Source organism: Pimephales promelas, chromosome 8 (assembly GCF_988280905.1).
Source record: "Pimephales promelas chromosome 8, fPimPro1.hap1.1, whole genome shotgun sequence".
Lineage (NCBI taxonomy): Eukaryota > Metazoa > Chordata > Actinopteri > Cypriniformes > Leuciscidae > Pimephales > Pimephales promelas.
In genome coordinates, this window is record NC_142776.1 from 14,855,990 (window position 1) to 15,000,168 (window position 144,179).

The 144,179-nt window shown below is 40.2% G+C and overlaps 2 protein-coding genes and 2 long non-coding RNA genes across 9 annotated transcripts; 3 read left to right on the forward strand and 1 right to left on the reverse strand.

The window, feature by feature from the left end:
- Positions 1-18,440: 18,440 nt before the first annotated feature.
- LOC148977682 (uncharacterized) lies at positions 18,441-81,262 on the reverse strand. Its single transcript, XM_089134047.1, has 3 exons — positions 80,503-81,262; positions 21,918-23,382; positions 18,441-18,679 (listed from the first exon to the last, which is right to left on the reverse strand). The coding sequence occupies exons 2-3, from the start codon at positions 22,207-22,209 to the stop codon at positions 18,507-18,509; spliced, it is 465 nt and encodes a 154-aa protein (XP_088990173.1). The 5' UTR covers positions 22,210-23,382; positions 80,503-81,262; the 3' UTR covers positions 18,441-18,506.
- LOC120471813 (uncharacterized) lies at positions 25,505-47,605 on the forward strand. Of its 4 annotated transcripts, XM_089134043.1 has the most exons (24): positions 25,505-26,893; positions 27,216-27,368; positions 30,065-30,227; positions 31,200-31,392; positions 31,761-31,838; positions 32,501-32,578; positions 33,241-33,318; positions 33,984-34,061; positions 34,724-34,801; positions 35,464-35,541; positions 36,206-36,283; positions 36,946-37,023; positions 37,691-37,768; positions 38,431-38,508; positions 39,171-39,248; positions 39,911-39,988; positions 40,785-40,838; positions 40,962-41,099; positions 41,583-41,648; positions 41,859-43,857; positions 43,969-44,034; positions 46,020-46,157; positions 46,310-46,381; positions 47,333-47,605. In XM_089134043.1, the coding sequence occupies exons 2-24, from the start codon at positions 27,260-27,262 to the stop codon at positions 47,545-47,547; spliced, it is 4,149 nt and encodes a 1,382-aa protein (XP_088990169.1). In that variant the 5' UTR covers positions 25,505-26,893; positions 27,216-27,259; the 3' UTR covers positions 47,548-47,605. The 4 variants fall into 4 exon arrangements, with proteins under 4 accessions (XP_088990169.1, XP_088990171.1, XP_088990170.1 ...); XM_089134045.1 differs by lacking the exon at positions 40,962-41,099; XM_089134044.1 differs by lacking the exon at positions 39,911-39,988.
- Positions 81,263-114,804: 33,542 nt separating the features above from the next.
- LOC120481541 (uncharacterized) lies at positions 114,805-119,489 on the forward strand. 3 transcript variants are annotated; one of them, XR_005623329.2, is made up of 6 exons: positions 114,805-115,176; positions 115,995-116,069; positions 116,361-116,448; positions 117,922-118,092; positions 119,031-119,105; positions 119,217-119,489. It is a non-coding gene; the product is annotated as an uncharacterized LOC120481541 (long non-coding RNA). The 3 variants fall into 3 exon arrangements; XR_005623327.2 differs by having other exon boundaries at positions 115,995-116,065; positions 116,320-116,448; XR_005623330.2 differs by having other exon boundaries at positions 115,995-116,065.
- Positions 119,490-123,363: 3,874 nt separating this feature from the next.
- LOC120481546 (uncharacterized) lies at positions 123,364-124,418 on the forward strand. The gene is made up of 4 exons (XR_016169609.1): positions 123,364-123,507; positions 123,670-123,738; positions 123,983-124,088; positions 124,341-124,418. It is a non-coding gene; the product is annotated as an uncharacterized LOC120481546 (long non-coding RNA).
- Positions 124,419-144,179: the final 19,761 nt, after the last annotated feature.

Consider the following 144,179-nt stretch of genomic DNA (forward strand, 5'->3'; position numbering starts at 1 on the left):
GTGGTGAACTTGAGACGGTTTTGCACAGCGCACTTGAATCCGACTCTGAGGTCTCAAAGTGACAGACGCTGCTAATAAAGCTGCTGTCGCCATGTGTGTCAATAATGTTAATCAAACATCAGAAAGAAAGTAATTTACTGCATTTGACTGAATTACTTTTGCAAAATTAACAAGAATGAATGTTGAATTTATAGTGAAAACCATGTATTGTATATTTGATTACTTTATATAATATTATTCAGTGCTTTAAGTTTTTCATAGGTCGATTTATTGTGCCTTTGTTCTATTTTAATTTGTGACTCTTGTCATCAGTAAGCTTGAGATTATTTTCTTAAGCTACTATTATTTTTTGGTGATATTGAAATTGGTCACAATAATTATGAAATTTTAGTCAATACATTTTGATATGATAAAAAAATCATGTTAAAAGTAACATAACTTAACTGTGAAGTATATCATAGATGGATAAAATGACTCGTAGGCTATAATAATATAACATTTAGCTCATGTAGTTGGTGACCTAAAGTGGTGGGGGGGCCCTGCAGTAACTCATAGCCCCGGGGCCCAGTGAGCTCTTAATACGGCCCTGGTTATAAGGACAGAATTAGGTGAAATAAAGCCTCAATCGCTTGTTATAAAGACATAATTGCGTGAAATAAAGCCTCAATCGCATGTTATAAAGACAGAATTAGGTGAAATAAAGCCTCAATCGCATCTTATAAAGACAGAATTAGGTCAAATAAAGCCTTAATCGCATGTTATAGAGAAAGAATTAGGTGAAAGAAAGCCTCAATCCATGTTATAAGGACAGAATTAGGTGAAATAAAGCCTCAATCGCTTGTTATAAAGACAGAATTGCGTGAAATAAAGTCGCAATTGTGTGCTATAAAGTCAGAATTTTGACCTTTTTTCTCGCAATTCTGAATGTATAACATAAATGCGAGTTTATTATTACAAGATTTATTTTCCCCATGCTGTTATTATTTTAGCATTTTCCTTACTTATTCATCAATAATTACTTATAATTATTTAACAGTATTATACTACACAGTTTGACATCATCTCAGTACAATATTGAGCTTACATTTAAACCAATGCATTCGAATTATAATCAGAGATCGGCACTGCGCATGCGTAAATGACGTCACCAAAACACACATCCATCCACTACGTATGGGCTTTATGCACGGCGGTATTTCCGGTGAAGCATTAGGGATGCTCGATAACTTCCGCCGATCATAGAGTCCAATGCAATACCGAGAATTTATATTGAATTTTATATTCCATGGTTATACTAATGAAACGTTAGTCACAAAAACAGATAAAACAGACACCCCTCGTTGTGTTTATGCTTCTTTTTAAAATTATATTAAATAAACATAACTATATATAAAATTACATCTAAACGTATGTACATTTCGTTTCAAAGACGGGAGGACAGTAAATATTGAAGACCCTGCCATAATCCTGTTTTCTCCGGTTTTCCTCCGCTTTAATCTACCGGAAATGGACGAGCATCCTTACGTCAAATGCGGAACTTATGCGTGCATATAGCCCATAGGACCATCCAGCTACGTCATCGTGCTACAGGCTGCAGCGAGGGGTGTCTCACAGGGGTAGCTGCTGCAGCCTGGAGTAATGGGCGTGGCAATAGGTATGGGCGTGGTAAGAGGTTTCTCATTGGTCAAAGTCTGCCTCCAGGCAACTGCGTTGGCCAATCAGAAATAACCATAGTGACACGTCATTTCCTTTAGCTAAAAAAGATCGTCAAATGGATAGGTGGATCGCAGTAAGAATAGGCTATGTGCACAACCGTAGTTTCGAACTTCCGCTTTTGTCAGAAGTTGGCGTATCAGTTTCCGGTCTACGACTGGTCATCCGCATCCACTAATAAACAAAGAAGATGAGTGCTGCTGTTGTACGAAAAAAAGAGTTCTTAAACACATCTAAGTTTCTAAGAACTGTAGTGGATCTAACCTCCGTTTCACACCCGTTTGCAGTGTGTGTTGCGGTGCAGGAGCGTGCTGTTAGTGCGTTCACATATTATGATGCGTTGCACAGTGATAACATTCGAAGCGGGTGAACTGATCCACGGCTGTACAACAAACACATACTTAATATTTTTATTTAAAGTCCAGAAGTTATGCTTCAACTTATTTTTAAAAACAAAAAGTTGCGCCAGCATTGCGATTCTTAGTATGCACGTTTAAACACAATTTAAACAATGTAAGTTACTCCATGCATTACAAGTTGCTCAAGCAAGTGGTCAAATATTTACTATATTAAAATCGCAAATAATTTAAATTAAAACTTGAAATTGACAAAAGCAGCCGACTTGCCTTTTCGTTTGCATCTTAATTTTAAAACAATAGATCTTGCATGTCACAAAACTTATTTTTCCACCTCCACGATGGAGACGAGTTCATTCTGTCGCCTGGTTGAAGTAAATTGTAGTTTTCCTTGATTAAATGTGCATTTATGGTGAGATTACTACATTTTATTTAATTAAACGCATTTATGGTGAAATTACTACATTTTCAGGTCAATCATTTTGACCACCAGTGTTTGCAGCACAGCAGAAATAGATTCGGTGTGGAAACGATCGCTGAGCTGCTGTTATATGTACCACATCAGTGAAAAGTGAAAGCCCTAACCTGTTTACATGGAGCGTAGGAGATGCTGTGCGGCACTTTGTTCGGCTTCAAGTCGCTAACAGCCATTTGAGCTTCTACTGCTTCCTGATAAACACCAACCTTCGTGCGCAGTGGCTGCACAAAATAGACATTTTGATCGACGCGCAAAAAATAATACAAATATTAAGTATGTGTTTGTTGTACAGCCGCGGCGGATCAGTTATTCACTGTGCAAACGCATCATAATATGTGAACGCACTAACAGATCCTGCACCGCAACACTCACTGCAAACGGGTGTGAAACGGAGGTTAGATCCACTACAGTTCTTAGAAACTTAGATGTGTTTAAGAACAATTTTTTTCGTACAACAGCAGCACTCATCTTCTTTGTTTATTAGTGGATGCGGATGACCAGTCGTAGACCGGAAACTGATTCGCCAACTTCTGACAAAAGCGGAAGTTCGAAACTACGGTTGTGCACATAGCTTATAGGGACAGAATTGAGTACAAAGTATTTAGTGGAAAATGGAACTCCTCAAGGGAGTATAGTTAGTCCAGTTTTGTTTTCAATAATGATAAATGAAGTGTTTAGTAAAGCTGATAGATCTATATAAGTGTTGCTTTATTTGCAGATGATGGTGTGATGTGGAAAAAGGGAAGGAATATAGATTATATAGTAAGGAAAATGCAAGAGGCAATTGGGAAGGTAGAGAATTGGGGAATGGAATGGGGCTTTAGGTTTTCAGTGGCAAAGACCAAAGGAAAATCAAGAACAGTTTCAACTTAAACTTTATAACAAAAATCTAGAGAGAGTGGAATGTTTTAAATATCTCGGGATATGGTTTGATAGAAAACTTAACTGGAAAATACATATTGAGAAAGTTGTTGAGAAATGTAAAAGAATATTGAATGTAATAAGGTGTCTGAGAGGTAGAGAGTGGGGAGCAAGTAGGAACTCTTTGAAAGTAGTTTATATTGGATTAATTAGGGCAGTTATAGATTATGGATACAGTTTATCAGTCTGCTTGAGAAAGTTGACTGATAAAAGTTGAAAATTGAGAAAGTTGTTGAGAAATGTAAAAGAATATTGAATGTAATGGGCTATATGCACGCATAAATTCCGCATTTGATGCAAGGATGCTCGTCCATTTCCGGTTGTCAAGTCAAGTCACATTTATTTATATAGCGCTTTTCACAATACAGATTGTATCAAAGCAGCTTCACACTGATAACATGAAAGTAGCACAACACAGATCAACAACATTGCTAAACACTAAATAATCCCAACTGAGCAAGCTCAAAGCAAGCCAAAAGCAAGGCGACAGTGGCAAGGAACCAAAACTCCATCAGATTGGATGGAGAAAAAACCTTGGGAGAACCCAGGCTCAGTCGGGGGCCAGTTCTCCTCTGGCTTACATTCATATTGTTTAAAAATAAATATTAAATATAAATATTGTTTATGAATAAAACGGCGCCATAACATATCGCAGGCGTTGAGTCGTCTCTTCACAGGCGTTGAGTCGTCTCATCACAGGCGTTGGGGCATCCGAAATCCCCGTGAGAGGCTGGACACAAAACTGGACCTGACAAACGCCATTTTTCTCGGGACAAGCGTCCCGAGATAACAGCAGAAAGGCAGATGGGAAATAATTAGCATAGCTGATGTTCATAATGATTTCCGTTATAACTCACAAACTCTCCGTAACCTGAACTCTCCGCAACCCAACCATACGCGCCGACCCGTTTGTCTAAAAGGCTGTCGAGCCCCACTGGTGCGTTAAGCAGTTTCAGTGGCAAACGGTTCCGTATGGCATAACAGAGGACTAAAAGGTAAGCATTATGTGAATGCTTGATTAAAGAGAAGTGTCTTTAATCTAGTTTTAAAGGAGCAATGTGTGATTTTTAGCGACATCTAGTGGTTCGGTTGCGAGTTTGCACCAGGTTTGCACTAAGGGCTCAGCCCACTGCTCACCCCTCCCTTTCGAAGAAGCTACGGTTGCTAAAACGGGACAAACATCTCGTCGGCTGAGACAGCAGAGAATAGCCAGAGTAAGCCAAGAGTGTGTAACATTGTCACTGTTAATGTACCACAGTCCATTATAAACCACATCATGAATACTGTTTACAAAGCCATAGTCAGGTGAGGATCAAGGGTTTTAATATATAATTTAATAAAATAATATTAATCAGCTGATTGTCTCACAAACGTAACCAGCAGCACATTTATCCCCACATACTGTAGCAAACCCATAATACAGCGAGGGAGTAGCTATATATTTTTTCTAACAGGGTAGTAATAGTTTAGCTGGCTAATATGAGCTGTTACTGTGGCTGAGCTGGGACTCGTCCGCATGAGTCCAAAGGTCGGAACTGCGCGCGCTGTTACAATCATGTCATCTCCGCATCCCATGGATACTATTTGCTACACACAATAGGCTTTTTTTCTCTGATTTTGAAAAATCTTCGCAATCGACTTTAGTGATAAAAGACTTTAGTAAAAGTCTCTATCGACGGGTTAGTGATTCCTGTAACGTACTGTTTTACGGTCAATGACATGAATACTAATCATCAGCTGTCTCACGAACGTAACAGCACTATCCCCAACATAACAAACCCATAACACAGCGAGGGAGAACTAAGTTACATAAAACAATCCCAACTACATATTTTACACCACTCACAAGGGAAAAGTCACTACTCATGGAGTGTAAGGCTAGCTTTCCGCTACTTCTCTTTCAAGGTAGTGATGAAACGCGTTCTGTAGCACTGTGTGTTCGCGTTCGGCTACGGTAGGAATATGACGTCACAACATGGCGACCTTCATAGAAGGGGATTCCCGCGGTTATGGAGCTATTAATGTCTCATTCTAAGGTAATAAAAACATTACGGTTAATTAAGTAAGTTCTTTATACACCACTGAAAACATAGTTATGGATGTCATATTGCATTTCTGTTAATAGATACTCAACTTTGTTACACATTGCACCTTTAAACTGTGTCAGCGAGTCAGAGCCTCGGACCATATCGGGAAGGCCATTCCAGAGTTTTGGAGCTAAATGCGAGAACGCCCTCCCTCCTTTACTGGACTTCGATATCCTAGGAATGACCAGAAGCCTTGAATTTAGTGATCTTAAGGAACGCGGTGGATTGTAGGGCGAAAGAAGGTCCGTTAAGTACATAGGAGCTAAACCATTTAGGGCTTTATAGGTTAGTAGCAGTATTTTGTAGTTGATGCGGAACTTAATAGGTAACCAGTGTAGAGATGATAAAATCGGTGATCATATTTTCTTAACCTAGTAAGAACTCTAGCAGCTGCATTTTGTACTAACTGTAGCTTGTTTATTGAGGATGCAGGACAACCGGCTAATAAAGCATTACAGTAATCTAGTCTCGAGGTCATGAATGCGTGAACTAATTTTTCTGCATCAGAAATAGATAGCATGTTACGCAGCTTAGCAATGTTTTTAAGGTGGAAAAAGGCTGTTCTTGTAACATATGAAATATGATTTTCGAACGACAAGTTGCGGTCTAGTATAACACCCAGGTCTTTTACTGTAGTGGATAAAGTAACAGGACATCCGTCTATATTAAAGTTGTATTGTGAGAGGTTTTGTGAGTAGTTTTTTGGACCAATAAGTAATACCTCCGTTTTATTTGAATTTAATAGCAGGAAATTGTGGAGATTAAAGCGGAGGAAAACCGAGGAAAACGGGATTATGGCAGAGTCTTCAAAATGTACTGTCCTCCAGTCTTTGAAATGAAACGTACATACGTTTAGATGTAATTTTATATATAGTTATATTTATTTAATATAATTTTAAAAAGAAGCATAAACACAACGAGGGGTGTCTGTTTTATCTGTTTTTGTGACTAACGTTTCTTTAGTATAACCATGGAGTATAAAATTCAATATAAATTCTCGGTATTGCATTGGACTCGATCGGCGGAAGTTATCGAGCATCCCTAATGCTTCACCGGAAATACCGCCGTGCATAGAGCCCATAAGGTGTCTGAAAGGTAGAGAGCGGGGAGCAAGTAGGAACTCTTTGAAAGTAGTTTATATTGGATTAATTAGGGCAGTTATAGATTATGGATGTACAGTTTATCAGTCTGCTTCAAGCACTTTACTAAAAAAGTTGGATGTAATTCAAAGTCAGGCGTTAAGACTCTGTTATGGTGCTTTTAAAACAACCCCAGTAGCGGCTTTACAAGTAGAAATCAATGAGATGCCATTGGAGATTAGAAGAAATCAGATAGCATTAACGTACTGGGGAAATTTAAAAGGGCATAAGGAAATTCACCCGACTCAGAAGGTGTTACAACCATGTCAAGAAAAGGAAAGACGACAGATTAAGAGTTATGGATGGGTAATAAGGGATGCAGTCGATGAGATAGGGATAGGAGATATGGTGGTAAGTCCAATTGTGCCATTATCTAATGTTCCACCTTGGCTACTAGGGGAGTTGGAGGTAGATCTGCACCTTTTAGAGTGGAAAAAAGAGAATAGAATTAATAGCAGTCAGGTTAGTAAATACATAGAGGAGAATAATTATATGTGTATGAAGATACAGATGCATCAAAAACAGAAGGTAATAGAGTAGGAGCAGCGTTTACTATATCAGAAGTGAATGTTATGTTAAATAAGAGAATAAATGATAAAATATCAGTGTATACAGGAGAAATGCTGGCCATTCTCTTAGCCCTTGACTGGGTTGAAAATAGTAGGCCAAGGGAAGTGTTAATAGGGTCAGATTCAAGTAGTGCATTAATCAGTATTAAGAACATGAAATCAGAAACAAGACAGGATATTTTGTTGGAAATAGTCCAAGCGGTTTATAATTAATAGAGTAGGAGTAATAATACAATTTATCTGGATTCCAGCCCATATAGGAGTAGAAGGAAATGAAATTGCAGACAAATATGATCCACACTCCATTTCAGAAGGTGGCGGTAATGCACACATAAAAGTTGTTTGCCAACCGCCAATAAAAAAGAAGAAGAAGAAGAAGAAAATCGTCATTTCCTTTAGACGGAAACAAAAAGTTGGTGGAGGCAAAGAACGTATATTGGGAGGGCGTGGCCAAGATGGCGAGCGAGACACGCATTTTCTGTGTTTAAAAACTAACTTTTTTTACGCCTTATAAACAACAATTACGTTCATAGTTTAATGGTGTGCAGTCCTAATTTGTGAGACATAGCGAGGAAACGGTCTAACGCTTCGAATTTTTCTTCAATTTATTTTTGTATTTGATAGCCTACATTCCTTTACGCAATGGCGGAGAAAAGGCCTGCAAAGAGCAAAGACAAAACTGCATCTGGGCGCTCTAAGGATCCTCCTGATCAGACAACCATGCACTCATATGCACGGAAAGGTGATGATTGTTTTGTACCTCTCCCCGAATCTCAGCCTTGCACCCCAGATTCTAAAAGAAGTCGGCCTGAACCCACACTCGTGGAGGTACAAGATAACATCGTCAAGATATTAGTGGAGAAGATGACTCAGAATACAGCTCTCAATCAAGAAATACAGCAAAATCGAGAGTGTGTTAATTCTTTGAAGGAGGCTACAGAATTTCTTTTTCAAGAATTGAAGGATGTAAAGGCAGTCATCTCCAAAATGAAAATGATGGGTGAAGATCACCAGAAACGGATAACTGAACTGGAGGACAAGCTCAATGATACAGAAAGGTACCAAAGACGATGGAACTTGAGGCTCTATGGACTGGCTGAACAGGAAGGCGAGGATGTAAAAGCTCGGGTGGTTGAAATCTGCCGCTCTGTCATCCCAGAAAATGAGGAAGCCTGTCAACAGCACATTGATGTTAGCCTGCCACAGGGTTGGCAGAAAGAGTGCGGAGAAGATTCGGCCAGTTATCATTAGGTTCGTAGCTAGATCAACAAGAGATCTCATTTGGAAGAACGCCAGAGGATCGGAATATCTGATAAGGAGGCTCGTAACAAACTGTGGCCGCAAATCGATGCTGCGCGCAAAGAAGGGAAAAGAGCTTTTTATGTGGGAGCTAAAGCAATAATCGATGGGAAAGAAGTTCGAGTGTAGTGTGCAATAGCTGCTTGCTACGTTGTAGCCTATACGTGATGGTTAATCACCATTTCTGAGAGCGTTGGACTAGTATAAATTACATTATTATGTTTCACATTTTTGGATAGATTTCTTTAAGTGTACACACGGGACTGGTTGACCTTATATATTTATATTTTTTTCAGTTATGTTGTTCTACGGCGTTTAATGTTTCTTTCATTGCTCGTTTCTGTGTGCAATGTCATTATGTTTATATTCGTTTAATGTGAGGGGTATTCGTGACATGTTGAAAAGAAAAGCTATTTTTCTATATCTTAAAAATTCAAGGCTGATTTTTATTTTTTGCAAGAGACACATGCTTTAGGTTCTGACTACAAGTTCTGGAGGAATCAATGGGGAGATGATCTCTGGCTGTCCTATGGAAGCAGTAACTCTGCAGGTGTTGCGATTTTAAGAGGAATGTTCAAAAGGAAAATACTGAAAAGTAATGTACACTCATTTGGAAGATGGATAATTTTGGTAGTTGAAATATTGTTATTTTAGGAAACATTTATGGTTATAATAATAAAGTTGAGAATCAGACTTTGCTGCAGAGCTTTGAAGAGGAGATTTCAGGGATGTTGTTAACATTTTCTAATGCTAATTTGGTTTTGGGTGGAGATTGGAACACCATCAGTGACCCCTTGTTGGACTGTCTGCCTCCACGACAGGTTAGACAGTATTCTTTTTCTTATATTAGCGACTTATGTTTGCATCTTAATTGTCTTGATGAATGGAGAGATAGGAATCCAAGTAAAGTTGAGTTTACATGGAGTAATAAGGATGGCTCCAGACAATCCAGAATTGACTTTTGGCTATTGTCTAAAGAACTAGCACAGAATGTTAAGGAAATTGATATAATACCTTCCATTCTTGCAGACCATAAAATGATCCATGTCATGTTTGATTTTGATAGTTTGGCTGAAAAAAGATCTGGGTTTAATTATTGGAAGTTAAATAATTCTCTCATTGGAAATGAACAATTTCAGAAAGATGTTAAAAATATTATAAAGGAATCTTATAGTAAGGCAAATGCTTCTAAAATGTTTGGGAAACATTGGGAATTTATGAAGTATTCAGTAAGAAAGTATGCTATCAGGTTTGGAAAAGAATTGGCCAAAGCCAGAAGGGTTAAAGAGGATTCCATCATTAAACAATTTATTCTTATATATGAAAAACATAATTCATCTCAAATAGTTAGTTAAATTACAATTAGAATTGGATCAAATATTTGAGAATAAGGCAAAAGGAGCATTTGTGAGGTCAAGGCGTAAATGGTTGGAAGAGGGAGAAAAGAACTCAAAATATTTTTTTAATCTTGAAAAGAGAAATACTGAATTGACCACTCTTAAAAGACTTTTGACTGATGACAAAATCTCAACTGACTCGAATGAGATTTCTCAGTTTGTAACCAATTTTTATAAAAAATTATACACAAAAGATGAAGATGTTGTAGGCGCAGGAATTGTTTTGGAAAATATTCAAATTGATTCTACAGTAATAGATGAAGATTCAAGACATTTTTGTGATAGGGAAATAACACTGGAAGAAATTCATAAAAACATTGCCAAATTGAAAAACAATAAATCACCGGGTAATGACGGTTTAACCGCTGAATTTTTTAAAACCTTTCAGGAAGATCTTTCTGTGTTCCTTTTAAAAGTTTTTCAGGAAATATTAGAAACTGAGAAATTGCTGCCTATGAGTCAGAGTAGATATGTTTTCGTCAGTCTCTGGCTTAATTATAAATATTAGTAAATGTGAATTGTTCCTTTTGAAAGACATGCCTGATGGTGTGGTGGAATTGTGTGGAATACCAGTTAAAAACCAAGTCTCTTATTTGGGGATCAAAATAGTAAAAATCAAAAGGAAAGAACTGAATTAAATTATCCTCCATTAATTGATAAAGTGCAAAAGAAATTTAATATGTGGTTAATGAGAGATTTATCTTTGACCGGTAGAATATTGCTATCAAAAGCTGAAGGGTTGTCGAGATTATCTTATACAGCAATGGTTTTAGATGCTCCAAACTCAATTATTAGGCAAGTTAACATGAAAATGTAAAATTTTATTTGGAAGAATAAGCCACATTATTAAAATAGAGGTATATTAGGCAATTTATTTAATCAAGGTGGTTTAAATGCCATTGACTTTGAAGTTTCTAATACTGTCTTTAAAATTAAATGGATTCAGAATTGTATCAAATCTAATGATAAATTGTGGTATTATATTTCAAATCAAATTTTTAGCCAAATTGGAGGTATTCAGTTTCTCCTCAAGTGCAACTTTGATATTAATAAAGTTCCTATTAAGCTATCTAACTTTCACAGGCAGGCTTTGTTATCCTGGATGCTGGCATACAAACACAATTTCTCTCCCCATAGATGTTTGATATGGAATAATGAAGATATTAAATATAAGAATAAAACACTTTTCTTGGAATATTGGTTTAGAAACAATATTTTATTAGTAACGCAGTTGCTTCGTCATGATGGTCAGTTGCTTTATATGGAGAATTTCTGGATAAATTCATCCTGCCAATATCTGCAAAAGATTATTCAGTGGTTTTTGATGCAATACCTTCTGGTCTTCTTCAGTTGTTGCGCTCTGCTAATGCTGTTGATTTGAATATAACTTTTGATTTTAACTTGAGGTTAGAGGGTATAAGTATTGTTGATAAAAAATGCAACAATAATTTCATCAGACTTGATTTGTTGTCACCAGATTTGTTGTCCATATAGAATTCCTCCAGCTAAAAGTTTCTGGAATTCACGTTTTCAGGGCATTGAGTGGGAGGAGGTTTTTATGGTTTCCAGGAAATACTGTGTCATTAATAAGATTCGTGAGGTTTCCTTTAAAATTACAGCGAGAGAGTCCTGCGAGGGCTCACCGGCCGCCGGCCAGTGGTCGAGCCAGGAGAGTTCCCTACACATAAACTGTCTGGAAATGATCGCGGTCGAAAACGCGCTGCTGTTTTTCCTCCCGCGCATACACGGTCACCACGTCCTGATTCGCTCAGACAATACGGCCGTGGTATCTTACATCAACCGTCAGGGCGGGGTCAGATCCAAGAATCTCTTTCATCTGACGCGCCGCATCCTATTGTGGTCCCAGAGTCACCTGCTTTCGCTCAGAGCGACGCAAGTACCGGGCCATCTGAACGACGGCCCAGACTAGCTGTCCAGGAACCTTGTCTCCCCCGGAGAATGGTCCCTGCACACTCAAACAGTCCAAACGTTGTGGCGCCTATTCGGCAGAGCGGAGATAGATCTTTTCGCGTCAGAAGAGAACGCTCACTGCCCGAGATTCTTTTCAAAGAGCGAGGACGCGTTAGCCCAGGATTGGCCCCGCCGCCCGCTCTATGCTTTTCCCCCGATTTCTCTGCTACCGCAGGTCATTCAGAGAATCAGGGACTCACGCCACTCGGTGCTCCTCATAGCCCCGCGCTGGGAGAATCAGATTTGGTTCCCGGAGCTTACGCAGCTGTCACAGACAGCCCCGTGGCCCATTCCAATCAGAGCAGATCTCCTCACTCAAGCCCGCGGCTCGATCTGGCATTCCCATCCACAGCGCTGGGCGCTTCATGCATGGGTGACCAACGACTACGCGTCGAATTGCCAGAAGGGGTTCTGAACACGATCAAACACGCCAGAGCGGAATCTACAAGAAAGCTCCATGCTGCTAAATGGTCTGTGTTCTCTAGATGGTGCACCGACAAAAATTTGGACCCACGGACGTGCGAGGTTTCGTCTTTGCTCGTGTTCCTTCAGGAGATGCTGGATAAGGGCAGGTCCCCATCCACTCTAAAGGTTTACGTGGCAGCCGTCGTGGCGTTCGTTGAACCCCGGCGCGCCCAGTCTTTGGGTAAAGACGAGCTAATCATCCGCTTCCTCAGGGGAGCCAGAAGGATGAACCCCCCTCGCCCCCCCACGTTGCCGGTCTGGGATCTTTCTATAGTCCTAGAAGCTTTAAAAGCCCCACCGTTTGAACCACTCGAGTCCGTGGAACTAAAATACCTCTTGCTAAAAACCGTTTTTCTGACTGCACTCGCCTCAGTAAAATGTGTGGGGGACATTCACGCGCTGTCTTCAAGCGCCGCGTGCCTTGAGTTTGGACCTAATGACTCCATCGTCATTCTGAAACCTAGACACGGTTATGTTCCGAAAGCGATTGGTACCCCCTTCAGGGCGCAAGTGATCTCTCTATCGGCGCTGCCTGCATCCGATAGCGAACGTGACGCTGATCGCCTCTGCCCGGTTCGGGCTCTCAGAGTGTACACTACACGCGTTGCTGCGTTCAGACGCTCGGAGCAGCTGTTCGTGTCGTTCGGTGGCCGCACCAAGGGATTAGCCGCCTCAAAACAGACACTATCCAGGTGGATAGTAGATGCTATTGCCTCTGCTTATGCCTCAAAAGACCTGCCTTGCCCACTGGGCATCAGGGCTCATTCCACCAGAGGCATGGCCTCATCGTGGGCATGGTCCTGCGGAATTTCCATTCACGACATTTGTGTGGCTGCGGGATGGGCCTCCCCCTCCACTTTTGTCAGATTCTATAACTTGGAACTACATTAACTGATCTTGATGAAACTTCAGCAGTGTGTTCGCTGTAAGAGGACGATCACATGGATGTGACTATTGTGAGTCAAAGTTATAGCGCCACCAACTGGCAGCAGGAAGTGTGTCACTTTCAAAATGCTTTGAAATCACCCTTTTATTTTTACCCGATTTGCTTCAAACTTCATCTGTATAATGTAAACATACGGCAGATGTAGACCTGTGAATGGATTCTTGATATCTTTTAAACTGTTGCCGTGGCAACGCATCAAACTTTACCATTCTTTTAGGATGCTTTTGAGACCCTTAGCATGCTTCAAATCGCATGAAACTCGACAGACACATCACATTTATTAGCCAGTAGACACGTGCAAAGTTTCAGAAACGGGCGTGGTGAGGGCTCAGTAGCGCCACCTTTTGACAAAAGTGGGGTTGTTAGTTTTAACTAGAGTTACAAAAATCGGTATGTATATTGTACTCCTCGAGCCGGACAACTTTCTAATTGACACTCATTAGCTAGGACCCAAAGAAATTTAGATATCTTTGTTTGAATGTAGAGAAAATCTTAGAATTTTGCCAGTCTCTCAGTGTCTCTCTGTGTGAGTGAGAGGAGGGGCGCCTGTCAGGTTAATTTTAACCCTTTATTTGCTGTGTGCGACTTCTCTGGCATTTTCGGGGGCCTTAACATCCTCTAAAACTCTTGAAACTTTGCACACGGGTCAGAACCCATGGCCATCAGGGCCGGGCTGAAGCTGGTCATCGGGCGTGGCAGGGCGGCTCGACAGCGCCCCCTGGACTGGGATTCGAACATTTGTCCATAAATCAAACACACTTGCATGAATTAATATGAAACTCGGTACAATTATAGATCACATCAGGCCAAACAACTTTCGTGCTCTAAGTTTTACGACAATTCAAATGGAAGTTGGGAATTATGGGTTGTTTGAATAGTTGTCCTAGGAGAAATACATCAAATTACAATGCATGTGTTTACCAATCACAACCAAACTCAGTGTGCATGAAGTCAAGACATTGAGGATGCTCAATTCCGGACGGATTTTTGATATCTCGAACGGTCTGGCCGTGGCGAGGAAATGAATTTTATGACTAAAAAAGGACACATAAAGTGTGTTATAACTTTGCTCATTTTACCTACAGTTACAAAACTTGCCACATATATTGTTCTCGTCAAGCCGATCAACTTTCCAATTTAAAGTCATTCGCTCTGAGCAACAGAAAGTCAGATATTGTAGTTTGAATGGATTTATTTCCCCTGCGATTCTCTCTCTCTCTCTCTCTCTCTCTCTCTCTCTCTCTCTCTCTCTCTCTCTCTCTGTGTGTGTGTGGGTGTGGGTGTCTGTGTGGGGAGGGGAGGGCTGTTGTCTGTGTTTATGTGTGTGTGTGTGTGGCTGGCTGCGATTTTTCCTACAAGTCCTTGTCTCTAAGTCCTTGTCTTTTTGCATAACAATTTTGTATTTTTTTAAAATGACAAAATAGGCATATAACCCCCATCTTTAAAATGTATAGTGTGCTTTAAATAAAAGTAAGATTGTATTTGTAATTGAAGCTGAATGAATTTAAAATTCATGTGCTACATTTCAATATATTTGTTTTCCTTAAGATTTTAAAACACTAACTTCATTCTTATCTGAATTACAAATATTTGTTTCTGTATAAAATAATACTCTGACTAAAAACACATTTGATTTTTCTTTTGCATTGTTATTTACACGTATTTATGTATGTGTGTGTGTGTGTGTGTGTGTGTGTGTGTGTGTGTGTGTGTGTGTGTGTGCGTGTGTGTGTGTGTGTGTGTGTGTGTGTGTGTGTGAATATATAAAGTGCGGGGTTTTTTAGATAAAGTAGAATTTCTATAACTATGTGTTGAACTAATAAATCACTCTTGTGTGTGTTAAACACAATCTACTTAATACAGACAACTTCATTATAAAGATAAATAACAAATCCCAAAAATATATGATCATAATCTATGACAAAAAAAGCCATTACAAACTATATTAGTGGAAAATACACATTGCTCTTTGTATTGTTGTAAAATACATTCATGAAAAACAAGATAACAAAAATCAAAAAGATACATTATTTTAGATATAGCCATGGCTGCTATAAAATTGATATATGTTTTAAATGTATAGCAGAGATGTTAAATGAGGCAGCAACATACAAACTTTCTAGAACAACATGGACCTGAATAGCTGGTTTTTATGGAGGACAGTGAAGAGGAAGAGGGTGCAAATCAAACAGCTCATTCTCAGACTACACAGCAAACAGCTTAAGTTTTTAGTGCTTTGTTTGACGTTTTTAGTGCTCTGTCCTATCTATTATCTACATATAATAGATAGAACAGAACAAGAAAGGCAATTAATAAACTGTCATTGCCTCACTGCATTATGATATGAAAGGCTCAGTACAGTGTGGCACAAAACGCTTATGCGCATCCCGAGTGGAGAATGATGCGCTTAAAGCCACATGGAGTTACAGCGCACAGCGCATCAAGTCCGCATTGATGCAAGCTCTACAATACACTTCTTTTCGACAGTCAAAGCGGGGGTTACGTTTTTGCACGTCGTACAGAATAACCCTAAAGGCACCAAGGTGACGGTGCCACCGGCTTTATATTCAATATAAACATAGCTGTGAGCAGCGATAAAGGGCCAAAGCCGGCGGTACCACCATCCCGGTGCCTTTAGGTAACTAAAGGCATCAGGGTTGCGGTGCCACCGGCTTGGGCCCGCAATCGCTGCTCGCAGCTATATTTGTTGTTCTCTTTGCTTTACATATTTCAGCTTTGGTAATTATTTAATTGTTGCTGACAGACACATGTTACAGTGAGAAACGATTAACGACTTTGCGTTGAGGACATTAGAGTCGGCGATTTATATCGATGTCCGTTCTGTGCTTTACAGACCTTCACCTTGTGAATATAACAAGATCCATAGTCATTTTCAAAGCCACACAGACTTCGCGCGGTTCGCCATGAACGTAAGTATGAGTTCAGTTGTGAAATGCATGCCTGTTACAGTAACACAGAACTTGTTGAATTTCTTTGATCCAATTTACTTGAAAATGTTGAAAATTTACTCAAAAATGTTCCTGGTTTTAAGTGAAAGCTGTTATCTTAACAGATTCTGAATTGCTGTTTTAAGAAAATTGAAGACCTCAGCAAATTGCAGGTAAAATGACTATCTTGCAGTAGTACCTCAATCATGTTCCTTTACCGCGTGTCTATCACAACATTTGAGAGCACTATTGTTCTTCACGCGCACAGTAACTGAAATGTAAAAGTCAAGTCAAGTCACATTTATTTATATAGCGCTTTTCACAATACAGATTGTATCAAAGCAGCTTCACAGTGATAACATGAAAGTAGTACAACACAGATCAATAATATTGCTAAACACTAAATAACCCCAACTGAGCAAGCCAAAAGCAAAGCGACAGTGGCAAGGAACCAAAACTCCATCAGATTGGATGGAGAAAAAAACCTTGGGAGAACCCAGGCTCAGTCGGTGGGCCAGTTCTCCTCTGGCTTATTTATATTGTTTATAAAACGGTTAAAAGAAAAGGCTCAATAAACTATTGCATAGATAGATAATGTATAATTATATAGTAGATAGATAACTGTATAATACACTGCTGCATCGATATGTATTTCCTTTGTGCTTTGAACTTTTCAATGCGTAACTAACAGAGCTGCGCGTTGCGACTCATGTTGCCTCAAGCGCATCATTCAGCGTTCGGGATGCGCATAAGCGCTGTGTGCAGCACTCTATTGCTCTATTGGGGTCTTTCATAATCATATCATAATACTTTTGCGAAATGAAAGATTATTAATAGTTTTTTTTGTTCTGTTCTGTCGTATTTATCATATGTTGCTGCCTCATTAAACAGCTGTGCTATACATTTGTGACATATTTTGTTAATTTTATAGTAGACTATAAAATAATTAATCTTTTTGATTTTTATCTTGTTTTTCATGAATGTATTTTACAACAATACAAAGAGCAATGTGTAACATTTTACCAGATTTATTGCTACACTTATTGTCTCTCTTATTGTCTTATTTGTTCCCCACTAATTTTTTTCCACTAAATGTTCTGATTTTATAAAATTATGAAATTTAAAATTAGTTACCCACTAATCTAGTTTATAATATAATTTTTTTTCATAGGTTATGATCATTTTTTTTCTTTATAAGGAAGTTGTCTGTATTAAGTAGATTGTGTTTAACACACAAAAGAGTGATTATCAGTTCAAATTCTACTTGATTTTTTTTAAACTGCGTTGGTAACGGATAGGTATCGGTCTTTTTTTATTTGTATTATTAGGCCTATTATTATTAGCTAACGCTACGGAGGCAATAATATTTTTGACTTTATTTTGTATATTTGGAAATGTATTTGGTATTAATGTATCCTTGCACTCAATGGACTGAAAACTAGTTACATTATATTGTCCTAAAGTGTATTCTCACCGTGTTCCGCCTGCAGAAACACTGCATCCGTAGGGGCTGTCATTGTAGTTTTGTATAGGTTCGCTGGCTATGTGACGTCAGAACTCATACCTGAGAGTACATAGATCTAGTACGAGTTCACGGGTGGGAAGTCACTGGTTTGACTGCCGTTCCAGTACACTTTCACGGGTATAAGGTTGGAAAAACACGGGTTACAGGTTGCCTGGAACACGACATAAGTCATGTAAACAAAAAAAATGGCCAGTGAGAATTTACTTTTTTATTCTTTTTTTCAGCCATGGACCCAACAGGAGGCCTTGCTGATGTACGGTTGAATAATATGTCTTTAAAAAATGTTTTAGAGTAATGTTAGATTTTAAAATAGTTTTTCCATATTTATATTTTCAGCTACCACCAGAGGTGCTCAGTCACATTCTTCTAGATGTTGTTACTCTGTCACTAGTGTGCAAAAAGTTTAATGAGACTGTCCACCATCCAGGTTTCCTTAAAAAAGCTCACTTTGCCTGGCTGGACAGTATGTTTAAGTACTACTTTGTGAAATTAACAAGTTAAGCTAATATATTAAATTATTATTATTATTAATTTTTTTTCATTAAAAATTCATTTTTTCTTTTATCTTGTAGGTATATGTAACAAGGTTCAGTTGAGGGTGAAGAAGGAGACAGGGTCGGCGGGACTGGAACTCGTACTTAATTTTTATTTACTCAGATTCTCACAAAACAAAAGGTGTGCACACAGCACGTTCACCGTAGCACAGCTACGGCACAACTTAATTCACAAACTCTTTCCACATCGAACAACTTCAAGTTCCGCTTCAGCTTTCCAGCTTCTCTGTCCACAGCACGAGTTCCAGCCAGTTCTCTCTCTCTCATCCTCTCCCACTGTGTGGCTTTTATCGGTCTCCCCACTCCAATCACTGCAATCAGACACAGGTGTTCATCATCATCTGCACTTGACCCACTTACTCACCGCGCAGCTCATTGACTCGTCTCTCACTACAGACGCCGCGAAAACCACGCCCCCCTACCACATACCCCCACCGCCCGACTCAGGCCTGCAGCCCCCCCCCCCCCCCTTCCTCCTGGAGAGGAAGTCGGCCACCGCCATCTGCGTCCCCGGCCTGTGGACCACCTGAAACTTAAAAGGTTGTAACGCCAAATACCACCGGGTGATCCGCGCGTTGGTATCTTTCATGCGGTGGAGCCATTGGAGGGGCGCGTGGTCCGAACACAGGGTGAACTCCCGGCCCAGGAGGTAGTAGCGAAGGGTGAGGACAGCCCACTGGATGGCCAAACACTCCTTCTCAATGGTGCTGTACATCGTCTCTCTCTTCGAAAGCTTCCGACTGATGTACAGCACCGGCCGTTCCCCCCCCCCCACCTCCTGGGACAGGACCGCGCCCAAACCCCTGTCCGACGCGTCCGTCTGTAGGATGAAAGGGAGAGAAAAGTCAGGAGCATGCAATAGCGGGCCGCCGCACAGAGCAGCCTTTATCTGGGTAAAAGCCCGCTGGCACTGCTCCGTCCACTGAACCGTATCTGGAGCGCCCTTTTTAGTTAGATCAGTCAGCGGGCTAGCGAGGTCCGAATAGTTAGGTACAAACCGTCTATAATATCCTGCTAGCCCCAGGAACTGCCTAACCTTCTTTTTGGTCTTCGGACTTGGACAGGTTGCAACTGCAGCTGTCTTATCAATTTGGGGACGCACCTGTCCATGTCCCAAGTGGAACCCCAGATACTTTACTTCCACCCGCCCAATTGCACACTTCTTCGGGTTGGCCGTGAGCCCAGCTCTTCTCAGCGTTTTCAGGACAGCGCACAAATACTGCATATGACGCTGCCAATCATTACTATAGATGATGATGTCATCCAAGTAAGCAGCGGCATATGCAGCATGCGGCCGGACAATTCTGTCCATCAAATGCTGAAAAGTCGCCGGTGCCCCGAACAACCCGAACGGAAGCGTGACAAATTGGTGTAATCCAAACGGCGTGGTAAAAGCTGTTTTTTCTTTGGATATTGGAGATAAGGGGATCTGCCAATAGCCCTTTGTCAAATCCAGTGTCGAATAAAATCGAGCGGAACCAAGCCGATCAAGCAATTCGTCAATCCTCGGCATTGGATAAGCATCAAACTAAGATACCGCGTTCACCTTTCTATAATCCACACAGAACCGAACCGAGCCGTCAGGTTTCGGGACTAAAACTATCGGGCTCGCCCAGTCACTGTTGGATTCTTCTATTACCCCCAGGTCCAGCATTGTCTCTAATTCGGCTTGAACCACTTTTTTTTGTGTTCTGGCAAATGATACGGGCGGCAACGTACTACGGCCCCCGGATCAGACTCAACGTGGTGCTGAATGAGATTCGTTCGGCCAGGTAGGGGCGAGAACACATCCGCAAACTCTGCTTGTAAATTCTTAATGTCAGTGAGCTGCGAGGGTGAGAGGTGGTCGCCAGAGGGAGCCAGAGCGAAGGAATGGGGTTTGATATTCGCTTCTGGCCCGAGGTCCTCCTCCCCACCTACCACCGTCGCCAGCATCACTGCCTCAGCCTCAACCCATTTTTTTAGCAGGTTGAGGTGGTAAATCTGACGTCCCCCGCCCCTATCTGTTCGAACTACCTCATAGTTGAGATCCCCAACCCGCCGTGTGACCTCAAAGGGCCCTTGCCACTTTGCAAGTAATTTCGAACTGGATGTGGGGAGTAATACAAGGACCTTATCTCCCGGTGCAAATTGACGAAGTCTAGCCCCCCTATTATATTGCTGCCTCTGTCTGTCCTGGGCCTGTAACAAATTCTCCAAAGATAGCCGCCCCAAAGTGTGAAGTTTCGTTCTCAGGTCCAGGACATACTGAATTTCGTTTTTGCTAGCGGATGGTCCGTCCTCCCAAGTCTCTCTCAGTACATCCAACACCCCACGGGGTTGACGACCGAAAAGAAGCTCGAAAGGGGAAAACCCCGTGGAGGCTTGGGGGACTTCGCGTATAGCAAAAAACAGGGGTTCTAGCCACTTATCCCAATTTTTGGCGTCTTCGTGAACGAACTTACGAATCATGGCTTTTAACGTCCGATTAAACCGTTCGACCAGACCGTCCGTTTGTGGGTGATAGACGCTGGTGCGAATCGATTTAATGCCTAACAACTCGTAAAGTTCGCGGATTGTCTTTGACATAAACGCCGTGCCCTGATCGGTGAGGATCTCTTTCGGGATCCCCACCCGGGAGATTAATGAAGATAAAAAAGAGTGGGAGAGAGAGACAGATGGGAGGGGTTCGCCGACCACAGCTACGCCGAGCACAGCTACGGCACAACTTCATTCACAAACTCTTTCCACATCGAACAACTTCAAGTTCCGCTTCAGCTTTCCAGCTTCTCTGTCCACAGCACGAGTTCCAGCCAGTTCTCTCTCTCTCTCATCCTCTCCCACTGTGTGGCTTTTATCGGTCTCCCCACTCCATCGGGCCATGAGACGGTTTAGTGTCGCCGTTTGCCCTAAATGACCGGCCATGGGATTACAGTGAGCCGCCTGGAAAAGCATTTCCCGACGGCTCTTTGGAACCAATAACTGGGTTGTATCTTCTTTTGTTTGGGCATCTCAGGCCACCCGATACAAGCTATCTTTAATTATGCAAAAATAGGGGTAAGAAAGCGGTTGGTGCAGGTGAAGTAGCTGGACTGTGGATGGACTGGACCTTATCAAACGCATGTTTGAGCGACTCATCCTGGGACTGCTCCAAGGGAAAATCATCGCGCTCAGAGAGGATATTTCCCTCTGACGCGCTCTGTTCCCCCGCCGCAGTGCCCAGAGGTCCCGGTACAGTATCTCCCAACTGCACCATCGCTATCTTCCCCTGCTGCTTTTTCCCCCGAGAGGCACCCACACATAAAAATTTCAACAAATTCGTAAAGCCCAGCCAAAAATTAGCGGATGCCGGAGGTGCGGGTTAACTGCCACCTCAACACTATGCTTTTGACCCCTGAATAAAATTTTTACCAGCATTAAGGGATAACTCACCACAACCCCGTGCACACACCGTACTTTAACCATGCGGCTGTTATCCAATGCCCCAGATCGAATCAGGCTTTGATGAATCGAGGTTTGGTTACATCCTGAATCCACCAAAGCCTGATAAGTACCCCCCTTGATACTCACGGGTATCTGGTACAAGCCAGCTTGATCGGGGGCGGCCCTTGGCGCGTCGGGGACCCGGACCAGCGTCCCCACCTCCATCATTGGACAGCGGTCGATAAAGTGTCCCGGATCCCCACAGCGCCAACAGGCCGGCCCGGGCTTTCCCGCTGTCCCAGCGGCGGGAAGTGGGGCAAGGGATTGGCGTGGGGAGAGCGCAACGACCGGAGCCTGGGAGGGGAATCCCCCGACCGGTGTCCCCTTCTCCGTCATCCTCCCGGCCGCCGGGGAGTCCCTCTGCCCGCCGGGTCTCCATCGTGGCGCGAGCCTGGGCGCCGGCCCACCCCGAGACCTGGGAGAAGAGATAGTTTTTCCAGAGGGGGACGAGAGAGAGACTGGGGAGGGGGAAAAAAAGAGTGGGAGAGAGAGACAGATGGGAGGGGTTCGCCGACCCCCGAGCACGCCACCATGTGATCTTCCGCCAGTTGGATGGCCTGGTCCAGCGACGTCGGACGGTGGCACTGGACCCATTGAGCTGTTTTCTTGGGAAGCCTCGTGATGAACTGCTCCAGTACCACCTGGTCGATGATTGTCTCGACGTCACTTCCCTCGGCCATCAGCCATTTACGGCAGGAGTCCCGGAGCTGTTGCGCCATCACGAAGGGCCGACCGGCCTCCTCCAGAGTCAGGGAACGGAACCGCTGACGATGTTGTTCCGCCGACCGGCCGACCCGCCGACCCGCTGCAGAATGGCGTGCCATAGATCTTGGTAGACCAGGAGACTGGAGACTGGCAGTTGGGGGGCGGCGAGCTGCGACTCCCCGGATAGGAGTGGGATGAGTCGCAGCGGCTAGTCTGTTTCAGGCCACCCCCGAGCCTCGGCTGTCCTCTTGAACAGGTCCAGGAACGCCTCCGGTTCATCCTGGGGACCCATCCTTGACAACGAGAGCGCCGCGGCCGATGTTGTCGCGGGGGTGGCCGCAGCCCCCTGGTCGAAACAGCTCCGGAACAACTCGCGGTCCTCCTGCTGTCCTTGAAGCAGCGCCTGGAAGCGCTGCTCATGTTCTTCCTTGAAGGACAGCAGGGCTTGATGTTGTTCCCTCTGCATGGCCGCGAGTGATTGAATAATCTCCATAAACGGCGATCCTGACGGGCTCGACATGGCGACGCCAGTCTCCTTCTTCCCGGGTTTCGGCACCAGTGTAACAAGGTTCAGTTGAGGGTGAAGAAGGAGACAGGGTCAGCGGGACTGGAACTCGTACTTAATTTTTATTTACTCAGATTCTCACAAAACAAAAGGTGTGCACACAGCACGTTCACCGTAGCACAGCTACGGCACAACTTCATTCACAAACTCTTTCCACATCGAACAACTTCAAGTTCCGCTTCAGCTTTCCAGCTTCTCTGTCCACAGCACGAGTTCCAGCCAGTTCTCTCTCTCTCATCCTCTCCCACTGAGTGGCTTTTATCGGTCTCCCCACTCCAATCACTGCAATCAGACACAGGTGTTCATCATCTGCACTTGACCCACTTAAGCCTAGTTCACACTACGTGATTTTAAGCCCGATTTAAGCCCGATTTGCAAATCGTTGAGTCGCCGACAAGTCAGGGTGTTATCGCGTGCAAATCGCGGGCGATTAGGGGACGATTAACGCTCGCCAATCCGTTAGTGTGAAAGAGCCAACAACGCATCAAAGACAGCTCGCAGACACCTCGCAGACAGGTCACCGAGCTCAGAAAAATATCTAGCATGCTAGATATCTCGAGCAGTCGTGCGACTCAATCTCAGTGATGTCATGAGTACAGCCAATCATAGCAACGCATGGGTTGAGGACACCAGGTAAATCTTACTTTTTCTTTTTTGCATTTTTTTTTCTCAGAGCAGATCGTCGAGCAAACAGTGTGCAGCACTAGTTTCTGTCTGACGTCCATATTCGCGTGTTGTGTTCTTCTCTGCAGTTTCGCGTCATTTCTGGTTCGTTTTATTGCGTGGTTTTTCGTGACAAAACATGGTTTCTAGACCGGATAGAATCGTGTTGTTGTCAACTTGTTATTTGTTTGATTATTTTCAGGATTTAGACCGTACTATAGTGCTGAAACAGCTCTCATTGAGTCACAAATGATATGCTCTTATCATCCGATCGTGGTTGTATCTCTATGTAGTGCGTTGTTAACTCGTGTAGTGAGTTAACTCCTGTTGTGGATCAATCACGTTGTGTTGTGTGGTGTGAACAGCTAAACAACTTGAACACTCATGATTTCACTGAGAGCAAGTCATGTAGTGTGAACTGCACAGTTCAGCCCGACATTTTAAAATCATGTAGTGTGAACTAGTCATTACTCACCGCGCAGCTCATTGACTCGTCTCTCACTACAGACGCCGCGAAAACCACGCCCCCCTACCACAGTATAGTTGACTGGAAGTCAGTCAATCCGGATGTGAGAGAGGAATACAGGGTGGAGTTTAAGCTCACCAGATGTGATGCCTGTGGATTCCTCTACAAAAACACGACTGGTTATTGAGGCAATGGAAAAAGGGGGTCTTTACTGCGTTCTATTCAGATAGAGAATTTGATGGCTTCTGTTCTATGGACTGCTACTATAGTATGAATGAGTAGTAATAATGGAATGAGTAATGAATAATAGTGGAATGCGTAATAATGAGTAATAGTAATAGTGTAATTAGTAATAATGGAATGAGTAATGAGTAGTGGAATGAGTAGGCTAATAGTAATAGTGTAATTAGTAATAGTGGAATGAGTAATAATGAGTGATAGTAATAGTGGAATGAGTTTTGACTTTGATTAATTGTAATTTATGAAAAATTAATTGTAAAAATGACAACTGAATAAATGTTTTTTGAAAAAAATGGTGTTTGTTTTGCTTAATTGATTAATGACACTTAAAAGTTTATTAAACCGTTTTTACTTAAGTTTTTTATTATTATATGGTGTTTTTTTGTTTTTATTATATGGTGAGTGTTTGATCAAACATGTATATAAGTATACCTTTTATACAGCAAAAACATTTCCTGTACCATTATTATAAAAATAACATTACTTTTAGTTCGTATGTAATAGTGTCAGGAGACATTTTTATGCTTAAAATAATTTATTTTTTAATGATTTAATTTAATTTATGTAGTTCAAATACAGACATTAATAAAAAAGATGAATTGAAGGCATAGTAAATACAGCTCAAAATGTGTAAACCAAAGAATAACAATAACAACTGAAGTATAAAATAACCATAATATAAATAAATACAAAATTAAAAGTTTATAATATCAAGGTAGTTAGAGATATTGTTTACAGTTTTATATATATATATATATATATATATATATATATATATGAAGAGTTCAGATGCAAAAGCCTCTAAATGCCATTTGAAATTTTCTTCTTTAATGGTGATTTTTATCAAACTTGTATATTTAAGTTCAGTAATTTCACTTAAATAACAATTAATAGGTAATTATCATTGCAATTTAAGTGAAATCACTGAACTTAAATATACAAGCTTCATAAAAATGATCATTCTAGAAGAAAATTTCAAATGGCACTTAGAGGCTTTTGCATCTGAACTCTTCATATATATATATGTGTGTGTGTGTGTGTGTGTGTGTGTGTGTGTGTGTGTGTGTGTGTGTGTGTGTGTGCTCTTGTTTTCATGACAACTGAGGACATTTTTATGATAACACACCTGCAATATGAGGACACTCGGAAAAATGAGGACATTTTGGGGGTCCTCATTTTTCCGAGCTCACTAGACAGTTGTAGATGCTCCTAGAATGCCTCTAAACCAAAAATCTCCAAAGTCCTGAAACATCACAATTTTTTGACATGAAGTGTTTAAGTGTGTTTATGTTTTTTGCTCATTTGCGGATACGCCAACTAGTGGTCAGATTTGGAACTTTAACACACTTTTAACACACATTGACGGCATCAACGGGTCCTCATATTGTACGTTTTCATAACCACAATTTATGATTGTTGTTCTTTATTTATGACTTGTTAATTTGAAATATATGTGATATCTATCATGTGAAGCATTCTTGTTGTATGCTGTTGTGATGATTGTTGTATGATTTGAGTCATTGGTTTCAATAATAATAATAAAAAAATAAAAATAAAAAAAACGTTTTCATAAACAAACTTTTTAAGCTAGTTTAGAATTAGCCTACTGTAATTCACATACATATAATCAGAGTAAAATAATAACATCACCAATTTACTACTGCTAATTAAGTATCATGTTTACTAAGTAAAGTAAGTTCCTCAATTTATTTAAATTAATCAGCTGATTAAGATAACGTTAGCTTATGTTAGCTTACTAAAAGGACGCATCATTATGGATAGGTGGGCCTGGGAATATCTGGACTCTTCTTTTTAAAAGCTTACATTAACACACATGTATTTTAAAAATGATAAATAAAAAGAACTTGCAGATTGCAGAATTTAAATATGCCTAGTTTTAGTCATGTCAGAATATCAGAGACACCAACCACCATGTCAGATAATTAACTAGCTCCACACATAAAATAAGAAATAGGCTACTACTATAAAAACAGATCTAACACTGCAAAACTCTGGTTATAAGAGCCACATCCAAACTGAACATGCATATTAATTAAAATAAATGTAATTAATATTAAGAACTTACGTTCAGAAACAGCATAAAGACGCCACAGTGGGCCAGCAAAAAAACACGGCCTGGAGCTGCCACATAAGGTGGAGTCTCTTCTGGACTTGGAGTCTGGAGTTGAAAACCTTGATTATGTCATAATCCGAACTATCATTAATGTTTAATATATAATTGGGAGTCTAAATGGCCAAATGACCAACTAAATAACAGCAGTAAGTGGCACTTTCCTTCCATCGTTCGGTTTTCTGTTTGGACAAGTGAAGTGCAGCAAGCATGCTATGGGCCGGGCCGGCTTTTCCCGCATACCCAGAACCACCGACTGTCTCTGCTGCTGCGATCTCCTCAGGCTTGGCCTGGTAAGTGGTAACGTTAATTAAGTTAATTAACGTTACTTTTCTTCATTTTCAACCACAACGACAGTTATTCTTTGAGTATATGTTAAATTTGACCGTTTTAACAGAAATGTATTCTTTGCATTACACTTGTAGCTGCAGTTGCACGGTGTTAGCATCAATCAATTAGCCTAATTAGCTCAAATTAATGACATGCATTGGTGAGAAAATGAGTAATGTTAATCATGTAACATTATTTCTATGGGCAGAGTAATCCTATTTTATTCAAGTATGGGTCTTTTTTGGTACTTGTCTTGCTGACATTTTGTCTTTAATGTCTATGTAGTTAACTTAGATCTTTGCTAATTGAGGAGCACATGGCTGAAGAGCATGTCAAAAAGGAGAACCAGACTTAGTCCTCAGGCTGAGGCTATTCAGTTTATTTTATCTGGACGTGATAAACCTTGTTTCAAAGTCAAGTGGATCAGTGACTTCAAAGGTATGTCATATATGGTCGAAATTTAAATATTTATTTTATAAATCTGATAGCAACTGTTACAGTGCACAGCATTAAAGGGTTAGTTCACCCAAAAATTAAAATTCTATCATCATTTACTCACCCTCAAGTTGTTCCAAACCTCTATGTGTTTAGCACAACAAATAAACACATAGAGGTTTGGAACAACTTGAGGGTGAGTAAATGATGATAGAATTTTAATTTTGGGGTGAACTAACCCTTTAATGCGGGCATACACTGCGATTTTAGTCCGATTTTGAAACGAATTCTGATTCGTGTGACTCTTTTTCAGGTCGGACCGATTTTCAGCTTTGTCGTGCGTTGTTTGTCGTGCAGTGTTCATGCACTGTACAAGGGGAAACGAGAGGCGATTAACCTCTCCCGATCTACAATCGGATGGTCGGATGAATTTTGGTCGCTCCTCGTGACTATCGCACAGTTGATGCAAAGCTACGAACCGATTGCCCTAAGCTCAGTGTTTTTTCCCTCACTGCGCCTGCGCGAAAACAGAAGTTTAACCATCATCTGCAGCAAAAATAAAATCATAATATAAACGAAAAGAGGGAGATCTTTAAGTTCTGTAGCTCAAACCAGCTACACCTCTTTTATTAATTTGTTAAACAATGTTTTTGAAATAAACCTTTTTTGAATTTTTTTTATTGATAGGGGTGTTCCGATCACCATTTTTTGGGCCGATCACGATTACTAGAAGCTGTATCACCCGGTCACCGATTACAGAGTCTTTTTGAAGCCTTCTATTAATCATGTAGCATTATTATTAAACTATAACAACGATGTACATTAATTATTACATTTAAGAGAAGACAATGTATCATGAATTTACACCTGTGCAATTATTTTATAGGCTAGTTTACTATAAAATTAAGAAAATAAATATAGAACAAATGTATAGCACAGCTGTTTAATGAGGTAGCAACATATGATAGATAGGACGGAACAGAACAAAAAAAATGCAATTAATAATCTTTTATTGCGCAAAATTATTATGATATGATTATGAAAGACTCCAATAGAGTACTGCACGCAGCGCTTATGCACATCGCGAGCGCTGAATGATGCGCTTGAGGCAACATGAGTCACAGCGCGCAGCTCTTCGAGTCCGTTTGGAAAAGTTCTAAGCACAAAGAAAATACATGTCGATGCATAGTGTATTATACAGTATCTATCTATGCAATAGTTTATTGAGCCTTTTCTTTCAACAGTTTTAAATTTCAGTTACTGTGCGCGTGAAGAACAATGATCGTGCTGTCCAGTGTTGTGATACACATGGTATAAAGGAACATGATTGAGGCAAGAGAGTCAATTTATGCGAAACCAGAGCTTTATCTACAGATCAAGTATAATAATATTAACATTTAATCATCTTGGAGAGAGTCTTGCCGAACGCGACGCGCTGTGCTGTTTTAATGCTGAATGGAGAATGACTGACAGCGGAGGGAAAAATTTACGTGAACTTGAATTTAATGACTTAAACATTAATTTCTATCGCACATTATACTACAGTATGGCTTCATATATATAATGAGTTTTTGAACCCAACCTGAGTGCTCGTTGCCGCGGCGATCAGTGGATACAGTGTTCTCTGTAGCTCGCGCAGTCTTCACTCGGACGTGTGCTTCCGTCGTGGACAGACTCTATTCTTTCCTGTGATTTTACGGGTTGATCAGAGAGGCTGCACAGTTTGACAAGCAGACAGCGGCGTGGTACACACACATTGCAGATGGATTGCTAGTGAATTGCTTTTTCGCACACCTTGTACAATTGCCAGACAGCTGAAGCCATTTTTACCAGGGCATAAAAAAATTGTCTCGCAAGTTTTGCGTCATCTGATCGGCTTTTCTGGATCGGCCTTTATAAAGACCGCCAATCACACATCCCAAAGCAATTATCGGCCGATTGTGATTGAGCACCCTTATTCATTGATGATTAATTATTGAAATGTTCGGACAAATTATAGACTGTTAATATTTGTTTATGCCTATAATTCATTGTAATCGACCTAAATGTTTAAGACAATTTTCAATGAGGAGGAGTAAGCTTCTATGTAATATTTTATTATCCTCACAGCACGTTGGTTATGTGCTGTAAAATTATTGCGTGGCAAATTAATTATAATAGCAGATCAATATAAAATAAAATGTAGCCCTCCCCTAATAATGATAATACAATAATAGATACTAGTAATGCATACATTTTTTAATAAAGTGCATGCAGTAATTAGAATGCTAAATCATTTTGATATTGATAGCTGATGATTGTTTTGACAATATCTCTGGATACATGATATCGTCTATAGGCATAATCCAGGGGTTTATCACAGATATTTCACATGTATAGTGTGAGCAGTGAAGTCGCAGCTCGATGATCGGACCGTATAGTGTGAGCATATAAATCCTAAACTTTGTCTTTACATCGCATGCGATTTACTCATTGAGTGTGAGTAGGTACCGTGCTGAAATCGCACAGACATCGCACAGTGTATGCCCACCTTTAGCCGACTTAACCAGCCACTGTGCAACATTAACACTCGTATATTATTTATTTTGCTAAAAAGTCTGATATTTGTTTATTTTGTAGTTTGTCAATATTTCGTTAATGGGGATTAATAACTAATATTGCTTGCATAACTTGACACTATTTCATTAATTTTTCCTCAGGACGTGGTGTATTTACCTGCACACCAATTGAAAAGGGATCGTTTGTCGTTGAGTACCGTGGGGAGTTAATATCACAATATGAACAGAACAAGAGGCAGAAGAAGTACACAGAAAAACAAAATGCTTTCTTGTTTGATTTTCAATGGAACAATGGAACATGGTGGTAAGTCATAGGGGTGTTAACCGACACTGGTTTCATGGTTCGGTCCGATTACGATTATCATGTCATCGATTCAGTTCAATTAGATATCACGATGCATCGCTATGCACCGCATCCTCAATTTAAAATTTTACTTCAGAAGTGATTTGTGTGCCTGTTCGCTGTGACAGAAACAGTGACATTCCAGACAGTATAAGTTTCAAGGGAGTAAAGCTTGTTTATGCCATTAAGAAAAGGGAAATCTGTCAAATAAATTTTGTTTCAAAGAAATGTTCATTTAAAAGCAGCGCTCATTAATCAGTGTATAGTTACCATTAAAGATGCGCACATGAACCGTCGCCGAATCCGCTGTTGAAGGTGACGATCATCCATTTATAATCAGACGTAACACAGAATAATTGTAATTTGACCATCGGGTGCGGATACTTAAATCAGAGAAAGTTATTGGGGCGGGTGGATGATTTATTTGGCTGTGGATTCGGGTGACGTTGGAGCTCATCAGCTTACTCTAAAGCAGTCAGACTAACTGCAAATGGCTAATGTGGTTTATCCAGTTAGTGTTATAACCTCCTGCATATTCTATTTGTGCATGACATGAAACATGAGCGCACATAGCGCATGTCTTCTGCAGGTCGTGATTACCAGGTTGTTCATAAAAGCCGAAATGTGCCTAGATGTCGGCTTTAAAGTAGTTGGAGCATTTTTAATTCACTTGCACTCGAGTCTCATCTCCCTCTGCCATTGTATGCTACCGCGACAAAGCACGTACACGACAAATGACGTTAGAAAAGCATCAGTAAATTATAATGGTCAATGGTCAATTACTGAACCGATACCGAATCGTCCTCATCTGCATCGCGATGCATCGTTAAAAACGATAAATTTGGACATCCCTTGTAAGTCATGGCTTATTCAAGATCAGTTATTCTCTCTGTGTTGTTTTGTGGAAAAACCTTTTGTTTCCTCCTACTTTAGCATAGATGCGTCCCGCGAAGACACTTCACTAGGGAGGCTGGTGAATGATTGCCACAAGTCGCCAAATTGTAAAATGAGAAGGTTGACAGTTCAGGGTAAACCTCATCTTTGCTTATTCGCAATTGAAAACATTCAAGCAGAGACTGAAATAACCTACGATTATGGAGATTCTCAATGGCCATGGCGTAATCTGGTAAGTAAGACCTCTTGATAGATTATGGTATAGGATCTGTTCAAATATAATTAGTTACATTTCCCTTGTCCCCCCTCAATATCTCCTTGTGGAATTACTTTACTGATGAAATTGTATATACTATGTTCAGTTAATTATGCACCATGAGGTGTGCTTGCATGCAATGAAGATCTTTAAAAAAAGTAAAATACTAGTAAATATTTCTTTAAAAAACATAAAATACTAATTGTTTGATTAAAAGAAGGGAAGGTAGAAAATGGTCTTTCTGGCTTTGTCTAATATGCATTGATACTTTTTAATTGAAACTTATTGTTGTATTATAGTACAATTTATTTCTGACTGATTATTGTTGTTATACTTCATTGCAGACACCAAGTGGCTTGACCCAGACTCAACATTCAGGAGACCCAGAAGTGAGCGAGAGATGCAGTTCATCCTTCCAACAGGTGACTACACATTGACTCTGGATTTCTTCTAGTTTAAGGAAGTTACCCCTAACATTTGATGGAAGTAACTAACCCTCAAAACACAGATTGTTAATTTTCACAAAATTCAATGTTTTTATCTACTTCAAACACATTTATGGCCAATGTAAGCTTCTGCTCTTCAGTTTAATGGTTTAACTTCTAAGGAAGTAGATCCCTGTCCATTACTGTGGAGATTTTAGCTTTCTTTTACTACAACAGTGTGACTTAGAAAACAGGAACGCTGATTCTTTGGGTGTTCGGTCGTCATGTCCTCATTTTGTTTTAGGCTGTGAAAGATAAAACTGTGTTTCAGACGATGTCCTGATATTGTATGTTTCAACGTTTAGTGTGTGTGTGTGTTTAACAATGTCCTCATATTGTGGGTAACCGATATTGTACAGTTTTAGATATTTCTCTCGAGTCTTGAATGAAAAGCCCAGGTCCTCACATTAGCTATTTTTACTACAATTTGTGTTCCTTAAAACCAAAGTTGACACAGCCCTTGACTTCAGCAATGAGTCTCACCCCAAAGGTGATTATGATAGATTGGGGTTGGGATTTTTGAACTGAAATGGGCAGGATCATTAGTTTATTATAATTCTGAATATTTCTGACTGATTATTGTTGTTATTTCATTGCAGACACCAAGTGGCTTGACCCAGACTCAACATTCAGGAGACCCAGAAGTGAGCGAGAGATGCAGTTCATCCTTCCAACAGGTGACTACACATTGACTCTGGATTTCTTCTAGTTTAAGGAAGTTACCCCTAACATTTGATGGAAGTAACTAACCCTCAAAACATAGATTGTTAATTTTCACAAAATTCAATGTTTTTATCTACTTCAAACACATTTATGGCCAATGTAAGCTTCTGCTCTTCAGTTTAATGGTTTAACTTCTAAGGAAGTAGATCCCTGTCCATTACTGTGGAGATTTTAGCTTTCTTTTACTACAACAGTGTGACTTAGAAAACAGGAACGCTGATTCTTTGGGTGTTCGGTCGTCATGTCCTCATTTTGTTTTAGGCTGTGAAAGATAAAACTGTGTTTCAGACGATGTCCTGATATTGTATGTTTCAACGTTTAGTGTGTGTGTGTGTTTAACAATGTCCTCATATTGTGGGTAACCGATATTGTACAGTTTTAGATATTTCTCTCGAGTCTTGAATGAAAAGCCCAGGTCCTCACATTAGCTATTTTTACTACAATTTGTGTTCCTTAAAACCAAAGTTGACACAGCCCTTGACTTCAGCAATGAGTCTCACCCCAAAGGTGATTATGATAGATTGGGGTTGGGATTTTTGAACTGAAATGGGCAGGATCATTAGTTTATTATAATTCTGAATATTTCTGACTGATTATTGTTGTTATTTCATTGCAGACACCAAGTGGCTTGACCCAGACTCAACATTCAGGAGACCCAGAAGTGAGCGAGAGATGCAGTTCATCCTTCCAACAGGTGACTACACATTGACTCTGGATTTCTTCTAGTTTAAGGAAGTTACCCCTAACATTTGATGGAAGTAACTAACCCTCAAAACATAGATTGTTAATTTTCACAAAATTCAATGTTTTTATCTACTTCAAACACATTTATGGCCAATGTAAGCTTCTGCTCTTCAGTTTAATGGTTTAACTTCTAAGGAAGTAGATCCCTGTCCATTACTGTGGAGATTTTAGCTTTCTTTTACTACAACAGTGTAACTTCGAAAACAGGAACGCTGATTCTTTGGGTGTTCGGTCGTCATGTCCTCATTTTGTTTTAGGCTGTGAAAGATAAAACTGTGTTTCAGACGATGTCCTGATATTGTATGTTTCAACGTTTAGTGTGTGTGTGTGTGTTTAACAATGTCCTCATATTGTGGGTAACCGATATTGTGCAGTTTTAGATATTTCTATAGAGTTTTGAATGAAAAGCCCAGGTCCTCACATTAGCTATTTTTACTACAATTTGTGTTCCTTAAAACCAAAGTTGACACAGCCCTTGACTTCAGCAATGAGTCTCACCCCAAAAGGTGATTATGATAGATTGGGGTTGGGATTTTTGAACTGAAATGGGCAGGATCATTAGTTTATTATAATTCTGAATATTTCTGACTGATTATTGTTGTTATTTCATTGCAGACACCAAGTGGCTTGACCCAGACTCAACATTCAGGAGACCCAGAAGTGAGCGAGAGATGCAGTTCATCCTTCCAACAGGTGACTACACATTGACTCTGGATTTCTTCTAGTTTAAGGAAGTTACCCCTAACATTTGATGGAAGTAACTAACCCTCAAAACACAGATTGTTAATTTTCACAAAATTCAATGTTTTTATCTACTTCAAACACATTTATGGCCAATGTAAGCTTCTGCTCTTCAGTTTAATGGTTTAACTTCTAAGGAAGTAGATCCCTGTCCATTACTGTGGAGATTTTAGATTTCTTTTACTACAACAGTGTGACTTAGAAAACAGGAACGCTGATTCTTTGGGTGTTCGGTCGTCATGTCCTCATTTTGTTTTAGGCTGTGAAAGATAAAACTGTGTTTCAGACTATGTCCTGATATTGTATGTTTCAACGTTTAGTTTGTGTGTGTGTTTAACAATGTCCTCATATTGTGGGTAACCGATATTGTACAGTTTTAGATATTTCTATAGAGTTTTGAATGAAAAGCCCAGGTCCTCACATTAGCTATTTTTACTACAATTTGTGTTCCTTAAAACCAAAGTTGACACAGCCCTTGACTTCAGCAATGAGTCTCACCCCAAAGGTGATTATGATAGATTGGGATTGGGATTTTTGAACTGAAATGGGCAGGATCATTAGTTTATTATAATTCTGAATATTTCTGACTGATTATTGTTGTTATTTCATTGCAGACACCAAGTGGCTTGACCCAGACTCAACATTCAGGAGACCCAGAAGTGAGCGAGAGATGCAGTTCATTCTTCCAACAGGTGACTACACATTGACTCTGGATTTCTTCTAGTTTAAGGAAGTTACCCCTAACATTTGATGGAAGTAACTAACCCTCAAAACACAGATTGTTAATTTTCACAAAATTCAATGTTTTTATCTACTTCAAACACATTTATGGCCAATGTAAGCTTCTGCTCTTCAGTTTAATGGTTTAACTTCTAAGGAAGTAGATCCCTGTCCATTACTGTGGAGATTTTAGCTTTCTTTTACTACAACAGTGTGACTTAGAAAACAGGAACGCTGATTCTTTGGGTGTTCGGTCGTCATGTCCTCATTTTGTTTTAGGCTGTGAAAGATAAAACTGTGTTTCAGACGATGTCCTGATATTGTATGTTTCAACGTTTAGTGTGTGTGTGTGTTTAACAATGTCCTCATATTGTGGGTAACCGATATTGTACAGTTTTAGATATTTCTCTCGAGTCTTGAATGAAAAGCCCAGGTCCTCACATTAGCTATTTTTACTACAATTTGTGTTCCTTAAAACCAAAGTTGACACAGCCCTTGACTTCAGCAATGAGTCTCACCCCAAAGGTGATTATGATAGATTGGGGTTGGGATTTTTGAACTGAAATGGGCAGGATCATTAGTTTATTATAATTCTGAATATTTCTGACTGATTATTGTTGTTATTTCATTGCAGACACCAAGTGGCTTGACCCAGACTCAACATTCAGGAGACCCAGAAGTGAGCGAGAGATGCAGTTCATTCTTCCAACAGGTGACTACACATTGACTCTGGATTTCTTCTAGTTTAAGGAAGTTACCCCTAACATTTGATGGAAGTAACTAACCCTCAAAACATAGATTGTTAATTTTCACAAAATTCAATGTTTTTATCTACTTCAAACACATTTATGGCCAATGTAAGCTTCTGCTCTTCAGTTTAATGGTTTAACTTCTAAGGAAGTAGATCCCTGTCCATTACTGTGGAGATTTTAGCTTTCTTTTACTACAACAGTGTGACTTAGAAAACAGGAACGCTGATTCTTTGGGTGTTCGGTCGTCATGTCCTCATTTTGTTTTAGGCTGTGAAAGATAAAACTGTGTTTCAGACGATGTCCTGATATTGTATGTTTCAACGTTTAGTGTGTGTGTGTGTTTAACAATGTCCTCATATTGTGGGTAACCGATATTGTACAGTTTTAGATATTTCTCTCGAGTCTTGAATGAAAAGCCCAGGTCCTCACATTAGCTATTTTTACTACAATTTGTGTTCCTTAAAACCAAAGTTGACACAGCCCTTGACTTCAGCAATGAGTCTCACCCCAAAGGTGATTATGATAGATTGGGATTGGGATTTTTGAACTGAAATGGGCAGGATCATTAGTTTTTTATAATTCTGAATATTTCTGACTGATTATTGTTGTTATACTTCATTGCAGACACCAAGTGGCTTGACCCAGACTCAACATTCAGGAGACCCAGAAGTGAGCGAGAGATGCAGTTCATTCTTCCAACAGGTGACTACACATTGACTCTGGATTTCTTCTAGTTTAAGGAAGTTACCCCTAACATTTGATGGAAGTAACTAACCCTCAAAACATAGATTGTTAATTTTCACAAAATTCAATGTTTTTATCTACTTCAAACACATTTATGGCCAATGTAAGCTTCTGCTCTTCAGTTTAATGGTTTAACTTCTAAGGAAGTAGATCCCTGTCCATTACTGTGGAGATTTTAGCTTTCTTTTACTACAACAGTGTGACTTAGAAAACAGGAACGCTGATTCTTTGGGTGTTCGGTCGTCATGTCCTCATTTTGTTTTAGGCTGTGAAAGATAAAACTGTGTTTCAGACGATGTCCTGATATTGTATGTTTCAACGTTTAGTGTGTGTGTGTGTTTAACAATGTCCTCATATTGTGGGTAACCGATATTGTACAGTTTTAGATATTTCTCTCGAGTCTTGAATGAAAAGCCCAGGTCCTCACATTAGCTATTTTTACTACAATTTGTGTTCCTTAAAACCAAAGTTGACACAGCCCTTGACTTCAGCAATGAGTCTCACCCCAAAGGTGATTATGATAGATTGGGGTTGGGATTTTTGAACTGAAATGGGCAGGATCATTAGTTTATTATAATTCTGAGTATTTCTGACTGATTATTGTTGTTATTTCATTGCAGACACCAAGTGGCTTGACCCAGACTCAACATTCAGGAGACCCAGAAGTGAGCGAGAGATGCAGTTCATCCTTCCAACAGGTGACTACACATTGACTCTGGATTTCTTCTAGTTTAAGGAAGTTACCCCTAACATTTGATGGAAGTAACTAACCCTCAAAACATAGATTGTTAATTTTCACAAAATTCAATGTTTTTATCTACTTCAAACACATTTATGGCCAATGTAAGCTTCTGCTCTTCAGTTTAATGGTTTAACTTCTAAGGAAGTAGATCCCTGTCCATTACTGTGGAGATTTTAGCTTTCTTTTACTACAACAGTGTGACTTAGAAAACAGGAACGCTGATTCTTTGGGTGTTCGGTCGTCATGTCCTCATTTTGTTTTAGGCTGTGAAAGATAAAACTGTGTTTCAGACGATGTCCTGATATTGTATGTTTCAACGTTTAGTGTGTGTGTGTGTGTTTAACAATGTCCTCATATTGTGGGTAACCGATATTGTACAGTTTTAGATATTTCTATAGAGTTTTGAATGAAAAGCCCAGGTCCTCACATTAGCTATTTTTACTACAATTTGTGTTCCTTAAAACCAAAGTTGACACAGCCCTTGACTTCAGCAATGAGTCTCACCCCAAAAGGTGATTATGATAGATTGGGGTTGGGATTTTTGAACTGAAATGGGCAGGATCATTAGTTTATTATAATTCTGAATATTTCTGACTGATTATTGTTGTTATACTTCATTGCAGACACCAAGTGGCTTGACCCAGACTCAACATTCAGGAGACCCAGAAGTGAGCGAGAGATGCAGTTCATCCTTCCAACAGGTGACTACACATTGACTCTGGATTTCTTCTAGTTTAAGGAAGTTACCCCTAACATTTGATGGAAGTAACTAACCCTCAAAACACAGATTGTTAATTTTCACAAAATTCAATGTTTTTATCTACTTCAAACACATTTATGGCCAATGTAAGCTTCTGCTCTTCAGTTTAATGGTTTAACTTCTAAGGAAGTAGATCCCTGTCCATTACTGTGGAGATTTTAGATTTCTTTTACTACAACAGTGTGACTTAGAAAACAGGAACGCTGATTCTTTGGGTGTTCGGTCGTCATGTCCTCATTTTGTTTTAGGCTGTGAAAGATAAAACTGTGTTTCAGACTATGTCCTGATATTGTATGTTTCAACGTTTAGTTTGTGTGTGTGTTTAACAATGTCCTCATATTGTGGGTAACCGATATTGTACAGTTTTAGATATTTCTATAGAGTTTTGAATGAAAAGCCCAGGTCCTCACATTAGCTATTTTTACTACAATTTGTGTTCCTTAAAACCAAAGTTGACACAGCCCTTGACTTCAGCAATGAGTCTCACCCCAAAGGTGATTATGATAGATTGGGATTGGGATTTTTGAACTGAAATGGGCAGGATCATTAGTTTATTATAATTCTGAATATTTCTGACCGATTATTGTTGTTATTTCATTGCAGACACCAAGTGGCTTGACCCAGACTCAACATTCAGGAGACCCAGAAGTGAGCGAGAGATGCAGTTCATTCTTCCAACAGGTGACTACACATTGACTCTGGATTTCTTCTAGTTTAAGGAAGTTACCCCTAACATTTGATGGAAGTAACTAACCCTCAAAACACAGATTGTTAATTTTCACAAAATTCAATGTTTTTATCTACTTCAAACACATTTATGGCCAATGTAAGCTTCTGCTCTTCAGTTTAATGGTTTAACTTCTAAGGAAGTAGATCCCTGTCCATTACTGTGGAGATTTTAGCTTTCTTTTACTACAACAGTGTGACTTAGAAAACAGGAACGCTGATTCTTTGGGTGTTCGGTCGTCATGTCCTCATTTTGTTTTAGGCTGTGAAAGATAAAACTGTGTTTCAGACGATGTCCTGATATTGTATGTTTCAACGTTTAGTGTGTGTGTGTGTTTAACAATGTCCTCATATTGTGGGTAACCGATATTGTACAGTTTTAGATATTTCTCTCGAGTCTTGAATGAAAAGCCCAGGTCCTCACATTAGCTATTTTTACTACAATTTGTGTTCCTTAAAACCAAAGTTGACACAGCCCTTGACTTCAGCAATGAGTCTCACCCCAAAGGTGATTATGATAGATTGGGGTTGGGATTTTTGAACTGAAATGGGCAGGATCATTAGTTTATTATAATTCTGAGTATTTCTGACTGATTATTGTTGTTATTTCATTGCAGACACCAAGTGGCTTGACCCAGACTCAACATTCAGGAGACCCAGAAGTGAGCGAGAGATGCAGTTCATCCTTCCAACAGGTGACTACACATTGACTCTGGATTTCTTCTAGTTTAAGGAAGTTACCCCTAACATTTGATGGAAGTAACTAACCCTCAAAACAAAAATTCTTAATTTTCACAAAATTCAATGTTTTTATCTACTTCAAACACATGTATGGCCAATGTAAGCTTCTGCTCTTCAGTTTAATGGTTTAACTTCTAAGGAAGTAGATCCCTGTCCATTACTGTGGAGATTTTAGATTTCTTTTACTACAACAGTGTGACTTAGAAAACAGGAACGCTGATTCTTTGGGTGTTCGGTCGTCATGTCCTCATTTTGTTTTAGGCTGTGAAAGATAAAACTGTGTTTCAGACGATGTCCTGATATTGTATGTTTCAACGTTTAGTGTGTGTGTGTGTTTAACAATGTCCTCATATTGTGGGTAACCGATATTGTACAGTTTTAGATATTTCTCTCGAGTCTTGAATGAAAAGCCCAGGTCCTCACATTAGCTATTTTTACTACAATTTGTGTTCCTTAAAACCAAAGTTGACACAGCCCTTGACTTCAGCAATGAGTCTCACCCCAAAGGTGATTATGATAGATTGGGGTTGGGATTTTTGAACTGAAATGGGCAGGATCATTAGTTTATTATAATTCTGAATATTTCTGACTGATTATTGTTGTTATTTCATTGCAGACACCAAGTGGCTTGACCCAGACTCAACATTCAGGAGACCCAGAAGTGAGCGAGAGATGCAGTTCATTCTTCCAACAGGTGACTACACATTGACTCTGGATTTCTTCTAGTTTAAGGAAGTTACCCCTAACATTTGATGGAAGTAACTAACCCTCAAAACATTGATTGTTAATTTTCACAAAATTCAATGTTTTTATCTACTTCAAACACATTTATGGCCAATGTAAGCTTCTGCTCTTCAGTTTAATGGTTTAACTTCTAAGGAAGTAGATCCCTGTCCATTACTGTGGAGATTTTAGATTTCTTTTACTACAACAGTGTAACTTCGAAAACAGGAACGCTGATTCTTTGGGTGTTCAGTCGTCATGTCCTCATTTTGTTTTAGGCTGTGAAAGATAAAACTGTGTTTCAGACGATGTCCTGATATTGTATGTTTCAACGTTTAGTTTGTGTGTGTGTTTAACAATGTCCTCATATTGTGGGTAACAATATGTACAGTTTGTACAGTTTTGTACAGTTATTTACAAATAACTTTGTACAGTATATTGTACAGTTTTAGGTATTTCTATAGAGTCTTGAATTAAAAGACCAGGGGCCTCATGTATAAAACCTTGCGTAGATTTCTTGACTCTGGATTTCTTGATTTCTTGACTCTTGACACATTGACTCTGGATTTCTTTTTTTTTTTAAAGTTACATAATTCTTTTTGTTCTCATGTAAATTACACCCCTTTTTACCTTGCTACAACAAACATTTATTGCACAAATTTCTTGTATTTATGAACCAAAATTATTTTCATAATTAGTATTATGTATTTTGTTATTTTCAGTTATAGTACTAAAATACATATTTATTCTTCATCTTTTGATTTAAGGCCAACCACTCCACTGGAGTTACATGCTTCCATCATGTATTTACTGCAGAGCAGGTGAGACAGCTACATTCAAAGTTATTTTTCTTCATTAACTAATGTGAATATTTGCTGTTAGGAAATAGTGTATAATTCCAGGTGAGACTACAGGTTTGTACACATGATGTTTGATTTGAACAGCTTAGAGTAAAACGGCGTCTGCAAAATCTGAAGCGTCATCATGATTGTTGTGAGGATGCTTATGAGAAGGCTGAAAAAGAGAGAATTGCGAGAGAGAGACAGATGACTTTGAGTTTGGTCACCAGAATTAATGATTCTGTGAGTATGTACATCCAAGCCTAAATCAAACCATCTTGTAATTATAAGATAAGTATTTATTAAAAGTCTTTAGTATTTTAATGTTACAAGAACATTATTTCTATAACATAAATTAGCCTAGCTTTTTAAGAGTAGCTTAATTTCTTACTCCAAAGACTTGGTTATTCTGAGAAACATTGACATCTAAATGTATTTACAATTATATTAAAAAAGACATTTGTTTTTGCTTTCAATCTGATGCTAAATTAAATGGAGATTATTAATTGGTCTATAACATGTAGAATAGATATGATGCAAATTATTGACAACAGGTTCCTAGGTACATATCAAATATGCACAAACTGGCATTGGGGGAATACATATGATGTCTTGGCTGCAGTCTGAATGGAAGTGGTGTGATGTGAATTTGTGACAATCTGCATTAAGTGGATATAACTTGGGGTGAACATTTCTTTTTAATGAAAATTATTAATCATTTCAAAGGTTGGACCTCCCTCAGTCGATGATGGTGGATTTCATGATGGAAAATCAACGAGCGCTAAAGACCAGGTAATAAATACCAATAGACAACAATAATGAAATAGTAAAACACTAATCATATTAAGAAGCTTGAATGTTAATTTTAATTGTATGTTTTTATAAGCATGTTTAAATGTTGTTATGCACAATGTGATGGTGCTAGGAGAACAATATTCTAGCTATTATTAAATGTTTAATTTATTGATGGAATGAGATGCTTTTCTCTCCATTTTCCTTTAGATGTCTTATGACATGACTGATGAATCTTCGGATGTTACGGACTATGATGATGCCAACTATGTTCCAGATTCAAGTGGCAACTCCTCTGACACAAGTTCTAATAGTAGAGATCTAAACATCATAGACAATCATCTTCCCCACAAAGTGTTCAAGAAAATATCATTGGGCATCGCTACAGCCCACTGTTCGGATGGTACCAACAGTCCCAAGGAGCAGAGAAGTTTTAGTTCCTCAAAGATGAGCAGCAGCCATTGCAGTTCAGTGATGAGTTGCAGTGACAGTTCATCAGAGAACAAATTGCACAGCTCCGTAAATGTCTCTTCGTTGCCAAACACGGCAAAACGAAGCAAGTACAACAAGAAACAATACTGTCTATATTGTAATAAGGCCATTTCTAAATTGGCAAGACACCTCGAATCCGCTCACAGTACACAGCCGGATGTTGCAAAGGCTTTCAGTTTTAATAAGAGATCTCGTGAAAGAAAAGATTTGTTACGCTCTCTTAAGAAGAGGGGAAACTTTAACCATAATGCCACTGTGGCAAGCAGTGGTGATGGAGAAATGGTTGCTTGTCGAAGACCCACTAGAGTCAGACAATCTAATGACTTCAGTCACTGCAAGTTTTGCCAAGGACTCTATGCAAGAGATTGTCTATGGAGACATGTCAGAAACTGCCCTCAGAAGTCTGTTGAGGTGGAGTCTAGAGTTGGCCGAAAACGGATTCACATGGACCTACCAAAACCTGATGCAGTTCATGAAGCTGTTTGGAAGATTGCTTTTGAAATGAACCAGGATGACATTTCTTTAGTTGTAAGAAGTGAAAGAGACATCCTTAGTCTTGGCGAGTCAATGTACAATGGCAGGAAACCAAATGAGAAAAGAAATGATTACATACGTCAAAAAATGAGAGAGATGGCAAGACTCTTGATAACTGCAAGAGCTACAACACCTTTGAAGACCACTGAAGACCTTGTTATGCCCAGTAATTTCCCCCACGTGATACAAGCAGTGAGATCTGTTGCTGGTTATGACTTGGATAGCAACTCCTATAAAATCCCATCATTGGCTTTAAAATTGGGTCACAGTTTGGCTAAGGTTGCAGGCATTGTGCAATGCAAAGCCATCATTGAAAATCGCAATGCCGTCGCAGAGTCTGTCAAGCAATTCGCCACTCTGTATGAGAAAAGATGGGCGGAATCCATTTCAGGTTCTGCACTGGGTACACTTCATCAAGCCAAATGGAATAAACCACATGTTTTGCCCTTTACACAGGATGTGTCCCTGCTGCACAAGTTTCTTGCTACTGAGCGTGCTAAGTGCATGAAGGACCTTGAGGAAGAACCCAACATCAAAAGCTTTGGGAATCTTGCACAAGTGACTTTGACGCAGGTGGTACTATTTAACAGAAGGCGGCAAGGGGAAGTTTCAAAGATGGAACTCCAGGCGTTCACATCCAGAAATCGAACAGAGTTGAATCCTGACATTATGATGGGCCTTACGGAGTTTGAGACGAAGGTTGCAAAGTATTTTGAAAGAGTAGAAATTCGAGGTAAAAGGTCTCGAATGGTGCCCGTGCTTCTAACACCTGACATGATTGCTGCAATGGACCTCCTCATTAAAAAAAGGAGTGAGTGTCAAGTCCACAGAGAAAATGTCTACTTGTTTGCCCGCCCATGTGTGCTTTCCCATTACAGAGGCTCCGACTGCTTCCGAAAGTTTTCAAAACTATGTGGTGCAAAAAACCCAGAGTCGCTCACCTCAACAAGACTGAGAAAACAAGTCGCCACTTTGTCAACAGTACTGAATTTGAAAGAAAATGAAATGGATCAACTTGCAACCTTTCTAGGACATGATATAAGGGTCCACAGGGAATTCTATCGCCTTCCAGAAAGTACACTGCAGCTCGCAAAAGTTAGCAAACTGTTGATAGCAATGGAAAAGGGAAGACTGTCAGACCTGCAAGGGAAAGGGCTGGATGACATTGAGATCAATCCCGAAGGTGAAATTTAGTTTTAAATGTAGTTTATAATTACTTCTCAGATCACAATTATAATTGTATTTAGTCTTTGATTTAAATACTTGGTCCAAACTGTTTTTTTTACTCAACCAGAGGAAGTAGCCACGAGTGATGATGATTCTAGTGAAGAAGCCATTGCTGACCTACATCAACATGAAGGTATACTGACTTATGTGATAACATCTTTAGGTTATGACCAGGGAGACAGACAGTAGAGACCTGATGATAGTGTTAGATGGGCTTAAAGGAACAGTGGTAAATAAATTAAAAAAGATTATGTATAAACATGGTGCTGAATTATTTGGAATCATTGATAGAAAGAAGGTGGACCGGTTTTAATTAATTAATTCTAAACAGCAGCAAGAGATAAAGAAATAGTGAGTGAGAGAAGACAACTAAGCAATAGTTACAGTACATGATAAAGGTAATTAATGTTTTGCTTAAAGTCTGGTTAGCAGTACAGGAGGAGTAAGTTAGGAAAGTCTTTTATTGAGATGTTAAGTCAAAAAGAAATAGGTAACTTGAACATTTAAAGTAAGAGGTAGAGGAATAGTTAACTTAAAAGATTACTCAGATACAGGAAACAATGAGGAGAGATACAGTGTACTTTTTGATATAAGTGGGCCTTTTCAAGCCAGCAGGTTCAGACTTCCACTCAGCTCTTTTGTTGTCTGATTTCATACAATAATACAATCAAACAAACTCAGGGCTGGGCGATATATCGCACGATATTATTATGCGCATCTAATCAGTAAAGCCGGTTCCTTGATTAGTTGTAAATCACCTTCACCTGCTTTCAGATGGAGCGGCATTTACTACAAAGAGCCGTAGATCACTGACAAGCTGAGCCATATCGCGTTAATATCGAGGACGTATCGCCTGCGATATTTAATGTGATATGGCTCAGCTGGTCAGTGAACTACGGCTCTTCGTCACGACAAAATCTCCCGTGTTAAACTAACACACCTGGGAGTGTATATAAGTCCACACTCAAGAGTGTTAAAGTTAATGAGATAATTAAGTGATTAAATGAGTGATGATTGAGCATTATTGAAGACACCTAAAGCAGAATCACAAGAAAAAAATCAAAAATTTTAAGCCACCGTTATGGAGATGAGTGTTTGCTTTAGTTGGGCTCTTGACCCTTATATTATAAATTTTATGTTTTAATTTACTGTTGCATCTGAGTTATATCTTTCAGATGAACAAAAATAAACAATAATAAAATAATGTTGGTCATAAAATGACCATCATTTGATATTTATGTCTATAATTTATTCTGTTGGTTAGTGTATGACTTAGATTCTGCAAAAATGATCAGAATGTTAAACATAGTAGATGGATTTCTCAAAAGTTGTTAAAAAAACCGCTTTCTTTTAGGCACACACAGACCTCAAGATTCAGTCAATGCTTCTCAACAACGGTGACGAGTAGAATATTCAAGTAGGAAAAGTAAATTACATAGACAATTCAGATCATTATTTATTCAAACCGCAATGCATGATGGGAGACATTCATGAGTTGTGATTGGTGGCAACAGGTCACCACGGTTGAGATAGACAGGCTGATTATTGATCTCTGTGTTTCTAAATAAAGATGATAGTGATTTAATCAGAATATTTTTTATTAAACATGTTATAAGAAAAATACAGATATGCAGTTAAATCACAAAACTGTTGCTAACAAGTTAAAGCAAATCATCTGAATATATTTCATTTTTCAGATAAAGCATGACTATGTCAAAACATAACCAATACTGTTAACCAATATCTATTTGTTCATTTGACTGCTATAAGTCAATAACAGCAGACAAACAAAATTTAAAGTGAAAATATAAGTGTCAAGAGCCCAACTAAAGCAAACACTGATCTCGATAACGGTGGCTTACAATTTGTGATTTTGTCCTTCAGCGATTCTGCTTGTGATCATCAGGTGTCTTCAATAATGCTCAATCATCACTAAATTAATCACTTAATTATCTCATTAACTTTAACACTCATATCGACCATCTGAAAGCAGGTGAAGGTGATTTACTACTAATCAAGGAACCGGCTTTACTGATTAGATGCGCATAATAATATTGTGCGATATATCGCCCAGCCCTATTGTCAATAATGCTCATATTTAATTTTTACTTTTCAAAGGCTCAAGAACTGTAACTTCTGGGGATCTGACACTTCTGAGGGACTCGCACGCTTCAACCACCCTGGATAATTTGGAGAGCACTTCTGCCTCAACCGTCTTGGACAACGTAAACTTAAGCAACACTCAACCAATACATGGTAAAATATAAAAGGCAACGACATACAAAATGTGCACACCAAAAAGTGAATGTGTTCATAATGAAAACAATTATTTATTCTTGCCTTCACAGAGACGGCAGTATGTGAAGTTGTGCTTTTATCTGAAATATATTTAAATTAATTGTTTTCAGATTCCCAGCAGAACACAGCACTTCAAGTGGTTACATCCCAAACGTCTTCAAAGTCCTCCACTGTAAAGCAAGGTAAATACTGTAAGCATGTGGATACACCACATTACTCTTTTAGAAGTGAATAAATTTAAGTTAAATTTAATGAATGCCATATACTATCATAACTACTGAATTATCATGACTGGAAATGGCAGACAGGTATCCAAATCACAAGGCTTAGGCTGAGTCAAGGTACACAGAATAAAGGTCAATATAACACTAGTACCCCTTTTCCACCAAGGCAGTGCTGGTGCTGGTTCGGAGCCGGTGCCTGCGCGCGAACCAGTTTTTTGTGTTTAGACAGCCAAAGAACCGGTTCTTGGCCAGGAAAATTGGTTCCAAAGCGGCACCAACTCTTTGCTGGACTAGAATTGTTCTTTTACCACGTCATGCTTACGTCGGGGCGGGGTTATTGTCGAACTTTCTCTGGAACAAAATCTCGGTCTATAGTAATCCAGACGAGCACCACAAATGTGTTCCAAATGTCTTCTTCTGACCCCAATATTGGATTGCAAAGCCAGGAGAAACATTTGCAGACAGACGATGTAGTCCAACATTGTAGTTGTTATGCTTGAAGTTTGGAAAGCTAAGACGTATGGCAATGTACACAGTGACTTAACGACATCTTTCGCTGGGCTCTCTAGCCAGTGGGAAAACACACAGGTCCAGAGAAGGTTCGCAAGTTGAACCAACTTTAAACCAGTACCAGTTCCGAACCAGTTATTTTTGGGTGGAAAAGGGGTTTAGGAGATTAACACTGGGAAACAAACTATGCTGGAACACTTACTGATACAGATTAGACAAATTAGCATCCACAAATAGGGACAGACGTGAAATAAAACGGCAAATACTAAACGGAGAAAAAAAACAACTTATCGGAGAACGGATGTAACAAAATATTATTTTTGCTCAAATCCTCAATGTTTCACTTTAGCAGAACCATTGTTTCATTTTTAATACATTTCTTTTGTTTACATTCGACAGCTGGGAAGGTGAGGAACAAGTGGACAGGTAATGAAGTAAAGGCTGTGGAGCGGCACATGATTCATTTCATAACCAACTGCAAGGTGCCAGGTAAAAAGGACTGTGACTCCTGTCTCCAGGCAGAACCAGTGGCTCTGAAAGACCGAGACTGGGCTGCAATCAAATACTACATTCACAATAGAATCATATCAATGAAAAGGAAGATGTATAGATAGAGGTTCCCAAACCTGTACTGGAGTACCCCCAACACTGCACGTTTTCTATGTCTACCTAATCAGGTGTGTTTGATTAGGGAGACAAAGAAAACGTGCAGTGTTGGGGGTACTCCAGTACAGGTTTTGGAACCAATGAACTAGAACATGCCAACTGTGGCTGAGGGGCAATTTAATTTCTGTTGAACTTGGTTAGAAAAATGCTCACTGTGTACTGTTACAATCAGTGTCAACTTAAATATCCAGTGAAAATGAGTTTCGTTTTGATATTCTCATTTTAATTCAAGGATTGCTATTGATGTTTTCTTGTACAAGCATGTTACAACCTAGTTTTGACTGAGGCTGCCATGTTGACATGTATTCATGAGGGCTATTAATGATGTTTTCTTTTATCCCCAGCCTTTAGACACTTTTTTTTTCTTTTCTTACTACCTCTGGATCATATCATAATGCATTTTTTCAAGTAACTGACAATCTCTTTCATAGAATAAGGTTTAAAAGTATATGTAATCTATACTCTCTGTGTCAACAAGCAAGTACTTTAAAGGGATACTCCACTTTTTTTGGAAATAGGCTCATTTTACAACTCCCCCAGAGTTAAACAGTTGAGTTTTTACCTTTTTCGAATGTATTCAGCCGATTTTCTGATATTTAGAAGAATATCAGTAACCAGACAGTTTCTGGTCTCATTGACTTACATAGTATATATTTTTTCCTACTATGGAAGTCAATGAGACCAGAAACTGTCTGGTTACTGATATTCTTCTAAATATCAGAAAATTGGCTGAAAATGGTAAAAACTCAACTGTTTAACTCTGGGGGAGTTGTAAAATGAGCCTATTTCCAAAAAAAGTGGAGTATCCCTTTAAGGTATTGTTACTTTCAAACATATTTCCCAAGTTTTCAGTGTTTTGTTTTGGATGCTAAAGAGAGTAGTTCTTTCATTTCAAATAAGCTGTCTTTTGTATTGCCTTATCCTGTATTGTGGCTGGTTGTTCAATGATTTAAAAACAGTTGATGAGGGTTGCCATTTCTTAATTTTAGTTAAAGGGTTAGTTCACCCAAAAATGAAAATTAAGTCATTAATTACTCACCCCCATGCTGTACCAACCCCGTAAGACCTTCGTTCATCTTCGGAACACAAATAAAGATATTTTTGATTGAATCTGAGGGCTGGATCACTTTTCCATAGACAGCCTGAGGGACTGCCTCTTGACGGCCCAGAAAGTCATTAAAAGAAAAGGTTTAAATATTCCATGTGCCTACAGTGGCTCAACTATAACTTTATCAAGCGACGAGACTACTTTTTGTGCGAAAAAAAAACGTAAATAACGACTTTATTCGACTTTCCATTACTTCCTTATGGGCGCATGCGCGAGACCTGAGACGAGACCGTTCTTCTTCGACTACTTTTTGTTACCGGCTGCTCACCGCTTAGGAGTTTTACCGCCCCCTACCGTATAAGATGACGTACTGATATAGCCGGAGGCGCAAAACGTTCTGTTTACAAGCAGTACGTCATCTTATACGGTAGGGGGCGGTAAAACTCCTAAGCGGTGAGCAGCCGGTAACAAAAAGTAGTCGAAGAAGAACGGTCTCGTCTCAGTTCTCGCGCATGCGCCCATAAGGAAGTAATGGAAAGTCGAATAAAGTCGTTATTTACGTTTTTTTTTCGCACAAAAAGTAGTCTCGTCGCTTGATAAAGTTATAGTTGAGCCGCTGTAGGCACATGGAATATTTAAACCTTTTCTTTTAATGACTTTCTGGGCCGTCAAGAGGCAGTCCCTCAGGCTGTCTATGGAAAAGTGATCCAGCCCTCAGATTCAATCAAAAATATCTTTATTTGTGTTCCGAAGATGAACGAAGGTCTTACGGGGTTGGTACAGCATGGGGGTGAGTAATTAATGACTTAATTTTCATTTTTGGGTGAACTAACCCTTTAAGCCCTAGTTATAATAAGTCCATCCATATGCAGCATTGGTCAGCCAATGAAGGTCAATCATTTTCATACTTGTACCTATTTTGGTTAAGCTATGAATACAAGTAAGAAAGACCTGAAGTGTTTCCTCTTTCTTTCCCATGACATCTACTCTGAAATTCATGAATAGACTATGAGACATTTGAAGACCGTAAATATGAAAAATGTTTACTGAAATTGAGCATGACTATATTGTACACCACTGCTTCTAATGTAGAAAGAAATTTCAAACATTTAACAGCAACCAAGTTGCAAACAAGCACCCTATTTTATTCATTACTGAGTCTTTATAAGTCATTTAAACCTGAAAATGTAGTGTTTCTATGGTCTTCACAAATCACTTAAACATGAAATGACAGTGTTTGTTGCTATGACCTCATAAGTCACAAAAACCCAAACATGTCCTCACAAGTAGCATAAAAATCATGTCTGCCCAAAATATAGCCTTAGACAAAATCTCAACAGATGGATCTATTCCTTGAAACATTGGTAGGAAATTATTTGAAAACCATGTCTGTGGGACCTTGGGAAAGGCATGTCCTAATATTTCACGTTTTTTTCACAAGTCCCGATATATCATGAAAACAAGTATGTGTGTGTGTGTGTGTGTGTGTGTGTGTGTGCGTGTGTGTGTGTGTGTGTGTGTGTGTGTGTGCGTGTGTATGTGTGTGTGTGAGAGAGAGAGAGAGAGAGAGAGAGAGGAGAAATGTAACAAAGTTTAATATTGTTCGTAAACTGTGTTTGAGAGAGAGGGGGGTGTTCAGAGAGTCTGTAGGATGTTAAGCTGTTATTTGTTTTATGGACTCAATGTTGAAAATTTAAAACATTTCAAACACACTGTTGGCAGAAGTGAAAAATAAATAATTTTATGAAGTTACAATTTTGTTTGATTCCATGGTGTATTTTACTGAACATGAGTATTTACAATGCAAATTATTGTAATTTACTGGCAAATACTTATCTTGTCTTTTCACTTTATTAAGATCAGATTCTGCTTACAATTAAAATAATAAGGTGACTTGACTTGCACTTGACTTAACCTACTACAAGACTTGACTTGACTTGACATAGCCTGTGACTTGACTTGACTTATAAAAATACTTGGGACTTACTTGAGACTTGCACATGTGTGACTTGGTCCCATCTCTGGGACCATGCTCTTGCTCTTAAGTTTTAAGTCTCATGCTCTTAAGTTTTAAGACAGTTCAAATGGAAGTTGGGAATTATGTGTTGTTTGAATAAATCTCCTAGGAGAAATACATCAAATTACAACGCATGTGTTTACCAATCACCACCATACTCGGTGTGCATGAAGTCAAGACATTGAGGATGCTCAATTCCGGACGGATGTTTGATTTCTCGAACGGTTTGGCCGTGGCGAGGAAATGAATTTTATGACTGAAAAAGGACACATAAAATGTGTTATAACTTTGCTCGTTTTACCTACAGTTACAAAACTTGCCACGTATATTGTTCTTGTCAAGCCGATCAACTCTCTAATTAACAGTAAGAAGCTCAGACCAAAAGAAAGTCAGATATTGTAGTTTTGGATGTGTATCTTGTCTCTATCAGTGTCTGTGTGGGGAGGGGGGGGGTTGCTGGTGTCTTTGTGTGTGTGTGTGTGTGTGTGTGGGGGGAGGGGAGGGCTGTTGTCTGTGTTTATGTGTGTGTGTGTGTGTGTGTGTAACGTACGGACAGAGACGGTCGGATCCATGTGCAGCACTTTATTATACTTGAAACAAGCAGACAAACTCAGATACAGAATTAAACAAAGGGGCAATCCAGAAACTCGTGGTCTAAACAGGCAATGGTCGAGGCAGGCAGCACAGGTTCGTGAACAGTCCAGGAAACAGGCAAGGGTCAAGAGTCCAGGGAAACATGGAGACACAGAACAGGGACTAACGCTCGGAATTGCACGCTTACAGGGTAACAAGACTTCGCAAGGGACACAGGGAAAACTCAGGCTTAAATAAGGAACTCAATAACCAATAATGAAACACAGCTGAACATAATAAAACACAAAGAGTCCATGGGGAAACATAACAAGGGGAGAGAGTGCCCTCTAGTGGCTCTCGAGGGCACCACGGATGCTGATCGTCACATAACCCCCCCTCTAAGGAGCGGCTTCCAGACGCTTCTAAGAGCTCCGGGGGGAGGTCAACGGGGGCTGGGATGGAGGGCCAGGCCCATGGAGAGGCAGGAGGCCAGGCACATGGAGAGGCCTGGGGCCTGGGGACCAGAACAGGGCAAGAGACCATGGGGAAGCACGCTTGGAAGAGTACCAGGATGGAGCAGACTCAGACAAGGGCGGAGCAGACTTGGGCGGAGCAGACTCAGACAGAGACGAGGGCGGAGCAGACTCAGGCGAGGTCCATGACAGCCTCGCCTCCATGGCCCTCACAGAGTACCTACTGCCCCCCCCCAAAAAAAAATACTTGGGGAAATTCAGGTGGTGAACGGGTACAGGAAAGGCCTTCCGGAGCTTGAAGGGTGCAGGCAGAGCGAGGCGCAGAGGCGGGGCCGGCAGGGCGAGGCGCAGAGGCGGGGCCGGCAGGGCGAGGCGCAGAGGCGGGGCCGGCAGGGCGAGGAGTCTGGGCACGCTCACTGGGGCCTGGCGAACCGAACGAGTCCTCCTTCTCCTCCTCCTGCGGTGGCGCGTCACAGGGCTAGACACACTCGCTGGGCTGGACAACTCGCTCACTTGAACTGGAGATTCAGCGCTCACTTGAACTGGGGATTCAGCGCTCACTTGAACTGGAGATTCAGCGCTCACTTGAACTGGAGATTCAGCGCTCACTTGAACTGGAGATTCAGCGCTCACTAGAACTGGAGACTCTTCACTCACTAGAACTGGAGACTCAGCACTCACTTGAACTGGAGACTCACTGGACAGACTACTGTAAATTCAACACTGGACACACTTGATTCACTCGGCTCAGCGCTTGACTCACTTGACTCGGCACTCGATTCACTCAGCTCGGTATTTGACCCACTTGATTCACTCGGCTCGGCACTTGACTCACTCGAGTCGGCTGGCACGCGCTCAAACTCCGGTTCGACCCGCGACACCTCCGCTGTCTTAGGAACAGCACATTTAACAGGGCCAGTGCGGGATACGGGCTCGAGGGGTCCGACATGATGAGTGGGTTTGGCAGGAACGATATGCTTAGAAGCTCTTCTGACGGTCCTTAAGGGAGGATCAAACAGTTTAGCGAGCTGAGGCTTATGCGGCGTACGGAGTGAGTGAGAGAAATCCGCCGCATACAAACCTCCCCGGCGCAGGGAAAAGAGCAGTTCCTCGGGACCCTCCTTTTCTGCGGGGAGTTCAAAAGCCTTTCTGAACAGGGCGGTAAACACGTCGAAAGGAGGAAACGACATCCGACCTGGTTCCCAAAACGTGCCTGCCCACTCCAGAGCCTTTCCAGTTAACAGTGAGCAGATGAAAGAAACGCGGTCGATATCCGAGGCGTATAACTGGGGCTGATGCTTCATATATAAACTGCACTGCTGAAGAAATCCCTCACACGCTTCAGGTGAGCCATTAAACTTCTCGGGAAAAGGCATACTGGTATAACGGGGTGCGGTACTCACACAGGGTTGCGGTGGAACAGGTGCAGCGGGAGCTTGGGCTTGATTAGTGCTTGTGCTCTGCGGAGACCATGACTGCATGGAGCTTGCTAGTTCCTCGAGGAGAGAAGTTAGTCTCGCCAGCTGAGAACTCTGAGAGGCTAGCATTGAAGCTCGGGTCTTGACCACGGCGGATAGATGCTGAAAGTCTGCTGGATCCTCGTTTGGCGAAGTCTTCTGTAACGTACGGACAGAGACGGTCGGATCCATGTGCAGCACTTTATTATACTTGAAACAAGCAGACAAACTCAGATACAGAATTAAACAAAGGGGCAATCCAGAAACTCGTGGTCTAAACAGGCAATGGTCGAGGCGGGCAGCACAGGTTCGTGAACAGTCCAGGAAACAGGCAAGGGTCAAGAGTCCAGGGAAACACGGAGACACAGAACAGGGACTAACGCTCGGAATTGCACGCTTACAGGGTAACAAGACTTCGCAAGGGACACAGGGAAAACTCAGGCTCAAATAAGGAACTCAATAACCAATAATGAAACACAGCTGAACATAATAAAACACAAAGAGTCCATGGGGAAACATAACAAGGGGAGAGAGTGCCCTCTAGTGGCTCTCGAGGGCACCACGGCTGCTGATCGTCACAGTGTGTGTGTGGTTGGCTTTGATTTTTCCTGCAAGTCCTTGTCTCTAAGTCCTCATCTGTTACCATAACAATTTTGTATTTTTTAAATGACAAAATATGCATATCACCCCCATCTTTTAAATGTATAGTTTGCTTTAAATAAAAGTAAGATTGTATTTGTAATTGAAGCTGAAAGAGTTTAAAATTCATGTGCTATATTTCAATGTATTTGTTTTCCTAAAAATTTTAAAACACTAACCTCATTCTCAGTCAAAGCGGGGGCTACATTTTTGCACGTAATGCAGAATAACCCTAAAGGCACCAAGGTGGAGGTGCCACCGACTTTATATATATATATATATATATATATATATATACAGTATATATATATATATATATATATATATATATATATAGCTGCGAGCAGCGATTAAGGGCCAAAGCTGGCGGTACCGCCACTCCGGTGCAGTTTGAAGCAAATCGGGGTTTCACAAAAGTGGGGTTTAGGTAACTAAAGGCACCGGGGTTGCGTTGCCACCGGCTTGGGCCCGCAATCGCTGCTCCAGCTATATTTTTAACCTTTTATTTGCTGTGTGCGACTTCTCTGGCATTTTCGGGGGCCTTAACATCCTCTAAAACTCTTGAAACTTTTCACACGGGTCAGAACTCATGGCCATCAGGGCCGGGCTGAAGCTGGTAACCGGGCGTGGCAGGGCGGCTCGACAGTGCCCCCTGGACTGGGATTCGAACATTTGTCCATAAATCAAACACACTTGCATGAAATAATATGACACTCGGTACAATTATAGATCACATCAGGCCAAACAACTTTCGTGCTCTAAGTTTTACGACAGTTCAAATGGAAGTTGGGAATTATGGGTTGTTTGAATAATTGTCCTAGGAGAAATACATCAAATTAGAGTATACTTTATTGTCCCCTAGGGGAAATTTGTCATGGACTCAAAGTGCGTGGTGCAAAGTAGTAGCTGCCATTACAAACAATAATACACATAGTAAAACAAATACCAGCTAAAGACGAACATGTAGACTACACACACACTCATGACCAGTGGTGGAAAGAGTACTGAAAAAACATACTCAAGTAAAAGTACCTTTACATTCCAAAAAATGTAGTGTGAGTAGAGTAAAAAGTACTTGTCCAAAAAACTACTTGAGTAAGAGTAAAAAAGTAGCTTATTTAAAAGTACTCAAGAGTAGTGAGTAGTGAGTACTGAGGTGCGGATTCTAACCCTTATAATAAACACTGTGCACTACAATTTATAAATTAAAAAAAATGCACATGCTGGAATTCACATTATATTTTGTTCTTTGTAAGAAAGATTGAAGAATATCTATCATCCATCTTTTTAAAATGCATCAAATCAGTACACTCATCACCATTTAAATCATATTATTTGGGGGGAAAAGCATTTAAAATTAGGCGAAAAGCCACTGGGCCTGAGCATGTTATTGTTGCACATAATATCAATATTCATAACTGTGCAAAGAATTCAAAAACCTTTAGAAACTCATATGATAGTTCAGCATCACACACCAAGAGATGGGTTAAATAAAATAAAATAAATACCCAATTTCTCTCCAAACCGTTACCAGTGTTTTGATAAATTAGAATCACTAATATTATCATATTACCTTAACTAATGCACTGAAAAAGGCTAAGATAGTGAGCTAACACTAATTACACACTTTTATTCCATGCTATTAATAAATATGTTGCAATTTAAACGTAAATGCATTGTTCTAGAAGGTTGGCATCATCCCTTACATTTTACATGGCTACATTTACTCACACTGTAATGCTAATATAAAGTAAGGAAAACTGGCATTAAATAGGGAAGTTATATCCAGGAAACTTTTACAAAAGAAACAAACACACTTTGTCTCTGAAGTCTTGGCTAAGCTGTTTTATCAGCAGCATCCACAAAAAAAAAAAAAGTTCAGCATGAAAAATGTTTTTGCGCAAGTGCACTTGCCAAATGAAGACGGATCGTATAAGGGATCAATCAAAAAACGCTGTTTATTAACGAGCTGTGCTAATTTCTTATTAAGTAATGCAGTTCAAGTTAACGACATGGTGCACTGATTCTGAATCTGGCGGCATGGCGAGCGCGAGACGCGGCAGTGCACAGATCGTGACGCGCGTCTCTCTATAATGTGATTGTGAAGGAAATGGGAGCGGGAATTCACCGCATTATGAACTCGTCTCGCAATACCCCCAACCTCAGACCAAATGTTAGGCCATGTAGACAGGCCAGCCTATATAAATATCATATTAAGCAGAAATGTGAAATGTACCTTAGCATATTAGAGGAAGACGCTGATATCTGGGTTGAATTGATGCGTGCGAATGCACTTCCACAGCAGTCACGAGTAACAGCATGAATAGGCGGTAAGTTTTCTATGCTTAATTTGAATTGATGACAGTCACGAGACCGATTACTCGATCCAATCACGTTGATGGATAAAAATAAAATTAAAACAAGCATGTAACGAGTAACAGCCACAAATAGAAGGAAAATAGCGGAGAAAAAGTACCGATACATCACTTAAAATGTACTCAAGTAAAAGTAAAATTACACAATTTTAAACTTACTCAAAAAAGTACAATTTCTGAAAAAAACTACTTAATTACAGTAACGTGAGTATTTGTAATTCGTTACTTTACACCCCTGCTCATGACACATCTAATGAAATAAATGAAAAATATAGCTGCGAGCAGCGATGGCGGGCCCAAGCCGGTGGCACCGCAACCCCGGTTCCTTTAGTTACCTAAAGGCACCCGGGTGGCGGTGCCGAAGGCTTTGGCCCTTTCGTGATTAAATGTTAAAACGGCTTGCCATACTCTGTCATTTCGACTAGTCAAAATTATGTTACAGATATCTTAAATGATAATACAAACTATCCAAAATGTAATTACGACTAGACAGAAAGACGTTGTTGATATCTACAATGTTAATTCCGGATAGGCAAACTTAGCTTTTAAATGTTAAAAGGGCTTGCCATACAGGGACGTAGGCTCAGAGAGAGGCTCACCATATTCAAACCAAAATATCGGACTTCCTCTTGGTCCGAGCTAATGACTATGTATAGAAAGTTGTCCGGCTTGAGGAGTAAAATGTATATACCGATTTTTGTAACTGTAGATAAAACTAACAACCCCACTTTTGTCAAAAGGTGGCGCTATTTAGTCCTTGCACCATGCCCGTTTCTGAAACTTTGCACGTCTACTGGCTAATAAATGTGATGTATCTGTTGAGTTTCAAGCAATTTCAATTTCAATTTGACTGTTGAAAAGAAGTGTGCCAGTTAGATACTCAGGATCGGTATCGGCTCTGACACTGCCATCTTTGACGAGGCTGATTCAAATTCTATATTGTGCATATACTATTCTATGTAAGGCACAAAGGCACAAAAACTTTCTAAAGTACCATTAAGTTTTTGTGTACTGTATTATAAGTGTTCTGAAGCTATTATGTGATATAGAAATTAATATTTAAGTCATTAAATTCAAGAACACGTAAACTTTTCCCTCTCTGCGCCTGTCAGTCATTCTCCATTCAGCATTCAAACAGCACGTCGCATTCGGTTACAGTCAATGATGAAACGATCTTCAAGATGATTCAATGTTAATCCTATTATACTGGGTCTTTAAGATAAAGGTCTAAAGGTCTATATTTTCGAATGAAGAAACTTTTTCTTGCTGGACTTTATTGCTGTAACTTAATCGTGTTACTTTCTACCGGGTGTCAGACGCTGTCGGTTAGATCACAACACTAGAGTCAGAGCACTATAATTGTTCTTCACGCACACAGTAACTGAAATTTAAAACCTTTAAAAGAAAAGGCTCAATAAACTATTGCATAGATAGATAATGTATAATACACTGTTCATAAATATGTATTTCCTTTGTGCTTTGAACTTTTCAATACGGACTCAATGCGCTGTAACTTCATGTGGCTTCAAGCACATCATTCTCCGCTCGGGATGCACATAAGTGCTTTGTGCTGCACCGTATTAGAGCCGTAATATCATAATGCAGTGACGTAATGACAGATTATTAATTGCCTTTCAATTATATGTTGCTGCGTCATTAAACATCTGTCCTATGCATTTCAAACATTTATAGCAGCCATGGCTATATCTTTTTATGATTTTTGTTATCTTGTTTTTCATGAATGTATTTTTTAAAAATAAGAGCAATGTGTATTATCTATTATTAATATAGTTTATAATAGCATTTTTGTCATAGATTATGACAAAGTAATCATATGATCCACCAGCGAGGAACCAGCAGAACAGAGTGAACATTCTTTCTGTGTAGTTCAATCCTACTTAATAGGAATTTATTTAAAATGCTCGCTCTACTCCACACCATTAATGTCTTGTGCGGACATCCGTATTTTGACTTTCGGTTTTAAGTAAGCGATTTAAAAGCTCCCAAGTCCCAGCGGAGTCACACGTTGATTAACCGGTGGGAATACACAATAGGCCTACCTGATATTGAACACAAGAGGGCAGTATAGCACTACGTATGACTCAGATTATTATTTTTTTCTGAATTTTACAACAATTCTGGCTGTTTTTGAACGTAAACATAATTCTTAAATGAAAAAAAGGAAAAATTGGGGAAGTTATAATATTTGTAAAATTTAATTTAGAAACAAATGATGTATAATTACATTTTTAGAAGATATGAGGCTTTTAGTGTTTACTTTTTTGACATTACTTTAATCTTTTGCCATAGTTGCACATGTCTACTGGCTAATAAATGTGATGTATCTGTTGAGTTTCAAGCAATTTCAAGCATGCTAAGAGTCCCAAAAGCATCAAAAAAGAATGTTAAAGTTTGTTTCTTTGCCACGGCAACAGTATCAAAGATATCAAAAATTCATTCACAGGTCTACATCTGCCGTGTATTTACATTATACAGATGAAGTTTGAAGCAAATCGGTTAAAAATAAGAGAGTGATTTCAAAGCATTTTGAAAGTGACACACTTCCTGCTGCCAGTTGTTGGCGCTATAACTTTGACTCACAATAGTCACATCCATGTGATCGGTCTCTTACAGCGAAAACACTGCTGAAGTTTCATCAAGATCAGTTAATGTATGCTGAAGTTATAACACACATCCTGTTTCATGTTTCTCGCCATAATTTCGTTTCCTCGCCACGGCCAAACCGTTCGAGATATCAAAAATCCCGTGGCACTTTTCATCCTTAATGTCTTGACTTCACGCTGATCGAGTTTCGGCGAATTTGGTTCAGTGCTCTAGGAGCAATAATTTAAATTACATTGCATGTGTTTTAAACACAACCCTAAATAGCAGTCTTCCTGTTGGGCTGGGGTAAAAAGTAAGAGTGTGAAGTAGGCTATATATGAAACGATGAGATCTATATGTGTACCAAGTTTCATATTATTACATGCAAGTGTGTTTGATTTATGGACCAAATTTTCAGACAAAGTTTATTTACCAAGTTAATCTGATTAATAAACTAATTATATAAAACTATTGTCAATGCACTACAATTAAACTAGTTATATGTCTTTACTTATAAAAAATAAAAATAAAAACTTATTTAAAAAATACCAGGCTTGAGAAATGCATTTTCTTTATGCAGGTCATACACACAGCAGTGAAATGGTTAAGCCCCCTCCCCCTGCACACTCACACACACACACACAGACAGCCAAAGACACAGAGACACAGAGACATGTAGGCTCAGAGTGACCATATTCAAACAAAAATATCTGAGTTTCTGTGGGTCCTAGCTAATAAGTGTAAATTAGAAGGTTGTCCGGCTCGAGGAGTACAATATACATACCAATTTTTGTAACTCTAGTTAAAACTAACAACCCCACTTTTGTCAAAAGGTGGCGCTACTGAGCCCTCACCACGCCCGTTTCTGAAACTTTGCACATGTCTACTGGCTAATAAATGTGATGTGTCTGTCGAGTTTCATGCATTTTGAAGCATGCTAAGGGTCTCAAAAGCATCCTAAAAGCATCCTAAAAGAAGGGTAAAGTTTGATGCGTCGCCACGGCAACAGTTTCAAAGATATCAAGAATCCATTCACAGGTCTACATCTGCCGTATGTTTACATTATACATATGAAGTTTGAAGCAAATCGGGTAAAAATAAAAGGGTGATATCAAAGCATTTTGAAAGTGACACACTTCCTGCTGCCAGTTGGTGGCGCTATAACTTTGACTCACAATAGTCACATCCATGTGATCGTCCTCTTACAGCGAACACACTGCTGAAGTTTCATCAAGATCAGTTAATGTATGCTGAAGTTATAACACACTTCCTGTTTCACGTTTCTCGCCATGATTTCGTTTCCTAGCCACGGACAAACCGTTCGAGATATCAAAAATCCCCTCGCAAACTTTCATCCTCAATGTCTTGACTTCACGCTGACCGAGTTTCGTCGAATTTGGATCAAAGCTCTAGGAGGAGTATTTGACATTCCATTGCGAGCGTTTTACAAACAAACCTCAATAGCCGACTTCCTGTTGGGCTGGGGTAAAAAGTAAGAGTGTGAGGTATAGATGAAACGATGAGATCAACATGTGTACCGAGTTTCATATTATTACATACAAGCGTGTTTGAGTTATGGACCAAGTGTTCGGACCCCGTTCCAGGGGGCGCTGACGAGCCGCCCTGCCACGCCCGGGTACCATCTTCAGCCCGGCTCTGATGGCCGCGGGTTCTGACCCGTGTGCAAAGTTTCAAGAGTTTTCGAGCACGTTAAGGGCCCCAAAAGTGCCCAAAAGGTAGTAAAATAATAATAATACTAAAGAAAAAATATAGCTGCGAGCAGCGATGGCGGGCCCAAGCCGGAGGCACCGCAACCCCGGTTCCTTTAGTTACCTAAAGGCACCCGGGTGGCGGTGCCGAAGGCTTTGGCCCTTTCATGATTAACTCTTTCCCCGCCAAACACGGAATTTTCCGTGTTTAATGAAAAAACGCATCTGCGCCAAACACGGAATTTTCCGGGTATCCGTGTTTTAGGTGGTATACGGTAAGGAAGACCTGCGCGCATGTCCTGAATGATTGCGCAACTCTTTGTTTAGAGAAACAGATTGCAATCGTCTCAAACAGTGGAGTAGTGAGAATGTATCAGACAGACAATGCGGAGGTATATGGCTGAAGTACTGGAGGTTAATGGACTCGGAGTCCGATCACTCTTTATTTGATAATTCTGAATCTGATCGGGACGAAGTAGTCAGTAAGAGAGATGCACATGTTCATGCTAGCCATGGACGTGCCGCAGATAGATCGTATAATATTATGACACTATATTATGTATGTGTGTGTGCAGGCATTTATGTGTGGCTGTCTAAATATGAAGGTGTAATTGTCAAATTATTTCTCTCTTTGTGCACATTTACCACATTGTAATATGTATTTGTGTGTGTGTGTGTGTGTGTGTGTGTGTCTAGGCCTGTTTATTGTAATTCCAATTATTCATAGGTAGAACACAGAGAGGCAGAGGCAGAAGTTTTATTGCAAAAGTTACATTTCCCTTACATCCTGGGAAATTTGATATTTTACATTTATTTTATGTTTTTAATTTATTTTGGAAAGTTTTATATATGAAGGAAACAACATCTGAATGTATTCTGCTTTTAAATGCACTTGTTTGATAAAAACACCTTTTTCTCAGTTTTTTGTCCAAAATGTTGTGTTTTTGACAAAACCTACCTCTGTTCAAGAGGCAATAAAAAAAGAACAGATGAAGATAAAATAAAAACGTTTTTTTTGCCTAAAAGCAGAGGCTCAGATCTTTATTTTTATATATATCATCTTCATATATTCATGGAAGAAAATATTCAGCGGGGGCATTCAAATTTAGCGAAAATCGTCAAAAACCCTGGCGGTGGCTGGCAACTTTTTTTTAAAACGCTGGCGGGGAAAGAGTTAAATGTTAAAACGGCTTGCCATACTCTGTCATTTCGACTAGTCACAATTATGTTACAGATATCTTAAATGATAATACAAACTATCCAAAGTGTAACGACTAGACAGAAAGACTTTGTTGATATCTACAATGTTAATTCCGGACAGGCAAACTTAGCTTTTAAATGTTAAAAGGGCTTGCCATACAGGGACGTAGGCTCAGAGAGAGGCTCACCATATTCAGACCAAAATATCTGACTTCCTCTTGGTCCGAGCTAATGACTATGTATTAGAAAGTTGTACGGCTTGAGGAGTACAATGTATATACCGATTTTTGTAACTGTAGATAAAACTAACAACCCCACTTTTAAGTATATATATGGTGCCTTTAGTGTTATTCTGCACGACGTGCAAAAACTTAACCCCCGCTTTTTTAAGTATATATATATATATATATATATATATATAAAGAGGGTTATTCTGCACGACGTACAAAAACTTAACCTCCGCATTGACTGTCGAAGAGAAGTGTGCAGAAGAGCTTGCATCAGTGAGGGCTTTGCAAAATATATATACATACAAACACACACACACACACACATATAAATGAGGTTAGTGTTTTACAATATTAAGGAAAGCAAATGTATTGAAATATAGCACATTAATTTTAAATTCATTCAGCTTCAATTACCAATTTGTAGTTTACCAATTTATCTTACTTTTATTTAAAGCAAACTATACATTTAAAAGATTAGGGTTATATGCATATTTTGTCATTTAAAAAAATACAAAATTGTTATGCAAAAAGATAAGGACTTGCAGAAAAAATCTACAGTCAGCCACACACACACACACATAAACGCAGACACCAGCAACCCCCCCCCCCCTCCCTCTTCCCCATACAGACACTGATAGAGACAAGATACACATCCAAACTGCAATATCTGACTTTCTTTTGGTCTGAGCTTCTTACTGTTAATTAGAAAGTTGATCGGCTTGACAAGAACAATATACGTGGCATGTTTTGTAACTGTAGGTAAAACGAGCAAAGTTAACACATTTTATGTGTCCTTTTTTAGTCATAAAATTATTTTCCTCGCCACGGCCAAACCGTTAGAGATATCAAAAATCCGTCCGGAATTGAGCATCCTCAATGTCTTGACTTCATGCACACCGAGTATGGTGGTGATTGGTAAACACATGCGTTGTAATTTGATGTATTTCTCCTAGGAGATTTATTCAAACAACACATAATTCCCAACTTCCATTTGAACTGTCTTAAAACTTAGAGCAGAGATGGGCGCAGGTCACGCAAGTCTCAAGTAAGTCTCAAGTCTTAACCGTCAAGTCTCAAGTAAGTCCCAAGTATTTTTTTTTTTGGGGGGGGGGGGGCAAGTCAAGTCAAGTCACAGGCTATGTCAAGTCAAGTCAAGTCTTGTAGTAGGTTAAGTTAAGTGCAAGTCAAGTCACCTTATTATTTTAATTTTACATGCAGAATCTGATCTTAATAAAATGAAAAGACAAGATAAGTATTTGCCAGTAAATTACAATAATTTGCATTGCAAATACTCATGTTCAGTAAAATACACCATGGAATCAAACAAAATTGTAACTTCATAAAATTATTTATTTTTCACTTCTGCCAACAGTGTGTTTGAAATGTTTTAAATTTTCAACATTGAGTCCATAAAACAAATAACAGCTTAACATCCTACAGACTCTCTGAACACCTTCCTCTCTCTCAAACACAGTTTACAAACAATATTAAACTTTGTTACATTTCTCCTCTCTCTCTCTCTCTCTCTCTCTCTCTCACACACACACACACACACAGTGGCGGTTCTAGACCATTTCAACTGGGGGGGCCAAGCTGGGGCCAGTTGTACTGTTAGAGGGGCCAGTTACATTTAGACCTTATCATTTTCTGCACTGCACTGAATGCATAAATAAGCAAAATACCATGTTTATAATTATCCAACAATTTGCATTTCCATTATATTTTTACATTTGCATTACATATATCAGTCTGTATTTGAATTTCCATTTTATTTTTTTACATTGTATATACAGTATGTATATATATATATATATATATATATATATATATATATATAATTTTTTACAAATTAATCTACGATTTTTGTGGGTTTTTTTTTTTTTTTTTTTGCAAAAATATCAGCAAATTATCCTCTAAACTGGCCTTTTTAGGGCGCTTTCCTCTCAGGGTGAATGAGCTTTTTTATAATTGTTTTTTTCCTGACATCTTTGAAAGACAGAAGCAATAATTAATGCATCCTTGGCCAGGATATAATTATAAAATATGACATGATTTTAAAAGTGACCTATAATATCGACTATGCAATACACTTTAATTTATCTAGTGCTAATAAAATTATTAAGCCTATTTGGAGAGAGAGATGTTTTAAAATCGACTATGCATTACACTTTAATTTATCTAGTGCTAATAAAATTATTAAGCCTATTTGGAGAGAGAGATGTTTATAATGTGACAATATGTCAGTCATCGTGATTCGTGTAATAAGATGACTAGGCCTAGACTACTTGTTCTGAGCAGGTGTTGTCAGTGAACAGGCTGTAAAACTGTTTTCTAAGTTACAGACTGATACTAATTAAATGGGAAACGAATCGATTACCTAACGTAACCTCGGTTCTCTCTAGATGAGCAACGAGCACGAGCTACGGGAAAGATTCATCTTACATCAGTCAAGTTGTCATAGTTTTTGTCAAACAAGTTGTGAATTTGTTGTAACATTAAAACAGGAGATCATGACTTACTCCGTGCTCTAAGTGATGTTCGGAGCTCCAGTGATTAGTTTCATCTGTGGGACGGGTGAAGAAACTTTCGGAAGATGTTGTAACAGAATCATATGAACAATTCCAGGATATGCTTTTTTTCATTGGTTGTTGCGTTAAATTTTACCCAGATACAATAGTGCCCTTTTCTGATTGGCTATTAAGTAGCACTTCTCTTTTTTTGATTGGCTGATGCGTAGCAGGGTCGACTGCTGAACTCCAGGCGAGACGCGCTTGATTCTCACGTGAGAGCGGCGCGGCCAGAGAAATTGCGTATATTAAATATATTATTAATAGTTTTTCCGCATGAGAAATACAATGTGTGACGGGAGTGTGAGACAAAAGACTGAAACGAGTGACTGTCATGCTCAATGCGTGACACACTATAAAAAAAATATTTCACACTGACTCCACATTTAGGGGGGCCACAAGGGGGTCCAAGCTTGTTGTCGCAGGGGCACTGGCCCCCCCAGGCTCCCGCCTAGAACCGCCACTGCTCACACACACACACACACACACACACTTTCTCTCTCTCTCAAGAAGCAAAAACATGACTGCTAAAGGTTGTATCAGCGATGGCGGGGTAACATCACTTAACATCACGAGTGATATTCCCTTAGGCCACGCCCCCGTGTCTCCCCAAAGTATTATAAGCAATCATGCGCATCCCGTGTGCAGAATGATGCACTTGAAGCAACACCAAGTCACAGCACGCAACGCTTCACATTGAAAAGAACATAGCGAAGGGATGGTATCTATAATCTATGCTTAGTAGGGCTGCACGATTTGGGAAAATGTCATATTGCCATTATTGAGCCAATATTGCAATTGCGATTTGCGACTCCGATATAATAAAATGGTTTCATGAGTCCAACTTGCTTGGTTCTAAAGTAAAATGCACACACAGATTAATGTTTATTTCTCAACTCAAACTAAAAACAACAACAACAACAATAAATGATTGATAACACCTATAATGATCAATAAACCATCAACCAAACCAACATTACAGTGATTCCATCAATTGAAAGCCATCAACTTTTTAAAAAATTATTAGGCTTAAAAAAAATATATAACAGCTTTTAAATTAAGTGAACTTCAAACAATCCCCACATAAACCCATAATAAAAAACATATTTACCTGTGCCCTTCCTGTCTTAACAGGTACAGAAATTGAATAAAGTTATCAAACAGTCTGCGCTGCCTGAATCATAAATTATATATATATAATAATCCTTATTAAAGCTACAAAAGTTCTTTACTCAAGATCAGTGAGTAATTTTCTAATTTCCCTTTGTTCTTTTAACTTTACTGAAAGAACGCTTTATTCGCTGCTGGCCCTTTAAGAGCACCCGTTGCCGAGACGCGGATCTCACACGCGCCTCATAGCACAACCCTTTAATCCATAGACTTTTCTTATGTTATGAAGATACTAGACAAAACCACATTTTGGCATAATTGTGTGTGCTATTGTTCGTTCAAGCTCGAAAGAGAACTGTTTATTCTGGGCTGGCACACGGTCAGTGCATGCGCATTATGCGAGTCTCATCTATTCTAATCTAGGGCACTCACAGGCAGCTTTTCACTTCTTGTCGTGCAAAATGCAAAAAGGCATTTGAACCAATAAGAGGGGGATCTTGTAACACTAGTCAAAGGATGACAAAAAAGAAGAGATGCTGCGCTAATAGCCCTACTTTGTTTATTTCATATAAAATCGCGGCAATTTGCGTTATATAATTGCATAGGTTTGAGATCGCTATTACGACTGCGATATAATTAATCGTGCAGCACTAATGCTTAGTGTATTCTAAAGGGCAATAAACTCCACTCCAGCAAGATAGTCATTTTATGCAAATCATAGACCTTTATGCCTTATCTACAAATAAAGTATAATATTGGGAACATTGATCTTGAAGAGAGTGTCGTCGTGTTACTGTCGCAACCGAACGCGACGCGCTAATGCTGATGCATGGAGAATGACTGAGGCGAGATGACTTTCCGTTAACTTTAACTTAGAGACTAAAATATTAATTTTACCACACATTAAGCTATTGAATGACTTTAGAAGTCTTGGAATATAGTGTGAAAACTTGATTGTGCTTTACAGTTTTTTATGCCTTTAGTGGGGCTTAACAAAATAACACAATATGCAGAATGTCGGACGTCACTTATAGGCTAAACTGTTTTTATAGATAAACCTATTTACATTCGGCAGTCATGAAAACAAATCTCAGATAACGGTTGACTAGGTAACAATGTGTAATTTTGCGCCGGAGTTCTCCTTTAACTTACATTAGCTAGCTAACTACGAACGAGCTAACCAGATAACATTAACAAATTGACAAGCACTTACGGGCAGAATGGCTCTTCAAATGACGGACGAAATTGGAGGTTGTCATCTGACTGTACGCGATCTTAACGTTGCATGTCTTGCAAAGCGCGCTGTTCTTTTGCCATCTTGTTGTAAGAAATTCTTAAATCCGAAAGCGACCCTCGGTATCCCTCCGGCTGACATGTTGATGTGATCTGATGTAAGTGGGCGTGGTGTGTGCGTAAGGTATGAGAGGGCATGACTGATGATCTCTGATCCAGTCATGACAGCGCTATTCTCAGCCTGCGCTCCAGCTGGATCAACTTTATTTTTTTTACATAATTTATATATTTTATATTCAAACTGAAAACATGATGTGATTAACACTCAAGTCATATTATTACATGCAAGTGTGTTTGATTTATGGACCAAATTTTCAGATCAAGTTTATGGACCAAGTTAATTTAATTAATAAACTAATTATATAAAACTATTAATGCACTACAATTAAACTGGTTATATGCCTTTACTTATAAAAAATAAAAAACTTATTTAAAAAAATACCAGGCTTAAGGCATTTATTTTTTATGCAGGCCATACACACAGGAGTGAAATGGTTAAGACCCCTCCCCCTACAAACACACACACATACACAGACAGGCAAAGACAGCAGGCTCAGATTGAGCAAGACCACATTCAAACAAACATATCTGACTTTCTGTGGGTCCTAGCTAATGAGTGTCAATTAGAAAGTTGTCCGGCTCGAGGAGTACAATATACATACCGATTTTTGTAACTGTAGATAAAACTAACAACCCCACTTTTGTCAAAAGGTGGCGCTACTGAGCCCTCACCACGCCTGTTTCTGAAACTTTGCACGTGTCTACTGGCTAATAAATGTGATGTGTCTGTCGAGTTTCATGCAATTTCAAGCATGCTAAGGGTCTCAAAAGCATCCTAAAAGAATGGTAACGTTTGATGCGTCGCCACGGCAACAGTTTCAAAGATATCAAGAATCCATTCACAGGTCTACATCTGCTGTATGTTTACATTATACAGATGACGTTTGAAGCAAATCGGGTAAAAATAAAAGGGTGATATCAAAGCATTTTGAAAGTGACACACTTCCTGCTGCCAGTTGGTGGCGCTATAACTTTGACTCACAATAGTCACATCCATGTGATCGTCCTCTAACAGCGAACACACTGCTGAAGTTTCATCAAGATCAGTTAATGTATGCTGAAGTTATAACACACTTCCTGGTTCACGTTTCTCGTCATGATTTCGTTTCCTCGCCACGGCCAAACCGTTCGAGATATCAAAAATCCCCTCGCAAACTTTCATCCTCAATGTCTTGACTTCATGCTGACCGAGTTTTGTCGAATTTGGATCAAAGCTCTAGGAGGAGTATTTAACATTCCATTGCGAGCGTTTTACAAACAAACCTCAATAGCCGACTTCCTGTTGGGCTGGGGTAAAAAGTAAAAGCGCGAGGTATAGATGAAACTATGATATCAACATGTGCACCGAGTTTCATATTATTATATACAAACGTGTTTGAGTTATGGACCAAGTGTTCGGACCCCGTTCCAGGGGGCGCTGACGAGCCGCCCTGCCACGCCCGGGTACCAGCTTCAGCCCGGCTCTGATGGCCGCGGGTTCTGACCCATGTGCAAAGTTTTAAGAGTTTTCGAGCACGTTAAGGGCCCCAAAAATGCCCAAAAGGTTACAAAATAATAATAAATATAGCTGCGAGCAGCGATTGCGGGCCCAAGCCGGTGGCACCGCAACCCCGATGCCTTTAGTTACCCAAAGGCACCGGGATGGTGGTACCGCCGGCTTTGGCGCTTTATCGCTGCTCACATCTATATTTATATTTAATATAAAGCCGGTGGCACCGCCACCTTGGTGCCTTTAGGGTTATTCTGTACGACGTGTAAAAACGTAACCCCCGCTTTGACTATCAAAAAGAAGTGTATTGTAGAGCTTGCATCAATGCGGACTCGATGCGCTGTGCGCTGTAACTCCATGTGGCTTTAAGCGCATCATTCTCCACTCGGGATGCGCATAAGCGTTTTGTGCCACACTGTACTGAGCCTTTCATATCATAATGCAGTGACGCAATGACAGATTATTAATTGCCTTTCTTGTTCTGTTCTATCTAATATATGTTGATAATAGATAGGACAGAGCACTAAAAACCTCAAACAAAGCACTAAAAACTTAAGCTGTTTGCTGTGTAGTCTGAGAATGAGCTGTTTGATTTGCACCCTCTTCCTCTTCACTGTCCTCCATAAAAACCAGCTATTCAGGTCCATGTTGTTCTAGAAAGTTTGTATGTTGCTGCCTCAATTAACATCTCTGCTATACATTTAAAACATGGCTATATCTAAAATAATTTATCTTTTTGATTTTTGTTATCTTGTTTTTCATGAATATTTTACAACAATACAAAGAGCAATGTGTATTTTCCATTAATATAGTTTGTAATGGCTTTTTTTGTCATAGATTATAATCATATATTTTTTGGATTTGTTATTTATCTTTATAATGAAGTTGTCTGTATTAAGTAGATTGTGTTTAACACACACAAGAGTGATTTATTAGTTCAACACATAGTTATAGAAATTCTACTTTATCTAAAAAAACCCCTGCACTTTATACACACACACACACACACACACACGCACACGCACGCACACACACACACACACACACACACACACACACACACATAAATACATGTAAATAAAAATCCAAAAAAAAAAACATCAAATGTGTTTTTAGTCAGAGTATTATTTTATACAGAAACAAATATTTGTAATTCAGATAAGAATGAAGTTAGTGTTTTAAAATCTTAAGGAAAACAAATATATTGAAATATAGCACATGAATTTTAAATTCATTCAACTTCAATTACAAATACAATCTTACTTTTATTTAAAGCAAACTATACATTTAAAAGATGGGGGTTATATGCCTATTTTGTCATTTAAAAATATTGTTATGCAAAATTGTTATGCAAAAAGACAAGGACTTAGAGACAAGGACTTGTAGGAAAAATCGCAGCCAGCCACACACACACACATAAACACAGACAACAGCCCTCCCCTCCCCACACAGACACACACACCCACACACCCCCACACACAGAGAGAGAGAGAGAGGGAGAGAGAGAGAATCGCAGGGGAAATAAATCCATTCAAACTACAATATCTGACTTTCTGTTGCTCAGAGCGAATGACTTTAAATTGGAAAGTTGATCGGCTTGACGAGAACAATATACGTGGTAAGTTTTGTAACTGTAGGTAAATTGAGCAAAGTTATAACACACTTTATGTGTCCTTTTTTAGTCATAAAATTCATTTCCTCGCCACGGCCAGACCGTTCGAGATATCAAAAATCCGTCCGGAATTGAGCATCCTCAATGTCTTGACTTCATGCACACCGAGTTTGGTTGTGATTGGTAAACACATGCCTTGTGATTTGATGTATTTCTCCTAGGACAATTATTCAAACAACCCATAATTCATAATTCATAAATAACTTCCATTTGAACTGTCATAAAACTTAGAGCACGAAAGTTGTTTGGCCTGATGTGATCTTTAATTGTACCGAGTTTCATATTAATTCATGCAAGTGTGTTTGATTTATGGACAAATTTTTGAATCCCAGTCCAGGGGGCGCTGTCGAGCCGCCCTGCCACGCCCGGTTACCAGCTTCAGCCCGGCCCTGATGGCCATGGGTTCTGACCCGTGTGCAAAGTTTCAAGAGTTTTAGAGGATGTTAAGGCCCCCGAAAATGCCAGAGAAGTTGCACACAGCAAATAAAGGGTTAAAATTAACCTGACAGGCGCCCCTCCTCTCACTCACACAGAGAGACACTGAGAGACTGGCAAAATTCTGAGATTTTCTCTACATTCAAACAAACATATCTGACTTTCTGTGGGTCCTAGCTAATGAGTGTCAATTAGAAAGTTGTCCGGCTCGAGGAGTACAATATACATACTGATTTTTGTAACTGTAGATAAAACTAACAACCCCACTTTTGTCAAAAGGTGGCGCTACTGAGCCCTCACCACACCCGTTTCTGAAACGTTGCACATGTCTACTGGCTAATAAATGTGATGTGTCTGTCGAGTTTCATGCAATTTGAAGCATGCTAAGAGTCTCAAAAGCATCCTAAAAGAATGGTAAAGTTTGATGCGTTGCCACGGCAACAGTTTTAAAGATATCAAGAATGCATTTACAGGTCTTCATCTGCCGTATATTTACATTATACAGATGAAGTTTGAAGCAAATCGGGTAAAAATAAAAGGGTGATTTCAAAGCATTTTGAAAATGACACACTTCCTGCTGCCAGTTGGTGGCGCTATAACTTTGACTCACAATAGTCACATCCATGTGATCGGCCTCTTACAGCGAACACACTGCTGAAGTTTCATCAAGATCAGTTAATGTATGCTGAAGTTATAACACACTTCCTGTTTCACGTTTCTCGCCATAGTTTCGTTTCCTCGCCACGGACAAACCGTTCGAGATATCAAAAATCCCCTCGCAAACTTTCATCCTCAATGTCTTGACTTCACGCTGACTGAGTTTCGTCGAACTTGGATCAAAGCTCTAGGAGGAGTATTTAACATTCCATTGCGAGCGTTTTACAAACAAACCTCAATAGCCGACTTCCTGTTGGGCTGGGGTAAAAAGTAAGAGCGCGAGGTATAGATGAAACGATGAGATCAACACGCGTACCGAGTTTCATATTATTACATACAAGCGTGTTTGAGTTATGGACCAAGTGTTCGGACCCCGTTCCAGGGGGCGCTGACGAGCCGCCCTGCCACGCCCAGGTACCAGCTTCAGCCCGGCTCTGATGGCCGCGGGTTCTGACCCGTGTGCAAAGTTTCAAGAGTTTTCGAGCATGTTAAGGGCCCCAAAAGTGCCCGAATAGTCGTTAGAAAAATAAAAGAAAAAAAAAAATAATCGGAAGGAAAACAATAGGGCCTTCGCCCTTTCAGGGCTTGGGCCCTAATAAATAATCCTTAGGAAAACAATAGGGCCTTCGCCCTTTCAGGGCTTGGGCCCTAATAATCGCAAGGAAAACAATAGGGCCTTCGCCCTTTCAGGGCTTGGGCCCTAAATATAGCTGCGAGCAGCGATTGCGGGCCCAAGCCGGTGGCACCGCAACCCCGATGCCTTTAGTTACCCAAAGGCACCGGGATGGTGGTACCGCCGGCTTTGGCCCTTTATCGCTGCTCACAGCTATATTTATATTTAATAAAAAAAAGGTGGCACCGCCACCTTGGTGCCTTTAGGGTTATTCTGCACGACGTGTAAAAACGTAAACCCCGCTTTGACTATCAAAAAGAAGTGTATTGTAGAGCTTGCATCAATGCGGACTCGATGCGCTGTGCGCTGTAACTCCATGTGGCTTTAAGCGCATCATTCTCCACTCGGGATGCGCATAAGCGTTTTGTGCCACACTGTACTGAGCCTTTCATATCATAATGCAGTGACGCAATGACAGATTATTAATTGCCTTTCTTGTTCTGTTCCATCTATTATATGTTGATAATAGATAGGACAGAGCACTAAAAACCTCAAACAAAGCACTAAAAACTTAAGCTGTTTGCTGTGTAGTCTGAGAATGAGCTGTTTGATTTGCACCCTCTTCCTCTTCACTGTCCTCCATAAAAACCAGCTATCCAGGTCCATGTTGTTCTAGAAAGTTTGTATGTTGCTGCCTCAGTTAACATCTCTGCTATACATTTAAAACATGGCTATATCTAAAATAATTTATCTTTTTGATTTTTGTTATCTTGTTTTTCATGAATATTTTACAACAATACAAAGAGCAATGTGTATTTTCCAATAATATAGTTTGTAATGGCTTTTTTTGTCATAGATTATAATCATATATTTTTTGGATTTGTTATTTATCTTTATAATGAAGTTGTCTGTATTAAGTAGATTGTGTTTAACACACACAAGAGTGATTTATTACTTCAACACATAGTTATAGAAATTCTACTTTATCTAAAAAAACCCTGCACTTTATACACACACACACACACACATAAATACATGTAAATAAAAATACCAAAAAAAAAACATCAAATGTGTTTTTAGTCAGAGTATTATTTTATACAGAAACAAATATTTGTAATTCAGATAAGAATGAAGTTAGTGTTTTAAAATCTTAAGGAAAAGAAATATATTGAATGAAATATAGCACATGAATTTTAAATTCATTCAACTTCAATTACAAATACAATCTTACTTTTATTTAAAGCAATCTATACATTTAAAAGATGGGGGTTATATGCCTATTTTGTCATTTAAAAATATTGTTATGCAAAATTGTTATGCAAAAAGACAAGGACTTAGAGACAAGGACTTGAAGGAAAAATCACAGCCAGCCACACACACACACATAAACACAGACAACAGCCCTCCCCTCCCCACACACACACACACCCACACACACACACACAGAGAGAGAGAGAGAGAGAGAGAGAGAATCGCAGGGGAAATAAATCCATTCAAACTACAATATCTGACTTTCTGTTGCTCAGAGCGAATGACTTTAAATTGGAAAGTTGATCGGCTTGACGAGAACAATATACGTGGTAAGTTTTGTAACTGTAGGTAAATTGAGCAAAGTTATAACACACTTTATGTGTCCTTTTTTAGTCATAAAATTCATTTCCTCGCCACGGCCAGACCGTTCGAGATATCAAAAATCCGTCCGGAATTGAGCATCCTCAATGTCTTGACTTCATGCACACCGAGTTTGGTTGTGATTGGTAAACACATGCATTGTGATTTGATGTATTTCTCCTAGGACAATTATTCAAACAACCCATAATTCATAATTCATAAATAACTTCCATTTGAACTGTCATAAAACTTAGAGCACGAAAGTTGTTAGGCCTGATGTGATCTATAATTGTACCGAGTTTCATATTAATTCATGCAAGTGTGTTTGATTTATGGACAAATGTTTGAATCCCAGTCCAGGGGGCGCTGTCGAGCCGCCCTGCCACGCCCGGTTACCAGCTTCAGCCCGGCCCTGATGGCCATGGGTTCTGACCCGTGTGCAAAGTTTCAAGAGTTTTCGAGGATGTTAAGGCCCCCGAAAATGCCAGAGAAGTCGCACACAGCAAATAAAGGGTTAAAATTAACCTGACAGGCGCCCCTCCTCTCACTCACACAGAGGGACACTGAGACACTGGCAAAATTCTGAGATTTTCTCTACATTCAAACAAACATATCTGACTTTCTGTGGGTCCTAGCTAATGAGTGTCAATTAGAAAGTTGTCCGGCTCGAGGAGTACAATATACATACCGATTTTTGTAACTGTAGATAAAACTAACAACCCCACTTTTGTCAAAAGGTGGCGCTACTGAGCCCTCACCACGCCCGTTTCTGAAACTTTGCACATGTCTACTGGCTAATAAATGTGATGTGTCTGTCGAGTTTCATGCAATTTGAAGCATGCTAAGGGTCTCAAAAGCATCCTATAAGAATGGTAAAGTTTGATGCGTTGCCACGGCAACAGTTTAAAAGATATCAAGAATCCATTCACAGGTCTACATCTATCGTATGTTTACATTATTCAGATGAAGTTTGAAGCAATCGGGTAAAAATAAAAGGGTGATTTCAAAGCATTTTGAAAGTGACACACTTCCTGCTGCCAGTTGGTGGCACTATAACTTTGACTCACAATAGTCACATCCATGTGATCGTCCTCTTACAGCGAACACACTGCTGAAGTTTCATCAAGATCAGTTAATGTATGCTGAAGTTATAACACACTTCCTGTTTCACGTAACAATTTTGTATTTTTTTAAATGACAAAATAGGCATATAACCCCCATCTTTTAAATGTATAGTTTGCTTTAAATAAAAGTAAGATTGTATTTGTAATTGAAGCTGAATGAATTTAAAATTCATGTGCTATATTTCAATATATTTGTTTTCCTTAAGATTTTAAAACACTAACTTCATTCTTATCTGAATTACAAATATTTGTTTCTGTATAAAATAATACTCTGACTAAAAACACATTTGATGTTTCTTTTTGTATTTTTATTTACATGTATTTATGTATGTGTGTGTGTGTGTGTGTTGAACTAATAAATCACTCTTGTGTGTGTTAAACACAATCTACTTAATACAGACAACTTCATTATAAAGATAAATAACAAATCCAAAAAATATATGATTATAATCTATGACAAAAAAAGCCATTACAAACTATATTAGTGGAAAATACACATTGCTCTTTGTATTGTTGTAAAATACATTCATGAAAAACAAGATAACAAAAATCAAAAAGCTAAATTATTTTAGATATAGCCATGGCTGCTATAAAATTGAGACAACATGTTTTAAATGTATAGCAGAGATGTTAAATGAGGCAGCAACATACAAACTTTCTAGAACAACTTGTAGAACAACAGCTTAAGTTTTTAGTGCTTTGTTTGAGGTTTTTAGTGCTCTGTCCTATCTATTATCAACATATAATAGATAGAACAGAACAAGAAAGGCAATTAATAATCTGTCATTGCGTCACTGCATTATGATAAGAAAGGCTCAGTACAGTGTGGCACAAAGCGCTTATGCGCATCCCAAGTGGAGAATGATGCGCTTAAAGCCACATGGAGTTACAGCGCACAGCGCATCGAGTCCGCATTGATGCAAGCTCTACAATAAACTTCTTTTCGACAGTCAAAGCGGGGGTTACGTTTTTGCACGTCGTACAGAATAACCCTAAAGGCACCAAGGTGGCGGTGCCATCGGCTTTATATTTATATAAATATAGATATATATATATATATATATATATATATATACATGTATAAATATAGCTGTGAGCAGCGATAAAGGGCCAAAGGCGGTGGTACCGCCACCCCGGAGCCTTTAGGTAACTAAAGGCACCGGGGTTGCGGTGCCACCGGCTTGGGCCCGCAATCGCTGCTCGCAGCTATATATTTTTTTTGTCTTTTATTTTTCTAACGACTATTCGGGCACTTTTGGGGCCCTTAACATGCTCAAAAACTCTTGAAACTTTGCACACGGGTCAGAAACCACGGCCATCAGGGCTGAAGATGGTACCCGGGCGTGGCAGGGGGGCTCGACAGCGCCCCCTGGAACGGGGTCCGAACACTTGGTCCATAACTCAAACACGCTTGTATATAATATTATGAAACTTGGTACACATGTCGATCTCATTGTTTCATATATACTTCGCACTTTTACTTTTTACCCCAGCCCAAAAGGAAGTCAGCTATTTATGGTTGTTCGTAAATCACTTGCAATGGAATTTGAAATACTCCTCCTAGAGCTCTGATCCATTTTTTTTTTCGAAACTCGGTCAGCGTGAAGTCAAGACATTGAGGATGAAAGTTTGAGAGGGGATTTTTGATATCTCGAACGGTTGGGCCGTGGCAAAATGCCTTGTAATTGAAGCTGAATGAATCAAAAATTCATCTGCTATATTTCAATATATTTGTTTTCCTTAAGATTTTAAAACACTAACTTCATTCTTATCTGAATTACAAATATTTGTTTCTGTATAAAATAATACTCTGACTAAAAACACATTTGATGTTTCTTTTTGTATTTTTATTTACATGTATTTATGTATGTGTGTGTGTGTGTGCGTGTGTGTGTGTGTGTGTATATAAAGTGCAGGGTTTTTTTTAAGATAAAGTAGAATTTCTATAACTATGTGTTGAACTAATAAATCACTCTTGTGTGTGTTAACCCTTTAATGCCGCACGCATCATATTTGATACACGAGTTTCTAAGGCGTATATTAAATCGGTGAGAGCAATACTTTCTTTGAAAACCTGTTGCATCTATTTTGATACGTGTTTTCTGCCATCTTGTGGAATTTCACTGTACTGCAGGCAGTAGAGGGGTGATTTTTTTAGCTTTTCAAAATGGCCGCTGCGATTGGATCAAGCCAGATGATTTTAGCAGGAAAATAAAGGCTAATTTCAAGTTGTTAAGGTAAAAAATAATATTGGATAGTGCCTGATATAATTAATTTAACACTTTCTGAATTGATATAATGCATAATTACTTAATAATTTAATTGTTAAATGACAAGTAAATGGTGTTGGAAATTGTGTATCAAATTTGATACAGCAGGCTTTTAGGGAACGTTTTGCTTACAGTGTATATTTATACAGTGTATATTTTAGATACAAAAAATCTATTATGCCTTTAACAGTTTGAAAACATAGAACATAGAAACATAGATTTTCTCTCTTTCTTTAACATAGATCTTTTTTTCCGGTCCTTTTATTTCACTTTGTGGTAGTCATAAAGTATATAACACTACTGCAATTTGACATTACAGACATAAAGCACCAATAAAGGGATAGTTCACTTTGAAATTAATTGTTGATATGTTTTATCTTACCTCAAGGGCATCCAAGGTGTAGGTGTCTTTGTTTCCACAGTATTTTCAATTTTTATATTATTTAGGTCAAACCGTTCGTGTCTATCAGTCATATAATGCATGTCTATGGAGTCCACCTCAAAGAGCATGCTCAAAGAAGTCAAAATTAAACATGATTAAATGACTTGTAAATGTAAGTACACATTGATGGCCTAAGACACGAAACGAGCGGTTTGTGTGAGAAAATGAACAGCATTTATATAGATTTTACCTCTTGTAACCACAGCCACGTCCAAGTGATCTGAGGGTGCGGGCGCTTTGTGGCTATGATTACAAGAGGTAAAAACGATATAAATACTGTTCGTTTTCCACACAAACCGCTCGTTTCGTGTCTTAGCCATCAATGTGTACTTACATTTACGAGTGATTAAATCATGCTTAATTTGGACTTCTCTGTGCATGCTCTTTGAGGTTGACTCGATAGACCTCCATTATATGACTGATAGACACGAATGGTTCGACCTAAAAATATCTAAATTGAAAATACTGCAGAAAAAAAGACACCAACATCTTGGATGCCCTTGAGGTAAGATAAAACATATCAAAAATTAATTTCAAAGTGAACTATCCCTTTATTGGTGCTTTATGTCTGTAATGTCAAATTGCAGTAATGTTATATACTTTATGACTACCACAAAGTGAAATAAAAGGACTGGAAAAAAGATCTATTTAAAAAAGAGCGATAAAAACAGCCTAAAATGCTCTATGTTTTCAAACTCTTAAAGGTATAATAGATTTTTTTGTATCTAAAAAATACACTGTATAAATATATACACTGTAAGCAAAACGTTCCCTAAAAGCCTGATGTATCAAATGTGATACAAAAAATATATCATAAACAAAATGACTTGGCAAAAAAAATTTTTTTGATTTTGATTCAAGGCTTAATAAACATCTAATTTCCAAAAATATATAATTTTCTGCCATTTTTTTAATGTGTCAGGCTTTAAAGGGTTAAACACAATCTACTTAATACAGACAACTTCATTATAAAGATAAATAACAAATCCAAAAAATATATGATTATAATCTATGACAAAAAAAGCCATTACAAACTATATTAGTGGAAAATACACATTGCTCTTTGTATTGTTGTAAAATACATTCATGAAAAACAAGATAACAAAAATCAAAAAGATAAATTATTTTAGATATAGCCATGGCTGCTATTTTTAAAATTGAGACAACATGTTTTAAATGTGTCACAGGTCGAGGGGAGGAACACTCGGGTGACCAACCACCCCCCTCTAACTGAGTCACCACCGTGAGGAGCCGACACCACAGGCACACAACAGAGGACCCGGAGACAGAGATAAGTTTCAAAGGAGTAACAATCTTTATTAAACCAAGGGTTTTTCACAGTTCAAGATACTCTCGTCGATGTACGATGATGGAGCAGGGGGGTTGAAGCTTACTTCTCCCCAGCGGTGCTGCCGACTTCCAGACCCAAGAGTAAGTAAGACAGGTAAGGATTCTTCACGGTACAAAGTACTCTCGTTGGTGCACAGTAATGAAGCAGTGGATTAGAAGCTTACTTTTCCCCCAGCGGTGCTGCAAACTTCCAGACTCAGACCGTAAGTATGGCAGGTAAGGATTCTTCACAGTACAAAGTATTCTCGTTGGTGCACGATAATAAAGCAGTGGATTAAAAGCTTACTTTTCCCCCAGCGGTGCTGCAGACTTCCAGTGTAACGTACGGACAGAGACGGTCGGATCCATGTGCAGCACTTTATTAAAACAAGCAGACATGAACACAGGCAAACACTTAAACAAAGGGGCAGTCCAGGAACTTGTGGTCTAAACAGGCAATGGTCGAGGCAGGCAGCACAGGTTCGAGAGCAGTCCAGGAAACAAGCAAGGGTCAAGAGTCCAGGGAAACACGGAGACACAGAACAGGGAATAACGCTCGGAATTGCACGCTTACAGGGTAACAAGACTTCGCAAGGGACACAGGGAAAACTCAGGCTTAAATAAGGAACTCAATAACCAATAATGAAACACAGCTGAACATAATGAAACACAAAGAGTCCATGGGGAAACAGAACATGGGGAGAGAGTGCCCTCTAGTGGCTCTCGAGGGCACCACGGCTGCTGATCGTCACATCCAGACTCAGACAGTAAGTATGGCAGGTAAGGATTCTTCACAGTACAGGGTACTCTCGAGGGTGCACAATAATACAGCAGTGGATTAAAAGCTTACTTTTCCCCCAGCGGTGCTGCAGACTTCCAGACTCAGACAGTAAGTATGGCAGGTAAGGATTCTTCACAGTACAGAGTACTCTTGAGGGTGCACGATAATACAGCAGTGGATTAAAAGCTTACTTTTCCCCCAGCGGTGCTGCAGACTTCCAGACTCAGACAGTAAGTATGGCAGGTAAGGATTCTTCACAGTACAGAGTACTCTCGTTGGTGCACGATAATAAAGCAGTGGATTAAAAAGCTTACTTTTCCCCCAGCGGTGCTGCAGACTTCCAGACTCAGACAGTAAGTATGGCAGGTGAGGATTCTTCACAGTACAGGGTACTTTCTCTCTCTTCAGTTCACAGTAGGGCGACAGTGGGTTAAACGATTACTTTATCAGCGTTGCTGTATACTTCTGGGCTCAAGCAGTAAGTAGAACAGGTGAGGATATTCACAGTACACAGTACTTTCTCTTCAGTTCACAATAAGGAGACAGTGAGTCATAAGGTTACTTTACCAGCGATGTTGTGTGCTTCTGGGCTCAAACAGCAAGTAGAACAGGTGGGGATCTTCACAGTACAAAGTACTCTCTCCTCAGTTCACAGTAGGGCGACAGTGGGTTAAACGATTACTTTATCAGCGTTGCTGTATACTTCTGGGCTCAAACAGTAAGTAGAACAGGTGAGGATATTCACAGTACACAGTACTCTCTCTTCAGTTCACAATAGGGAGACAGTGAGTCTAAGGTTACTTTACCAGTGGTGCTGTATGCAGGTGGGGATCTTCACAGTACAAAGTACTCTCTCCTCAGTTCACAGTAGGGCGACAGTGAAACCGTTTAGTGTTCCGACGTTCCGTATACGACCCACAGGGTGGTTTATAGGTTTAACTTTGTGAAAAACAAAGCTCCACAAACACAAAAGTAAACACAATACATATCTTTGGAAAGCTGAGAAACTCGTGATTCGAACGACGTAAACCATTTTAAGATACAATCAACACAGCGGGCACAATCTGTTTCTTTGTCAGACCACCAACAGCCAAAACAAACCAACACAAACTGGAAGAAACTCACCAAGTAGTCCACTGATCCCTTACATTCCAACAAAAATGGTTTGGTTTCACTGAAAAGCGTCCATACAATCCAATTTGAAGAAGTTTTTAGTCCAAAACAATTGTATATATAAATAAACATCCATGGAATGTAAATAGTAGCATTTCGCGTTAGCCGACAGCGCTATCACAACTTCGACGCACTAGCACTATTGATCTGTCTAACTTCAGTTGAAACGTAAACATTGGAGAACAAAGTATGTCAAAATGGCCGCTGACCCCCGAACTATTGATTGACAGGTCATTTTAGCCAATCGGCGAGTGTTAGGGGTGTCTTCTGATGTTCCAACAACCAACGAGCTCGCCTGGTGAAATCTGTACCTACCTCTCTTTGAGTGACAGTTTATCTATCCAGTTGCAATAGAGAATGAAATGACGCTATTTTCTGATAGCCAATGAATTTCTGAAAAGACTGAAATGCAGCTTTAGTGGGTGGAATCATCCGATTACGTTATATTTCATGCGTAAAGCGAAAGTGATCCTCTGCGCGCTTGTGCATAAACACAACATTGAACGCGTTGGTGAGTGAAAGGAGGTAACAGATGTGAAATGGCAAAGATAATTAGAAAGATGCACTTATTACTCGAAGAAGTGATTGAACAGTGTATTCTCCGTGACCGTGGTGAGTGGGAGGACATTTGTGAGCAAGAGAGCAATCGATGTTGTTGTCTGGTTAGCACTAGCAGAGGACCTTTTTGGATGGTGGCCACGGTACTCACGTCACGAAAAGTAAGTTTTATTATATTACTCAACATATTTGACTCTATATACTGAGACATGTGTTTGGTTTAGGTGTACTAAAACAAACACATGCCTCAGTTGAGGCGTCAGCTTTTGCCGTGTGTGTGTGTGTGATTGTGTGTGTGTTTGTGTTTTGCGTGTAGCATTAGCTACCTGCTATAGTTTCTCTGGTGTGCGCTCGTAACGTTATAGCACTGTTTATGTGGCCTTTTTGTGAGTTGAAATAGCTAAACACACAAAACATACATGTCTTGTGTGTTTGTTTACATTTATCTGCTAATTTATGTTGTGTGCGCTCGTGTTTATGTTATTGCTCATGATGTGCGTGTGCGCTCATGAACTGCATAATCCTGGTTTTTTGTGTGCATGTGTTTCTGTTTATTTTTGTATTCACACACATATAATGTAAATGTTTTGTAAATTAACTTATTTCCCTTTTTTATATATCACAGACCATCATCTGAAAATTAATTGAGTGAATTCTGGGAGCCAGTCAGAAAAAAACAACATACTGGAACAGAATGACAGCACCTTATCAGGAGAGGAGCCCCATCATTTATCTTTCCAGAGAGGTTCTGCCAGCTAAACAACAAGTGGACAGGGAGGGTGAGATGCAGAGGAGAACTGGCTTCTTTTTTTTTTTCCAAGCCTGTGCATATCACTGGACACAGCACTGCAGGTCGTCACACTTTTTTGTGTGTGTGTGTGTGTGTGTGTATATATATATATATGTGTGTGTGTGTGTGTGTGTGTAGTTTGAGTTCTAATATTAAAGTGTTTTAGTACCATAGCACTTGTTTTGTCTCTTTATTTGTAGAAAGTTTGGTTTCAAGAATTGAAAAAAAAACACTATAATGTGTTTATGCTTCAGTTACTATGTGTCATCAATATTTACAGTGAATCTGGCTAAGGAATATGATAGCCCTAAGTGTAACCTTTCATTAGAGCCCAAAATTATGACTGTAGAGTAAAGCATTCAAGAATAGCAGCATTTTATGTGTCTATGATCACAAAGGGTCATTTGGAGTCTCCAAGTGGCTTTTTTTTGGGAAGCGCCTAGATATACACTTAGATAAACGTGTGTAAAACACTCATTTTCTTAGATATTATCATCAAATTTTAAACTCTGTTTGGTAAGCTCTTCATGCTGTGATCCAGTTGTGTTTTCCAGCTAATAGCTCCCAGCTGTAGTTATCTGCAGGCATCTGTTTACACAAAAAAAATGTAGGCGGAATTTTTTTGTCATTTTTCATTGTGTTCAAAGTTATATTACTCAAGACCAGTAGGACTTACAGTGATTTTGACTGTTTAGGAACAAACCTCTGAGTGTCGCCTTTCAAAAGAGAGCAAAAGCATGCATATACTCCAAATGGTTCAAGAACAGCATGCAATTTAATTTGGATAGGTCTTTTTTAGGCGTTTTGGGCAAATTTTGCAGAATTTTACAGGCCTTCTTACGATTACTTTATCAGCGTTGCTGTATACTTCTGGGCTCAAACAGTAAGTAGAACAGGTGAGGATATTCACAGTACACAGTACTCTCTCTTCAGTTCACTGTATCACTCTGGGCTTCTGACGGGGGCAGATATAATAACCTTCCACGAACGTGTAAGCATGGATAAGGGCCACTTCTCAACAAAGACAGCACATTTGTGTTCACTTCAATTCCACAGCAATAAATCCATGTGTATCAATAAGGCAAAAGCACTGCAATTCACTCACACGATAGGGTTGAACAGAGGCCCCACTCAGTCCGTTGCGCTCGTTTACAGGGGTTTCACTTTTAATTCCTCCTCATCTCACTCTGAAACACATAGCTCCTCCAACAGTCAGATCCACATTCACTGTATCCGCTTCAAGCGGTTCAAATGTTCATAAGATTAAAACAATTCACTTATCTTTCCTCTCTCCTTCCACAGCACAGATCCAGTCCTAGCTCGGTCCAGCGGTCTTCCCACAAACGATCACTCTGACCCAGCAGCCTCAAATGGGTGATCTCCACACCCCAACGATTTTTTCCAAGGAAGCCTGTATCCAGCACTGCCCAGAGTCAACCCACTTTAATGTCTGATCTTGTCAACCCTTTGGACTCTTGACACACTGTACACCCACCGAACGCGCTCCAAACACTCTCTAAATGCCCCTTTTATATCGTGGCTTATGAAACAGAAAGCCTGTGTGAGCGCCGCTCCTCTCTCTCTCACACCTGCACTGCATTAGCGCTAATCAGTACGGGCATGTTTCCATCACACCCGGAACCGTAGTGGAGTGTTGCACCCAATACGTTCCCCTAGGAAACTCGGGACTCTCAAGAAGGTTCCGTTTACTGAGCGATTTTGTCACCCATGACATCCCCCCTTGCCAATCGGTTTTAGTCCCTGGAACCGGCGTCCCTCAATTCCATTCGCCGTACCTCTCAGGTGGTTGTCCTCGGGTGTTCCGTTGAGATCGTCGGGGTGGCGAAGGCAGAGCCGCTCTGGCTTCAACCTCAGGGTCCCTCGGGACCACAGCCCACCCTATCATAGGTGCCTCTGAGGCGGGTGGTGCACTTGGGGCTTCAGCCGCTTGTTGCGGGTAGTTCGGACAGGGACGGAGCAGGTTTCGATGGAGCACCCGTATTGGTCCTGGCTTTCCTTCGGGCCGTACAGAGTAGACGGGGGCATCAGGCCCTTGTCGTTGTTCCACCACATATGGCGTCGACTCCCAGCGGTCACTGAGCTTCCCTTTCCCTGGGGGCCGGTTGTCCCGTACCAGCACTCGCTCCCCAGGTAACAAAGGGGCCTCTCGGGCAGTCCGGTCGTATAGTCTCTTATTCTTGGCGGCTGCTGCACTCAGATGGTCTGAGCCTCGTCGGTAGGCATTGAGCAGTTGGTGGTGGTGCCGATTTACCCAGTCAGTGGTACTATACCCTCTTTCTGCAGCCTCGGTCCCCATGAGCAAGTCCACAGGCAAGCGGAGGTGACGCCCAAACATAAGGTAGGAAGGAGCATAACCGGTGACACTGTGCACACTGTTGTTGTATGCTTGTAACAGCGAGGGAAGACTCTCGGCCCATTGGCCCTGTTGTTCACTCTCTAGGGTCCCCAGCAACCCCAGCAAGGTCTGGTTGAATCTTTCGCACCCTCCGTTACCCTGAGGGTGGTATGAGGTCGTATGGGTCTTTCGGCACCCATAGAGGCGGCTCAGCTCTTGGATGACCCGGGACTCGAAATTTGAACCTTGGTCCGAGTGTAGGGTTTCTGGGCAGCCAAAAGGTTGTATCACTGCTCTCCAAAGGGCATTGGCTGTGGTAACTGCCGTTTGATCGACGGTGGGGACGGCCCAGGCATATTTAGTAAATAGGTCGGTCATGACCAGAATATTCTGGAATCGGTCTGTTGGTCGACCCAGAGTCAGGAAATCTATCCCTACGATATGCAGAGGTGCTTTCGGTCGCAGGGGGACCAATGGGGCTCGGACCTCCTTCCTGGGTTTGAACAATGTACACCGTGGGCAGCTCTGAACAAATTCCTCAACTTTCTTTTTCATCCTAGGCCAGTGGAAATACCTCCTCAGCAGGGACAGTGTCCTCTCTTGGCCCTGATGGCCAGTATGGGTGTGATAGGCATTCAACAGCTCCGAGACTTGGCCCTCCGGTACAACAACTTGGTGTACAGTCTCCTGTGTGCGGGGATCCCGCCTTGAACGACAGATTACTCCTTCTCGGAGTTGCAGTCTCTTCCACTGTCTCAGAAGCTGTCGTACCCCCACCGTCTGAGTCTGTCTTTCCTCTGCCCTCGGCCGGTTCCCCTGTCTGAGGTACAACAGGAGCTGACCCAAATCTGCATCTCTCTGCTGCAGCTCTCTCCACCGTCCGGGGTCCCACCCCCAACTAGATGGAACAGACTCCGGGGCTCCGGGAGCTTCCACCAGCAACTCATCTTCGGTACCAAGGGCACCGAGGGGTGCTCGATCGCCTCTCTGGGTGGCTGGGAGTCTGGACAAGGCATCTGCATTTACGTGCTCTCTGCCGGGATTATATTTTAGCTGGTAATCATAATTTGCTAGCTGTGCCACCCAGCGCTGCTCCACTGCCCCCAATTTAGCGGATTGCAAGTGTACTAAGGGATTGTTGTCTGTAATCACCGTTACCTTGGCTCCCCACAAGTAGTCTTTAAACTTCTCCGTCATGGCCCACTTCATCGCCAGTAGTTCGATTTTAAAGGAGCTATAGTTTGCAGCGTTTCGCTCGGCGGGATGTAAACTTCGACTTGCATACGCGATCACTCTCTCCACTCCTTGATGCTCTTGGGCCAGCACGGCCCCCAATCCTGCATTGCTGGCGTCAATTGTACAGGAGAAACGGCTGGGTGAAATCTGCATAGGCTAAGATTGGGGCCTTCAGGAGTTCCTGTTTAAGGTTCTGGAAAGCAGTCTCACAGGTGGAATGCCAGTGTACTGAGGGGGAGCCTTTACCACAGGCACGTGGTAGTAGCACGTCCAGTGCCAGCCAAGAGTTGGTTCAGTGGCTTAGCAAGCCCAGAGAATCCCTTATAAAGCGACGATAATATCCCACAAAGCCCAGGAACGACCGCACCTGTCTTACTGTCCGGGGTGGCTCCCATCCTTGGACCGCCGCCACCTTCTCTGGGTCAGGGGAGATCCCTACAGCACTGACACGATGTCCCAAGAACTGCACCTCTTTCCACAGTAACTGGCATTTTTCCGGCCTAAGCTTCAGCCCATATTTCTCCATGGCCCTGAAAACTCCTTCCAGATGATGCAGGTGAGTGTGGAAATCAGGGGAGAAGACGATCACATCGTCTAGGTAGACCAGCGTTGAGTCGACTAATTGTCCTCCTAGGCAGCGCTGCATCAGGCGTTGGAAAGTCGCAGGGGCGTTGCACAGACCGATCGGCATACGGTCCCATTCAAATAGCCCAAACAGGGTGGTGAAAGCTGTCTTCTCCCTATCTCGGTCATCTACCTGCACCTGGCAGTATCCACTTGCCAGGTCCAATGTCGAGTACCATGCCGCTTGGGTAAGACTGGTGAGTGAGTCTTCAATCCGTGGCAACGGGAATGCATCTTTCTTCGTTACACTGTTAAGTTTGCGATAGTCAACGCAAAACCTCCAGGCTCCCGTCTTCTTCTGCACCAGAACGATGAGCGCAGCCCAAGGACTACTGCTTTCTCGGATGATTCCTCCCTCCAGCATACCTTTCAACAGGGTGCGGACCTCGGTATAAAGAGTGGGGGGCACCGGACGGTACCGCTCTCGACTAGGCGTCGCCTCACCGGTGGGTATCTGATGCTTCACCACCTCTGTGCAGCCATAGTCCTCTTCATGTGTTGAAAACACATGTTGCCACTTCCTCAAAAGCTCCTGAAGCTGTACCACTTGTTCCTCTTCCAGATTCTCACCCTTCAGGGACTCTCCCATCAAATGGGCCGGCATCCCTCCTCCAAACGAACCCGGTTCTACCTCGACAGGACGGACGGCAACTTCCACCACCGCAGGGCTCACCTGTCTGAAGCAGACAGCTTGGTGCTCGTGCACCTGGGCAGGACGTACCGAGGAAACTCGGGCCAGACGTTGGTGTCGACGAAGGAGCACGGGGTAAGGATTTGTGTTCCGTACTTTTACCGAGACTCGACCCCGATGAACCCCGGTGAGCCACTTCAACGGGCTGACAATCTTCGTGAGGCTCTACCAGGACACAGGTGCCTGACCCACGGGGTCTTGCGTGTACTCGGACCCAAAGAACGGTTTCACTCTGAGCTGGAATGGACAGACCATACCTACAGGCAACTCGACCGATGTCTTCCCTCTCTTCTATGTGATTAGCTGCGTGCACTCTTTTGCAATCGGCCAGAATTCGGTCCCAGTCCTGTTTTGCCGGTGACGGAGACATCCGAGCCGGCCGGCCCCGAAACAATTCTTCCCAGCAATCCAGTATAACGTTCATCCCTAAAAGTGCTCGATGATTTCCCAAGCAATGATCTCGGACGATAACTACCCCTTTTTGTTGGACGGGGACCCCTCGGACAAGAAAGTCTACCACGATGTACCCTGTGTAGGGAATGTCCAAACCATTTGCCCCCCCGTAGGGTCAGCCTGGAAGCTTCAGTTGCTTGGAGCCGATGATCTGCGAACAACTCCTGGGCCAGGCTCTCAGAGAATAGCGTAACTTGAGACCCTGTGTCAACCAAACAGTTTATCGTGACTCCATTAGCTTGAACCTCCACGGTAGGGCAATGTCCCACCCAGTCATCTCGTGCAACAGGAACAGAAAGAGGGTCACGCAAAGGGGTCCCGGCCACTTGACCCACAGTGGCTGGTGGGACTAAAAACCCCCTTGAGAACCCCGACGAAGCCCACACTGGCGACTGATATGTCCAGGATCTCCACAATTTATACAAATGGGCCTTCCTTGGTCGTCCCACTGGAACCGGGGGCCCACAGGACGTAGGGGGCGGCGCAGAGGACCTCGCCCTTCCTCTGAATACGACCTCTCTCGCCCCACTGCTCCGCCTTCAACTCGTCCTCGACGAAGTTCACCCAGCAGGTTCCGGGATAATTCCGCCATCTGTCCCTTGACATCCTCTAACAGTTCGGCCCTCAGTTTCTGCTTCCAATCGCTCGGTTCGACAGGTGCAGGTCCACTGGCACTACTTGCTGCCACACAGACTGGTGTGCGAGTTACCTCTCCCTGGTCCAGTTCCAACGCCAAGGCCTCTTGTTGCAGAGCCTCAAATGTCATAGTGGGGTCTCGTCGAAGCTGGAGTCGTATGCCCTGACGTACTGGCCCTTCACGCAGCCCCAAGACGAATTGATCTCGTAGCAAGTCATCCCCTTCTCCCAGTCCATGATCCGGTCGCCCCTTCAGCCGGCTAAACTGCTTCCGCAACTTCAAGGAGTATGCCCGAAGTGTCTGCGTAGGCCCCTGTTGATAGTTAAAGAACTGGGCACGAAGAGTGGCCACTGGGGTGGAGTCTCCATATAATCCGAACAAGAAATCAAAGATAGTTTTTGCGGTAGCACGTGTGGCTTCCGATGTAGCCAGAACCTCCCTTTTGGCTTCTCCTTCCAGCGACCCCAACACAATTTGTACTCTCTGTGCTGCACTCAGTCCCTGTAGTCCAGCCAGATACTCCGTCAGCGCCTTCCAATCCTGTAAGCTTAACTCCGATCCTGGTCCTCCATAGCGCTGCGCCCAGGGAGCTCCCATGAAGATCGGCCTGACTTGAGGACGAGCCGCAGGTGCCTCTTCGTCCGCCATCGCGTACCTGTGGCCGCTACAACTCACGGTGTGTACCCTGCCGACTACGCCACTTTTTGATGTCACAGGTCGAGGGGAGGAACACTCGGGTGACCAACCACCCCCCTCTAACTGAGTCACCACCGTGAGGAGCCGACACCACAGGCACACAACAGAGGACCCGGAGACAGAGATAAGTTTCAAAGGAGTAACAATCTTTATTGAACCAAGGGTTTTTCACAGTTCAAGATACTCTTGTCGATGTACGATGATGGAGCAGGGGGGTTGAAGCTTACTTCTCCCCAGCGGTGCTGCCGACTTCCAGACCCAAGAGTAAGTAAGACAGGTAAGGATTCTTCACGGTACAAAGTACTCTCGTTGGTGCACAGTAATGAAGCAGTGGATTAGAAGCTTACTTTTCCCCCAGCGGTGCTGCAGACTTCCAGACTCAGACCGTTGTAAGGGTGGATTTCCTGCAGAGGTTCAGGCTGCAAGACTGCCGAATGACTAAAGAAACGTTATTAGCAAGATGGTAGAAAAATGCACATTTCTTGTCTATTCCACCCACTGCATCTTATACCAACAACGGAAATAAGCGCAGTTACAATAGCTTAATATGTGGGAGAGCTTTGCTATAGAGAGTGACAGTATTGTTTTGCAATAGGTAGCACTTCAAAGTCAATACCAAATCAAAACTATTTAGCATCTTAGTTGTAATTGAAAAGGTTTAATGACAAAATATGGTTATGGTTACACTTAAATAGTTACAAAATAGATGTATGAAATGATGATAACTTATACCAATAATCTTACCCAGCATGTAAAATATTACCAGAGAGAGAGAGAGAGAGAACAGAGGAGGCAAAGGGAGAGAACCCCAAGAAAGGGAGAGAGCCAGAGCATAGAAAGAGCAGAGCATTAAAAGAGACAGAGCAACAGTTACAGTCTTCTTTTATCCTTTCCCTGACCATGTGACTAAAACCCAAATGTGAGACATTTAAACTGACCAATCAGATAATCACACTTCCCCCAGTGTTCTAAAGGTGTGACAATTCATTGACCCCACAAAGTACACAATCTTGGCCTACAGGCCTTGATCACGATCAGCTCCTCTGTCTTTGATCCTCCAATGGTCCTTGTGGTTAAAAGAAGGGGTGGAACACAGTAAAGATCATTTTAAATGTCTTGGATTCTTTTCAATCCTACACCGTAAGTATGGCAGGTAAGGATTCTTCACAGTACAAAGTATTCTCGTTGGTGCACGATAATAAAGCAGTGGATTAAAAGCTTACTTTTCCCGGTGCTGTAGACTTCCAGACTCAGACAGTAAGTATGGCAGGTAAGGATTCTTCACAGTACAGGGTACTCTCAAGGGTGCACGATAATACAGCAGTGGATTAAAAGCTTACTTTTCCCCCAGCGGTGCTGCAGACTTCCAGACTCAGACAGTAAGTATGGCAGATAAGGATTCTTCACAGTACAGAGTACTCTCGAGGGTGCACGATTAATACAGCAGTGGATTAAAAGCTTACTTTTCCCTCAGTGGTGCTGCAGACTTCCAGACTCAGACAGTAAGTATGGCAGGTAAGGATTCTTCACACTACAGAGTACTCTCGTTGGTGCACGATAATAAAGCAGTGGATTAAAAGCTTATTTTTCCCCAGCGGTGCTGCGGACTTCCAGACTCAAACAGTAAGTATGGCAGGTAAGGATTCTTCACAGTACAGAGTACTCTCGTTGGTGCACGATAATAAAGCAGTGGATTAAAAGCTTACTTTTCCCCCAGCGGTGCTGCAGACTTCCAGACTCAGACAGTAAGTATGGCAGGTAAGGATTCTTCACAGTACAGAGTACTCTCGTTGGTGCACGATAATAAAGCAGTGGATTAAAAGCTTACTTTTCCCCCAGCGGTGCTGCAGACTTCCAGACTCAGACAGTAAGTATGGCAGGTGAGGATTCTTCACAGTACAGGGTACTCTCTCTCTCTTCAGTTCACAGTAGGGCGACAGTGGGTTAAACGATTACTTTATCAGCGTTGCTGTATACTTCTGGGCTCAAACAGTAAGTAGAACAGGTGAGGATATTCACAGTACTCTCTCTTCAGTTCACAATAGGGAGACAGTGAGTCATAAGGTTACTTTACCAGCGATGTTGTGTGCTTCTGGGCTCAAACAGCAAGTAGAACAGGTGGGGATCTTCACAGTACAAAGTACTCCCTCCTCAGTTCACAGTAGGGCGACAGTGGGTTAAACGATTACTTTATCAGCGTTGCTGTATACTTCTGGGCTCAAACAGTAAGTAGAACAGGTGAGGATATTCACAGTACACAGTACTCTCTCTTCAGTTCACAATAGGGAGACAGTGAGTCATAAGGTTACTTTACCAGCGGTGCTGTATGCTTCTGGGCTCAAACAGCAAGTAGAACAGGTGGGGATCTTCACAGTACAAAGTACTCTCTCCTCAGTTCACAGTAGGGCGACAGTGAATTAAACGATTACTTTATCAGCGTTGCTGTATACTTCTGGGCTCAAACAGTAAGTAGAACAGGTGAGGATATTCACAGTACACAGTACTCTCTCTTCAGTTCACTGTATCACTCTGGGCTTCTGACGGGGGCAGATATAATAACCTTCCACGAACGTGTAAGCATGGATAAGGGCCACTTCTCAACAAAGACACAGCACACTTGTGTTCACTTCAATTCCACAGCAATAAATCCATGTGTATCAATAAGGCAAAAGCACTGCAATTCACTCACATGATAGGGTTGAACAGATGCCCCACTCAGTCCGTTGCGCTCGTTTACAGGGGTTTCACTTTTAATTCCTCCTCATCTCACTCTGAAACACATAGCTCCTCCAACAGTCAGATCCACATTCACTGTATCCGCTTCAAGCGGTTCAAATGTTCATAAGATTAAAACAATTCACTTATCTTTCCTCTCTCCTTCCACAGCACAGATCCAGTCCTAGCTCGGTCCAGCGGTCTTCCCACAAACGATCACTCTGACCCAGCAGCCTCAAATGGGTGATCTCCACACCCCAACGATTTTTTTCAAGGAAGCCTGTATCCAGCACTGCCCAGAGTCAACCCACTTTAATGTCTGATCTTGTCAACCCTTTGGACTCTTGACACACTGTACACCCACCGAACGCGCTCCAAACCCTCTCTAAATGCCCCTTTTATATCGTGGCTTATGAAACAGAAAGCCTGTGTGAGCGCCGCTCCTCTCTCTCTCACACCTGCACTGCATTAGCGCTAATCAGTACGGGCATGTTTCCATCACACCCGGAACCGTAGTGGAGTGTTGCACCCAATACGTTCCCCTAGGAAACTTGGGACTCTCAAGAAGGTTCCGTTTACTGAGCGATTTTGTCACCCGTGACAAATGTATAGCAGAGATGTTAAATGAGGCAGCAACATACAAACTTTCTAGAACAACATGGACCTGAATAGCTGGTTTTTACGGAGGACAGTGAAGAGGAAGAGGGTGCAAATCAAACAGCTCATTCTCAGACTACACAGCAAACAGCTTAAGTTTTTAGTGCTTTGTTTGAGGTTTTTAGTGCTCTATCCTATCTATTATCAACATATAACAACGCATTTACACCTTGCATTAACATGCGTTTTTATTATCTGGATAACTCATCTGGATACAGATCGCATTTTAATACCAGGTGTAAATGGGGTCTTAACGTCACTCCCTCCTCACGATTAGAATCTGTTGAAATTATAAGACTTCATGTGTCAGATTTCCTTGTGATGAATGCATGATATTCCATAAATGCCCAAACGACATAATCCTCATAATTCCATGATCTGAACAGCGTGTGGAATAACACAAAGATCCGAAGATGTGTTTTGTGGGTCAGACTCGACGAACAATCATGAATCCGAGTGTCCTCACGCATGTCTCGGATTTCCTTGCATTGAGCTGCACAATAATAAAATCCACATAGATCCAGTGACGTGTTTTGCGGGTCAGACTCGATGATCAAAGTTGGTAAAACAAATAATCCAATGAACTCTGCCGTGATTCAGACCCAATGAACAGCGTGCTGAGGAGATCATTGATAAATTCTCATATTTCCACATATTTCCACGGGGTGAACAGCGCGTTGATAAAACACGTAATCCTCAAAATTGTATGTGTGACCCAGAACACCTGTATGAATCCGAAATAATGCATCCAAAATCCAATCCGTGGTCTCGGTCCTTAAATTAAATCCACACTGTCAGACGGTCTGCAATCTGTGAGTTAGTAGTCTTTTGAACCATGTTTTGAACAGCTGCTGCCAGAGTATGGGAGGAGTTTACGTGTGTATGTGCAAGTGTGGACCAATGTGTCGCGCGTATCTCATCTACGGGGCGTGAATAGAGCGTGGACCAATGTATCACACGCACGTCATCCGACTGGTCCAATTGGAAAATAGAACAATCTTTGTGGGCGTGTGAGGAGGCAGAGTCACCTGGGGCCTGTGTGTTGTGTTCCTCTATGCCATTTCTGACAGGCCTTCAAGGTGAATGGACGTTTTTCCTGGCGCTAGCATGGAATCTGCTGTTATTTTTCTCACGCCTCTTGTTTGGGAGAGATCTAAGAGGCAGAGCTTGAGCCTGATCAGTGTGAGGATGTTAGAGATGCCATTCAAACTTTTGGATTGTAAGAGTACGGACGTGTTTCGTCGACCTCCTCACAAGGACTTTTGGAATATCTCTAAGTTTTGGATATACCTTTTGGATAAAGCGTTGCTGTTGGATAATATCTCTTAGTTTTGGATATATACCTTTTGGATTGAAGCGTTGCTGTTGGATGTACCTTTTGGATAACCGTTGCTGTTGGATATATCTTTGGAGGTGATTAATCTTTAAACGGGATAATTTTGTTCTTCTTTCACCAACAAAACAGGATTTAAAAACGTAAGTCAGTTTCAATGTTTTTAAGTTTTGATATCCTTGAATAATTGTTTGATGTAATTTAAATACATGCTGTTTTAATACGCATTTTGATAACATTTATTAATTATTTATTTTTATGTCTAAACGTTTTAACATTTTAGTGTTTGAACATCGATATAAATTATTTAATACTTTTAAACGATGTGTAATTGTGTAAAAGTACATCTTCAAATGTGGTCCGTGGGATAATTTTCCCACGATCACATGACTTCTCCAGAAGTGGGTCGGATGGGATGGGCTCCGTATCGTGGGAAATTCCCACGATCACGTGACCAGTCCAGAATGGTCTGGTGGTGAGGGGTGGTGTTGGGCGAAAAGAGAAGGGGAGACCGGCAGTCCAGGCGGGCTGACCGGCAGTGGGTGGGAAGGGTAAAAAGGGGCGGGGCTTATTTTTATAGGGGGCAATAAAACTGTCACTTTCAGTTTGATGAAAAGCGCCCCATATTCTCTCTGACAGTTAAAGATAATACTTGCACCATAAAAAGTGTCACTGGAATGGAATATATGGGGAAACAACTAAAGGAAGCAACAGACAAAGTTGAAACCCTAGAGAAAAAAGTCGGACTCTTGGAGAAAGAAAACGGTGTGCTCCGTGACAGGTGCAATGAATTTGATAATTACAAGAGGAGCTGGAATCTACGCGTCGCTGGGGTAAAGGAACAAGCGGGAGAAAATGTAAAAAAAAATGATGGTGGACCTATTCAGCCAGGTGTCACCAGACATCGCAGAACAACTGGGACCCCGCTCGGGAGAGGCACGTTCCCATCGCCGTATCATTGTGCAGTTTCTATCGCGAACCCACAGGGACAAGATTTGGAAGGACGCCAGAACATTGACCATTCTCAAGGAAAAAAAATTAAAATCTTAGAAGAACAGCTTAGCAAATATTGTGTGTGTGAGAGAGAGAGAGGGGGAGAGACCGAGAGAGAGTGTGTGTGTCTGTGTGAGACAGTGAGAGAGAGAGAAGAGAGAGAGTGTGTGTGTGTGTGTGTGTGTGTAAGAGAGAGAGAGAGACCGAGAGAGAGTGTGTGTGTGTGTGTGTGTGTGTGTGTGTGTGTGTGTGTGTGTGGACGTCGTCGTCGTTGTTCCTGTCTGTATCAGTAGTAACTTTAGCCAAAAAAAAAGTTTATCAAGTTTGGCAGCGTTGCCAAATACCTATCGGCATCTTTTCTTTTTTTCTTTTAATTGATCCGCTTTGGTAGCTTCTTTTCATTTGCGCGTTTCGTCTCTCTCTGTTTGTGTAACTTTACCTCACAGTCCTCCTATCACTCACTGTAGCTGTGTCCCAATGTGAAGGCTGCATCCTCCGAAGGCCGTATTTGAAGGACGCTTGGCCGCATTTGAAGGCCGATTGCGTCACATCCGCGCTATGAAGACAATAGGCTTGTTCGACTTCATGCAGCTCTGCGCAGACCGATCGGTAGCTGACTTGAAGCAGTGCACGCCGGATAGAAATTTTGTCCGACTTGATGCAGCGCTGACTCCACGTGACTGTGATGTATGCCATCAAAGTACCGCGAGAGCGATACGAGAGTAGCCGCAGGACTCAGCCAGCACAGCTTCTCAAGAGCGGCTGCACGAGCGCTGATGATGTCACAGCTGTTCCACGATTCGCCGGATTCAACGTATGACAACGATCACGTGCGTTTCGTGTTTATTCTCGCACATTTAGTTCCACTAAAGCTCGCAAATCAGTTTTCTATAACAGTAAACAGTCTTTTCATGTAGTCGCAATGTTATATTGTGTCATGTTTATCATGTTTATCAAAATAAAACTGATTAAAAAACGTTGATTCCACGTCATTGATTATAGGCTTATTTTGAACTTTATTTTAGTTCAAACAGATGCTGTATGAAGCAATAACCTTTTGAATGAAAATGTGTCTGAAATATTTGTTTATTTGGCAAATGTTGGATTTATTTCACTTAAGCTGTGGTAAAGCATGCAAACACCACGTGAGCGGTCACTACGGGAACCAGAAAGTGTCCGATTTCACGTCTCCATTTGCAGCTCCTCCCCGCCTGCACCCGGCTAATCTCGCCGATCGGTTGCATCCAGCCGCAGCCGATGTCGAACACACCTTGTCCCAATTCAAAGGTTGCACCCTCCGAAGGGCGCATTTGAAGGCCGATTGCGTCACCGCAGCGCGATGAAGGCTGTCCCAATTCAGTTATGCATCCTGTCGGTACATCCTCCTAAGGCCGTATTCGAAGGCTGGTTGCGTCATCGCGGAGCGACGAAGGCTACCCTGATTCAAAAGCGACGACCAAATGCACCCTTCATTTCGCCGAGAAAGAGAGGATACAAGGGGTGCTTCTCAATATCCCTCCTCGTCTCCTCGCTCCTCCGTCCTCCCTCCTATGACCCGGAAACCGATCGAGCTCAGCCATCTTGAAGGGCATCTCAATTCTCTAATTGCACCGTGAGGAGTCGAGGATCGAGGAGTGAGGAGGCTTCCTGAGGAGTCATAAGCGAGGATACACAGGTGCATCCTACGCGTCGCGGAACTGTTATACTGACTAAACGTGACGCACGTGTCAATTCTCCTCCCCCTTCACATCGGTCACAATCATTTTAATTTATACTTTACCTTTGCAGTTTATATAAACCACACATATCAGATATTTCAACAGTATAGTCTATCTTTATTATTATTTATTATGAATTTATGAAATAACCAAACTTCAACAACATAAGGACAGATCCTTTTAGCGCTGCTGATGACACTGTGGACTGACGCTCGAGTGATCAAGTATTCCAATGGATATAAAAAAGCTTTTATTCGATTCCTCTGTCCTCCTTTCCTTTCCTCGCTTCCTTTCCTCACGTCCTACAGGGGGTGGAGCTGAGACGCAAGGAAAGGAAGCAAGGAAAGGAAACGAGGATGCACAAATAAGAAATGAGAAGCACCCATAAATGCATCCTACCCCGATCCTACGCGGCCTATCCTACCCCATAAGTCATTGCGCTGGTGACGACAGCATTTTTTTTAAAGGGCGGCTGAGAGTTCGATGGTGGACGGCAAATTCACATTTAAACGTAAAAGTATTGTTTTCATTAATCAAATAGCCAGAGAACAGTGTTAACAGCCAAAAGTTTTTTCTTCTTCTTCTTTTTCATCAACTCATTCGTCACCATTGTGTGGCTTTATGAAACGCGAAAACTAAGAAATACATTTCTGTACATTATTATTCAACGCAACTTTTGCAATGTGTTAAATGAAATAAAATTCATGGCTCTGGACGTTGTTGTAAAGTTCATTCCCCCACTGGTTATTTTGAAAATTAAAGTAGGCTAACAAAATGTTGATCTATTGTCACAATTTTAAATTGTTGTTAACTACAGCTGCGTGTAATAAACCACAGGGAACAGAGGAATCCATTTGCAGCTTTATTTAACAGTCGTACAGGCAGGGTCAAGACGAGGCAGACAGAGCAATGCAGACAAGACAACAGGAATATCCAGGAGACAGGCAGAGATCAGGGCAGGCAGCAATAATCGTAATCCGTAAACAGTCCGAGTTCGGGCCAGGCAGATATCAATCACAGGAAAGTCAAACAGTCCAAAGTCCAAAACCAGAAAATCAGAATCAGGGTATAACCGCTCAGAAATGATCACCGGGGCAAATCAAGACTTCGCACTGGTGTGGTGTGTGGAAGTGGCTTTTATGGGTTTGTGTAAATGCAGTGCAGGTGTGATGTGCAATCAGTCCCAGGTATGAGGTATGATGGGAATTTGAGTTTAAAGCCAATGATCAATATTCCGGGGAAGGCTCCCTCTGGTGGACGAAGAGGAGACTCAGTAAAGTGTTGAATGAAAATGTGTCTGAAATATCTGTTTATTTTGCAAATGTTGCATTTATTTCATTTAAGCTGTGGTAAAGCATGCAAACACCACGTGAGCCGTCACTACGGGAACCAGAAATTGTCCGACTTCACGTCTTCGTTTGCAGCTCCTCCCCGCCTGCACGCGGCTATTCTCGCCGATCGGTTGCATCCAGCCGCAGGCGATGTCGAACACACCGTACATGTGCGTCCTTCGATGGACGAATAGACAGGGTCCTTCGCAGTTCGCGGCCTTTTTTTTTCTTTTTCATTATTCTTATTCATCGTAACTCATTTACCATTGCGTGCTTCATTTGTTATTTGGAAACGCGAAAACGGCATTATAGCCTACATTGTGCATTATTTATTTATTAGGCTATTCATTATTTCATTATTTTATGCAACTTTAAATTTGTACATAAAAGAGAATTCATGGCTCTGGATATTTGATTATTTTTGTAAGGGTCTCTAGTTTAATGACAGCCTGTATAAATATATTCATCATGGTCCATTTCTGTAGACAACAAAAATCGCCGACAAAATAGCCTTCAAAATCTTATCAAGGTTAACATTTGAATATAGGCTATATATGTGCCTATGTTTTTTTATCATTATTAATATTTTTTAAGCTATTTCATTACATTATTTACATAAGTTAACAACCAATAAATTTGAACAGTTTAGTAATCTGGCTATTCAGGACGCAGTCTCTAGCTACGCAGTAAACCAGCTATGGTCATATCGAAATATTTCTTGGAAATTGAAATTATGTGATTAAAAAAAATATATATATATATATATATATATATATATATATTGCCCCTCATTTAAAGACATGAAAATATAAAACATAAAATATCAAAAATAGCCTATAAAACAAAAAAATGACAATTGCCAATTCTGTGAGGGTGGTGGCTGTACTCTCGCACTGTTGCTTGGCGCCATGCAGGAGCAGTGATAGGGAACACTTGGTTGCGCAATTATCCCACGAAGGCTACACTCGGAGTAGTCTCGCGTAGCCAGACCTTCAGACTGACGGCTGAAGGTCTGGAATTCATAGCAGCTTTCTTTGGCCAAGGCCCGCCCATAAGGCCGTTTGACCGACATGTCAAACAACCAATTACAATTCGTTTCATTCAGCGTCACGTTTCGGGGCGTGGAAATGTTCCCATAACAACAGACCGGTGTGCAACAAGTCAGTCAGCAGTCACCGGAGGCGCTCGTTAACAACGCTCCGCGTTATTAAATTCACCCACGAACTCGCGCTCATGTCCATCTTATGCCCGCTTTGTCACACGGCCAGTTCAACCTCGTATAAATCAGGTTATGTGTGTAAATCACGTGCCCGCTCACGAGCGCTTATTCTTAACAGACACACTGTCCCCGGCGCTGCTTGTGCGTCACAGTTATGTTCATAAAGCGCTCCCCGTTCGCGGTAACCGGCTCGTCTCATTCAAAACAGCCAGCTGTAGCGTTAGCTGTCAGCGAGCCGCCGCACATTGAATACTCGCGTGAGTCAGGCAGCGAATGTAAGTTACGTCCCAGCGCGCTCACGCCTACTAAATAAACGCCTCACCTCCGGCGCCGCGCACTCGCTACATTCCCTTTAGCCTTTAGTTTAGCACATCTAGTGGATGCATAACGCAAACCCAGTCAAACGTTTGACTCTGCAGTATCTTATGTGCCTTATAATCCAGTATGCGCCCTATATATGAATACTGAATCGGCCAGCTGCGATGTCAGCGTCTGTTGTTTCATGTTTGCCCACAAACTTAACTTGATCTTCCATAATAGATGGAGGGGACATACAACTATGTTTAGCTGATCTTGATTAATGCTTGTCACTCATATAAACACAACAGGTTTTCTTCCGCAATCACGCGTTTCCATTTTTTTCCCCTGGCGGACCGAAAATAAACGCGACACTGACGCCCCCCGGAAATCCGATAAAATTCAACCAATCAGATGACGACTTCAACATTCCTGAAGTGTTTCCAGTTAAGTGTACCATAAGCATCAGACGTTTAGCCAACGTTCCCTTGGGCGTGACGTCTGAGGCTGAGACTACACTCAGAGTGTCCTTCGAAGGCTGGGTAGGCTGGGTCCTTCGAAGGACGCAGCCTTCACATTGGGACACAGCGTCTCGTGTTTATCTTTCGCGTCGCGCACCGTTAAGGACTAGTAGTGGTGGAAATTTTGATTCTTTTCAGAGACTCGTTCATTTTTAGTTCGTTCACCAAAATGATTCGTTCAGACTCGTTCACTGATTCGTTCAGTTTTTTTTCCATATACATCAGCAGCAGGTGCGGCAAAATGTGTTAACAACGTATTTACAACGCAAAATAAAAACTGATTTGACTTTATTAAAAATTGTGCCCTAGGCTACTCATTAAATTGATAAAATAAGTCTAAATAAGCGATCAAAGTCTCAACACTCTTTTTATCTTTTAAATTACACTCTTTTCGGATGACCAAATCACAAGTGTTTTTTAATTTGTTTGCATACTAGGCAGGCTAGTTAACATTTTATTTGTTTGGTCAGAACGAGTTAAACGAGAAGTTATTTTCTGTATGTAAGTTATGAATTGCGCGTTCACAGTACGGATACCTGCGCTTTGCATTCACTTTCTGCTGATTGATGAACTAGATTGACAGAATGGCCGACCTGGTACACGAACTGGGTATAGCAACCAGTTCGTTCAATTCGTTCAATTCATTCACGAACGGGAGATCTCTCTCTCGTTCAGACTCATTCAGCAGAGTAGATCCAACCAATTACATGCCCCTTCTAAGCCCAAGCTGAAATGCTATTAGCTGACGTGAGTCACGTGACGCAAATGAGCTGGAATGACGTGACGCAAATAATCAATACTCTATTTTTTGTAAATGTTTTACAGTGTTTAAACAAACAAAAGTGCATGACATGACATATATATTTATTTTTAAAGTATAAAACTGTTGAAACATAAAACAACAATAATAAAAATAAATAATACAAAATGCACACAAAACAACACCAGTGCTAGTGGTGCCACTCATTTTGAAGTTAGCAGATTACCTGATGTAGTTTGTAGATTTTAGTAAAAACGAAAATTTTAAGCTGTCTTTTATTAAATTAAACCATCAGCTTGCACTGTTAACTTCGTCGTCATTATTATCTTGACGTTCAAACAACTGGTTCTTTCATTCACTAACGAGATGTATGTAACAGTTCATTGGACTCGTTCAAACTCAAAGCAACTCAATAAAGGGCGTATTCGTTCACTAGATTCAACAAATCACATGCTCCGTCCTCATATCATACTCGAAGGCTATTGGCTCGAGGTTTAGTCACTCTTTGTCTTTGACAGATGAAACGGGCCACAGAGCTACACGGTTCATTGAGCTGCGCATGCGCGCAATAGCGGCGCGTAGTGGTAGAAGGGGGAATTTCAGTGAACGAGATATATGAGTCAATGGATAACGTGAACGAGAATGATTCGTTCACCTAAAAGATTCGTTCAAAAAGAACGATTCGTTCACGAACGTACCATCACTAAGGACTAGTCCATTTCATTGTGAAAATAGGGGGGTGTATGTGTAGGGACAGATAACCATGAACTGTACATTTCAACCACTACTTAAATGTTTCAATGCATTTCTTAAGAATATTAATACAAATGTACCAAGCCTTTGAGGCGGTCATGATGATAAGGGGCTCTTTTTTTCTTTTTTTTTTTTTTGAGGTTGGTTGGGGGCCCCCCTATACGACCGCTTGGTATGGGGCCCCAAGCAGCCGCCTACCTATGCCTCTATGTTAAGACTGCCACTGTAAAAGGGTCACAGTGAATGATATGTGAGCCAGCTCTAGTACATGCATGTAAATCTTAACGAAGGTAAGCAGATTTGTAAGATTTTTCTGCAGATTTACAGATGCAATGGCTTAAATCTCGTCTGCTCTACTTCTTGGTGGATTATTCATCTCAGAAGTTACGCTATCAAAAAATTATTCAAAATTAAAAATCTAAAAATTAATTAAAAGGATTCACGAAACGAAAAATATATTTTCAAAGGGTTGCCAAATGTATTTTCAAAGGATTACCACCAAATGTATTTTCAAAGGGTTACCAAATGTATTTTCAAAGGGTTACCAAATGTGTTCTCAATGCTGAATATAATTTTTTGGTTAGGACCTAAGAAAAGAGGTAAAGGAAAAAAAAAATTGTAAGTTTGTCTTATACTATGTACTCATGCCCCTTGTCTTTTGCTAGGGGTTTGTTTCTGTATTGCAGAGTTTATAACAACTTTCTAACTAAGTGTTTAGAGAGAATCTTGTGTATTTTTCCAGCTTTCAGGTTATTCCTAATTTTATTTTATGTCTTTGTCTTTAATGTCTATTAATGCCTGGGGTCTTAAAAATAGTGTGAAACGCAATGCTTTGTTTTTGTTTGCAAAGAAAAATAAGACAGATTTTTGCTTTTTTCAAGAGTGTCACTCAACAGCCAATGACTGTAGTTTTTGGGGGTCACAATGGGGAGACAACATCTGGTTAGCACATGGATCAGAGCACTCAGCTGGAGTAGGAATCTTTAGGTACAATTTTAATGGGAATATTCAAAATACCGATTTAGATTCTTCGGGGCATTTTCTCATAATGGTAATTACTAAAAATAATCATACCATACTCATTATAAACATATATGGGTACAACACTTCTGTGGTGAATAACATGCTTGATACCATAGAGGATAAAATATCACATTGGTTGAACAAATACCCTCATGCCTCTTTAGTTGTGGGAGGAGATTTTAATATAGCGATGAATAATATGTTAGACAGATGGCCACCGAGGAGATCAGGGTCTCCCAACTCTGTGTTAAAGTGTCTCATGGATAAATTTGACCTGGTTGATGTTTGGAGGGAACAGTTTCCAAATGACAGACAGTATACCTGGTCCAATAAAGACTGCTCAAGACAATCCAGAATTGATTACTGGTTAGTTTCCAGATGTCTAACAAAGAACCGCATTTCAGTCAATATCAGTAACACTCCATTGACCGATCATAAAGCGATCTACCTCTCAATAGCTCTGTCCTCAGATCAGTCCTCTGGCCCAAAAGCTTCATTTTTGGAAACTTAATAGATCCCTCCTTGAACATAAACAGGTCAAACAAGAACTGATTGAAATCTTTTGGATTAAAGCAGACTCTCAGAAAAATTATGGGACAAATTGTTGGGGAAATGGGAGTTGGGGAAATTTCTCAGGAAGTTTGGTGGTGATTTGGCCAAGAGCAGACAAGCAGTTGAAGATGAGGTTATGGAGAAGCTAGCGTTTCTTTCTCAAAAAAGAGTCTCTTTCTATTGAGGAAAGATGTGAGTATACGAAACTACAAAATAAACTAGATGACATTTAAAAATCAAAAGCTAAGGGAGCCTATATAAGGTCAAGATGGATTGAAGAGGGTGAAAAAAACTCAGCCGACTTCTTTAGACTTGAAAAGAGTAAAAATGTCATGGCTACTGTAGATCAAATTAAACTAGAGGGAAAAATTATTGAAGATCCAAAAGAGTTAGCCATTCACTGCTATAATTTCTATAACAATTTATACGCATCTAATTACTGTGAGGTAACAACTAAATCTTTTATGACCTCTATTGGCCATTGTAGAACTATATCCCCAGAAGACAGAGACTATTGTGATTATTATTATTGGACGTTTATTGTTGTTGTTGTTGAGGATAACCCCTTGAGATGAGACATCTCGTTTTCGAGGGGGTCCTCGAGACAAAACAAAAGTAATACAACACATGTACTGTACATTCACTCACACAAAAGCTCTACCTCATCCCACCTCGCCCCACCCACCCACTCACCCCTCCAGGCCCATCAACTCCTTATTAAGAACAAATCCATATATAAAACATATTGCAGTATTACAATGCATGACAACATTTAGCCCTCACATACACATCTATACATGCAAGCAATACATACATAATATATACGTAAACCTAAATCCATATTATACACATAATAAATAGTAGAATAAATAAATAAAAATAAAAAATAATAATAAAATAAAATATAATAATAATAATAGGCATCACAGATATAAAGGGTATATGAAACAATATCCAGTCACACATGAGGAAAACATTTACAGCAATCATTTGCTTGCAAGTAAGTAAAAAGAGATATTTTGAAAGAACGCAGTGATGTGACGGATCTTAAAGACCCAGGCAGGTTATTCCAGTCTGAAGGGGCTTTGAATTTAAAAGCACGCCTACCACTCTCTTTGAAAATATTTGGCACAGTGAAAGAGAAATATTCAGCGTGTCTCAGTCTATAGTTGGATCTAAATGGACATAAATATTCCTTCAGATAAGAAGGGTAATTATAATACACACATTTAAAGATAACCTGATACCAGTGATACTGTCTTCTGGCTTTTGGTGATAATAAGTTCAGTGAATCATACATTACACAGTGGTGAGTGGTAAAAGGACATCTCAGCACAAATCTACATATGTTATTAAAAACAACATTCAATGCCTTCAAGTTTGATTCTGCTGTGTTTTGATAGACAACGTCTGCATAATCTAATATGGGAAATATTAGCTGTGACACAATTCTTAGTCTAATCATTTGAGTGAAACAATTAATAGAGCGATACAGTATTCGTAAATTCCAATTAATCTTTTTTACAACAGAATTTATATGACACCTAAAGGAGAATTGTGAGTCAAGCCAGAGGCCCAGATATTTGAGTTCCTCAACTTGTAAAAGTGGAGTATCGTCTAAAAATTTAAGTGAAAGATTATTATGTTGATTCATTGAAGCTGATCTGGTAAGAAAACAGTATACTATATGACTTTTTCTTATTCAATAGAAGATGGTTTGATTGGAACCAAAGTTGAATGGCATTAAAATTAGATTGTAATGATGATTGAATCTTAGAGACAGACATATTAGATGAATAAATCACTGTATCATCTGCATATAAATGAATACAACAATCTGAGCAAATTAAAGGAAGATCATTGATAAATAAAGAAAATAGAAGAGGCCCTAAAGAAGAGCCTTGAGGGACACCTTTGTCCATTATTAAGGACTGTGATTCACAACCATGAAAAGAGACACGCTGATATCTACCATGAAGGTAAGAGTTAAACCAGAGAAGAGAATCTTTAGTAAGACCTATCGCATATAGTTTATCAAGAAGCAAATAATGATCGACCATATCAAAGGCCTTAGTGAGATCTATAAATATTGCACCAGTTGATTTGTTATTGTCTAAGGAAGATGACACATCATTGGTAAATTTTAGAAGAGCAGTGGTTGTAGAAAAGTTTGGTCTGAAACCAGATTGATTTGGAGACAGAATAGAAAAATCATTAATATATTTGAATAATTGATTAAATATAATTTTTTCAAACCCTTTTGCTATACTACTGATGATGGAGATAGGTCTATAGTTGTTAATATCAAGTGGATCACCACCCTTATGTATTGGTGTAACTCTGGCAGACTTCCACATAAATGGGACCACACAGGTAGATAATGATAAATTAAATAAATCAGTTAAGGGGAACGCCAGTACATGAGATGCAAGCTTAATACATTTAATCTCCAGGCCGTCGGGATCTGTACCATTGCCTGACTTTAATTCGGAAATTACGTGCTGAACTTCAGTAGGATTTATTGTAGCAAATGAAAATGAACTATTAAGCTCATCTGCTGAACTAAAGTTAGAGAAATTAGAAAATTGCGAACTACAAATAGAAGAAAAGTGTAGATTGAAGGCATTGGCGACTGCAGAAGGGTCACTAATAACATCATTATTGACTTTAATTTTAGTAGCAATGTTTTTTGTAGAATTATTTAATAAAGAATTAATGCTTTCCCAAAACTTCTTAGGCTTATGGAAATTATTAGACAAAAAGTTTGTATAATAATTTGATTTGGCATTTCTTGTTTTAGTCGTACACTTATTTCTTAATTGTTTATATACAGCCCCTTCTGAAGGATCCTTTGACTGGCGGTACTTTTCCCATGCCTTATCTCTTTGTTTAAAAAGATAAATTAAATCAGCATTAATCCATGGTAAGTGTCGCCCCTTAACCTTAACTGATATCCAAGGGGCATGTTTATCAATTACCTTAAGCACTTCAGTATAAAAAAAATTCCAGGCATCTTCAACAAAAGGAATAAGATTAAACCGGTACCAGTTTATATCTAGTAGATCTTGGATAAAAAGCTCAGTGTTAAAGTATTTACTCTGCCTTACCCTGATCAACTTGGGGGGTAAGCGAGGTAATCTAATTTTCCATACACAGAAAACCATGGAATGATCGCTAAAGCAATCGGGTAAAACACCAGATTCAAGAATTCTGTTGTAGTGGGTGACCAAAATCCAATCCAACAGAGATTTGGATCTGTGGTCAACCCGAGTAGGTTCTTTAATTAGTTGAGTCAGATTTAAACTTTCAAAGTAATTTCTATCATTTAGAGATGATCGATCTAACCAATTAATATTGAAATCACCAAGGATAATCATCTCATTTGAGCTACTAACAGATTGTATAGTGGTGCCGATGCGATGTATTGACTCTGTAGGAGAGTTTGGAGGTCTATAAATGTTCCCTATAATCAGCTGTTTGTTTACATGAAAACTAATTTTAACAAAAATACATTCAAAGTATACAGGATTTTCCTTAAGAGCTATAAGCTCAGATGATAAATTTGAGGAGACATAAGTGGCTACCCCTCCTCCACGAGTAGCCCTATCAGATCTATACACGACATAACCATCCAGTTTAATTTCCTCATCCAATATATTTTTATTCAACCAGGTCTCAGACAATGTTATAACACTTGGTTTATTATAGACCAACCATGCCCTTAAGAGATCGATTTTGTGTAGCAAGCTCCTGATATTCAGATGAATAACAAATAAACCTTTGCCCATGTTGACTAGTCAACAACATAGGAAATAGAGTTGAAGGGTAGGGGGCTGGAGGGAGAGAGTGAAGGTGAAATAGAGCAGCATACACGCACACACTCACACACAAACGTGCGCGCGCAGGCACACACGCGAGCACACAAACTCACAAACTGGCTAAACCGAAACATAACAAAATACAGATTTATAGCATTATGATAGCATGATGATAGCATTACGAAAGAGGAGGTGTTGAAGGCGATCAAAAATCTCAAAAATAACAAGAGCCCAGGGTGTGATGGTATAATTGCTGAACTATACAAAATATTTGATGAATTACTAACCCCCTTCCTAGTAAAAGTTTTCTCAGAGAGCTTAGAGAAAGAAGCACTTCCAACAACTATGACACAGGGTGTCATCACATTGATTCCAAAACCAGAAAAGGACAGAAACTGTCTAGAGAATTGGTGTCTTATCACTCTATTAAATAACGATTACAAAATTTTTGCACTAGTTTTCGCTAATAGACTTAAAGAAGTGTTAGACTCTATAATAGATGAATCACAATCTGGGTTCATGAGGAAACGACATATTGCAAATAACATTAGATTAGTGCTAGATTTATTAGATTATAATGAGCTCATCACAGACAACAGCTTCATTCTGTTCCTTGATTTTTATAAGGCGTTTGACTCGCTTGAACATGGTTTTATTCTACAAGAATTTCAAAAATTTGGATTTGGAGATGTCTTTTGCAGAACTGTCAGGACCCTGTATACAAATGAAAGCGTAGCGCAAGTTCTGCCAGGAAGACTCAATTGTCACGTCATTATTACATTCTCATCTATCCAATCGTGTTCTAATACGGGAAGTATAGAAGACCCTTACTTACACTTGTCTGAGTTCACAGATGCTGATGCTTGACTTACCACCATCCTCCCCCTCCACTAAGACGGTCTTTGCTCCATCCTTCCCACCACCACCACCAGGTCGGTCCCTTCCAAAACTCCAAGGGGGGGTCGGCTGCGCCCCTGCCTTTATCTTCAGGCAGGATATGCAGAATCCATACCCTCGGATCGCGAGTTACGGACGGGGCCTACGCCAAAGAACTTTATTGCATATATGGCTTGCTGGGCTGTTAATAAAATGTTTTATCGTACAGTATCTTATCTCCCGAGTCTTTCTGGTAGAAATGGTAGTAGTGCAATAAAATTGAAATTCGGTAATTCCCCTAGATTCAAAGTGTCCCGTGGAATCAAACAAAGGTGCCCAATCTCCCCATACCTGTTTTTGATCACCTCTCAAATCTTAGCTCTATGTTTCTAACAGTGCCTTGGAAGGGATAACATTGGCTGAAAGAAGTATCATCCTTAGTCAGCTGGCCGATGACATCACCATCTTCCTGAGAAATGCATCCCAGATTCCCCTTGCGATAGAATTGATCAGAGGATTTTCACAAGCTTCAGGTCTCAAATTAAACTTAAAAAAATGTGAACTAATGGCAGTTAAAGATTGTAATGTATCAAATGTATGTGGCATTCTTGTGAAGGATCAGGTTACATACCTGGGAACAATAATAACTAAAGACCAAAGTATAAGAAGTCTATTAAATTTTAGCCCAATCATTGAAAAAAAAAAAAAAAAGTTAAACTCTTGGCTACAAAGAGACTTATCCTTGAGAGGAAGAGTATTACTGACAAAAGCGGAGGGAATCTCCAGACTTGCTTATTTGGCGGCCTCTTTGGGTGTTGATTGTAAGGTATCGAAAAGAATTGACGATATGTTGTTTAATTTCGTGTGGAAAAACAAAACTCATTACGTCAAAAAGTCTGTAATAATGAACACAAATCAGGGTGGGGGCTTAAACTTTTTGGACTTCACAACTTCACAACAACTTCACAACAAGCAATACCTTCAAAATCAGTTGGCTCAGACAATTCTTTAACAATCCAACATCACTTTGGAACTTTATTCCAAACTATATTTTCTCTAAAATCGGTGGCCTAAATTTTATGTTATTATGCAATTATAATATTAACAAAATCCCAATCAAACTGTCCAATTTTCATAAACACATGCTTTTGGCTTGGTCTCTCTTATTTAAACATAACTTCTCACCTCATCGTTATTACATTTGGAATAATAAGGACATTCTCTACAAAAACAAATCTTTATTTTTTGAAAACTGGTACAGGAATAATATTGCACTTGTTGGCCAACTCTATGACACAAGTGGCAGACTGTACAGTTATTCAGGGTTCTTGCAGAAATTTCAAATTCCTGTTAGTAGTAATAGGATTCACCTTATGTCAAAAAGATGATTGATTGACAGGTGGCCCGCCCCTTCCCGCCCCTTTCCCACGCCCCTTTTGGCATAGGATGAAAGGGTTGAATAGAGAGCAAAGGAGATAAGAGGTGATAAAAAGTATCAAAATGAGATAAAAAAAAGTATCAAAATGAGATAAAAAAGTATCAAAATGAGATAAAAAGAGAGACATCTGTGTTAGCGAGATAAAATCAAAAGGCATCAAATGGATTTGACAGTTAGTTTTATGACCTATTGACCGCCTAGCCTTGATAATGTCATTTTTTAACATTTGTTTTTAATTGTAAAGATAAGATTAAAGGGATCAAATTGGATTTGACAGTTAGTTTTTTAACCTATTGACCTCCTAGCCTTGATAATGTTGAATTAAAGATAAGGTCGTGGAATTCCCCTCCCTGCCAGGTGTCGCAGGGTTAGTGAGAAAATAGTTTTTCTAATAATGCTACATATCTCACAATAATTAAAGTTGAAAAGCATTCAGTTCATTTAAAATAAAATAAAAAAGATTTGAGTGATTCTCTCTATCATGCAGGCAGATAGGTGCATTTATGTCTCTGTGTGAGTTACACAGATTTTTATGTTTAGTTAAAATAAACAAGGCTATACTGTAATTCCTTTCAAAACAACAGGTAGTGTGTTTTGCTAATCATTTATTTTCCAGTTATAATCTGTTGAACGCTATTTCATCTGTAGGGAGACAAGCATGAAATACAGCTGATGGTTTGATGTACCTCGCAGTTCACGGTCAGGGTACAGATAAAGTACGAAAATTCAAAATACAATAAAATGTCCATACATTTAAAGTTAAAAAGATCCCAGATTGTTTTCTCTTTCACATGCAGTGTATGGCAGGTCACTATGCCACATAGTCTTCTATGCCTATGTGTGTGAGAAAGAGTTGATATCAATAAATTACTTTAGACCTCTCTGAATCCTGAAAACCTCTAAGTCAGACAGGGGCCCGGGCGCACTTATCTGTGTGTGTGTGTGTGTGTGTGTGTGGGGGGGTGTTACATGATACCCTCCGCATTCCTGAAGACACTGTGGAAGTGAGGACAATTTATATATATATATATATATATATATATATATATATATACGTATATATATTATAATTACTTTCACTATACATGCAGTATGTCACGTTATAAAAAGACACTAAAAACAGCCAGGGCTGAGCATCTCCGCAAACTAATCGAAAATAACCAAAATAATCCAAGGTTTTTATTTAACACCGTGGCTAGACTAACAAATAAACAGACATCACCAGAGCAAAATATACCGTTACAGTTTAGTAGTAATGATTTTATGAATTACTTCAATGAGAAAATAGAAAGCATCCGAAACACAATTATAAATGTACAATCCTCTATGGTGTTGCCTGCCTGCCTGCCTGTTTATATATATTAAAAACCTGTTCTTCCCGATACTCCGGTCTCCTCGTTCCTCTGCCAGAGCCACACCGTGACAGAACGACCGACCATTAAAAGCATGGAAGCTGATCACTCCCGCTTCAACCCAGCCGACCTTTTAGTCCATTGTTTTCAGGACGGGATCCCTGTGGAGGATTATATTTCCAAGTTTCTGGAACTCTCCAATGGGGTAAGCCGAGTCCTGAGAGACCGCCCGTCCTGAGACAGCCCGTCCAGAGTCTCGCCCCGCCGAGACCGTCCAGCCAGAGCCCGAGACCGTCCAGCCAGAGCCCGAGACGTCCAGCCAGAGCCCGAGACCGTCCAGCCAGAGACCGTCCAGCCAGAGCCCGTCCAGCCAGAGCCCGTCCAGCCAGAGACCGTCCAGCCTGAGACCAGGATCCCGCCCAGCCTCCCTCTCCCGCCTCCTCTCATCTGTCCTCCATCTTCTCTCCTGCCCTTCAGCTCCCCGAAAGTAGCCTGGTCAGTGGATCCCCAGTTTTCGCCTCCCGCCTCCTCCACATGGACACTTCCTCGGCCCCCGGTCCCATTGGCTCCCCCGTGGCTCGTACCTCCCTCAGCTCCTCCATGGTCCCTCAGTCCACCAGCTCGGCCAGGCTCCCTCTGTCCTCCGGATTCCCTTCACTCCCTCGTCATCCTCCCCTCACCTATGGACTTCCTTCCTCTGGCTCCGCCCCGTTATGTCACCCCTCCGGTTCAGTTGGACTCCTCACTCCCTCCAGTCATCCGTCAGCCCTCACTCCCTCTGCCCTCACCGTGTCCCTCCGTGCCCCTGTCGTCACCTTGGTCACCTGAGCCTGTGTTATCACCATGGTCCCTTGGTCCCTCGTCAGCACGTTGTCTTGTCAGTCGCTCAGCTTCACCCTGGTCTCCTCTCTCACTTGCTCCGCCCCTGTCAGTCGGCCCCCTGGTGTTGTCAGCCCCGTCTCCTTCAGCTCCACCAGGAGTCCTCCCTCCATCTGCTCCGCCCTGGTCTCACCCTCAGCCTGCTCCGCCCTGGCCACGCCCTCAGCCTGCTCCGCCCTGGTCTCGCCCTCAGCCTGCTCCGCCCTGGTCTCGCCCTCAGTCTGCTCCGCCCTGGCCACGCCCTCAGCCTGCTCCGCCCTGGCCACGCCCTCAGCCTGCTCCGCCCTGGCCACGCCCTCAGCCTGCTCCGCCCTGGCCACGCCCTCAACCTGCTCCGCCCTGGCCACGACCCGCTCAGCCCTCAGATCGTCCCCCCTCCTTCCTCTGTTCTGCGGCTTGAGGTCACGCCTCCCGGGAGGGGGGAGTTCTGTCACAGTCCTCCGTCTGCACCAGTCTGTCTTGTCTTCAGCACTACACTTCCCATGATCCTCTCGTCTGCACACCTGAACTCACTCCCTCATCAGCCTCCCGTTCAGCGTCCTGTTCATCTGTTTCACCTGTTTTCACCCCATTATGTTTGATTCTTCTGTGTATTTAGTTCCCTCAGTTTTACTCTGTCTTTGTCGGTCGTTGTCTATGGAAGTTTATTGTGAACCTGTGTGGTGCCCGTGTTCCTGTCTGCCTGCCTGTTTATATATATTAAAAACCTGTTCTTCCCGATACTCCGGTCTCCTCGTTCCTCTGCCAGAGCCTTGCTTTTGGCTTGCTTTGGGCTTGCTCAGTTGGGATTATTTAGTGTTTAGCAATATTATTGATCTGTGTTGTACTACTTTCATGTTATCACTGTGAAGCTGCTTTGATACAATCTGTATTGTGAAAAGCGCTATATAAATAAATGTGACTTGACTTGACATGCTACCACTATAGGCTCAATTTTTAGGAATCATGGGCTGTCTTTTAATTTTAATGCAGACGACACTCAAATCTATCTCCCTTTGAAACATAATGACAAGCAAGGCCTAGAAACTTTGCTTGCCTGCTTATCTGACGTACGGTCCTGCATGTCCTTGAATTTGCACTGCACTTGAATGAGAGTAAGACTGAAGCAATTGTTTTTTGGCCCCTCTGTTGGAAAAGCAAACCCCGAATACTGACTACGATTATTTAGACTCTAAACGAGAGCACACATTACTTTTTTTTACGATTTTATTATCTCTAAATTGGTTGCCAGTGTGTTATATACATTTTGTTGTTAGTTTTAAGGCTTTGACTGGTCTTGCACCATCCTATCTGTCAGATCTTTTAAATGTGAAAAAATTAACAAGATCGTTGCGATCCTCAGACAGCATTATACTGCCATATCCAAGATCAAGATTCAAGTTGCGAGGATCGTGCGTTTTCAGCGGCCAGTCCTAGGATATGGAATAGTCTTCTTCCTTTATCTGTGAGGTCTACATCATCTGTACATGAATTTAAATCTAAGCTACAGTCTAATCTTTTTACTCTTGCATTTCATTCATAACGTTGGTTTCTCTAAACCCTAACCTAGTGTTTTATAGTTTGTTATTAGTGCATTGTGTGTGGTTTGTTTTTTACTTCTCCATTTGTACAGCACAGTGGTCAGCTTCTGTTGTGCTTTATATATGTCACACTAAAGTTGAAAAACATTATGTTCTATATAAATTAAATGGTTATAAAATGTACATCTAGTCATTTACAAATATAATATTTAACACTAACTATAGTTGAAAAACACTGATCTTCAAAAGTATATAAATGAAATGGTTATAAATGTGCAATAATTAATTTACAAATATAATATTTCATACTATAACGTTGAAAAACATGCTGTTCTTTAAAAGTATATACATTAAATATAAAAATAAACTATATAAAAATAATATTTCTCTCTCTCTCTCTCTTCCTCTTTCTCACTCGAACACCCAGCGCATGGCAGACATGGTCTGTGTGGGTGTGTTCATTATGAGAGTCACCTTACACAAAAATCTTACAAGGGGTGTATCACATCATTGTCACACCTGTTTTGCTAAGAGAACATAAAGTCTAAACATGTTTCTACATATGGTGGCTACATGACATTAGTCTAGATTTAAGAATTTATTTCAAAGAATAATCATTAAAGTTTAAATATGATCTTTTAAATTAAATCTTTATAGTTTGAATACATTCGTATCTTCTATTTATCTTTTAGAAGATTACTCTAATGATTGACTGTAACGGCGACCTAAAGTATAATTTTTATTCATAAAGCCATAATGATTTTGTACTGTAACAGCATATTCGAGATGAACCTTCACACCCTGACAGAGACGGAGGAGTTACAGGACAGATGAGCCTCTTGGCCACAATTATGTCACAGCGTGTGCAATGCTAGTCTGCTTTTCAGAACTTTATTCATTGTAAATTCATTTAAAAGCATACTCTTAAAAGTTTACATCTTTTAAAATTAAATGATTGTTTAAATCAAATCTTTAAAGTTTTATTAAAATTGTATCTTACAAGACTTCTGTATGATATTAATGATTTGCATAAAATTTAATCTAAGGTATTATTTTACTAAATATCGTTTGATCAAAAATAAAATAAAAAATGTTATAAATCAAGATCTGTGCTTTGGTGTCTTAGATCTTATTCATACAAAATATTTCAAAGAGTATTTTTGTCCATGTCGCATGAAATGAAAGTTTGTCACAATGTTTTTGTTTTAAAAGAAATCCTTGGACTGCTCTTATTTGCTCTTATGTAGATTAAGTTGTATCATTTAGAAAATCACCACACATTTTCAGAGACGCAATGTGCCTCTGTGGTCCATGACACAGCAGAAGTAAAGTTGGTATTGAGTGAATATTTAAATTTATTCGTCTTAATTCAAAGCATGATCTTACTTTTTCCACGGTAGCTATGACCTATTGCATGTAGGTACGATATATCATTTTGACTTTTCTTGTATCTCCCAAACTATCCTTATTCAGTGTGGAAGCACAGAAGGTGAAACCCTTCACTGAGAATACACTATCGGTTATCTACTCAAAATATATGTAGAATTTTCAAATGTTAGCATTTGTTGATGCGACAGGCTGTCTGTTGGCCGCATGAACACACTTTGGGGAGAGCTGATGATACTATAGCAGAAAGCATGCCCCTTTGACCTCTTCGATTCAAACACATAGTGCTCTCTAGAGCCGCACTTTTTGAAATGCGTGTTGCGACTACGGTGACCGTTATGTGCCGAGAAGCTACGACATGTCACCCAATAGTACTTTTTCGAGTTTAACTATACACATTCTACCGTTACGCCGCCTATATAATGAATTACACAACCTTCAAATTTAGACCGCAACATTGACTTACCTGTCGAGAAGAGAGCAGGACTTCAGCGTCCCTTTCAAAGTCTTTCTCCTTCATTAGCTCTATCCACCTGGGGAAACCGATATTTACCCTCATTTTGAGTTTGCCAGTCACGTTTAGATTCAATTTTTAAGCTTTATCATAACTACGAGGATTGCATTATGAAGCACCGTGCAGTGCGGCCTTTCAAGCGCCTCTCACTGACCTCCTTGGTCGCTTCAGATGGTTTCAGTCAGCCGGTTCTGAATGAAAATGCGTTGCGGTGACTAGTGCTTTTTTTTGCCCCTCTTCGTTATTATAGTTTTTCAAGATGGCGGGACGACATGGAGGCCTCCATGGACTCACCCGTCAGATCATTGTCAGAGCTAATTTTACACTAACGAGATCATATTTATGAATAAAGACATTGATTTTAGCTATAAGAATACTTTTTAAAATATAATGTACCTTGAATTTCAGATGTGTACAACTTTAAATTTTACAATTACATTTTTCAACCGAGTCAATCTACACGTGAGAGATCTTCAGAAGTCATAACTTCAGGGGTCGATGGGGATCCAGAGAATATTTAATTACCCTTAAAACCAAAGATTAAGTTTAATGACACTAGTTTTTGCAATGTCACCCAGATAGCACTGAACGTCTTGCCGACGTTGGCAATTGGAGGGCACCAGCGGCAAAGTATCGGGAGGGGATTTTCCCCTGCACAACAAAAAACTTTGGTGGGTAAACCATCGGCGGGCCGCGGGATGAATAGCCACTTTCATGCACAACTCCGGAGATCGGTGGAGGAACCGTGATGAACCATTTTGCCGATCCCGCTTCTATTTTTTTAAATAAATAATATCTGCGCAACCGTTGGTCCACATCAAGACCTTCACGCGCGTGCACACGTTTTTATGACGGTGCGCTTTGCGCGTGAGTGATCTCAGCATCGTCTACACACTACAGCCTACAGCTAAGTCTACAGCAACGGACTCTGTGAGTATGTTTATCCTTTTCAAACACACCGTTTTCAGGCCAGTAAGTGTTTATTTTGTTTTATGTACTTATTTTTTCATTGAAAAATATAATTTTGTTAGAAAACGTCGAGTTTTCTGAGAAATGTTTACGATACGGATGACAGAGATTGGCGGCGGAGGATCAACAGTTATTTTCTAACTGTTGACTTTAGTAATTATTAACCGACTGTTTTATGTTCTCGCATTAAATATTTTCAATTAGTTATTTTTGACAGTAGCCTATGTATTTTTAGACATGAGGGGAACTCGTTTTTCGTCAGTCTGAGGATAACCTAAAACAACCAGGCTAAACTAACGGTCATAAAACTATGGACTGACTTTTTTCCAAACAATCATACATCTGTCCATTTATAATATTAACCCCTTACACTCAAGGGATTTTTAATTATTTTGTTTAAGTGACATATGCTTAAAATTAAAGCAGCTCTTTTGTTGTGCGTTTACCGTGAAAAGTAGACCTGTCAATCAAAGACCTAGTTTAGTACAAGCGCGCATGCCACTAGACAGTCATACAAAGAAGTGTTATAGTAAAGTGATAGTAAGTGAAGACACACAGCTATTCATAAAAATAGAGCCTTAACCTTTGTTAAACAAAATAGAATGGTCTTTTCTGTTTTTTTCAGTGAGTGATTGATCTAGAAGTCATCCTACAGTTCTGAATTGCCATTTTCTTAACAAACTGTTTTAGTCAATAAAGATAAATTGAGTGCACATTAATTCACAAAGGCATTTGCAATATATTTGACTCCTTTTCATGTTTCGTCTTTTTCTCAACAGGAGCTACATACACCCCAAAGGCTCTTTTCAGAGCCCAGGCCCATTTTGCACAGCGTCTTTGCCTTTGTACAGTAAGTATGTGTTTTAATTGACCTCAAAGACAACTGAAACACTATCTTTAACTAATCTAGTTAAAAGTTATTTTGCACATGATTTCCATTACACGAGAGTAGATGTTAAAACTTCATGCAGATTTGTACTCGGCTTTCGCCAAGATTAGCACAAACTAAGACGTAGCTTTATAGTAAACTATGCTTCTCCATCCATTTACACTTCTTTCCATATGTTGGTGTGACTCCCCTTCTGTCCGGCATTACGGCTGCAGTGTACTTGCCGCGTCAGCACACACGACGGCTGGAACTACAGTATGGTCTTCCCAGTGGACCAGCACCACATCCATCTGGATTGAGACGAGTAGGGGACATCTCTAGGGTCTTCACATATTGATACACACGTATGTAATAACTTTCCCCTGTTTGCTTGTCTTGATTATTGGCATCCTAAGATCCTAAAAAATGTGACCTTTACCTGTCTCTGCCTTTACTGTCTGTACTATTAATTTTGCATCAGGAAAGCCTATACCTTATAGTGGAGCGAGTGGACTAGTAGCAAAGGAATGGTTTACAGGTAGGCCAGGGCAGTAATGTAGTGGAAATATTTATCTTTGACCTAAATAAGGCTACAGGAGAACTCCATTGTCAACATCAGGTTAATGCTGAGTGCTGTAACGTTGCAAATTTTATGTTTATGTTGGTATAGATATTTGTCAACTGTCTATCACTGTCAATAAAAGGTATTTTTTGTCACTCAGCAAATATGATAGAGGCATGGCAAACTCAAATTTTTCTGGACACGATAATTTACATTTGCATGCTTGTTTATTTTCCTCGTCGTCTCTCTCTGTCTCTCTATACCAAAGAGACTGGATGACAAACTCTCGGGTCCTTAGCGTGAACTAGAGCTTAGATTCTCTGCCCGAGCAAGGACTTGACCCGACCTGGGCTGACACTATCCTCGGGTCGGGCCTTAGATCTAGAGACGTGCACTCCCAACGCAATAGAGTGCGGCGCTGCACTAGATTCGATGGCCGAGTGCAAGCGGTAATGCACTCACTCTGTGTGTGCGGGTTGCGGGAGAATAAACCGATTTGCGGTACTCCCGCAAACTAGAAATATTTATTTATAAAACATATAAAAACTAATAGATTTTTAGTCATCTGCAAGAACAACTAAAACAAAGTAGTAACGATTTACAGGCTAGAGTTTCTATTTACGTATAACATGTTTGCATTATTGAGCGATGTAGCCAATCACATGTTGATTTCTTGAACGCCAATCAGAAGCATTTAAGATATACTTCCCTCACTGCTCAAAACAGACTTTTTTTATTCAGTGCTGAATTCTGTATGCTGGCAAATCCTCTAATTATAACAAACAAAGTGTAGCCTAGATATTATATGAGATTCATTGTGCAGTCAGCTTCATTGGTAATAACAGAGATGTGTGAGATCATGATGAACTGTCAGCTTTTTTGGAATTATTAAGGGAGCCCATTCAGTCATGCCAGACAATGCACGCAGTAGCTGCTTGCTTTATGTTAAATTAACAGTGGTTTGTGTGTTAATGTTTTAATAACAAATAATTTAGGGTATGGTCGGGTTTTGTTTACAACCATTTTATTTGTATTTTGGCTATTTATTCAAGTGCATTTTCTGTTAACCGGGACATTGCTTTTATTGTTTTTTGGTTGTTTTGTTCATTTATTTTGTATATTTAAAATGTTTTCCAATTTCAGTGAGCTTCATATGTTTTTTGACTTTTTGATCATCCTCTTTGTATCACACAGAGTATGTCACCCATGTCATATTTCTCTCTGTTCGATGTGAGCAATATGATAACTAATCTTTGTAAAAACGTTTCATTTACAGACCATTGCAACTTGGATCACCATCACCACCACCATCCCCTGCATCAGACACCCTAAATCGTGCCCTTCATCAGACACCCTACAGTAAATGCACCACAAACAACACAGGCAAAGAAGAAGAAAACGCACGACAAATCTCCTCCAGCCCATCCCACATCATCGTATAGTAAAGGTAAGTGTCCCCTCTGTAGTAAACTGCATCAGGTCCCTAAACTCAAGTAGACACAGTGTACTGCACAGGTCCACAGCGCATACCATAGTTTGGTGTTCCAGATATGATTTTGGAGTTTATATTGGTAGTGTGATAAGTTAGCCAAGGTTTTCTGTCTTTCCAAGAGGCCGCAGTTAATATTCAAGAAGGAGGACTGGAGGACTGATATGGAAGCACATGGGTAGCAATATTCAATTTGAAATGTAATATGCAAAATGACAATGCAATATGTAAAATGGCATTGCATTGTGTATTTAAATTTATATTTTACATTCTAGCAACGTTTGTTGCAAAATGAAAATGAAATTACATAATTTACATTTGCCATTTCATACACTAGTTTTAATATGCATATTGAAATGCTTTATAAGTGTCAAAATTAAAATGAAAATGCATTACAGAAATGATTAGATATGTGTAACATGTTCAAGCAAAAACTGTGGCAAATTTAATGATCATTCAAATGTTACTTTTCTTAATTGCGTTTACACTCACAGTCAAGATGCTTGCGATGAAATTATTCAAATTAAATCATGAAATTAATTTTCATTCAAATTGAATATTGCTACCCATGTGCTTCCATAGACTGAAGGCTTTCCTGACTGTAAGCTATTTAAGACGCAGACAAAGAACACACTGACACACACTCGCAAACACACACACAAACACATATAGAGCACAGCACAGTTCTATGCAAAGTGGGGAATGACAGAAAAAGTTTGAGAACCACTGATGTGGAGTGACACTGGGTTAGCTCTGTTATTTTGACATGGGTTAAGATGAGTTGCTGCTGATAGAAATGTGTGGCAATTACTCAGCTCACTGACATTAGTTTATATAATTGTGATAAACTTGACTTACTGTTCACTCCAATAATTTGGTTTTTCTCTATTTTCTAGTGACGCCGCCGGATAATAATGACGGCCTGTGTGCTTTGCAGCCTTTTCCAGGGATCCTTCAGAGGACTAACAATGGTACGATATTTTATATGCAATGTATGCTACTGCACTTCTTACTCAGAACATCAGACTAAATTAGTAAAAGTATAAATTTGCTTTATTTATTTTTTATTTTGTTTCGTTTAGGTGCTGTGTTAAGAAATCCTACCCAACAAAATTCCACTGAGGCAGATGTAGAGATGACTGCGAGAAACTGGCTGCGGCTGAGGAGGGACAGGAAGCAAGAGGGCGAGCATCTTAAAGTGAAATAATTGATTGGACTGATTTTTCCTGTTTACCTATTTTGGAGGGAATTTCTTTTTGTTGTTGTTGTACTTTTCTATGTGTGATTTGATGAGTGTTAAAATAAATGATACTGCTTTTGCAAAAACAAAAGTAAAAAATAAATGTTCAAGGTCATCTTCCGGTGCTCTCATTTTTATTATTTATCCTGGAAAACTCCTAGCTTAATTTGCATGACCATCAAACTTAATTTTAATATCACTGATCCATTCATTTTTTATGTTAGACTGACATTTCCCAGGTAGTCAGACTGTGTTTGAAATAGGCTACACCCGTACACAAACAATCACTAACTTTCAATTTAACTTTCACTTCAATTTCATTTCAATTTAATTGCAATTGTCAAAATTGTTAGGGAAGAAATGTTACGATTAACAAATCATATTGTTATTGATTGTTGATAGACAATAGGCAACCTGTGTCCTTGGAACAATCTGACAGCAGTTAGCCTAAACAAATCAATAATTAGACATAACGGTGGGATCCTACTAGAGCGGCGAAAAACATTCAGAAGCCTCGTTACCTTTGACTTAACACCGGAACAGCTGATTTTCAAGCATGCTGTGCCCTTTCCAGCAATGCAGACGAAAATCAGCTGTTCCAGTATTAAGTCAAAGGGAGCGAGGCAGGCGTCTGAATGTTTTCCCTGCTCTAGTGGGATCGCGCTGAATAGGTCATAATAATTATATCGGGTATACGTTGGCTCACGGTCGGCGATCATGTCGGGTATACGTTGGCTCGCGGTCGGCGATCGTTCTAAAACCACCGTCTTCCCAATGTCTTGCCGATTAGCTACCGATCTCCATAAGACATCTTACCGAGGCACTTTATGTCGGGCAGCCACGCGCGCCCCAACGTCGGCACGATCTAATTTGTTGTCTGGGCACTTTTTAAAGGATAATCTTACTTTAATGTTTGAACAAAAAATTTAAAAGTGCTTCTTCATATTTGCTGTGTTCTGCCGCAAGGCCATAAACTGGTTCATTTTGTTTTATAAATTGACTTTTCTAATTTCTACAAATATCAGCCTGATAAATATGGACTTAATACACAATGAAACAAGATAATCATGCTACGAAATACGTCTGACTCAATGATTTTAAGAAAAGTAGTGTTTTTAAAATTTAACTAAACCATGATAACAGATTATTTATTTTGACAGACCTACAGAAATGCATGTTGATTACTAAGTTTCAGGCATAGTGCAACCATGCAATGATTGAGAAAGCTAAGCTAACAGGGAACGTTCTCAGAACTTTGGCTAACATTCCCTAGAGGTTTGGTTAATGTTTTAAATAAAACATTTGAATGTAATGTTTAAAGAATGTTTTAAGGATGTTTTCTCATTTCAAATAATGTTCCTATAAGGTTAAATGTAAACTAAGATATAACATTTTCACTGTAACATTTTGAGGATGTTTTGGGAATGTTGTTGAGATAACAGATTATACAATGTTCTCAATAAAACATTAGCACAATGTCTCATAATAACAGAGGAGGAACATTATCAAATCAACATTCGCAAAATGTTTTGAGGATATTATTTAGGCCTGAGATGATGGAATGTTTTTATAAAACGTTCTTGTAATGTGACTTGTTAACAAAACTAGAACATTGTCACTGTAACATGTTGAGGATGTTTTGGGAATGTTGTTGAGATAACAGATATTACAATGTTCTCAATAAAGCATTGGTACAATGTCCCATAAAAACAAAGGAGGAACATTATCAAATCAACGCTCGCAAAATGTTATGAGGATGTCATTGAGGCCAGAGATGACTGAATGTTTTTTATAAAACATTCTTGTAATGCAACGTGTTTAACAAAACTAGAACGTTTTAAATTTAACATTTTGAGGATGTTGATGAGGTAAAGGTTTGTAGAATGATCTCTTATAAAACATTGAAACAATGTTCCATAATAACAGAGGAGGAACATTATCACGTTAACGTTCGCAAAATGTTTTGAGGATATTATTTAGTCCTGAGATGACGGAATGTTTTTTATAAAATGTTCTTGTAATGTGACGTGTTAACAAAACTAGAACATTTTTACTGTAACATGTTGAGGATGTTTTGGGAATGTTGTTGAGATGACAGATATTACAATGTTCTCAATAAAGCATTGGTACAATGTCCCATAAAAACATAGGAATAACATTATCAAATCAACGTTTGCAAATGTTATGAGGATATCATTGAGGCCTGAGTTGATGGAATGTTTTTTTATAAAACTTTCTTGTAATGTGACGTGTTTAACAAAACTAGAACGTTTTAAATTTAACATTTTGAGGATGTTGATGAGGTAAAGGTTTGTAGAATGATCTTTTATAAAACATTGAAACAATGTACCATAATAACAGAGGAGGAACATAATCAAATTAATGTTCGCAAAATGTTTTGAGGATATTATTTAGTCCTGAGATGATGGAATGTTTTTTATAAAATGTTCTTGTAATGTGACGTGTTAACAAAACTAGAACATTTTCACTGTAACATGTTGAGGATGTTTTCGGAATGTTATTAAGATAACAGATATTACAATGTTCTCAATAAAACATTGGTACAATGTCCCATAAAAACATGGGAATAACATTATCAAATCAACTTTCGCAAAATGTTATGAGGATATCATTGAGGCCTGAGATGATGGAATGTTTTTTTATAAAATGTTCTTGTAATGTGACGTGCTTAACAAAACTAGAACGTTTTAAATTTAACATTTTGAGGATGTTGATGAGGTAAAGGTTTGTAGAATGATCTTTTATAAAACATTGAAACAATGTCCCATAAAAACATAGGAATAACATTATCAAATCAACGTTCGTAAAAAATGTTTTGAGGATATTATTTAGTCCTGGTATGATGGAATGTTTTTTATAAAATGTTCTTGTAATGTGAGGTGTTAACAAAACTAGAACATTTTCACTGTAACATGTTGAGGATGTTTTCGGAATGTTGTTGAGATGACAGATATTACAATGTTCTTAATAAAACATTGGTACAATGTCCCATAAAAACAAAGGAGGAACATTATCAAATCAACGTTCGCAAAATGTTATGAGGATATCATTGAGGCCTGAGATGATGGAATGTTTTTTGATAAAATGTTTGTAATGTGACGTGTTTAAACATTAACACTGTAACATGTTAAGGATGTTTTGGGAATGTTGTTGAGATAACCAATATTACAACGTTCTCAATAAAACACTGAAACAATGTTCCATAATAACAGAGGAGAAATATTACCAAATCAACTTTCGAAAAATGTTATGAGGATATCATTGAGGCCTGAGATGATGGAATGTTTTTATAAAACATTCTTGTAATGTGAAGTGTTAACAAAACTAGAATGTTTTAAATGTAACATTTTGAGGATGTTGATAAGGTAAAAGTTTATAGAATGATCTTTTATAAAATATTGAATGTAGGCCTACCATAATAACAGAGGAAGAACATAATCAAATTAACGTTCGCAAAATGTTTTGAGGATATTATTTAGTCCTGAGATGATAAAATGTTTTTAATAAAACATTCCTTTAAATTGACTTTTTAACAAACATTTTGCATGATACATTTTGAGGATTTTTTGTCGAAATGTTGTTATCTTTTATAAATCATTGGCACAATAACAAAGGAGGAACATTATCAAAGCAACATTCATCAAATGTTTTGTGGACATTTACCTAAGATGACAAAATCTAATAAAAGCTCATAAAATTGTAAGGATATTTTAAGGAAGCTGTTTAGGTAACAGATAGAGAAATTAGAATTACTGTAGAATTATTTTAACCTATAGAATAATGGCATAATTTTCCATAATAAAAGAAGAACATTGTCAAAACAGCATACGTAAAGTGCTTTGAGGATATATTAGGCTACTCTGAACTGAACTGTTGCGACAAATGCGTTTACAAGAGATGAGAAGCTGACTGGAGGTCGCTGTAGATCGACGTTTAAAACCACCAATCACAGCGCAATGTTCCCATGACGTAAGAACATTTGAACTCGACAAACAGCGCAAATAAAGCAACGTTTCTGTTGAAGAAATCGGCGCAGAATGTCCGTTGTCTAAATTGGCGACACATTGGCCCAAAACAACAGAACTCCTGGTCAACGGAACTCTTTCACAACTGTAAGTTTTTGTGTGTATTTTTTCAGTTTACATAGCTTTCTCTTATCCTTGATGTCTTTCAGTATTAGACCTAAATTTCTACTTTCTTAGAATTGTATGACAGTCGCAATAAATCTGAGTGTATGATACTTTTGAATAACAGCTAGATTTGTTTTAATGCAGACTCCAAACGGACTGTTTCAAGACGATTAACTTACCGATGACACAATAAAGTCTCCATTTACAACCAAGGTAGCCTACTATGATACCGGTATTGTGTTCTATGCATACGAATACTGTATTTTTACTTAAAAGTGATCTTAATGTCTTTTGAAAGTAAAAGTTAATAATATTTCAGTAATTCATATAGAGGTTAACGTTAATGAATTGGAAAGAGCGTTTCTTAAGGCTTCCTAGGTGTATATAACATTCTTCTTTCAGATGAATACTATCTGAGTTATATTTAAAAAAATGTCCTGACTCTTTTGACTTTTAGAATGGCAGTGAATGGCCGTCTATCAAGGCGCATCCATCCATGATAAAAGTAATCCACCACATGACTCTGGCGGGGTTATAAAGCCCTTTTAAAGCGAAGCATTTGTGTAAGAAAAATATCCATTTTTAAAACTTTATTGGATTAAGATATTGGATGGATTAAGTATGTTTTAAATTACAGAAACAAAAAAGATACTCATAATTTATCATATTTATACTTTCAATAAATTAGTCTTTACATAATTTCTGATTGCTAATTAGGCTGGCTAATTTTGAAAGTTTGCAATGTCAATATTGCTTGTGATCTTAATGTATGTGTATTCTTTATGTTTACACTTTTGCATGATCTTCTTTTTTAGGCTATGAGGAAAAACTCTACCGTGCACACAGAGAACAGAGCTCAATGCTGCTAACTGGGGGAAGAAGCTGCTAACTGGACAACTAGAAGAGAGAATAGTAGAACACTATTAATACAGATTCCTGGATTATTTTTCTGCAAGAACCAAAACAAGCAAAGACTGATGATGAGTGCTCTGAGCAAACACCGGAGTCAAGACGCATGAGTGACTTTACTGAGTTCTTCATGTAATGTTGGGCATTTACTGTACGCAGAACTTCTAATAATTTATGTGGATGCCATTTATAAACCTGTTAGATTTTTATGTTTTAGTTTTGAGATTAATACAATTTTATGCTTTAACAATGTTATAGCTAATCATTTTTGAGGGGTTTTAAGAGAACATTTTGGGAACAAAAATAAACTTCCGCTAAAAACTTTATAAGAAAGTTAGGGGATAATGTTTTAAAAATGTTATGATTAAACCTTTATAGAAGGTCATCACAAAACATTTTCAGAGTGTTCTTAGAGAATGTTATGCCATCTTTTAAGAGAACATTCTGGGAACAAAAAGAAAACTACCCGCTAAAAATGATATAAGAACGTCAGGGAATAATGTTCTAACAATGTTAGCATTTAACATATTTAGAATGTTTTTAGAGAATGTTATTAGAACTTTTAAGAGAACATTCTGGGAACAAAAAGAAAACTACCCGCTGAAAATGTTATAAAAACATTAGGGAATAATGTTCTAACAATGTTAGCAATAAACATATTTAAAATGTTTTTAGACAATGTTATTAGAACTTTTAAGAGAACATTCTGGGAACAAAAAGAAAACTACCCGCTGAAAATGTTATAAGAACGTCAGGGAATAATGTTCTAACAATGTTAGCATTTAACATATTTAGAATGTTTTTAGAGAATGTTATTAGAACTTTTAAGAGAACATTTTAGGAACCAAAAGAAAACTACCCGCTGAAAACATTATTAGAACACTGCATGGTAATGTTCTCAGAACATTTTTAGAACAAAAAAATTCTAGCTGGGAATATTGGTGTAATATTTGTTCAGTCTCACCCGCTGATCCAGGCATAGCTTTACTAAAAGGAAATATCATGGAAGTCGAAATATCAAACTTTGTTCAAAAATTGTTCTCTGACCCGAAAATAATCAGATAATGGAATGTTCACAAACTACAATTAGATATTCTCCTGCTTAGTATGTGTGTAATTAGTTGGGCTTAAATCTTTGAATGTATTTTGTCACACCATAGCGATGCAAAGTACCACACTTTTGTAAATCCTGTGGACTAACTTTAAAACATATTCTTTATACAGGAATCACACGTGTCCAAAACAACCATGTAAGATTCAACAGACCAAATCACTAAGAAAAGCACTGTGTATAATAATTCATACACAAAAGTTAACAAATGATGGTTTTATTACTATTCAGATAGCTAGTAGATGATATGGTTTCACATTTTGTATGTTGGACCGTATGTGTTTTAGGTGAAGAATTTTCTTTTAGAGCAGTCAATATTCAGTGTTTATAGGAATAAATGACCATTAAATATTTAAGTGATACTATTTCTGTTTGAGAACTAAATTGATACTTTGTTTAGTGCAACTTTCTCTCTATCTACGACGTGGAATCACACATATTATCACACATAGCATTGACACGCTATTAATATAAGCAAGTATTACTTAAAGGGCACCTATTATGCCTCTTTTTACAAGATGTAATATTGGTCTTGGGTGTCCCCTGAATGTATTTGTGAAGTTTCAGCTCAAAATACCCCATAGTTAATTTATTATAACCATTTAAAAATGTCATTTTGGGGCCTGCTTAAAAATGAGCTGTTTCGGGGACTATACCACCTTAAATGCAAATGAGCTGCATATCCCCGCCCTGCCTTTGGATGAGGGTGTAACTTGATACCTATGGCAGTCGGCACTGAGAGAGTGAGAGAAACCGCTGTTTTGAATGTCATTCAGCGTACGTTTGAATCGGAATATATAAATAGTACGAAGAGACTCTGGCAGACTAAACACAAATGTGAATGGACCAGTACGTCTCGGTATGGTTATTTGATACATTTATGTACTTATTATAGAGTTGTAATTGTGTCCGGATGTGCAACACACACACACACACACACACACACACCCAAACACTGAAGCTGGCGCAATATTTTGAAACTACATACACATTCTGTGATAAAGTTTGCTACGTACAAGAAATTACATTTATGCGAGGGACCTGTGGCTTCATGTTTACTTGTCATACAGGTGCTTCTGTGGCAAATGTGAGAAGATGGCTAATGTTACAAAACAAGAACATATATGCAGTTTTTAATACAATATCTTTAAATATATATATATATTTATAAACGTGTGGTTACACACTATACAAACAAGGTTTAAATTATATAGCCTACACAGACATCCTACGACGACAACAACTTTAGACGCATTTGTTGTTGAATTGGCTGACATTGACTGAAAAGACTATTTGCTCAAAAATCATAAAATACACTTACTGTTACTGGAGGTGACGGTGGATCGCAAACAGTAGATGACGATCCACAGTTGAGGATTAACTTTTAAGCCACAACAACAGGATTAACCTGCGACAGAACGTTTCCAAGAGACATTACCGGCTGTCGTTGAAACAATGGAGGATGTGTACAGATCACAGAGGGCTGAGGTCTATGCCACAACCACACTGTCAATCAAACCCCTTGCTCAATTCTACGTCACAAAGAGCTGGATCTCAGAACAGCTCGTTCTGGGACAGCGCATATGATTTATTGAGATTGTAAAAAAAAAAAACACTGGGTGGATTTTTATCATTCTAGGGTGGTTTTGCTCACACACTGCCAACACACATTTACGTTCAAACACCATGTAAAAGTGAATTTTCCATAATAGGTGCCCTTTAAAGTATTAACGCGAAAAGTAAGCGCATGCTGTTTTACACTTAGACTATTACAACAGAATCACATCTGACTATTAAAGCTCGAGGCTGTTAAACAAAGTTCGGTAAAACCTGCAGATAACATTTCACGGAGTAAAATCTAGAGATCAACTTGCTAAAAAGTAAATACAACATACAGAAAATTGATCAGTTTTAAATATTTGTAATTGACATTTTATATACTAGTCGATTACGCTGTTTACATCATGCTTCTTTTTGTTTTTGTACAGTATGCAAAAACTATAGTCTCTCCGACCGTGGTCAAACATATAGGAATTTATGAAAAACATGAACAGATATTTCTACACAAGATATTTCTTTTAGAACATCTTTCAGCTATGTCTACGAGACATCGACATGAAAGATGAGTATTGCTGTTTTTTTTTGTTACCTATAAAACTCGTCTAGCACAGTCATAGATACGCAGGTATTTTGTCTATGTGGCTAAACAACGGTTAAGCTAATGAATTTAGTTGAAAAGTGGTATTTTAATGTGTAGGCATCAGTCTTTTAGGCCTGATCCAGAAAACAGGCATTGTGTTTTATGTCTTAATAATCGTTATGAAAAGTAAGCAGTTTGTGGCCTCTTCATCAAAATCTTTTAACATATTGTAAATATCAATTGTTAGATAAATTATATGTGAAACAGGCTCAGTAGCATTAGAGCCGGATTCTTGTTTATATTGAACATTGTTATTGAACCGCATGTTTAACGGCGCTAGTGTTCTTAAATTGTTTACCACGGTTTCATTTTTAACAACACTACCGTAACACTTATCATATTTTGTACTGTGTCTTCTTTACACTTTCACCCCATGGATATCTGTTTCCTACAGTTAGCTGTAATGTTAGTGAACTCTAGGTCTTCTCTTTTTCATATACGACAGTAGTCACATGGCTTGATTTAATAAATGGTGGTTTAAACCATCGTCTTCACTTGAGACATATACCATCCTAGTTTTTAAATAGCACTTCATTGTATAATTTAACCCTTTATGCAGATATAAAATACCGATCTCTGAAATATTTTTTCGTGTAAAACATCTATGTAGGTCGTGTACAACATCAATGTAAATCTATCTATGTTTTTAAAAATACAGCGAAACAAAGAATGAAGACATCTTTCAATAAGTGACCCTCAAAATCTTGGCATACAAGAACACAGTACATTATCAGAAAATTACTTTTGTCGCTTTTTCTGAATAATCTCACCAAGTGCGGGTGCTTGAACTGTTATCAAGCGGTAATGACGTGTTTTACGTGATATTGATATCACGTTTTAATTTCAACTCGACAAATTTGAATGTGCTAAAGGTTTAGAACTGAACGTCTTAATAGTGGGTAAAATTTAACTTAAAGCCCTAAAAATTAACTTACACCCTATCCACTTTCTAAACGCTTGTTACAGAGCTTATTGCAAACATTCACGCATCCATATGTTTTAAAATATATATTTAAGTGTAATTAATAGAATTCTCTCTGGCGGCATATGCATAACTTCTCCTTGACTTTACTTCTGATTCAATGAGGCTTTAATCCTTTATAGCCTTTTACGACGTCATGACCACGACACCCCCTCCAGCGGGGGTTAGGGCGGACCATAATCGCAGGGCTGATAAATTTACACAGAACCCATTCTCAGTAATCACACACAACCCCTGGCGCTAGCTCTAATAGTCGCGGACTGGTGTGCTACTGCATCATCTCATCGAACAAAAGTCGAAGGAACATTGTCTGGTTGTTACACAGACTGTCAAAGGCCGCTTCAACCTTCCTGTTTTGTCCGACGCAAACTACGCTTTTTCGACTCACAAGGCCTGGACGATTGTGCTGTAGAGACTTCCAGGAGAATAGAGAATCTTTCTTCATCAAATAGGGGACCGAAAAATCAAACAACTTCTTTGAAATGGCGACGCAAAACCTGATGGAGAACGACTCCACGTCGAGTTCTGTCGTAGCGGGGTCACTGCGTCATCCAGCGTGTGAGTGCGCCATGGGGAAAGACTGTCATTTAAGAGATATACAAGACTCTATGTTTAAAGATCATTTTAGAGGTCCGATGGTTAGCTTGATGCACAGGGTCATCGAGGCTGCGTTTGATGACAACAACGATTGCGCGAGGGATACCAAACGTGTGAAAAATCTCAAAAAAGAAATGGAAGTCATAAGAGGGTTGGTTGGATCTTGGACAGATGTTACGGCCATGTTTATGAACGGCAAAGAACCGGACGGAGTAATCCTCAGAAAAGTTTTGGATGTGATTCATGAATCTTGTGAGGAATTTGAAGTCGAAAAACTACTCTGTATGTGTACGTTTGTAACAAAACTCTGTGTGTCACTGTTGTCAAAAAATTTAAAAACAGATGTGGATGGTATTGTTGAAAGTATGGCGAACTATGCCCTAGAGAAAAACCTGATTGCGTGCCGCAACCTTTTATTCTTGCTCGATCACCTGTAAATGTCGTTATTGTTTTACTTCACTATGTTGGAATAAAAAAATTATTTTGTGGTCATGTCCGAGCTCATAACTTATTCTATAGGATTATATATAAATACTTTATATATTAAGTCAAGTCAAGTCAAATATATTTATATAGCGCTTTTCACAAAACAGATTGTATCACAGCTGCTTCACAGTATCAATCAAGACAACTTAACAGTGTTTGTTTATTGCTGGAAAAAAAAGACATCAAAGTTTGGTAGAGCTGATCAATGGTATGTAAGGATTTTGGCCAGGCGAATCAAGCCCCCCCCCCCCCCCCACACACACACACACATACACATTCATCCACATACCTCAGTGGCATCGAGTTACAAGACTTTTATGGGACCAATGGAATGTGGACAAACTAATGTCTCTGAAGAAAGAGAAATACATCTCTTTTGGTTTTAAAGACATTTAACAAAGGTATTCAATGGTTTTTATGTATATGTGTCTTCCCCATGTCACAGTGAAATAACTTTGTTTGGTCACAGCGTAAATAGAACTTAGAAATACCGTCTAATTGCATTGTAAACATAAGTGTATATTCCTTTGATATAACATAATGTTCCTTGATATCTCTAGAATGCTTATTGAATGAAACACTCGAATATGCATAGAGATGTAAAGTAAAGTGTATTTTTAATTCGTTTTACTGCCAATGAAGATCAAATTGTTATTATAGAACCCTCATCGAACACACCCCCTTCCACGAGAAGCGCGCGCTGAGGAACAAAGGACAATAAACTAAGTTCTCGCGGGCTACGACCATCTCCCCGATTGGCTCAAGCCAACAGGAAAGGGATGGATTCCGCCAAGGGGATAAAAGGAGTGCACAGGCTCCGCCTCAGCCCTTCTTCGTCTGACTCCCCTCAGAGAAACATGTAATGCTTTAGATCTCCTCACGGAGATCTGATCCGACCATGGATCTTTTCTTTTGTTCGTCTAAAAGTCTCGTCGTTTCTTCAAATGGACTACAAAGTTCGTCTCACAGGAAAGGAAGTGGACTTTGCCGAACTATTTCCTCGGGTAACGTCACCTCAAAGACTTTCAGCCTTTCAAACACTCGCGCTAAATGCCGACGAACGCCACGTGACTCCCCACGGAACAAAGCAGCCATGAACGAGCCGGGATGGGCCGCGCAAACACGCCGCGGCTGCGCTTCACGTGACGCACGCGCGCAGGACAGGCGACACGTGGCCCGAACGGGCCGAGCAACGAGCCCGCGACTCACACAGACCAAATGTGCCCTGCAAGTATACCTTCTTTTAGAGCTTCGAAGAAGCGTTAAGAAAGTGTTTTCGTGGTGTTCAGAAAGGTTAACTGACTGTTTTGATGAACGTAACTCTCACTCTCTCTCTCTCTCCAACTCACTTAACTTGCGCGTATCCATTGTCTAAACGCTCTGCGTCGTCTTAGTTTGTGTTTTAATGTTTGTAAATACGTGTATCATTGTAACGTAGTAAATGCTTAAGTAGTAACTTTATTAAATACAAAATATGCTTACCTTGACTGATTGTCTTGCTCATAATACGGGTCAATGAAATGTCAATTTAAAGCTACACGCTTTACAGAACTATAAATACCTAAGAGGGTGTTTGGTTATAGAGCAGGGAAGGCAGATTCTAGTGGCCACAGAATTTGTTTTCACAAGCTATATAACTTATTGAGCTAATTGATTTTGCCTATCTTGTAAAACGTGGTCCTTGCAATCAATAACAATTAATTTGTGGTTGATTGCGGGGATGCACATGTATGCATATGGGTAAAATTAATAAATTAATATGTAAGACCGGTCTGATCCAAATCTGTATGAATACTTATTAATTATCAATTATTAATTATGATATGCAAATTCCCCCCTGATCAGAACCGACCCAGAGTCTTTACAATGGTGGAGAATGAATGCGGGGCATTTCAAACTTGTTTATGAGCAATCAATTTCAAGCTAATGTGTATATTGTTATTTAATATTGTTTATGTAATATTTAATATTACACGCGCATCGGAGTGAACGCTTTGCGAACTCACGATATGACTGATCTGGGCACGAAAGCCGCCTCAGTCAAGCACATTTAACAAGCTGCTAAATGTTCAAACTTTTTAGTCACTGTTAATTGTTAAAAATAAACTGCAGTTTCCATAGTATTAAATTTGTTCTGGCACAGATGGAAGAGAAACCTCTGCGCATAAACGACACTTTTAATAATTTTAACTCCACTGTCCGGACGAAATTCTCCGAATAGTGTCGAAGACAAGATACAGTAAAACGATGCTCTTTTACTGTTCTTAAAAGGCCTTATATTATAATCGTTAGAGTAACGATAAGCTCCTGGTTGAGAAAAACATTGACTTAGCTACTCAATGTATAAAACCGCCAAGCATATTATCATAAGTGCTATTTGATATATGCCTGTTGGAGCAGAAAACAGACGAGTAATTCCTGTTTTCCTTTGCACAATGCAGCGAAGAAAACCTGCGAACGTGTTTTAAACAAATATAGCACCAAAAAATCCAAAACTGAAAACATTCTTATCATTAATACTAGTTGTGATAAATGTTATTTGGAGTTTAGAAAACAGACGAGTAATTCCTGTTTTCCTTTGCACAATGCAGCGAAGAAAACCTGCGAACGTGTTTTAAACAAATATAGCACCAAAAAAAAAATCCAAAACTGAAAACATTCTTATCATTAATACTAGTTGTGATAAATGTTATTTGGAGTTTTGAAACAGACGAGTAATTCCTGTTTTCCTTTGCACAATGCAGCGAAGAAAACCTGCGAACGTGTTTTAAACGAATATAGCACCAAAAAAAAAAATCCAAAACTGAAAACATTCCAATCATTAATACTAGTTTTGATAAATGTTATTTGGAGTTTTGAAACAGACGAGTAATTCCTGTTTTCTTTTGCACAACGCAGCGAAAAGAGAAAAATCCTGCCAAACGTGCTTGTAAAATATCGTACCGGAAAGAAATCCGTCGAGATTTAAAATTCCGTAATATTTGTGATTATTCTCCCTCTGAGAAAATCACAGGGGCAGCAGGCTGGTTGTAATACTACTGCCAGACACTAGGGTGCGCCCTTGAGTGCTTTGCAGTATCAAATTTCCACCGGTGTCCTGACTTTACCCCGTGTGAGCGCAGTGGCGCCATCGTGTGGACACTAACAACTAGGTCATCTTTTCCTCAAAATTCTCTGTTAGAAAATTCCTATTTTCTTACTGAAATTTTGAACTAGTTTCTCTAACTTTCAATGCATGTGCAATTTACAGCCTCGTTGTAATAACATGATTTTCTTTACCTTGACTGTGTGCACTTGTTTTGAATTTGGTTCAAACCACGTTTGAATTTAAAATTCAGAATTAAGTCTTAGCAGCTTCTGATGACCACTTAGAGGAAAGCGCCCCCTTGTGGCCGTGACTTTTTCTAAGTCATCATCTAACATCACTCTGTTCTGCATGGCTCTCTATGTTGGTTGTATTCTGGTTATCACTGATCCCTCACCGTAATCGTGATTATCATCAAATATGACACCAACCTTTAATTTCCTACACTTATTCAAATTTGGTTTGAAACAGACAAATTTCGAAGTTAATTTGAATTAATTCTCTCATTTCCCATTGGGAATTGTTTATGGCTTTATTTCTATATTTCCTCCTCAAATTATTTTTAATAATTTTGATCTGGTCTCGGTACAACTGTATCCTTACTAATCTAATGGTTACTTAACCCCTATGCATTTGCTCAATTTGAAGTGTGTTTAAATCAGTTTGAATGCAATTTAAATCAAGCTCTCTGTCAGCCCGGTGAAACACTAGCAGGAAGTGGCCCAAAACCCTTAGTGGCCAAAACCCGCCACTACAGCTCGCTTCCTCCTGTGTTCTTCATTGCTGCACTCTATCCCTTTCCTGAATGGAGGCTAGGTTATTCTGATAAGTAACATTGTCATAATTTCCTTTTTGTTTATACCATAATTTTAGTAAAGCTGTTGCCTTTGATTTTTCTACAAAAAAGACACTCAATTTGATTTAGCTAAAGGAGCTTTAATTCACATTGAAGTACACTTGTTCTTCATCCTGTTTTGTGTTTGCAAGTAGAAATCTCTCTCGTGCTGTGATGATTTGACAGTCATCTCTGCCTGGGGTCCAGCGAGCGGGTTCGTCTGATCTGCGTCACCATCACTGACTGAGCGCGAGTCTCGGACTTTTCTGTATCTTCTGTTGGTGCGGCCCGCAACACGATATCACCAATCTGGCACCGCCGGTTGTGTTCAAGGTCAAGTTGCTTGAGAGGGCGCACCTCGGTACAGATGCACCGAAAGGCCCGGGACACTGCTGTCATGTGTGGGGCGACAGAAGGACCAATCACGATGCTGACTCCGGCCAGAATGACCTCATTTCACCCCAGGCAAACTAGAAAAGGTATTAAAACCCATCCACTTACTATTTGCCACAGAATCTAGAGATTCCCCTGGTAATTTGAAGTGGTTGGCTTCCTCCTCTCCGAGCCACAAACCGGCTCCAAACAGGCTTAGGCCTTCTCTTCTTCCCCTTTCTAACACTGCTGGTGTACTACTGCCATTTTAGTACAGACCTCCCCATCTCTGATGGTTGCATGTTACTTCAAACTTTGCTAGATTGCCATTGCTCTGTTCTGTTGTGCTCTGTTCCTTTCAGTTCACCTAGAGACAGAACCTCTCTGACACACCAAGGAAAGCTGAAGAATAGTTTGACAACCAAGTCGTTAGCACCAACAGGTGACCCCTAAGCTAGCGCCCTGTCAAAACCCTTCATTCAGACCCATGATGACCTACCCAAATTGTCCCACCAAACGGTTTAACTGTCTGCATCAGTTAACCAAAATTCCCATACACGGCTTAGCCTGTATTATAGCTCGTTAAACGTAGTCGAACTGGCATTGGTCTGTCTGTGTGTGTTGTGTTCCTCTCGCCCACAGTGAAGCCAGTATGTTCCAGTCCTACAGTCCCACAACCCGCTGGGACAACCTGGAGACATGGCTGAAATTCATGACATCTCCATCCCTGCCCAAAGCCACCAGCGACTCAGAGCCCCGAGCCAAGAGCAGCTGACAAAGACTGGGCCAGACACGTCACAACCTCGCTCACCAGCTCAACGCACACGCACGCCTCCGCGAAAGGAGCCGCATCGCCCTGGAGCACAAGGTTGTAACGCCGAGGATGACAACGACCCCGAGCTACCGAAGGAAGTGGAAAGACTTCAAACTGCCCTGGCTAATTTTCTACACAGACTGAAGAAGAATAGTCAGAGAAAAGAACTAAAAAGAATTCAACGAGAAACTCCGACAAAGTGAAGTCTCTTGCAAAGAGCAGAGACTGAACTGAAAGAGACTCAAAAGCCACGGCCTGCGCAAGAGGCCTGTGCGACCACCCACAAGCTCGTTCAGCAGAGACAAGATCTCGAACACGAACTTGACCCACAGAGTTGCAACACTCTGATAGACTGCAGCATGACTGGAAAGGGGAGGACACACACCACAAGCTTCCCCTGACCAGTCTGCACATTTCAGCCAATGCACAAGAGCTGAAAAAGGGGGGTTGGAAAAGCCCGCCTTCCACAACATCTCTGACAATCTACAAGACAGTGACTTTTCACCTGCTGTCTCCAACCGGTGAACACGACACCGACACCCAGCAAGACAGACCCCGGGGGGCTTGTACAATCACCACCGGCTCCGAACGAGTTTTCTGTGGAACTTACAACGAACCTGTAACTGAGGAGGACGCCAGTTTCAAGAAACTTTCCCTCCAAAAACCCGTCAGTCACCATAGTTCTCTCGGCCCCACACCATGCCCACTCAACGAGGCGTGAAGGCCCCCAGTAAAAATTCCTCAAACCCCAAAATTATTCTGAACTGCAGAACCAGAAGACACACAGCACGAACACCGTGCAAGACTCTGCGTTTGTAGAATTAGAATTTTACTAAGTTAAAGGAATCTGAGATAGGCATGTAAGCCTCAACGGCCGACGGACTATGCACGACTCTTTTGAAACAGACAGTTTCTAGATGTTGTTTAAATCAGCACCGTTAAACATTAGGGTTCGTGACAGTGAAGAGTTACAGAAAACACCAACTCCGAACAGGGCATACAGTACGTTACCCTGACGACAGAGTGTAGTAAAATCACCCGAGTTTTAACTATTGTTAACCTACAGGCGTGCACTCGATCATCGCGACCCAACTAAAACGCAACGTGCAACACGCATTTTGATCGCTGGCTTATCTAAATGCAGATAAAACAAATAGTTGAAATTGACATCTTTACTTTGAAAAAAAAAACAGCCGTAGAGTCCCAACTGATATCAAGAGCTTCAGCATTAAAGCATAAGTCTGTGTAACAAAGGTATGACCTCAGCAGCTTGTAATCTGTACCGATATCTATTCTGCTTTGGTTAAAAAGAAATCCAAATCGCGGTATGACTAAACCTGTTCCTGACGAAGGAAGCCCAGGACAGAGTTATATGTAGGTAGACCTGGGAGACGCTCCCCCTTTCTACAAAGTAAAGGCCTTAATTTTATTGTTAGATTGATGTAATTCACCTAAATTTTAGCTGCATCGACAAGCAGACCAAACCGTTCCAGGCCAGCAGAGGGCAACACAACAGTCATGGTGCTCATCTAACTCCCCAGAGCAAGAGCTCTGAAACATTTCTGGAAGCCAGCCGGCGACCCAGAATGGGCCGCACCCCCAGCACCAAGAGACTCAAGCCCAACCAGCCCAGAGCGGTACCCCTCTCAACACGCCACTGGTAAGCACAAGTCTGAGCACACATCAGATAACAACAGTGCAGCCACGTCACAGACGGCAGAAATCCTGAAGGTTCTGAAAGCGTTTCTGCACGAGACATCACAAGGAAGACAAGTCAGACATCCTATGTCTCAGCGCAAGACCCAAGCCAGACACCCAGAACACTGCTCGTCAGCATCAGACCACAGAGCTCACTGTCGCATCACAAAGCGACAAAACCAAGCAGCCGCTACAACTGACAGCTGCACAACCTGAGCATGACAGTCCGGTGTCCCACAAAACACCGGCCCTAACCGCTCATCGATCACAACACCAGCCCAGATGCCAAAACTTCTGGGAACCCTAAACAAAAGGGGGTGGCCCAAAAGACTCTACATAACCACCACCAGAGACAATCATTTGAGCCTTGAAGGCCTGTCAGACTCTAGCTCAAACATCACGCTAATGTCAGCCCAACTCTTCGAAAGACTCACTGCTAAAGCTAAGAGTCAAGAACGCACTCTCAAAGCCCAAACATGTGAGCTGAATGAAAACCCTACAGCCAAAACAACTTCTGGCTCAAAACAGGTAGCTCCCATTCATCCATTTGGTCCTATGAGCCTGATTCACCCAGGGTACCGTTCACGAACGATCACGTACCCACTTCTGATTGCCCAAGATCTGTTAGATCGCTTTGAGCCTTTAATAGACTTTAAACAACTGAATGCCTGAGCTCAAGTTCAAGAACCCCTCCCCCTCCAGTCATACAGGTCAAGAGAACCTAACTGGCAGGTCACAGAGGTCACAAGAACTCCCGCAGCCAGCCATGAAGGCACAGCCTCAGAACCAAATGGAGAGGTGAACTTGCTACTCTGCACCTTTCAGCTCACTAAAGACTTTGACTAACCAAATGAACTCTGAGACTACCACCTCTTTACCCCTCCGACCTCCCAAGCCTGCCGTCGAACACAACACCAGGCAGCTCACCAAGAACATGCTGCTCAACGGCCCTACACCTCAGTTTCATGCACCTCGTGACATCACTTCGCCACGGCTTGTGCTGCCACGGTGCAAAAAGGGGGATATGCCAGTGTATGCCCAGTCACGCACCATGGGGGCTGCACACTGCAGCACCAGGACATCGCAGCAAGTGGCAAATCGGCATCCTCAAAGGCATCAGACTGTCCCAGCCGACAGCCGCTGAAATCTTTCCTCCCTTTCTCTCTCTCTCCCCTGTCTCTGTTACAGGATGCTGCTGTGTTCGTCTTCCTGTGCCTCCAGCCAACCAGAGGACGGCTCCAGTCAACCGTCTCACCGCCGGATCCGACATCAGGCAGCATCCCTCTCTCCCCTGTCTCTGTTACAGGATGCTGTTGTGGTCGTCTTCCCGGGCCTCCGGCCAACCAGAGGACAGCTACTGTCGACCGTCTCACCGCCGGGTCCGACATCAGGCAGCATATGGTCGACTGCCACGCAAGCAGAGCTAAATGGACTCCCACGCCGCTGCTGTCAGTACGCAGTCAAACACCGGCCTGTCCAGCAACAAAACGAACTGAAATCCCACAGCCAAAAGGTAACTCACAACACAGAGTGCCTCCTCACAGCCCATCAAGAAATTGAAAGGAACTGTGATAAATCTGCAACGCCCACAGCATTCTACTGAACCAGACAAGTGAGCTCCAGCGAGACAACTGTTCACTGTCTGCCAGAATGACTTTGCTAAAATTCACCAAGCAGCCTTTGCTCCAAGACCCGAGCTACCCTGCTGCGACCGAGCCTGAGTCAAGTCCCAGCCAGGACGAAACCCACGATTTCACCCTGATTCCAGAACTGGAATTATGAACGATGAAAGGAGGGGCCCAGCCAAACTGGACTTGTTCCCAGTGACAGCTGTGTCTCAACTGCACACCTGTTGCACTGCACAACTGCCTCACCGGTAGTCCAATCCTGGACTGCAGCTGATCCTGCACTGGGTACCTCTACGGTAATCAACCACACCCTGACACTTGTAGAGAATCAAGGCGAATCAAACACAACTTAATCAAACTAATCTCTCACGGGATTAATTCACATGGCTTCAACACTCCAAGTTCTGGAGCCCACATTCCAGAGTCACAGAACGGCGCCAAGAGTTTGCTTTGGGGGACAATAAACCCCCCTCCGAAGACTTTTATGGTCCTGCAGATAGCAACAGAATGGCACTAAACAGGACGAACGTGTCAATATGGTAATGTTACTAAGACAGGTCAGCTCCAAAATGGTGGAACGAGAGGCTTACAACAAAGACCCTTTGATCCCCTGACAGAGATGTTCCACAGAACACCTTTGCCTCGTCCCCCTTCGAGTTGAACTCTCAGTAACCTTACGGTTGAGATCGAAGATCTCACACATAAAATAATATGAACTCACCACAGAACAATTCTTGGACCTATAACCAATCATAATTCTTGTTGTTCCTACACTTCATGTGTTATTATGCTTAGATCACATAATAACCATGTAATTGTTGTTAACTATTAACTCTTGTAATTGTTATACAACCATTAGAAGTGTGAATGCCTCGTTTGCTCTTAAACGAACCGTATTCTCGTGATTCAAAAGATGGCTTGATTGAAATCTGCGTAAAAGGTTTTGTTTTATGATTATAATTATCATAAGGTTAAAACGATGGTCTTTTGTCTCTGCTAAGTGCTGGAGACCAGCTCACAGACCATGCATAAATTATGATAAAGAAAGAAGTAGATCCACCTCCTGAGATCATGCCATTACCCATTGGCCCGAAGTTTCTTGGAGGTTGGACTAGAGTTTAAGTTAAAGATCCGAACAAAGGACCTCATGTTCAGATTTCAGAAGATTGCAGAAGATTTCAGATGATTTTTGTTTAGACTTTTGTTCAGTTCGTTCAGTTCTGTAACTGTTAAGTCCGTGCCTCTCTCTAAAACCAGCAAGAGAGTGTTCTGTTCGTGCTTATCTCTGAAACAAAGAACGTTTTCGCATGCTTCTACATCGACTAGACCAAATTCGACCCGCAGACGAATAACCCATCAAGATCAGGGTTACAATTCAGCTCAGTCAAGCCATCCGACTCGTCTTACTTTCATTTCTTTCCTTTATTTCCTTTTTGTAAAAGTCTCGTTTCAAAGTTAAGTTTGCTGCAAAGCTTCGTTTTGAACGGCTCTCCGCAACGCGCTTCGAAATCGTAAAGACTTTTCATTCGGCTGCTAGTCACACGTGACCGGCAAACTCAGAAACTTCCATCCCTGCACTTCAAAGACAACAAACAACGCAACGGACCCGGCCGGGAAACCCCCCTTCGACGCGACGCAGACAAAGGGAATTCCCTCAGCCACTACAAAGCGCAAGTACTCCAGGCTCTAACTGAACTGGTGCTTTAATGTTAATTGAATAACCTCTCTAAGAAACGAAGGTTCAAATTAATGCTTGGTGGTCCTTTCAGGTTATGTCTTACGTGCATATAGAAAGTTGAAACTTTCTCTCACTCTTTCCAACTCACTCTTTCCCTTTCGCGACTGTATGAATGTGTGTGTGCGTGTGCGTGATTATGTTTAGACCTTAGTTTTGTGCTTAGAATAGCTAATAAAGTCTTGTCCATATATTTGAAAAGATAAATCTTCTTGTGTCGTGTTTGCACATTTAATGTCTTGTACTGTTCGATTTAAAGTTACCTTGCTAAGACATAGTGTTTCACTATAGATTTGGTTATAATTACGGCCCGTTCAAATGAATTCTAAGCGAGTCATTTGCTCGGTTCAGTGATTCAGTTCCATAGATTCATTGCAAATCAATGAATCATTTCCCTTTGAGCTAAATTGGCCTTCGGCCCCCTTAAATACATTTTATGTATATTATTAAATGTTGCATTTGCTACATTTTGGTGGAGAATGCGGGCAGTTCAACCTAAATTGTGAACATATATCAAGAAATTATCTTTTCATTTTTGGTTGCGGATGCGAGATCCGAACCTCCGCGAGTCTGTGTGTGACGTATGCGCCGCGCGCACGTTGAATGTTGCTGCTGCTGTTATCTGTGAGTGAAGCTCTCAGAGAAAGCTGAGAAGTCTAGTCTGTCGCCTATTTTGTTTTCTTTATACCTGCATAAAATATAAGACCTCACACTACAATAAGGTAGGAATTAAGCGTGTTCCTTATTTCCAGAAAAATACCTCGTTATAGCTGATTGACATCTGCGTGTTCCAGAGTCTTTCCTAGAGCTATAACGTTGTGTGTGTGTGTTTATATCAGTCAGAGAAGCCGAACAAAATCAAACTGCAGTAATTAAAACTAACCCTGTAAGTTACAATATTTTCCTAAGAGCGTCAAGCGTGTTCCTTGTCGAATCTAGTCATAAAAGCCTTAAAGTTATTTATCTGATCGCAGTGCGTGTTCCATTGCTTCTCCGTGATAAATGCTTAATGCTTTCTGTTTATTTTATTTGATCGCAGTGCGTGTTCCATTGTGATCTCCGTGATACACACTTAATGCTTATCTGTTTATTTGTTTGATCGCAGTGCGTGTTCCATTGTGATAAACACTTAATGCTTTCTGTTTATTTTATTTGATCGCAGTGCGTGTTCCATTGTGATCTCCGTGATACACACTTAATGCTTATCTGTTTATTTGTTTGATCACCAGTGCGTGTCCCACTATCCGTGATCCCCGTGATAAACAGTTAATGCTTTTCTGTGTATGTCTGTTCAATTATTTATCGTGTAAACACTGCGCGTGTCCGAGTGTAATTGAATAGGACTTATTTTAAGTTTTGTCCAAGTAAAGCTTGTTTTGAAACTGAACCAAGTTAGACCCTGTTACTTTGTGTGAAACTAAACCTGCACAAAGACAGAGACGAGATCATCGTTCTCATACAGCGCACCGCCGCGTGCTTAAAGTTATCACTCTCAACAAACTGAGTGAAGCCCCATGTCGTAAACCCAGCTACGAGGTGCATTGTATTTGAACAGTGTGAAATGCGCCGACATTTCCCGTAATATGATCGATTTGTTACTGTACGTTCTGTGAACATTGAAATGCGCTCACATTGCATGGAACTCTAACAAACTGCTTACCAACTGCAATTCACGGTTCGCCCACTAGCGTTCGCTTGATCGCTTTAGTTGCTATCGTGACACGGAAGTCTTAACCAACACTTCCGGGTGAACTCTGACCCCCTCGAACTTTGTAAACAAACCAAACAAACGCTACGCTAAGCTAGGCTAAGCTAAAGCTGAGCGGTTGTTTGCATTGAGGCCTGTGCTAAAGCCTTTAGCATCAGTTACTATTATCAATACTAACCCCAGCGGTTAGCTATAGTGTCTGTTTGAACAACGTTAAAGCGATTTAACCATTTAGACACCTATCGATCTTTTCTTGTTTCTTCTTTTAACTTTATCACACTTTTCTTTAAAGTTAATCATATTTTTCCTGAAAGGAAAATACTGGTGTACCATTATTAATTGTTTTACCTGCATTTTACTTGGAAAAAGAAAATACTGGTTTATGATTATTAATTGTCAAATTTCGAATTTGATTTTAAAAGAACAAGAAATTGCAAAATTGAGATTCTACCTTTCTAAACAGATCATTTCTAATGATTTCTAGATTTATTTTTGTAATAATTCTAATTGCATAATTTTCATAATTTTTACATTTCTCTTTGAAGATCTAATCACTTTAGGTGAATTAGTTTTGAAACTTAAGAACTCTGAAAGTTAAAAATTTGGAAAGTTGTTATTACTATTACAAAAATAGTGTTAGACTCAGATTTGCTTATTATCGTCATTGCGCTTTATCCTTTCGTCTTGTTGGTTATAAACTTAACCACTATATTGGAATAATTCATTTGTGTGACGCTTCAATAGGAGACATTACCATCTCCATACGAGTTTCAAATAAACCAGAGACAATCGTCTTTTACAAAGTTTATTTGTGTGTTTAGTTGTTCATCAACTATCAATTCTATACTCGTAGTAGATCTAAAGGTAGCGGGATCCAACCTCCTTGCTTCATTTCTCCCTCATCGCGTCTTTCCTGTTCTGTCCTGCTTTATTCCATCTAATTTTGCACATTTGTCGGGAACAAACCTGGAAGAACCATCAACCAACTCTAAAAAGAGACAAAGATAATCTTTCCCAACAGATTATTAGGTATTTGATTTTTAATCAAACCCTCTTGTGTTCTTCTCACTCTCCCTGCATTTGTAAACGCAATTTAAACTTTGACATCTTATCCAAGATTAATTAACAGAGACAAGTGTTGAGCAAACTCCGCCTTCAAAGCATCCCTGCTGTAAGCCCTGCTGTAAGCGGTCCAACTGAAGGTGTGTGTGTCAATCCTGTCAAACTCAGAAAAGAGGTATCAGCATTATTATTGTATTATTTTTCATTGCAAACATAATCAATAATATTGTTTACCTTTCTGGAAACAGATTTTCATTGATAAGAAACATTCATGAGAAATTAATACTTTCCCTAGTTAATAATTTCCTTTTTGTTTTGTTTCTCTCTCATTTGAAATTGGTTGTTAACTTTTCTCTCTTCTCTTACTCAGTTGAGCGACGAAGTCCTCACCTCACGAGTTGAAACCAGCTTTCCAGTGATAGAAAATATTTACAAAAAATATTTTCTCCCATTGAAACAAAAAGCTTTTTTCCATTTGAGATTTGTTTTGACCTCTTTCTTTTTCTTTCCTTTACCCAGTTGAGTGACGAGATCTTCCCATCCCTAGCCTCACTGTGTACACTTAGACCAACACTTAGTCATCACGACACTTCACTATTGGTGCACACTTACTGAAACTACACTCAGCCGTGCAACCACATATAGGCTTATACCACACAGATCTGTGTCAGTCTCTTCACCGAGCGTGCCAACATGTCGTGGACGACAAACCCCACTGCCCAACGGGAAGACATGGACGCCTGGCTCAGAGGCATTACAGACTGCCTCACCCCAAAGACAATTGAACTGTTATTATTCTTAATAATAATCATAATTCTGAGAAGATTCCTGACACATGATTCAAGCCAAAACCAAAGCCATGTGGAACTAACCAAAATAACCTGTTCCTTAAGCAATGCCTTCACAGCCCAGCTAAACCTAAGCCACCAGCACGTCACCCACCTTCAGGAGGAGCTGACACGTGCCCAAAGCCGCATAGACAAGCTGGAAGTGAAAGTCCAGGACGACCTCAAGACCACCGGGTTCCTGAGAGAGCTGATGCACACTCAACACTGCAAAGACCAGCTCAAAGCGTCCGACGAAGCGGAGCATGAAGCAAAGACCCAAGTTGACAAGCTCCAAGAAGCCCTTGCAGTCACTGAACGTGACAAACAAGAGTTAAAGACTGTCCAGAAGCACCTGGAAAACCAACTCCAGTCTGCTGAACATCAGCTCGAGAAAGCCAAAGCTGACATCGAAAGTAAGAACTCTAAACTCACTGCTCTGGAAGACCACCTGCGAAGGTGCAGCGTTGAAATTGACCATCTGACCCAACAGCGAGACGACGCCAACGACGAGCTCTACGCGGTCAGAAATGAACTCCAACATGTCTTTACACAGAAACCAGAGCCAAGAAGGGAGAGACCTCCCTCAGCATCATCACTGCTGAGCA

Bases quoted from the DNA above. Each gene is read 5' to 3' on its own strand.
- LOC148977682 (XM_089134047.1), bottom strand. From the start codon at position 22,209: ATGGAGACCCGGCGGGCAGAGGGACTCCCCGGCGGCCGGGAGGATGAC. The intron at 18,680-21,917 runs GTGAGTATCAAG...GTCTGATTGCAG, and splicing joins CTGGCTTGTACCAGATACCC to TGATTGGAGTGGGGAGACCG.
- LOC120471813 (XM_089134043.1), top strand. From the start codon at position 27,260: ATGTCAAAAAGGAGAACCAGACTTAGTCCTCAGGCTGAGGCTATTCAG. The intron at 34,802-35,463 runs GTGACTACACAT...ATTTCATTGCAG, and splicing joins GCAGTTCATTCTTCCAACAG to ACACCAAGTGGCTTGACCCA. The intron at 41,100-41,582 runs GTGAGTATGTAC...ATCATTTCAAAG, and splicing joins TCACCAGAATTAATGATTCT to GTTGGACCTCCCTCAGTCGA.